This window comes from Catharus ustulatus, chromosome 9, assembly GCF_009819885.2.
Source record: "Catharus ustulatus isolate bCatUst1 chromosome 9, bCatUst1.pri.v2, whole genome shotgun sequence".
Classification (NCBI taxonomy): domain Eukaryota; kingdom Metazoa; phylum Chordata; class Aves; order Passeriformes; family Turdidae; genus Catharus; species Catharus ustulatus.
The window spans coordinates 30,941,813-31,062,729 of NC_046229.1; the positions used below are offsets into that span (position 1 = coordinate 30,941,813).

Genomic DNA, 120,917 nt, shown 5'->3' on the forward strand with positions numbered 1-120,917 from the left:
AGAGGCACTGAGCACACCCTGCTTTTTCAAAGCCAGCTGGATAAGCAGTAGGCTGAGAAGGATTTGGGGAGTGGGAAAACCAAGGAAAGGGAGAGCAGACTCCAGCTTTGACTGTGTGTGTGGAAGGGCAGGTGATGGCACAGAGTTGTAGGGCTTTGTTCTGGTTGGGAGCAGCTTGCTGCAGGGCAGGGTTGCCAGCGAGGCTTGGGAAGCATGCCTTGCCTGCTGGGAGAGGCAGGAGAAGAAGGTGGGATGCTCAGGAGACCCCATCCCTGTCCCAAACCCCAAACTGGTGCCCAAGGCTGCCCGGACTGCTGTGGGTCAGCTGGAGCTGGTTCTCTCCACAGCAGAGCTGTGTGTGAGCCTCTCCAGCCAGGCTGGGGATGACTCACAGCCCAGTGGTCACAGCCAAGTCAGGTCAGCCTGGCCTGGAGGGAAGAGACGGTCTCTGGAGAGGGGAATGCTGTCAAATCTTCCAGCTTCTCAGGCAAACAGCCTTGCCCTCTGCCTGTTGGGGTGACCTCCTCTGGCAGGCATGCGCTCCCCTCCCTGTTCCCTCTCACCAGTGCTGTCTTCAGCTCTGCAGCTGGAGGTTGCCAGCCAGGTATGGAGCAGATGGCTGAGCCATCCAGGAGGTGGGAGCATGGAAAGAAACACTGGCAGGCTGGGATAGGCAGGTTGGGGCAAGCATGCTGCTCTTTGCAAGGCACAGGGCTCAGCAGAGCAGGGCCAGGAACAGCTCAGTCGGGCATCTGCAGCCAGTGTGATTCCCTGAGTTGGAGCAGCTCCCTTTAGCACCAGGAACAGTGGGTGCCATGGGGCAGGAGCAGAGTGCTCCCCAGCCAGCCTGGCCTTGGCTCTCACTGGCTGGGGCAGTGCTGCCTGCCAGGCAGTGATGCAGTCACCACCAGTGCATTGCACAGCAGCCAAGGACTGCCATGACTAAGGAGAAGGGACTGCAGCAGCTTTGGGATTTGTCCCCCAAACTGTGCTTTGGATCGTGTTGCAGTGGTGGCCACAGAGCCAGTGCCAGCCACCCTGTCCCAGCCTGCTCCCTGTGCAGTGTGAGGTGCCCTCTCCCTGTGCCAGCAGCACTCACAGCCGGTGGCCACGTGGCTCCTGAGCCGCTGACTCCGCGGTGCCCTGGGCCTCGCTGTGCCAACAGGCACCAGAATCTGCTGGCTCCTCCCAGCCCTGGCAGCTGTGGCAGAGATCCCTGGTAAAGTCCCATGGCTCTCTTCCTCGTGTCTTCCCATCCTGGGCTTTGTTTGCTCTCCCTCTGAGGGCTGTCTTGTGCTGTAGTGGGGTTTCTGCACTGGGGCAGAGCTGGGGAGCCAAGTTTGCTTTCTCAGGGAGGAGGCTCAGTCCTGGTGCCCACAGGGATCTGCCTGGCAGGCTGGAGTGCCTGGGGGCCCTGGGCATGTGGCTGAACCCAGGTAGGAGCCAACTGTTTTTCTGCTGCCACTTGTGCCCAGAATAGGAACTGTGGGCAGGCTATAGGGGTGGAGGAGAGGGTGGCAGGCAGCAAACTTGGTGCTGCTGTCACACTGAAGAGTACCATGGTGATGGCTCTGGAGCACTTTTCCCTCGGTGGCTTTGGGAAAACCACAGACTGTTGGCTGCAGATGCAGCAAGCAGGCAGGGATGTTACCTGGGGACATTCTCCCTGTGCCACTTAGGTGTAACTTGCTGCTGATGTGCTTCCTTTATTATTCCTTTCCCAGTCGTCAGTGTGCTCCAAGATTGTCCAGCTGCTGGGCCAGAACGAGGTGGACTATCGCCAGAAGCAGGTGGTGATTGTGAGCCAAGACAGCTTCTACCGGGTCCTCACCTCGGAGCAGAAATCCAAGGCACTCAAAGGCCAGTTCAATTTTGACCACCCAGGTAAATGGAGTGGGACCCCCAGCTGCAGCAGCAAAGAGCCTGCATGGACACTGGGGCTCTGAATCCTCCTGGGACAGGAGTGGGTGGCTTAGTTAAGCTCTTGTGGAGGTGGTTGCATCGGGATCACCTGTGTGTCATCCCCTTGTCTCTCTTGGGAAAGAAATGGGGTGGAGTGTTTGGGATGAGAAAGAGCAGATTATAAACCCTCAAACTCCTCAAGACTCTCCTCTTCCTGCAAAAACATCCCCCAGTTTGAAGGGATCTTTAAAGGTCATCTTGTTCCAATACCCTTCACCTAGAGCAGGCTGCTAAGGAACAGATTGGTTTTTGGTGCAGCTGAGTCAGGCCCAGAGGTATCTGGCCTGGCAGAGTCCCTGAAGCCAGCAGCTCCATGTCCCTCCTTCAAGCAGGGAGCCAGCTGTGCAGCTGCTCTGCCAGCCCTTTCACCGAGGGGCCCTGCCCTGTAACTACAACAGGGGCTCTTTGAACCATCTCTGGGCTCGGTGGGGAAATTCCAGAGCTGCTGTCCCTTGGTCCCCACGAGGACAATGGCCAGAGGCAGCGAGCACTGAGCAAACAGAGCCCTGTCTGTCTGGCAGCTCAGTGCTGGAACACTGCTGCAGTCTCTCTCCAAGGGCTGGAGCCCTGGAGGAGATGCCTTCCTGTGCCTGGGCTGTCAGCACTGCTGTACAAGGACGGTATTGATCTCTGCAGGCCAAATCCCAGGCTGGTGCAGAGCCACAGAGCCCCGTGGCTCTGGCAGAGCTGGGCCCTGCCTTGTCCCTGGGGAGATGCAGGGCTTTCCTCCCAGCTCTGTGCGTCTGTCTGTCTGTCCCCAGCGCGTGGTGCCAACGACTCTGGCTTGGGCGAAGCTCAGCATCTGGCGGGTGGGAGAGGTTGCAAAGCTGCCTCGGGTAACATTTCCTGTCTCCTCAGATGCCTTTGACAACGAGCTGATCGTGAAAACGCTCAAAGAGATCACAGAAGGGAAGACGGTCCAGATTCCTGTCTATGACTTTGTCTCCCACTCCAGGTCTAACAACTGCTCCTGCCTTGCCGTGCCTCTGCTAACGTCCTGTGGTGCTGCCCTGCCCTCCCTAAACTCCTACCCTCTGCTTGGGTGCCTAACCTGCCAGCACAGAGTTTCCTTCCTAACTCCTCCAGCCCCGGGTTAGAGCAGCCCAGGCAGATACAGGCACAGGGTCTGGAAAGCTGTGTAGCCACCCAGCAACATCCAGGCCTCAGTACTGGGGGATTATGACCTCCCTTCTCTTCTCCTGTCCATGCCTGCACTCCCCAGAAACTCGGTGTTTGCAGCTTTAACAAGTACTCAAACAGCCTGGCAGTGCCAGGAAAGAGGAGGACAGCAGTTCTTGCTCCTGTAACACTCCCCTTGCATGTCTTCAGCTTGTTTTGGCATGCCCGTGTTGGTTGTGGATGGCGTGGCTCTGCTCCATTTCCCACAAAAGCACAGGGCAGTGCTGCCTGCATCCCAGGGAAGCAGAGCTGGCCATGCAGGTTCCTGTGCATAGGCTTTCCTGGGCTTTCTGGCTTGGCACATAACCCTTGTGAGCAGCAGCTGGCCGAGGTAGGGGGAGAAGGGCTGGTGTGCTTCCTGCTTTGCTGTTTGTCCTTCCAGGAAGCGTACGTATGCCTTGGATTCCCTCCACGGCGGTGGGGTAGGTCTGCCCTCTCCTTGGTCTCCCCCCTGGTGCAGCAGTGGTGTCCCAGGGTTGGAGCAGTGCTTAGGAGCACCGCTGTTTCCCCCCACCTCTCTTTTTGCTCACCAGCCTCCCCCAAACAGCAGGTTTTGACTGTGCTTGCCCCTGGCAGGAAAGAGGAGACGGTGACCGTGTACCCTGCCGACGTGGTGCTCTTTGAAGGCATCCTGGCCTTCTACAGCCAGGAGGTGCGGGACCTGTTCCGCATGAAGCTCTTCGTGGACACGGACGCAGACACCCGGCTGTCCCGCAGAGGTGAGGCAGGGACAGAAATCCCCTCACTGATCTGGGCAGCTGGTCACACAGGCAGGTGACAGTGACCAGAGTTGGCACAAAGCTGCAGAGAGCTGGGGAGCTTTTCCTCTGCAGTGCAGGGTGTCCCTAGGGCAGCTTGTGGCAGCGGGACAGCACCTTGCTCTGTCTCTTGGGATCCAGTGGGATTTTTGCTGCCTTGGCTGGGATTCCTCCTTTGATGACTGCTGAGTGTGCTGTGTCCTTGCATGGCCCTGTGGCACCAGCCCAGTGCCAGCAGCTGAGCAGCAGCTGCTGCCAGTCAGCAGATGCCAGCAGGGAAGGGTGCAGTGGGCAAGGCAGAGCATCTGGGCAGTTCAGAAGGCAGTGCCTGATAGATCCACTCAGGACTGGGCTGTGGGGGTGCTCTGAGGATGGCGTTTGGGCCGTGGGTGGTACAGATGGGGATCTGGTTGTATGTGCAACCCTGTGTGGAGCCTCTGTGGTACCTGGCATTGGGGTGATGGCTTGGGGGCAGGGAGCCCTAGAAACCAGAGTGTCCTGCTCCAGGTGTCCCAGTCCTGCTGGCTTGGCTGTGGGAGGGACATGGGAGGGACACCCACGCTGCAGGGCCTGTGTGACTCCAGCTGCCCTTCATTTGTAAGCAGCCTTGAGGGGTGGGGTCACTGATGCAGCACCTCCTAAAAAACCATTTGTCAACTCTTGGGGCAGAATTCCCTTCTGTCTGAACTATTCCTACCCCTGCCTGGTTCTGACAGGCTCCACAGGGTGCTTGGGGATGCAAAGATGACTTAGAGGAGCAGTCCCTTCCAAGAGCTCTGTGCTGTGACGAGGGGAGCGCGTTCTCAGTGCGTCAGTCTGGGACTGTTGTGTGCATGGATGGGACTGTTCCACTCTGCAGTGGAGCTGATCTTGCCTGCCCTCCTGCTGTCAGACACATGCAGAGCCTCCTCAGCTGCTGAGATGTCATCAGCTGTGATTAACATCTCCTTTTTAGAATCCCTCTTGACCCTGCCCACTGTTGTTGCATGACTCATCCAGGGAGGTGACAGCACAGTCCTTGCAGGGAGATGTAGTAGCAGGTCACAGATATGCACTTGCAGGATCCCAAAATGTGAGCCCTAATCCCCTAAACTTTGCTGTGCAGGGGCTCAGGGCCATACCCAGCCACAGGGTAGGACACTGTCATGGTGTGACCCCAGCCAGCAACTCAGCCCCACACAACTCCTTGTTCAACCTCTCCTGGTGGGAGAGGATCAGAAGGGTAAGAGTGAGAAAACTTCTGGGTTGAGACAAAGACAGTTTAATAAGTAAAGAAAAAGCCACAAGGCAAGCAAAATGAGGAATTTGTCACCGCATCCTGTGGGCAGGCAGGTGTTCAGCCATCCCCAGGAAAGCAGGGCTCCATCGTGTGTAACAGTTATATGGAAGACAAACTCACTTTGACTATCTCACCTTCCTCCTTCTTCCCCCAGTTTTATATCATCATGTGGAGCATCCTTTGGGTCAGTTGGGGTCAGCTGTCCCAGCTGTGTCTCCTCCCCCCACTGGTGGGGTGGGGTGAGGAGCAGCAGAGACCTTGGATCTGTGTAAGCACTGCTCAGCAATAACAAAAACATCCCTGTGTTATCTACCCTGTTTTCAGCACAAATCCAAAACACAGCCCCACACCAGCCACTGTGAAGAAAATTAACTCTATCCCAACCAAAACCAGCACATTCTCCACCTCTTATTCCAAACCACTTAAATCGTGCTACACTATCCAGTCCATTCTCCTTCCCCACCTTTCGTGTAACACACTTATATCAATCCCCTATTTTATGAACCACCTCTGTAACACATCTCCTGAGTGTCCACTGAGTTAATTTAGTCCCTGACTTTGGGCTCCATCTGTCCCAGTGGTCGTTCAGGACAGGAGAAGGTGGTGTGTAGGGTGGAGCTGTTGGGTCACTGCTGTACTCACATTGCTGCTTGTAAGGCTTCTGTTTCTCCCACCCACCATCAATCACTTGCAAAAAGGCAGCTTTGCTGATGGAGGTGCTGCTGTCTCCTAGTTACTGCAGCTCATTGTTCTGCTGGTGGGAATCTGGCCATTTCCCTGCCATCAGCAGTTGGTAAGACCACTACAGCATCAAATCTGTTTACTGTATGTCTGCCTGTCCTTTCTGGGAAAGGAGAGTCTGTGTGAGAGGTGCCAAAGGTATAATCATGTCCCTGGAACGTAGCTGGAGGCAACTCATAGCAAAAGTTGGGATCTTGTGTTGTGATGTGGCCCTGAGTCATCTTTCTGTCCCAGAAGTCCTGAAAGGCTGCAGCAATTGGGTTTTCAGCTGGGCAGCAGCAGGAGATGAGGTTCCTGGAAGTGCAGCTGACAGCTCAGTTAATCAGTAGTGCTGGGGTTCTCAGCACCTCTCCCCAGAACTTCTGCTAGCAGGGTGCAAGGGGCAAGGTCTGCCAGGTGCCTCAAACAGGGATCCATGGAGATCAGAGACCTAATTCTGGCTAAGCTCCCTCACTGCCCTGTCCTTGGGCAGTTTTTCTAAAAACTAAACCAGGTCCAGTGTCACATGCATGTTTTGGGTCCAGTTTGAGTTTGGACCTGCTAGCTTCAAAGGGGTGCTGACCCGACCTTGGGATATTTGCTGCCCTGCCAGCAATCCCTCTGGACAGGGTGTGTGGCCTTAGCCTGGGCTGTGGGACCTGCTGCTTTGGGGCCAGGTACAAGACAGCAGGTGTTGACTTGTGTTTGTGCTGCAGTGTGCCCTGGGAAGAGGCAGGAGAGCATTGTCCTGTCAGGACCAGCCCCTGCACAGCTCACAGGCCTCCTGACCCTAACAGCTAAGGTGGGACCTGGGAAACAAAAGTGTTATGTTTTCCCTGCCTTTTTCTGTATTGTTCAAGCTGGGGCTCACCCCCGCTCTCTGGAGAAGCTGGCTGGAGCAGGCAGGGAGCTGGCAGCCATCCTGCTGCTAGCCCTTTCCCCATCACTTCCCCCATGCAGGGCTGTGAAAGGCCATGCTGTGAGGCTGCAGGCCGAGGGCAAACAGAGCCACGGGGGCAGTGCCAGAGCGGCGGTGTGCTGGCCCTGAGAGCTCCCAGGCAGCGCCTGCCGAGCAGGTCACACAGGCTGGCAGGGCAGTGCTGTGCCTTGGCTCTGCCTGGGACACGAGGGAAGGCTCATTCCAAACCCAGGGCCAGGCACTCTCATGCTGGGGGAAAGCCAGCAGCCCCCCAGGGACAGCCAAGAGCCATCTGCTCGGCCACAGGGCTGCTTTGGCTCTTCCTTGCAGATTGAATTCCTGCTGAACTGGGGCACTTGTCCGTGCTGAAGTGGCTTCACACTGGAGATGGCAGTGGCCCAAAGAGCTCGTGCAAACAGGGTGAAAGGCCTGAGTGGCTGAACAAGCGGGAGGCCAGTTTGCTCCTCTGCCTTCAGGCTTCCTCCTGAGTGACCTGCCCAAGCACCTCTTCAGTCTCTGGTTTTCCTGCTTGGCTGGGACAGCACAAGGAGCCTGGCAGAGCTGTGCAGGTGGGGGAGTTTTACTCTCCTCACCTCTGCAGATGAGTTCAACTGTGCCTTGATGTGTGGGTGTGGCTGAACCCCACTGCTTTTCTAATCTTTGGGCAGCTCTGCACTGGGATGAGTGAGAGAATACCCAGTCAGGCAGGACAGAGTGACGGGAGGGAGGGAAAGCCTGAGGCTGGGAGCACTTGGGACTGGGCTGGCACTGGTTACAGCTGGAATGTGCATGCAGAGCTGAGAAGGGCAGGAGGCCAAGAAAAGCCCTTGGTCAGGTCAGCCAGCCCTTGGCTCCCACGAAAACTTGGAAGCAGGTTAAAAGCATGGAGCTGGGCTGGGATGTGCTCAGACACATGGACAGCAGCTTCCAGGAACGCTGATCTCAGGTACAAATACAAAATATCTGGGTTACTGGCCGAAGGCTGTACTTACAGAAGGGAAAGCAGGTGGAGAGACTCGTACCTCAGCTCCTGACTGTGCCTTACACCTTGCCCTCAGTGCTACGAGACATCAGCGAGCGAGGCAGGGACCTGGAGCAGATCCTATCTCAGTACATCACCTTCGTCAAGCCTGCCTTTGAGGAGTTCTGCTTGCCGGTGAGTCGGGGAGTGACAGCCACGTGAAACAGGAGCACTCTGTGCCCAGAGCTCACATCAGCCCTTCTCCCTCTCTGCAGGCTCTGGCCAGGGCAGGGTGTGATGGGGACTGTTTATACAGCCACTGCCTTCCTGGTGAGATCACCCTTCCCTTCGGGAAGGCAGCATGGCCAGAGGAATCCCTCCCTGTGAAGGACTGACAAGCCACTGGGCACCTCAGCCTGGGAAGGAAGGTCCTGGGCTGTATTTAGCTGGGGAATGGGAGATTGCTGCCCCTAGGCAGCATTTGCTGTGTCTGCCTCCTCTTTTGGGCTGTCCTGCCTGCCCTTTTCACCCTGCAGTGCTGCTGGCTCCAGGCTTGGGAGAGCAGGGAAGCTTCTTCATTCTCTCTGTGCTGTGGGATGTGGCCTTGCAGGTTGCATTTCCTGGCTGGTGAGTGGCTTGGAGAAAGGAAGCTCCTTGGGGAGCTGATTACAGAGGCAAGGCTCCCTGGCAGACAGGGACCATGGGGGAATTGACTGCAGTCCTGCAGACTTGCATGGAAATAGCATGTTTGCAGGATCAGCCATTGTACACCTTTCCTGGCTGTCATGGAGAGGAGCCTGTGCCTTGGTTCTCAAGGCTTCTCAAGCAGATGTGGTAGTTATGATAGTTATACAAGGATTTTTTTTTTTCATTCTGGAGGAAGTGAGGCAGCAGAGTCCTGAAACTGGGAGCTGTTGGCCAGCACCACAGGCAGGAATTAAACTGTGCCTCCCACCTTAGAAGCATCTCTGTGCCTGTCTATCTGCTCAGCTTTGCTCCTTACCTTATGAGGGGCTGATTCTGTGCTACAAGATCTTTTCCTGGCTCTTGCATAGCTCCCTTTTTCAGTCTCACTCAGCTGTGGTTCTGGGGACCAATTCCAAAGCCCAGAAAGGCTTTTCCTGAGAGGCAAGTCCAGCTTGTGAGGCTCCTCTTCTTGCAAGTCCCCACTCCAGCAAGATAAATTCACAGTTTTTCAAAGCAGCAGATGCTGCATCAGGCTCTTCTGATGAAGAGTCCGTAGGAGAATGAAGTGTGAAACAAGGAGGGCACAAAACTGCCTTGTTTCTACCCACAGCTTTGCAATGGTCTGCTCCCACTTCCAACCTGGTGTTGGCTCAGTTGCAGAGCAGTGCAGGCTCAGCACCCGCTGTTGCTGTTATTTGACTCCTAGAGCAGCTCTGGGCCAAGTGATCCAGTACTGAAACGGTCCAGCATATCCTGGTGGTTTTTGATATGTCTGGAAGCACTTGGAGGTGTGAGGTGACACCCATCACCCCAGCTGGCTTGGTGGGGCTTGCATGTCAGCTGTAAAACTGACACAAACGGGGAGGAAACTGAGACTGGCACCTGCAGGTGAAACTAGGTCAGGACTGCTGTCCTGAATCACACTTCTTTGCAAGTGATGTGGTAGAGAGTTCTCTCCCCTTCCCAGGCAGATCTTGTGGCTGTGCCCAGGCATGCCAGCTCATGCTCTTGGAGCAAGTCTGGATTAGATTCAGGAGGAGTGATGTTCCCAAGAGCATCAGCTGCTGGAGTCGTGTGATTATGAGGCTTCTTAATTGCAGGTTTTGTTTAGGGTGCCTTTTACTGGCTCCTGTATGAGCAATGAAAATGGAGCCAGGGCACAAAGCATGGCCCTTGAAACACAGCAGAACACAAATAAGAGCATCCCAAATGTATTATCAGCAATGACCCTCCCAGTGGGGAGGTATGCCCCAGGGAGCAGGGACAATGCCCCAGCCCGGTGTCTCTCCACTTTCGCTGTAACACAGTGCTCTCTCTCCTCCAGACCAAGAAATACGCTGATGTGATCATTCCCAGAGGAGCAGATAATGAAGGTAAGCACCCAGACCCTGCTGCTCTGCCCTGGCAGCCAGCTTTGGGCTATTGCTGTTGCAGTGCAGTTAGGCTGGAGGTAGCAGGACCTGCCACAGAGGGGACTCGGGCCACTGCCACCTGACAGAGTGCTGCTACCACAGAGTCTGTCCCTTTGCTCCTGCTTGGAGCATTAGTGACTGGGTTTGTGATCCTTGGTGCCTCCAGGCCAACTCTTGGTTCATCCCATGCAAAAGGGAATGTGCAAGTGGGTCAGCCAGGTGGAGACCATCAGCCTGACCATCCTGGCTTGAGGGGCAGAGGGATCAGGTCCCCGGGGGGATAAGGAGGGGATAGTGTTGCCTGGAAAGACTGACCTGGAACAGAAACCAGACAGAGCAAAAGGAATAAAATAGGGATTTATTGAAAGGATTCACTTTGGGCAGTGCAAGAGCCTGGCTGGGGCTATACCCAAATCAAATCCAAGATGGATCCTGGTCATGAGTTTTACACTTTTATAAGTTTGGGTTCATTTACACATTGGAGTCAATTATCCAAGCACAGCCCCAGGCTACGAAGTCTCACCTCCTGCCTTGCCCCCTTTCCCTCACTGTTGTTTCTGCTTTTTGGTTGTCCTTGATTCTCCAACTAGAAAGGAATTGTTTTGTCCAACTCCCCTGTGAAGAGAACTCACTAACACCTAATATAAAGTTTCAGAGTTACACACTGAGCAGCAGAGATTATGCAAAATATAAAAGCTAAAACCCAAAGCATCAATAGCAGTGGGAGGGACACTTGCCTGTGGTGGATTTGCAGCCATCCTAACCCCACCTTTCCCCTTTTGCTCACAGTGGCTATAAACCTGATAGTGCAGCACATCCAGGACATTCTGAACGGAGGACTCAGCAAACGCCAGAGCAACGGGTACCTGAATGGCTACACTCCCCCGCGCCAGCGGCAGCCCTCAGAGTCCAGCAGCCGGCCCCACTGACCCGGGCAGAGGCCACGGCCGCCACGGCCCCTCTGTACATACTGACCACTCATTCCCCCCTTATCTATTTAAGAAACCAGACGGAGACGAATGCCTTTAATTTTGTATGTTCGAATTGCCGAATGAGAAGCAGCCGGTTGCTCGGGAGCCCGGACCACCCTCAGCTCCCAGCCTTGCTCAATAACTCCTCCAGCACGGAACCGGCTATAAATCTCTATAAATATAGAATTGCTCTATTTTTGTGTAAATGCAGAATAACGTAAAATTACTTGCCAGGCTCAGTGTTGCTGGGAGGGACTGGGAAAGGGGCTCCTGGGAGGTGTTGGTGTCAGGATCTTCACCTCAGAGGCGGTAAGGAAGGAAGAACTGTGGTGTCCATCCTGGGGAAGGGCAGTGGCAGCTTGAGTGTGGCCTGAGTGTTACACCTGGGCTGGGTTTGTTTCTTGCTGCCGTTGCTGTTGAGGTCCAAGCAGCCTGGTTTTGGCTGGCAGGTGCTGCACAATGCCTCTGGCAGCTGGGAGAATGATGTGGAGTATCTCCCCCTGACTCTCAGCAGCTTCAAATCTCAGCCTTTCAACAGCATCCCATTCTGTGCCTGACACCCCTTCCCACCACAGGTGTGGGGCTGCTGCCACACCCTCCAGTGAGGGCCTGGAAGGTGGTGCTGGGTATGTGGCCATATAAACATGGTCTTTTTAGCAGTCTCAGTGCCTGGCTTGTGTGGGGGCAGCATGGGGATACTTTCAGCCCCTCTGGAGCTTGGTGGCTGTGTCTGGTGGCACTGTTAGTTGACCCTGGGCTGGCCTGCCTGGAGGTTGGCTTGCAGGTCAGAGGTGTGTCTCATTCTTCACTTGGATTGGTTTTGCTCTTGTATGGGGGATTTTGGGGTTTATGAGGTATGGTTCAGGAACAACCATCCTCTTCTAAAAGAAAGGGACAATGACTGATGAAAGGCAGCTGCTGAGCTGCCTTTCTGAAGGGCTCAGCAGTGTGTAGTGGTCCCTGGGCTGCCTTGCATCCCCATGTGGGACATGCACAGATCCTAGCTGGGTAGTGTGAAACTGGCTGCCCAGCAATGCTCTGCTCCCTGTTTTGATTATCCTGTGTCCCTTTCACTATCCTGGGGAGGACACTGTCCCTGCAGTCTGTTGTCCCAAGGGCTGCCCAGGCTGTGCCCTCCCTTGCCCAGGGTGAGAGTTAGTCTCCCCTACCCTGGTGGTGCTACAACAGCCATGTCCAGAGGTGCCTGGTGGGGTTGTGCTGCAGATTTAGGGATTCCTGGAGAGACCCCCTGCAAGGTGGGGCAGTTTGGCTGGGGCAAGGGCTTGGTGGGATGGTAGCCAGCAAAGATCCTTTGGCCAGTGCTGCTAAGACTGATTTGCCCTACCAAACCCAAAATTTCACAGGCATCCCACAAAGCTTGGAGCAGAGACCCTTAGCCTTGTTCCCTAGTGGTTTTTTCAGTCTTTCCAGAGAATTGGTTTTGCTCTGTGGTTAAGAGTTTAATGGACCATGCTCCATTGCTCTCCAACCTGATGTGAGCTGGGACAAGCTTTGGTCTTGGAGAGAAGAAGAAAGGAAACACCTCCCCCCAGTGACTGCTGCTGGGGCACACTCATTTCTTCTTGCTCTTTGATGAGGCAGCCTTTTATCCCTCTCCCTGTCTGCCAGCACTCCTCCAGGCACGGCAGCTTTGCCATGACCGAGGGCGGGCACCGCCTGTTTCTGTGTAGGTAAGAGGGACCAAAGCCCTGCAGAACTGGTGATGCTTCTCAGGGCTCATGCAGAAGAAAAGATAAAATACTGGCCTCCTCTCCCCAGTGAATAAAGACAGAATAAATGGATGCTGGTGTTGTCTCCTGTTTGGTGCTGCCTGGTGCTGGTTGCAGTCCCAGGATAGAAGCAGACTTGGCCAACCTTAGTCTTAGTCTTAGTTCTGCAAGTCTAAGCCAGACCTGGAGCAAAGCTGCTGGCACAGATCAGTGCTTTGGTGAAGAAGAAGGCAGCAGCTCTGGCTTTTGGCTGGTCCCCCCTCCCCACTGTAAGCCCCAAAAAACTCACCTGACTAGGTTTTTGAAAGGGCTGATGGTCATTCATGTGTTCATGCACAGGAGAAATACAAGTCAAGAGGTCAAAACAACTGAAAAGGCCTTATGGCAAATTTGGAAAATCAAAGGACTTTGGCAAAAGGTTTAGAGGACTTATTTCAATTCATTAAATTGACCCCTTCAACTTTGCAAACTTTAAGCCCATTCCATTTAAAATTATTTGTGAATTCCAAGAAGAGAGAGTTAGAGGAAGAAGAAAACAAGAAAAGATAGGGAAAATGACACATGTAGCTATCCCCCTCCTGGGCTTCAGAGGTGTTTCATCTGATGAAAACTCCAAGACGAGAGAGGGTCAAGACCTGTGCTCACTTTGAGTTCAGCTTGAGCTGCTCCTTGGCCTTCCTGGGCCCTTGCCCCACGTGGGTTTTCCGGTCATTTGGCCACTTGAGGCTGCAGGGGCAGGTGTGGAGCATTGCCTCTGGTGTGCCAGGGACTGGCAGCCACTGCAAGGCTGGGATACAGATTAGGGATGGGGAGTGTGAGAGCAGGGCACTACCTCACCAGGGCAAGGCCTGACCTGCCCTTTCCCCCACACACATGCACCCCAAAATGATGTCTCAAGACATCATTCTGTCACACTCAGCAAATCCTGGTGCACATGTGGCTTGGGGTGCTGTTGTGAAACCCCTCTGCTCTCAGAACAGCAGAGGTGGACAAGTTCAGCCCTTCCCAGTATCTTGAATAAATGATAGTCATCAAAAGACCTCACAGGCAGAGTGGCATTAGCACCAGCAGGGTGTCAGGCAAGGGGGGGGCCTGCTTTTAGCAAAGTTTGTGGCAAAACGCTTGATGTCAGCATGGATGCAAAAAGGAGAAGTCAGGCTTAAATGACCTGATAAGCCTCTGAAGAAACAGCTGGCTTGGGTGAGGGAAGAGCAGGGCATGTTGTCTGCCTTGGCTTGACTCAGGCATTTGATAGGATCTCCTATAACATCCTTGTAGTGTTGATGAACAGGCTGGATAAACTCAGAGGTAGATGGAAAACTGGCTGGAAGACTGGTCCCAGAGTGTGAGGTCTGGTGGAAGACCAGTAACTGGTGTGACTAGGTCCAGCCCATCTGACATCTTCACTGAAGATTTGCATGATGGAGAAATGGGCTGACAGAAACGTTTTGATGTTCAGCAAAGGGATTTGCAAAGTGCTGCACTTGGGGAAGAATGATCCCACATGCCAGTACATGCTGGGACATCTGGAATGCACAGAGGAGGCTGTGAGGGTCCTGGTTGTCCAGGAGGCTGACAGCAGAGGGGTAATGGTATCCTGGGCTGCTTTAGGGGAGGTGTTGGCTTAGGGTGATCCTTCCCCTCTGCTCACACCTGAATGCTGTGTCCAGCTCTGTGGGCTTTCCAGTACAGGAGCTACTGGTAAAAGTCCATGGAAGGGTTGTGAAGATGATGAAGGGATTGGAAGATTTGTCCTGTGGGGAAAGATTAAGAGATGTGGGGTTGTTGAGACTGGAGGAAGCTGAAGGGGAATCCTATTAATTGTAGAAATAGCAGGAGGGAGAGTGAAAAGACAGCCAGTGGTTGGACATGGACACAACCTGAAAAAGAAGTGGTTCCCTCTGAACATCAGGAAACATCTGCTGGGAAAGTAAGGGAGCATGGGCACAGCTTGTTCAGAGGGGTTGTGGAGTCTCTTTCCTGGAGATATCAAAACTGCAGTTCATGGGCAACTGGTTTGAGACAACTCTGCGAGAGCATGGGCTTGGACAAATTGAGCTGCAAGGAGCCTTCTGACCTCAGCCAGTGTGTGAATTTGAAATACTTCTCAGCTGGGAGAGGAGCTGGTGCCAGCTTTATCCCTTCTCCTGAGTTGGCTCTAAGCCATGTCCCTCCTCAAGGAGACTCCCAAACTCCTCCTGCCACTTTCCTCTGGAAGTGCTGGTGCTGGAGCTCTTGCAGGTGAAAGTGATGCAAAAGCCTGGTGGCCCCAAGCATCACCACAGCTTTGGCCCTCACCTTGTACAGCTGGGGGCATGGGGAGGTGCACTTTGCCTGGCAGTCTGTCCTCATGGAATGTGGAGCTGGCTGTCCCCATCCCTGAAAATGACAGGGCCAGGCCTTAGCTGCACCCCACAAAGCCATCCCTTCCTGTGTGACTGGTTTAGATTGCTCGCCCATCTCTGGTTTTCCCACACATTTCTCCAAATGCTGAGGGCAATATGAGCCAGGCCCAGCATGCCCACAGTTTTCCAGGTCCTGCAAAGCAGCCAGGACATGTCCACCTGGGCAAGGTGCTCCCAAAGCTGGCCCAGAGGTCAGGCAGATCAGAGGCCATGCTCTCCACGACACAGTGTGGGTTTTTTTGTGCCCCAGGAATGATGATTCCTCCTGGAATGTGGCACCTGTGGGGTGCCTGCTCTGTCCCTCCCCACTTCTCCCATGTCTCCCAGAGCACACACACATTCTGGAAGATCACAGACAGCAGCCTGGCTGACACCCCTGCCTTCTGTGTTGCTCCTTTCCTGGATGCCCTTCATACCAAAAGGACACGTGCCACAGGAACAGTGAAATTTATTGATACGAACTTTACAAGAAGATTCCGAAAGCTGGCTGCTCCTAGCAGAGATTTTGCTGAGTTTCACAGACGTGTCTGATGTATGGGCATGCTCTGGCTGGCATATTTAGGGAGACAGATTCCTGGCCTTTGGGATACCTGTGGGCCCTGGGAACACCCTTGGGAGCAGAGGGGACAGGTCAGAGGAGGAGGGCATAGGCAGTGGAGGAACCCCTACCACAGCAGCCTTTGGTGGGCTGAGGCACCCTGTGACTGGTTGTCATCCTGGAGGGAATTCACGGCTGTCTGGATGAAAACACTCCCGTTGGCATTGTTATCCAGCCACTTCCAAACATCTGCTCCTCTTCCAGGTGTGATCCCACCAGCCTTGGAGGGTCTAAGGAACCCAGCGGGCCATGGGCAGGCACTGGGCACTGTCACCTTACAGGGACACATGGGCAAAATGGTCACCCACGTTAAGAGGACAGCCAGAAATTCACAGAACTATACAACATCCTGAGTTGGAATGGATCCACGAGGATCATCCAAATCCACCTCCTGCCCCTGCACAGAATGGGTCAGGTTGGAAGGGAGCACGGAGGGTCATTGGTCCCACCTCCCTGCTCAAGCAGGGCTGTTTCAGAACATGGCACTGCTTTGTATGCAGGCAGGTCTGGGATATCTGCCCAGGGAGACTCAGCCTCTCAGGATAATCTGTTCCAGTGCTTGATCACTGCACAGTAAGAAGTTCTTCCTTCTATTCAGGTGGAACCTCCTGTGTATCTCATCCCAGTGGATGGCACCACTAAGAGCCTGGCTCCATCATCTTGACATCCCCCCTTTGGATATTTATACACATTAAAGAGGTCTCCTCATGCACAGAACAGCCTCAGAATCACACCGTGTGCCGAGTTCAGGCACGTTGAGAAATGCATTACCCACTGAGAATGAGAAGTGCCACTAATCTGGAATGATGGAGGGACAGTGGGACTAGGGAAGCGACCACCCCTTTGTACTCGGCGAGGCTGCACCTCGAGCGCTGCATTCAGTTCTGTGCCCCTCGCTTTAAAAAGGACATTGAGGTGCTGGAGTGTGTCCAGCCAAGGGCAGCAAGGCATGTGAAGGGTGCAGAGAACACGGGAGGAGCGGCTGAGGGAGCTGGGGGCGTTCAGCCTGGAGAAGAGGAGGCTCAGGGAGGAGCTCATCGCTATCGGCAACCACGGGACAGGAGGTGCAGCCAGGTGGGGCCGGCCTCTTCGGCTGGGAGGACCAGAGGAAACGGCCCAGCTGACACAGGGGAGATTCAGATTAGATATCAGCAAAACGAAATCACTGTCGGGGTGGCCAGGCATCGAACAGGCTGCTCAGGGAGGTACTGGACTCGCTATCCCTGGCGCTGGTTTAGCGCTTCTAGCGGCGCTGCTGCGTGCACGACTGCACTCGGTATCACCTCGCAGCTCTCCCCCAACCTCGACTCCCATCCTACGGCAGCACCCGCGGGGCCCCGTGCCCGCAGCCCCTCGCTAGGGGCCCCGCTGCTGCAGGCCCCGGCTGCCGTGAGGGACGCGGCGGGCCCGGCCGCGCTGCGGCGGCTCCGGGGGCGGAAGGGGCGGGCGCGGCTCGCCGGCGGTTGGCGGGGCCGCGCCGCTTCCTGCGGCTGAGGACGCGCTCGGGCGGCGCTGCGGGACCGCGGCTCGGCGGCGGCGGCTCGGAGCCCGCGCCCGGCGTCAGTGAGTGAGGGAGGCGGCTCCGCGGGCCGGGGGCGCGGGGTGGGCCGGGCAGCGCTGCCCGCGGCCTGGGCCGGCATGGGCTCCGCGGCCGGGCTGGGCTGGGCTCGGGGCGGCCCTCGGGCCGGGCCCGGTGCAGCGGTGCCCGTCCCGCAGGAGCCGAGTTGTGCCGCGGGCTGCGGGGCCGCGCTTCGCCGGCTGAGCCGTCCCTCAGCCTGTTGCTGCCCCGCGGACAGCGCGGGTTAAATGCCTTTATTTTGTGTATGCGCGCGCGTGTGTGTGTGTTTTCCCCTCCTCCCCGGCTCTAACTTGGGTTTAGGGGATTAAATGTGGAGTGGTCGGGGGGCTAAGAATAGCCCCGCGCACGTTGCCGTGCATGTGCGGAGCGCTCCGAGGGCCGCTCGGCGCTGCGGGCACACGGGACAGCCCCGGCTGCGGGCACGGATGCGCCGAGCCCCGAGCTCGCCTCCCAGTCGGTATGCCGTGCCCTAATTCCTAAAGAATTCCTAAAAAAAATTTCCTAATTCCTAAAGAAAGGAATTGCCTTTCTTTATTTGCGGGGAGCTGTGAACCTGAGTAATTTGCAAGTGTGGCAGACAGCAAGTCTGAGCTTATTCTTCATTAGCTATCTCTGCTTGTGTGTCTGGGATAATGCTCCTAGAGAGTGCTGCGTGGAAAATGAGATTCTTCTTCACGTAGCCAAACAGAGCTATAACAGTTCTGTAGTTTAAATTAAATTTAACAGTTCTGTAGTTTAATTTAAATTGTGCCAAAAATATTTTGCTTATTGTTGGATGCAAGGCTCCAATCTAATAGTTTCAGTCTTCCAAAAATGACCTTATTCTTCCTAAATTTATTTTTTTCCCCTATTTTGAATGCTACTTGAGTTTATTTTAAGGTTTAATTAATTTTCATTCTATCATTGCTTTTCCCATAGTTCAGTGGATTCTCCGTTTCTGGAGGGGTAGAAGCCTGTGACTATCACTGTGGAAGCAGAGCACCCTTCTGTTCTTTTAATAGATTTTTTTTTTTTTTTTACAAAAAGTTAGGCTTATTGCTTTGAATAATAATTGAATTAAATTTATTCCTAAGTAAATAGCTACCGAAAATGAAATTGGGGCAAGCAGTGCCCTTGTGAAAAGGGTTAATTTACATTAGAATTAGAAGGTAGTGGTTGAATATTAAAGACCTGTACAGTTTGCAACTGTTATTACTCTCAGAAAATGAATATTTGGAGTGGAAGTGTAGTGAGTATCAGGCAGCATCGTTCATCTTTGCAGATGTAGTAGCATTATTAGTATCCCTCTTACCTCTGGGGCACAGTTATCTTCAATTTCCAGACACAAGTTTTATCTTCTATCAAATTCTGGCTCTGCAGTGTAGCTGGTGAGCAGTGCTGTGCTGTTTATTAGGTGCCAGCCTGCCTTAAATCTCTGCTAAATGTGTGAGGGAGAGATACCTGCTGGCTCTGAGCAAGGAGTGAGAGTGAGCACTCTGTTACTTCTGATTTTTTTCCCCTTTGATAGAATAGTTTTAAGGATGCAGGGAGGCAGGCAGTTTGCTGACTTTATAATGTGTGTGCTCTCTTTGGTGAGGAATCTTTGTGCAGCTGTGGTGAAAATATTTTTAATGTTGGTGATGTTTTCTTCTGCTTTACTCCCTACAGTCCAGGTGTTGTTAGTCTGGGCTGTGAATTTATAACTGGATAAGAGCTTAAAGGCACCTTAGTACGTGGTTGTGGGCAGCTCTGTTCTCTTAGAGGGAGACTGAAGAGGGGAAAGAAGGTTCTTTTGATTTATAAATCAACTCTTCTTTTCTGTTCTTTTTTTTTTTCCTGTTGGATCAGGTCTCGAAGAGTAGGGTGAAGGTTTCTCTTCACGGTGCATGGACGGAAAGCCAATGCGCAGGTAAGGCACAAAAACAATTGTTCTTCTCTTCCCCAAATAGGATAAATCATGTGAGTTGGTTTTGTACGTGCCTGGACTGTGAAATGTTGTGTGGTTTTGGTTTTTTTTAAAAAAATCTGGCTATGGGGAATTGGGAAATAAATCATTCCTCTTTAATCCTTTTTTAAATTTATTTAGTTTTCAATATTTACAAGACCAAATGTCTTTCAGGAACAGTATGGAAGGCAAGTTACTGTAATTCTCCATCCCCTTTTCCACTTCCCCCATTTACTGTCATATTTAAAATTCAGTATTTAATTACTTAAGTATTCAAACTGTGAAAAATAAACTGCCTGGGAATAAATTTAAGCTTGATTTCCAAGGGGCATTTTTTCCCCCCTTAACGAAAGGAATTTGGTGAGTTCTTGAGTGAAAAGGAGATTTCCTTTTCTAATTATGGATGCCAGCTGCCTCAGCTCTAATGAGCTGGAGATGCAGCTGAAGTTTAATTCAGGGGAGTTCTTGCTGTGGTTGTGTCAAAAACATTCTCTCCCATAGAGAAAAAGTTGTCACAGTAATTCAGCACAATGACAGGTTTGCAAACAGGGTTCCCTGCTGGTTCTTGTTGATTTTCCTTGCTCTATGGCAATCCCACGACAGAATTGAACAGAAGATACATTTCTTACATGGTACAGGCTGTGTGGAAACAAAGTTGCCTGAAGTTCTTCACCTCTCAAGGAGCTGGAGAGAACTCATGCAGCTTGCTCGGTCTGTTTGTGCTCTTTGGGATGTTGAAAGAAGGAAAACTTTATTGTGGGCAGATCTGTAAACACTCATGTAAGAGACGGCAAGTTTTAACCATAGATGAATATATAGAACATTTTTAGACACAGAAACCATTAGCCTGGGTTCTGTGTAAGGAGGTAAGTAGTCACTTAAACTCTTGAAGAATGGCACAATGTTCTTTTAATTAAATGAATTTTAATAAATTTAATTTGCTGTGCTGCTGCTCCAGTTCAGCAGTGAGCAAAGCTGGGACATGACAGGGGCATCACTGAGCCCCGGTATTGTGCTGCATTTTTGCTAAGATAAGGAATGTGGTTTGGTCAGTGAGGAGCTGTATGTGACTGTTACAGTGAATTCCTTTTCCTCCAAGATGGGTTAAATAGCAGATGAGCTCTCTTTCATTGTAGCCTTCTTCTTTGGAGATTGTTTAAATCTTAACCAATGTGAATCCACAGCTTTTTAGGTTTTGATGTTGTGCTCCATTTATCAAGACGTTTTTGCAGAATGACATAGAACTGGTGACTAGCTTGGCTTGTGTTCTTGTTTTCTCCCTACTTTTTGTGTTCCTGATGGGGAAATTGGTGTTCTAAACTTGTTTCTGTGCCTGCTGTTTTCTGTGTGTCGCACTGAGGCAGGGAATTCAGACACTGGACTTGCCATTGTGGAAGTTCTGTCTGCCACTCAATTTTAGTTTTTGTGGTGGGCAGCAGCACAGAGCTGAAAAAGTGGAGGTTTTTTATTTTTGCTGCAGCCTGGCTTGACAGGCAAATTTCTGCTGTGAGCTGTGGACTCCAGTTCTTGAATACACTTGCCTGTTTTAAGGGCCTCAGTGTGGGTTGTTAAAATTTCTGTTTGTTCTCCTCCTATTGCCTGTCTTAGCAGAAAATGATAAAAGGTTCCTGATTGGATTTTCAGCACAGATCTTCCTACGAACTCCAGCTAAGCAGATGGCAGAGCACTTTCTTTTATCCTTTTGCTCAGGGCTCTGAAGCCAGTTTAACACCCCCATGTGGGAGTTGTGCTAGGTCCTGCACCAAGAGGGGAGCGAGGCTTGGCTAGTAGTGGGTTAATAAACACGGTGAGATGGTATCAAATGTGTACAGCATTCAGAGGGGAGGAGGAACAGCTTGAACAGACAAGGAATTCCAGCTATTCCTGTCAAGATTATAGTAGGGAACACGAGTTGCTGCTGCAAACAGGATTTACCCTGCATTAGGAATGAAGGGGTGGTTGGGGCAGGCTGTTCTTGCTCGCTCTCAGGGAGAAGCAAGAGAATGTGGCTTTACTGAAGGGAAAAAGAAGGCAGCAGGGACCCCTCAGTGAAGGGCATGGTCCCACAGCACCCAGACAAGGAGGGCAGAGCAGATCTGATGGCCAGGGCCAGTCAGGAGTCCTGCACTCCTCAGACAGGTGGGGATGAGGAGGGAAGCAGGGAAATCAGCTCAGAATGGGTGAGTACAGTCAGATGCAGACATATCTTTAACTTAGCTCAGGCACAAGGGCTTGAGCAGTTCCCAAACAAACTGGGGAAGCTCTCCCAGCTCTTTCTCACCCAGCTTTTTTCTGTCAGCCTTTTCCCAGCTTACAGCTGTGCTGTATCAGAGCAGACTTGAGCAGCCAGACCCTGCAGGAGGAAAGAGGCTTCAGATGTTGATTGTACATTCAGGAACTTACTCAGCTACCTGGACATAGTTCTTTCCCAAAACAAACTACAAAAGGCTCAGGAAGGGTTTGGAAGACTCCACTCATGACCTCCTTTTTCAGAGTATGGGCATCCTCAGTCAGGGTGAAACTGAGTTTTCTGGGCTTGGTCAGTAAAAAAATCAAGCAGTGTAAATAGGGTCAAATACACCAGATCCTTGCTGTTTTCCTTTTGTGTAATGTAAAATAGTATTTCAGCCAGGTTTATCTGCTTGTTTGCATATCTTTGTTGAGAAAGCTTACCGAAACTTGCTAGCTAGGCAAGAAAATGAATCGGTGGCATTTTCCCTGATAATCAGACTTTTAGCTAACTTAATTCCTGGGGTACTGATGCCACAATAAAGCATTTCCGTTTACTTGGTTGGCATGCTCTGTTGCTAAAAGCTGGGCCAAATCAATGGCCCTTGTTCTTGCAGCTCTGTAATGAGTGTAGGAAATATTTCTTAATTTGAAATCAAGGCATTGACAGAAATCACTGCCCATTTGGTTCGTTATTTTTATTTGCTACTAAAATCTCTGGCTACTGAAATCCACTCTGGCAATGTATGAATTTTTTGGATTTCAGTTGATGTCTTTAGCCTGAGACATGTGTTTCGTAAGCCCTAGATCAGCCTGTTGTTTTCTGCTGAGCTGTGTTAAAGCCTGTTTGTAATCTTGTGCTAAAACACACATTGTCTTAAAAAAAAATGCAGATTTGAAAGTTAAGATGCCCTTATGACAGCATGGGAGAGGATTTTCCCTAGGTGTGTGTTATTAGGTATATTTTGAACTTTGGGAGGAGCTGCTGTAAGGATGGATGTCTCATTGATGCCTCTGTTAATGAATGAAATTTTGGGCACTGGCATAGTGGGATAAAATGGAGGCAGAGCAGCCTGTTTATTTAGCTGACTTAGTGTTGCAGCCTGCCTGTGTTCCCATTTGTACTTCTCAGCAGTGTGCTACAAAAACTGATCCTTTGTCAGCCCTTTCTTAATCCCATTGTATTTGCTGATTTCCCCAGCCCTGCATTTTGATGGAAGCTAATCCCAGAATATCTGCATAGCTGGGTGTGAATGTTTTATCCAGGCGCACACACATTTCCTCTGGATCCTCAGCCCTCCTTAATCACCCTGGCTATTTAGGAGCAGCTCTGACTTCGGTGTGGGGGGAGGCAGCTCCCCTGCCATGTGAGAATCAAGTGCTACCTTCTGTCTTTCACACCTCTAAGCTACTGACTCATCATTTCATTCTCTGTGCATATTTATGCATAATGCACACATAATGCAGTGGAATTATGATCCTCGTGGAGACACAAGCCAGCAGACGTGTCCTTTAAATTCACACTTCTGTGCCTGTGTGTAGCAGCAACCCACCGTGCTTCACATCAAGCATCTGGGTTGATCCAGCTTGGAAATTCTTAAGCCAATTGATCACTGGCTTCTGCACCACCCAGAGATAAGTTATGGATGAATCAGGAACGCTCATTTGGTTGTTATTCTTTTTTCCATCCGTTCAGTCTTTAATCATTAACCAGCACTTTCTCCCCAGGCGTAAGGAGGCTGGCTACAATGCAGGCTCTCAGATAAATGCCGGTGGGAACAATGCAGGAATGACTTCAGATCTTGCAAACCAGATACCTTTTCAGTGGGTTAAAGATGTGTTCAGCAGGGCCTCGTTTGGGCAGAAAAATCCTGTTCTGTCCTGGCTAGGGAAAAGAAGGGCTACTGCCTAAATCTGGCCAAGTAATCCCGGGGCACAAGGTGGTACATCCCTGCCTTGGCAGGGAGTCTTGGGCTGTGGGATTGGCAGGAATATTTTGTATTTCTTTTGGGCAGCATGGCCTTAATGTAATCTGTCTGTGCTTAGAGCCCATACCACTCTGAGATCTACTTTAGGGCTGGGAGATACCTTAGAGGAAAACCTACAGGTGTGACAGAGGGGTTGTGTGCTTTCCAAAAGGATGCCCTGTCCTGGGTGTGCACCACCTCTTCTGAGCTGCACTTACATGAAATGGGTTTTTATTTAAAGAATGCTTCTTCTGTGCTTTGACTGACAGCCTGGTCAAGACAAACTGTCCAGAGCTGTAGCAGCATGTGTCTTAAAAGAGCTCTTATTGTGTTCTTTTTGTCCTTCCAAGGATTGGTTTGACATAGTTCAAAACACTTAATACACAGTAAAATCGACTTAGCTTGCTTAGCAGGAGCCAAACTCTGCAGGGGAATGTTTGTCACCACCTTTCCCCATATTTTGGTAAAGGGATTAAATTACTTACCTTCTGGCCTTGGCTGCTAAGGACTATGAAAATAAGCCAATTAGGTAAATTAATCTTCAGCTGAGGTTTCTTGGGGTTTTTGTTGGGGTACCATTAATTGTGGTTTGTGTGTATTGCTGTAAGGAGAGTTTAGTTAATGCATTGTTTGTGAGGAACTTGGCAGAGCTTTGGGGATGATTGTCAAACCCCCCAAAGGTGAGTTTGGGTTGTAAGGGACAGGAGTGGGTGGAGGACAGTGAGAGGCAGTGTAACAGCAGGATTTCTCAGAGGTGTCAGGAAAGCAGAATGGTGATGGATGTAAAAAAGATGCAGCAGGGATAAAAACCCAAGGCATTTAAGGTGCAGAGGCTGAGCAAGAGCAAGCTGCAAAACCCAGAGGGGAGCCCCAGCTGGATCTGTGTAACCAAGATAGGAGGAAGAGGTAATGGTCTAAAACATCTGAATATGATGATCAAGGAGAGGGCATGGAGGGAATGGGAAAACAGGCGAAGATGCAAGTGAATAATTTGAGCTGCTGCAAAGAGACTGGTTTCCCAGTGCTTAGGAAGTGCATTTCACATAATAATGAGGGAAAAGGATGTGACAGTTTTGGGTTTTTTTCTTTCCTTCAAGTCTGCTGCAAATTGCATTGAGCCATGGCAAATGCAAGCTTGATTTCTTTTTAACTCTTAATATGAGCAGTGAGGTAATGACAGCTCACAAATGCCAGTGCACAGGGAAAACTGGTAGTGACCAGCATGTTTTGGTCTTTCAGTACATCTCCGAGGGCCATAAACCATCAATATTCTGATATTTTGCTCAATGTTCTTTAATTGCTCTAAGTGATGATTTTTCTTTGATGTGAGAAGAGGCAGCAGTTTCCTGGTTTTTCTTTAATTGCATGTGGAACTGGAAGATACTGTGTTTCCTCCCTGTACCAGTAACTTAGTTGATGTATTCTTAAGTGATTCTTCCCTAAAGTTACGGTCCTGACTTTTTGTTCTTCCTTTTTTGGTAGGTTGGTACTTGTTTTATCTTCTTGCTTGGTTTCATTTGGTTTCCCCTGCCTTCTACCGGTCTTGGGGAAGATTAGCCTTCTTTTGATGCGTGTCAGGGAGGGTGGATTGGAGTCAGGAGCCTCCATAACTCAAAAATAATTGAAGAGGTGATGATTGAAATGGGTACTCTGTGAACCTGAAAGATGCTTGTGGTAGTCTGCAGGGCATCTCAAGCTCCTGAAGTCTGTGTGACACTTTAGTGTGCTCAGACATTACCGTGATGAGTGACCCCATTAAAAAGGGAGGTAGAAGAGCAGGGAAGTTTGGTTAAATCATGGAGCTGGAACTCTTTGCAGTGGAAATCCATCTCCAGCCCTTGACAGTGGACAAGTCAGCTAAACTGTGCTTTGAGTCACTCTGTGAAATGGGGATAATGTGCCTTTGCCACACCAGGCTACGGTGAGGTTCAGCTCATAAATATGTATGTGTAGCTGGATATTACAGCTGTGTGTCATAGAAAGCATATAAAAATAGCAATAAATAGAAGCCTGCTGCAAGTGGCATTTGTTTACTTCTAAGCAAGCTTAGGTTGGGGATGGATTCCTCTTTCATGTGGTCACGTGCTTGTTTTCACGTCCCAGCGTGGACTCGCGCGCACTCCTGACGCTCTCTGCGGAGCTTTGGAGCGCGGCCGCCTCTGGGATCCCTGACCATGGTGCTGTATTTTTATCTGCTGCGCTGCAGGTGTGCCAGCACTCGCCCAGGAGAGACCGGAATGGACGTGACCAGCCGCTGCACCCTCGGAGACCCCAACAAGCTGCCCGAAGGCGTGCCACAGCCCGCGCGCATGCCCTACATCTCCGACAAGCACCCCCGGCAGACCCTGGAGGTCATCAACCTGCTCAGGAAGCACCGGGAGCTCTGCGATGTGGTGCTGGTAGTGGGGGCCAAGAAGATCTATGCCCACAGGGTGATCCTGTCGGCCTGCAGCCCCTACTTCCGAGCCATGTTCACCGGGGAGCTGGCGGAGTCGCGGCAGACCGAGGTGGTGATCAGGGACATCGACGAGCGCGCCATGGAGCTGCTCATCGACTTCGCCTACACCTCGCAGATCACTGTGGAAGAGGGGAATGTCCAGACCTTGTTGCCAGCTGCTTGCCTTCTCCAGCTGGCTGAGATCCAGGAGGCCTGCTGCGAGTTCCTCAAGAGACAGTTGGACCCTTCCAATTGCCTGGGCATCCGGGCTTTTGCTGACACTCACTCGTGCCGTGAACTGCTGAGGATTGCTGACAAATTCACACAGCACAACTTCCAGGAGGTAAGGAGCTGGAATTGTGATGTAAAATACGTCAACGTGGCCTGTGAGAGCTTTCAGCAACTCTCATTTGGTCCTTTTTTTCCAAATCCTGCCTTTACAGCTGCTCTGTGCCCTGATGGTGATGGGTGCCAGATGTTAAGTGGGGAAGAAAGAGGAAAGAGGTGCTGGCAGGCCTGTATTTTACCAGTGGTTTGTGTATGATCCAGCATTTCTTCCTTGAAAGATGTGTGGTCAGTGCTATGTGGGAGGCAAGGTCGTGGGTGCATTTGGATTTGGCATTGAATCTGTTGTGCCTACACAATGGTTTGATATTCCACTCCTCTTTCAGAAATATTCTGGATGCTGCATGGTTGGAGGGGAGACAGGTGTTAAAAGTGAGGACAACATATCAATATAACCCAAAAAATTTGATGTTGAGCTCTGGGATTGGAAAAGTGGGTGTTTGGGGAAGCATGAGGCTGCCTCAGGGGAATCTTCAAATCCCTTGTTGTAGCAGAACTAGAGCTTTGCATCTATTATTCAGCAGAAGCTGTCTGAAAGTAATTCAGATGTGTAATATTGTAGCTGACCTTTATAAACTCAAGTTTCTCATCCTTTGTTAATTCTGCCTTGATTATTTTTTTTTGGGGAAAAAAAAATACCAGCAGCTGGTTCAAAGGACGACCAACATAATAATTAAGGATTGTGTGAGTTATAGTCAGAGAAGAGTGGGTCTTTACTGAACTGCTGCAGAAAAATCTCCTCTTGCCACCAGCTTCACTGGGAGATCCTTTCCAAAGAGAGGAACTCCTGGTACTAATTTCCCCAGAGAAACAGCAGTATGGAAGTGCTGGGAATGATGGCAACTTGTGTCTGTTTGTTGTTGTTTTTTTTTTTCCCTTCTGACATGCAAGAAGCAAATTGAAATTGTATTAATTTTAGTCAGGCAGTACTTAAGAAAAATCTGAGCAGAAGCAACACAACAGAACACGACTGTTGGACACAGTGAAGACAATTCTTGGTATCTAACTGTGGTCACAACATCAGCTTCCTCCAAAAGCTGCAATTAAATACATCGTTTCTAACAAAATAGAATTTGCATCCAAATAGGATGAGTTTGTTTTTACTAGAACTTGGTGGTTTCCCAAATCCTTGCATGTTAGCTGGCCACTTCATGTGCTCTGTGCTTCTCTGTGCTTGCTCTGCACTTCTTTTCCTCTGTTTCTTTTTTTTTTTTTTTTTTTGGGGGGGTGGTGAGCAAGATGCTATCCAGATGGCTGTTTATTTTCAGTCCTTAGTTGTTTTACTGGTTATTAGATCTTGTTATTACATGAGTAGGACATGCTTACAAACCTCTAAATAACATTTTAACAGCTTGACAGTTTTGTTTTAAAATGTTTTAGCACTAATACTTGCAGCTGGCTGTTAAGAGCTGCTTGCTATGGGCTTCCTTTCTTTTGCAGTCCCTTGAAGACAACTTTCTCTCTTCCTTATCCATGTTAAAAGTACACGAAGGCAAAAGAGAAGAGAACGCTCTTCCTGAAGATTATGCAAATTCTAATAGACTTAACTTAAACACAGCCTCTGGAAAACAGAGGCTTGGATTAGAGCACTATTTCTTTGGCCTGGGCAGGTTTTGGTGTCTGTTTCAGTGCCCCAGGAGTTCTGCAGCTCTTCATCCTTAATAATCACTTCTTTTGCTTCCACTGTTTCTCTGCAGACACTGTCAGTGGTGCTGCTCGTTGGGATTGCATTCCATTCTGGCAGTATTCTCCACCTGGAGAGTGGATTGGTGATCCCTGGGGGAAGCCAGGCACTTGTCTATTTAACCATCCTCCACTGGAGGTTGAAAACTGATAAAAATTTGCCTTCCTGTGCGGAGGCTGCGTGGTTGTTGGCAGAAAGGAATGAGAGCTGGGAATTTCCTGGGTGGCAGCGTGAAGTATTAAGCAGCAGGCACCAGGCCAACCCATGCAGTTACTTTGAATGCAGTCTGAATTGCTTCATGTCCTCTGGTGTGCTAACCTCTGCTTCTATTAATTTTTATGTGTATTGCTGCATTACATCATTAACTTCTTGGTAAAATGTTTTTCCAATTTTTTCCATTCCTCCCAATTTAATTTGTTGCCTATAACCTCTAGTGGATTTTGTGCATGTAATGTGAAATGGTTCTATTAACAACTCCACTGTAAAAGAGCAGCTTTTGTGTTTTTTTTTCTTTGTCTCTTGACGTTTGTGTGAAGGGGAAAATTATATTTATGGGTGGACAGCTAGTGCTTTTATCAACAGACAAAAATTACACTCCATATTGTATAGTCTGACATGAATTCTCTCTGTGAAACCACTGATGTATAGGAATGCTGCAGAGGAAGTGAAATCCAGCCAATTCTTGTCCACTAAGCTAGTCAGTCGAGTAGATCATTAATATTAGTCAGGTAATTATGAGTGTCCTGATAATTAAGCCTAAATAAGCCAAAACATTTTAAATAATGATTTGTTTTACTATGTAAACTAACAAGTTTTACAGTAGTAATAATTTGGTTTAAAGAAGTGCTTTGAGTGCTTTGAATTTTGAGGCCATCAGTGCAGCCAGGTGTCCTGAGGGTCAAAGGGAGAGAATGGAGGAGCATTTTTAACTCAGGAATTTCCACAGCTGCTGTTTTCAGACTCTGAAGCTGCTTTTAAAAACCATCAGACTAAAGTGTACACATAAGCTTTGTAGGAGGAAGGGAGACCGTGGAAAAAAGCTGATAAAGATCTTTAGTGACCAACCCAGTTCCTGCTTAAAGGCTGAAGGAGTGTGTGGGCCAACCTTGTAGTGGCCTTTACTGTCCCCAGAAGCTCAGAGTACCCAAGAACCAAGTCTGGTAACTGATCTCGGTGTCCACTCGGTTCTTTTTTAACAATGTTTTCTGTTGTCAGTAACTTGGTGATCCCTGCATATTTGTTCAGTGCCCTTAAATAACATCTTCAGGTGATTAAAAGGACTGTACAGCTGGCTGCTGCTGAGATGATCGTGTCAAAGAGTGTTTTTCTTTAATTTATGCAGCAAATCATGAAATAAGTCACGGAATTCTAATGTGGTTGTGGATGATAAGGGCAAGCCAGCATTCAGTTATTTTCTGTCCTTGAACCTTTTGGAAATTGCAGGCTATAGACTGGGAGTGCTTTCAGGGAAGGTGAGCTGGCAGTTATCAGTCAGGCCATTTCTGCAGTTTTAAATTTGGTTCTTGCACCTTTCCTATCTATCTGCCTGGTGTCTGTGCTGGAGCTGTGGTGGTGTGTGAGCTCCCAGGGCAGTCTGACTGACTCATGCTGTGTGAGCAGTCCTCCAGCAGCAGCCAAGGCCTCCTGAGAAACTTGGTTGCTATCTTGGATGCTGAAGGAATTAATGTGTTTGTCAGTGGCTTGACTTTCACAAGAGATCAGTCCTTAGGGGCTCGGAGGCTCTGATTCCCTCTTCAGTGCATCTTGACTACTGCACACTCCATGTGTATATTTAGAGCAAATGAAAGAGGCAGGATCAGATGAGTCTCCTGAATATTTTCTGTTCTGCTACAAATCAGGCTTTCTGTGTTCTCTGCAATGCCTCTGGTAACTTGTTTGAGACTCTTATTTTTGTGGTCTGTTTTGCTTTGCTTGTGAATCTCTGCACTCCAGTGCTGCTTTTTAGTCACGTATTTATTGCGGTTTTATTTCTGCTTTATGTGTTAGACACGGCAAGCGAGGAGACTGATTTTAAAGAAAGGCTTTGTTTTTCCTGAATTTTGAAACCTGATCAGTGCCTTCTGTGGTTTAACCCTTTAAAAGTGTTAAAGGGTTTAAAAGGCATGCCAGTCTAGAAGTGTCTTGTTGTGTTGCTGGGGGCTGCCTTCTGCCCTGTGCAGAAAGCCCTTCACGTGTATTGGTATTGATGGGGATTTGGCTTTTTCTGAGTCAGTCCATCAAGTGCTGGAGTGATGAATGGCTCTGATGCTTTGTCCTCCCTCCCTCCCTTTTTCCTCTGCCTTTCCCAGGTGATGGAGAGTGAGGAGTTCATGCTGCTTCCTGCCAACCAGCTCATAGACATCATATCCAGTGACGAGTTAAACGTGCGCAGCGAAGAGCAGGTGTTCAACGCCGTGATGGCCTGGGTGAAGTACAGCATCCAGGAGAGAAGACCCCAGCTGCCACAGGTAATCTTGGGCACAGTGACATTCCAGGCTGCTTTTTCCAGGGGGAGAGGAATGAGGGATGGCAGGGTGGTGCCAGAGTGCTTCTGAATGATATAAAGCTGCTGAAATTCTCTCTGACTCCCACCTGTGTTAGGTGGTTTGCACTGTCCCTTCATCTGGGCTGGCCAGAGCCTTCATTAGGGGATTTGTTGCATTGTTCCCAGGTAGGACTTGCCAAACGAGCTCACTCCAGCAGTCTGTCCAGACAAACCTGCCTGCACTGCTTGGAGAATCATATCAAAACCCCAGTGGAGGAGAAAAGGCTGGTCTTACTTTGCAGTGCCTCTTTAAGCTCTGCTGCTTGATTTGTGTCTCAGCCCTCACGATGTTACAGTGGAGCTTGTCAGAATGGTTTTGTTGGAATGTGATGCTTCATCTAAGCCAAGGCATTTCATGGAGCAGAACCCATTCTGACAAAGCTGTCAGCCCAAAGCCTCTGAAGTCTCGGGCTGGCTGATCAAAAGAGGTGAGCATCTGCCTGCCTCGCTGCTTCTGCTTTGGAAAGAGACATTAAATGCAACTTTATTTACTGGAAAGCTTTTGAAAATGGTTTTAAGTAAACAAACCAAACTGGAAAAAGCTGCTCTTCTCAAGGCAGCTTCTGATGCCTTTATAACTGTTTGTCTCTGTCTATACATGCTTAGGCCTTCAAATTCTAAACCCTTGTGAAAGATGTGTTGTTTCTTACTGTTCATTTACTCTGCAATACCACTCAGGTTTAAGAGAGCTAAATGGTTGATGAAACCACTAACTTAATTAGTGTTCAGGCAGATGTCTTGTCATCTGTAATTTTCTAAAGGTTTTCAGCTGTTAATAGATCCAGTGGATTGTCCCTTTCCAAAGACTGATTTTCTGCTGGGTATCTAAATTGGAATATTGAAAAGGCAAATGTGCTGTGAGAAAATCTGCATGTAACTACAATTCTGTTGTTTTCCATTTGGCTTCTTGCATCTCTCTGGGTGTCTGTGGTTTCAGCAGAGGTGTTCTGGTTTGTGTTTTAGGTCCTGCAACACGTCCGCCTGCCCCTGCTGAGTCCCAAGTTTCTTGTGGGTACAGTGGGTTCTGATCCACTCATTAAGAGTGATGAGGAATGCAGGTAAATCTCCTCAGCCATTTACAGAATTGGATTATGTGTTCCTCGGAAACTGTGCTCATTTGTCACTGGTAAATGGGTGATGCCTCACAGTTTTATCTTTGGTAACTGGAAGGATAGGAGAAGCAAGAAAACCTGTTTTCTATTTGCATAATAGTCACTGGTGCACCCTGGAAGTGGTTTTGCTCTTTCAAGTTTTCAGCAAAATAGCAAACTTTGAGTGTGCAGTTTGACTGCTGGTGAAAGACCTTTCAGTGTATTGATTTTCATTTTGCCTTTTTGTTTTTTTCCCCTCTAGTCATGGCCTTTTATTGCAGATTATCTCTTGCATGGCTTTCATGATGATCTCAGTGGAATCTAAAGTAGTTTTTCTATGTAGAACGTCTGCACTTTGATAACTGAATTGATCTCTGGGATTAGAGTCTGCTCTTTCCCACAAGAATAATGCAGGGAAGTTGTAATTTCCTCCTCTTATGATATGAGCCTCACCTTTCTGGTTCTACAGAGCTCTGTGTCATCCACAAAGCACATGGTTTATCTTGTGCATGTTTTAAAGAAGTTCAGGGCATAGGCTAAATTGTTCTCTTCCTGAATAAGCATTCATACTGGGGTAATTCCACATTTGTAGAGGGAAGGAGGACCTTTTTGTTCTTTGTTTTATTCAAGGGTTTGGAATATTAGGATTAGTCCAAGTGGCAAGTCACGAATGGATGGACAGTGTGAGCTGGCCAGAGCTGATGGAGAAAATCTTCATCAGAAGGGTACTATCTCCATCTATTGGTCATGTGTGTGTTATGTATTTGTGTGCTTTCCAACTCCTGTTCTCTTCTGAGAGAAGAGAGCCACTGACTTTGAAGTTTTAGCTTGAGGCAGGCTGGGTTTTTCTTTTCTGCACAGTGAGCCTGATAAATCTTTTTTTTTTTTTCTTTTTAATACATCAGTCTTTTTTTAGCAAGCTGTATCTATTATTAATTCTGACCAAGCACTGGTGCTGGTTTGTTGCTGTCACTGTGTCAGTGGCTTGTAAACAACCGAGGAGTGTTTAGGTGACAGCGCACATTTAACCAGGGCTGTTCATGCTCTTCTCGTGTGAATACCTGAGCTGCATGATTGGTGCTGACTGCTCTTCCCATCAGATTCGCTCCTGAGACTGAGCTCTGGGGGTTAATATTTTCCTGTCTTGCACAGGGATCTGGTGGATGAAGCCAAAAACTACCTGCTGCTGCCCCAAGAGCGGCCGCTGATGCAGGGACCGCGAACGAGGCCGCGCAAACCCATCCGCTGTGGAGAGGTGCTCTTTGCAGGTGTGTGTCCCTGCAGGTGTGTGTGTGCTGTCAGCAGGAGCTGCTGGAGGGTCTAGAGGGGCTCTGTGAGGAGGGCTGAGGTCACTTGGTCTGTTCTGCCTGAAGAAAAGACTGAGAGGAGAGCTCATCACGGTTTGCAGCTTCCTGGTGAATGGAAGAGGAGGGGCAGGCACTGATCTCAGCTCTCTGGTAACCAGCAATAGAACCCGAGGGAATGGCCTGGAGCTGTGTCAAGGGAGGCTTAAGTTGGATGTTAGATAAAGGTTCCTCACCCACAGTAGAGTCTGGCACTGGAACTGACTCCCCAAGGCAGTGGTCACAGCACCAAGCCTGACAGAGCTCAAGAAGGATTTGGACAATACTCCTAGGCACATGGGGGATTCCTGGGGCTGTCCTGTGCAGGGCTAGGAGTTGGACTTTGATCCTTCCAACTCAGGATATTCTGATTCTGTGTATTTTTCCCACTGTCTTTGGCCAGGAGACCCCAGGCAGGATTTTCTGGTGGTGGTGTTCCCATAAAATCTTCACAACCTGTTTCTGATGTGACCTGTGCATTAATATTTGAAAGTTTGAGTTAGCTTATGCTTTCTTACGTGGTTTCTTTGGTGCTGTGAATGCCACAGCAATTCCAAACTTCAGTCCACACTCTTGAAAAATCTCATTTTATTTTGTAATTACAAACCTCAGAAGAAGTGACTTAGAGATGACTCTGAGGGGATGATTTGTGCCAGGAGCACAGGCAGCTTGTGAGTGTTTTTGTGACCCTGTTTTTGGTGTCTGGCTGCAGTGGGGGGCTGGTGCAGCGGGGACGCGATTTCCAGCGTGGAGCGCTACGACCCCCAGACCAACGAGTGGAGGATGGTGGCTTCTATGAGCAAGAGGCGCTGTGGTGTTGGAGTCAGCGTCCTGGATGACCTCCTCTATGCTGTGGGAGGCCATGATGGCTCCTCTTATCTTAACAGTGTGGAAAGGTAGGTCTCCATAAGGCCCCTGTGCAGTTTCAGCTCTGAATGTTTAAACCTGGGTGCAGCCTCTTAGGAATGAGTTCATTTTGCCATTTCCTCCTCCCTGATGCAAAACACTTTGTCACATTATCCCCAGCTTAATGGGACAAGGAGAGGGGTCTGGGTGTATTGTTGGAAGGAGTGGTGATCCTAGTTAACCTTCCTTGCAATTGCATGTTTGCTTTTAGTGTTTTTGAGGAAGGTGAGGTTACAGGGAGCATTTCTGAGATGCTGAGGGAAGGATCCTGGAATTCTATTGTGAAGTGGCAACTTGAGAATTAAGGAACCTTGGCACACAGACAGAAGAAGGAAAATAGGTCAGTTTTAGGCCTGTGAAAGATTAAAGTCAAACAAGTTTTACCAAGCTTCCTGTTTCTGAGAGCTGCATAGGGCAATTCCCATGCCTGAAAGCCACATGACTCAAGCTCTCCTACCACTCTAAGTCTTGGCCCTGTAACAGAACCCAATGAGCAGTACAAATACCTCCTCCCACCTCCAGCCTCCCCTTCTTCCCACCTATCTCTTGAATGCTCCTAGCCTCCCAAATCACAACCCCAGCATTGCATCTCCCACATCCTTCACTTCCTTGCTATGCACTGTATTTCTTTGTCTCTGGATTCCCAAGTCCATCTTATTCCTCCATGTTTTATCTGGAAGTCCCAGTGCTGGTGGAGTTTTTGTGTGAACAGCAGGGAACAGAGCAGAGTTAACTCTGACTGCTGCTCTTTGCTGCAAGCTACCACATGCCAGCCAGTCTCCCTCAGGAACCTGAACCTTTGATCTTCAGCTTGATTCATCCCAACCTGCAGTTTGAACATCCCTGGAATAACACGTACTGGATGCATTGTATCACTTCAGGCCTTTTATCCAGAGCTGTGTTGCAGTTGAAGCTCAGGATAGGCAAGTTTCACAGCCTTAGGAGAGCTCCCAAGCATGGGAGAGTCTGAAGCAGACCTAGGCAGGTAACTTGTGCTGTTTGGTGTGGTTTCTTTTTCCAGGTATGATCCAAAGACTAATCAGTGGAGCAGTGATGTGGCTCCTACCAGCACCTGCAGGACCAGCGTTGGAGTAGCAGTTCTTGGAGGTTACCTCTATGCTGTGGGTGGCCAGGATGGTGTCTCCTGTCTCAACATTGTGGAGAGGTACTTTTTAATTGCAAAAAAACAAAAAAAAATTGGGACACAGCAAGATAGAGGATCTCTTAGGGGGTTTAGCTGATGCAGACAAGCTGGAGAGGAGATAAGAACTGTACAAATCTTACAGGGATTTTTGTTTGGGGAGAACAAAGTCAATCTTCCTGCCCCTTTTTGAAGATGTCAGCACTTCACTCAGCTCTGGTGTTTATTCTTTTGCCAGGTATGATCCCAAAGAAAACAAATGGACTCGAGTGGCTTCCATGAGCACCAGGCGCCTGGGAGTGGCAGTGGCTGTGCTGGGAGGCTTCCTCTATGCTGTGGGAGGCTCTGATGGAACATCCCCTCTCAATACTGGTATGCCTTTTGCTCTCCCTTAATCCCAACCAGCATTTGTCCTGCTCCTGGGAGCCCATCATATCCCCAGATGGCTGTTGGATATCTTAGTGATCAGTTTGTGGAGGTTTTTTTTCTTCTTTAAATATTATTTTGCCATACAATAACTCACTCTCCAGCCTTGTGAGCCCCTATTACCTGATTGTGTGTCATATTTTTACTTTCTCAGTGCTTCATTTGGCAGTATGTCCCAAATACATGGATTTGATTGTTTGCATAGCATTTGCAAGCATTTTCTTTTTAAAATTTCTGCAGCAGCCATTTTTGCTGTAGGAAGGAAGGTGCCAAAGGAAAAACTGCTGCAGGTCAATTTGTAGCATTGAGTGAATATCTGAGTGTGATTGGTGCTGGAGACAGGAGAGAGACTAGCAAGAGTTCTTTGGAAGAAAGGAGAGAAGAAACAAGTTCATGACATTTTTGGTGGGTGGAAGTTGGGTCCAAAAGTGCTGTGCCCACCCTGCTGACCAAAGACCTTCCCTTCCTCCGCAGTGGAACGCTACAACCCCCAGGAGAACCGCTGGCACACGATAGCCCCCATGGGCACGAGGAGGAAGCACCTGGGCTGTGCTGTGTACCAGGACATGATCTATGCTGTGGGAGGCAGGGATGACACCACAGAGCTCAGCAGTGCCGAGAGGTACAACCCACGCACCAACCAATGGTCTCCTGTGGTGGCCATGACCTCCCGGCGGAGCGGGGTGAGTGCTGTGCTTCAGTTGGAGCTTTCATGGTTTCCAGATTCTGTACTGCACTGGTGTGTGACTCTGAACTTCATCTGAAGTGTTGTTATTAGCAAGTTCTCTTCACAGCTCAGTTAGACAAAAGAATTCTTTTCCAGCCCCAGAACCAAGGACGCCGCTGCAGCTTCAGGCCCAAAAAGTGTAAACAGCAGGGAATGGAGGAGAGCAATTGTTGGAACAGTGGAAACTGAGAGTTTTAGACATTCTGTGCTGACAGGCAATGACCCCCAGGAAAATGCTGCTTTTGACCTGAGGCCTTGCAGAAGGCTTCCAAAATTGAGTGATAGAACTGGGATCAGTGGTAGTTGTCACTGTAGTTTGAATAGAAGTGTGTAATATCATATGGGGGAAGATTCAGAAGTTAAGGTTTTAGAATGTAGCAAGATGGAGGTTTGGGGCAGAGGTTTCTTTCTTCTTCACCTTCTTCTTCATGGGTCTAGGTGGGATCTTGTTTAATTGGATAGAAAAGTCTGCATTGCAGGTCATGGGTGATTGGTTATTGGGTTAAAAGTAAAAACAATTTAGGTGTTAATTCTTAATTGGACAGACTGGCCCTTAAAAGGCCTTGTAGAGAGAGAGATGCATGGCCATTTCTAGCTTGTTAACTAGAAGTGCTGTAGAACTCATTGTAATATAGATAAGAATTAATAAACAAGCAATCTGGGAGGATGGGACTGCAGAACCTGGAGCTGGAATTGGATAATGAACCCCAATATGGAAATGGACCAGAACTTATAAAAGTGTGAGAACTCGTGACTTGGAATCCATCTTGGGTGTAGCCACGGTCGGGCTCTTGCACTGCCCAAGGTGAATCCTTTGAAGGCCATTTAATAAATCCCTACTTTATTCCTTTAGCACTGTCTAGATTGTTCCAGGTAGCCTCTCCAGGCATCAAGTGGGGCTTGGTGGGCTCGTCCATGTCATACATCACCATATGGGGACAGCAGAGTGTCATTGTGCTCGTGGGGAGGACGCAGAGCAGGGTGGCATTGTCACTCTTCTTGTGGGCAGAGCACACAGTGAGGTGTCAGTCTTCTCATGAGGCTCTTCTGCATCTTCACCTTTTTACTGTGATGGGAAAAGTTTGCCAAAAGCTAGCTAGTGAGACTAGAGGGTGAAGAGATAGCCAAGTCATGCCACAGGCAGCTGTTTGGGATGGGGAAATGAGTCATTTGAGGGTGTTCTGAAATATTTTTGGGCCCTGATATGCGGTCAACTAAGCCTGAAACAGAGGAGCTTTTAGGTGCCATAGCTGTACTTGGTATGAGATGCCATTAAAGAGCACTATCAGAATAGTACCTGTGTCTCTCTGGATGAATTAGGAGGTGAAAACACCCACTTGCTCAGAGGAAAAAGCTGGGAAACTGGGTTAGCATGTGTTTAGATACATATTCCTTGCCTTGAGGCATGTGTGGGAACAGGGTTCCTGGGCTTTCACTTAGGCTGTTGTCTCTCCTCACTGAATCCTGTGAGTGACAGCAAGTTCCCAGCAGCTGCTGAACATGGTGCTCTTTTGTCAACAACAGATTACTGCAGTGATTTCAGCAGTCATCATGGCTGGGGAGATAGCAATGATATGGTTGTTTATCATTAGATATTGGATTCTGTGGCAAAGAGAGGATGAGTTCCGTGTGTGTTGGTGTTCCAGTGAGGCAGGTATGAATCACACTTTGAGCAACCACTGGTTTTGGAGGCAGAGAGCACATATTTATTTCTGTTCTCCAAGCACAGAGTGAGCTGTCCACTTTTCCAACACTGTCCACTTTAGTTTCTCATTAGACACTGCCTTTTTATCATCTACTTCTGTATTTGCTTTCTACAGAAGCTGTTAAACGCATCCAGCTGTATTTGCAGCTCTTCTGACATCCTCAAAGCCACAACAGGGACCATTTTACATTGTGTACCTTCCCTTTTCTCTGTTATACTCTATGTTTTCTACTGGAAATGATCATGTTTTTGATGTTTTGTTGATTTTGTGCTTCTGCAGAAAGGCTAAATAGAAAGTCTGGAGGCCAAGGTGTTTACAGATGGTCCAAGCCCCAGCCTGAGAGGTTTGGAACAAGGGGCTTGTCTGTGGTTCTGCTGCTTTAACCAAGCCTTGTGGGCTGGTAGATATTCTTCTTGGGGAAGACTTTCAGTCCAGAACATAAGTTTTGTATGAAAAAAGTTTATATTCTTATGTATTTATCATAATTCAGATGGTTCTATTTCTTGTAGCTGGCAGTAAGGGGAGCCCTCTGCTTTTTCTTTGAGAGATTCTCTATTCTGAGATATATATTTTACTTTCCACATCTCTTTTTTTTAGGGTATTTTGTTTGTCCTATGCCCTAAAGAAAAAAACCCCAGCCTTCTCCTACAGACTGCCTTTCACCAAACATGGTTGTTAAATAGTTTTATTAATATTTTCATTTTAGCCCTTCTTTTCATGACATCCCAGCTAAGTAGCTGCTGTCTGCTGGTTGTTTTGCAGGTTGGCCTGGCCGTGGTGAATGGACAGCTGATGGCAGTGGGAGGCTTTGATGGCACAACGTACCTGAAGACCATTGAGGTGTTTGATCCAGATGCTAACACGTGGAGGTAACTTGAATTTGTGTGACAATCAAACAGTGAAATCCAGCTGGAGCTGTCCCAGGGCACCATAACAGAGAACCTGTGTGAGGTAGAACCATCACAACGCTCCCATTCTGGTTTCTTGCCTTGCAAGAAAGAATCAACATTTTGAAAGTATCCTAGTATGTCTCTTTTGTTCATTTTGGGCTGAGTCTCTTCTGCTTCCCAGTAAATCTGAGCTCCCCCTTAGCAGGAGGAACTCACATCCATCAGGTAGAGTTTGGCCTGTTGACTTCTTGCTTCCAAGCTGAGACAGTGATTTCTGAATCCTTTTGGAGGAGCTGAAACACTTTGAGCACATGATGTTATTCCCCTTTCAATCAGCAAGATTCAGCCACTGGAAGAATGTCCGAGCTGAGACAAATAATATGAAATTGCTGATCAAAATTATACACAGAGCAGAAAAGAGGGAAAATAGCCTTTCCAGTCATAACTGTACTGGAAAACAATTGCTTGTGTATTTATTCCCAAATGTAATTAGCATAAATTATCAGGCTCCTGTGGCTATTTTTGCCTCTCTGGTTATCTGCAAGGGAATAGAAAGAAAATTGTGTCCTTATTCTTACTAGTGATAGTAGTAGCTTAACCCTTCACTGATAAGAATGGCTGTCATGAGCAGCAGTGGAGGAATTTCCCTTGGTTTGGTGAGCCATGCAGCCACAGGATCTTTTGAACTGCTGAAGAAACCAGCTGAGGAGAGAGTAGTACATTCATCAGATTCCTTAGTGGAATGGTTTCAGCTACTCCCTGTGACAGTTCAGAGTTAGGAGTTACTGCCTGGCAGGCATTCACACAGTTTGGGAGATCATTCAAGGTATTATTAGCTTGTGGCTTTTTTCCCCACTGAACTCAACATAGGTGACCAGCTTCTGTGGTCTTCCCTTTATTTTGCTTCTTTTGTATCTTGAAGATACTTTTTATTTGTGCAGCTTGACTGAGAAACTATTCTGATGCAGTCTGGCTTTAACAAAGCTGTTCGGAGAACTTGTTTCTCCTGTTCCTGCCAGCAGACTCCAGTGGCACAGAGGGGAATATGCAGCTGGAGTCTGTAGGGATCTGATATCTCTGTGAAATGCAGACACCATTGCAGTCAGCAGATGGTGCTTGGGATGTGTTATATCTTGCTTGGATCAGCTGAGTGTAGGGGTTTAGAAATATAAATTAAATTAGTTGAATTGTGAGGACTGAGCCTAGTCCTGTGTTACCCAAAATGTAGCCTAAGGTCAGCTGCAGAATACAAATTTTTTTTTCTATCTTGCCCATTACTAGACAGGGAGCAGGAAGTATTTGAGTAATAGAAATTTGGTGTCAAAACAAGCAGTAGTTTCTGTTCTGAGAGAACAGAAATCCATGAGCAAATACAGCTGTTTACTTTTGAAGTGTGTAATGTGAGAAGCAAGGCTCACTCTTTAAAATTTTCAAAAGTTTAGTAAGGATAAAAGGGACTGTACACTGCAATGGGGTGCTTGGCAAATTGCCAGAGGCACCCAGTTAAGCTTGAAACAATTTTCTTAGACACTTTTTTATTACAATGACTAAATGCATATTCATGAGAATTATACATATTCAAACATTCCTGTGAGTTTACATGTTCTGGGAATTCTTTTGCTGGGCTGGACCTCTCACTTGTCTCTATGCCATCCTGTAGATGAAGTTCATATATTTTATTTCTTCTTGAGGCTCTGTTCTGTTGTTTGACACTTCCTGATAACCTGGAGGGTTGGTAGTAAATCCCTTGCATTTTTTTTCTCTTGGTGTTTATTTTCCCAGCTCTTCTCAATGTTATCTTACCAGTCAGATAAGATACTCCACAAGTGCATTGAATCAACATAGAGTATATTTCACACAATATTATTCCCACCATTGACAGTTAGTTACACAAAAGCATTTAACATTACAAATAGTCTCAGTTACACAAATAAAAGCATTTAACATTACAACACATAGTCTCTATTTTAATATTTTGTGAAAAGTTGAGCTATAATATATTTATCACACTGCTACACAGTGCATTGGCTATAAAAGCTGACTATATTAAAGCAGTTTAAAATGGTTACAACCAGTTCTATATCAAAATGGTTGTGTTTAATAATAATTTGTGAAAGCCAACAACTATATAGTTATTTATAACATGTAAGGTGGGTGCTCCACAACTACTTCATGGCCCATGGTGATAACATGGGATGGTTCAGTCTTTCCCATGGCAGCTGCCAAAGGTTGTGTCCCCGTGGAGGATGTGACCCTGGAATGTTGTCCCTGTGGAGGGTGTGACCCTGGAATGTTGTCCCCCTGGAGGATGTGACCCTGGAACGTTTTCTCCGCAGGTTGTACGGCGGGATGAACTACCGGCGGCTGGGCGGAGGCGTGGGGGTTATCAAAATGACACACTGTGAATCTCATATATGGTAAGCTTCCAGAGGGAGGGAGTCCCCTGCCTTCTGATTCCTAGAAAAAACTGAAGAGACTTGTTGACACTGGACCTCTTTGCAGCTCTAGTATGCACGGTCTAGATCCAATGTAACTCTTTGCCGGTGAACTCTTTCTATGGAATTATAAAAACTGACTTCTGTGAGAGTGTGCCCAGCGGGAGACCACGTTGTCAGACTCCAGGGAACCACTGGACAAAAGTAGAAGTGTTGCTTATGTCCGTATTTTTTCTAAATAGTTCTACATTTTTGAATAAACCAAACTGTAACAGTTATTGTAGCGTAAAGGATGCTGGTGTAGAGCCCACACTCTGTACTGGGAGTCTGGCCAGGAGGAGGGATTCCTGCTTTCCCTCCTGCTGTGGGAGCAGTGGATGTGGCAGCTGTTTGGTGGGCAAAGGAGAAAAAGTGATACAGCAAACATTGCTTTTGCCTTATTTACAGAGAGCTTCAAAAAAAAAAGTACTTGACCTGCAAGGTGCCACCTTTGCACAGAAGCTTTTCTGTGCACAGAGTATATTTATTTTTTCATTTGATTTGTATCATGTATTTCCTTTGTATCGCTCACAGCGATGATTCCAGCTTTTTATATACATCTGTGTGTGCATATATATGTATTTTATATATATATATGTATATGTGTGACTTGCATTTCGAGCAGCTGGTGGCTTGGGCAGGGCCGTGTCCTGCCAGCTACTGTGGTTCCAACCCTTGTGGTATGATCTGGGGTCTCTTAGAGGACAGGAGAGCTGTGAGGATGGGTGCCCTGAGTGTCTTTTCAGAACTGGAACTCTCATCACTCAACTGAATCAGTGAAGTGCCCAAAAAGGATGAGAGGAAAAGGATTTCAAACAATGCCTTTTTACTGTACAGAAGTTCAGCTTTTCTCTTCTCTCTCCTGTATGTGAAGCTGTGCTGGTATGAAGGAAAACCAGCAGGAGGAATTAACCCCACACAAATATCTTGCAAGAGACTTCAAGTTGGAGTTAGAATTCAATAGAAAGATTACAATGAATGCAGTGAATACAGAAAGACTGGTTTTAAACCAGTCCTGTTGGAGTAATGGATGAGGTCTTGTCAAAAGTGTTGGTCCTGTGGAGAGGCCTGGTCCTTCTCTGGTGGTGGTGGTGGTGGTGGTTGTGTCTAAGTCCCGGGCCCCCAGATCATAGACCCTCAAAGCCCAGGCAGGAATGTTGAATCCCTACCCTAGGGCAAGGGATTTCCCAATGTAATGATGGAATCCCATGAGTCATAGGATATTCTGGGGAGTCCTTGGTGGCCCACTGGCAGAGATGACCCCCCTGAGGTTGGGTGTAGTTGTCACTGTGCAGACTGAGAGAACACTGCACCCAGCTCACAGCTGGTACAAAGGACCCACCACCAACAGTTCATCAGGAACAGTGCAGATGGGTGTGGAATACACTTTGGCTGCACCCACTGGTACTTTCTCTTGCAACCACTGACAGAACCTAAATCCAACTAGTTGTAGCTCACTTCTAAAAGCCTTTTTCCTCCTGTTTGCCTGCTCGATACCAGTTCTTGACTGAAGCAGGGTGCAGGTATCACCTGTTAATTCTGGCACCCACTCCTGTTCTTGCTGGAAGGGCAGACCCACAGTCAGCTCAGAAAAAAAGCTCAGACCAGCCTCACCTCAGCTGCCCTCTTGTCTGTGTCTGTAGAATTCCTGACCATGATGGATGGTGTCCTTGCTTTGAGTGATTTGCCTGTGCAGGGGTAGAGCAGGGAAAGGTGTGAGGCTCATTTAAGAGTTTGGAGGGGAAGGGCTGTTTGCTGGCACTGTGAATAACTGTGGAGTCACCCAGGGGTGGGGGGAGAGCAGGGAAGAACTCAAGACTCAACAGTTCTGTTTGTACTGTAATTTCTATTGAGTATGGAAGAATGACCTTTTGCACCTGATCTAACTGTGGACCTTACTAAGATTGATTTTGAAAATGAGGACTGTAAATTCTTGAGATGAAAAAGGCAGTGCTGACATCTTAAGTTCTTTAACTTCATAGTTTGATTCATGTAACTCAGACTTTAATGTGCTTGAATATAGTAAAAAATACACTACAGTCATAAACAGGACATTAAAACTTTTTTAAAATCCCCTTTCCCCCTAAAGGTCGGTATTCTTGTGTTTACATATGAAGATCATTTGCACCTTTACAAGGAAAACAAGTATTCTGTAAACAAATGTTTACATGTATCATTTATGCTTTTTTCTAGCATGAGTAACTTGTATAAATAGTGCTATCTTAATAAATTTCTTCTATGCTGTTCTTGGTTTGTTCCTTGGGCTTGTTGAAAGCAGTGGGGGGGGTGTTTTTCTGTGCTTTATGTGGACAAAGATGTTGGAGGGTTTTTTTTTCCAGATCAATCCCAGTAAAAGACACTTAAAACTGCTGTTTATTGTTACCCTGCACATCACTCAGAACCAACTTTTTCTGGAAGGAAGCATCTGTACCATGGCTAAATCTTATCTCTGCTCACTTAGCTGTGTTTATCAATGAGTACAACACAAGGAAGAGGTTAAAAGAGGCTATAAGAATTTAGGTTTTTAGAGATGATTTATGCAAATTTGTTGGAAAGAGCTGAGGATTAGATTTAAAACTTAGCCCTGGATATAACAGCCCTGTTTTCAAACCAAATACAGGTGCCAGTTATTGCCAGACCTTGTACTCCTTTGGCCAGTGCTCTCCTGACTCCAGATAGCAAAGTTTGTCTGAGATATATCAATAAAGGAAGCTAAAGCACCAGAAGTGATAGTTAAAGTAGCTGCTGAGCTGCCAAGACCTTTACAAGATCACTTAGCTGCTTGTACCAGGGTAAGAGTTACCACAGACTTCAACCTTAACATGCAAAAATAATCCATCTTCAACTAGTAAACAGTCTGAAAACAAGTGTCTGATTCTTTGTTTAATTGTGGAAATAAGTTAGGAACTAGGCATGCAGTTATGTCATGGTAGGTAGTTTTATACTGGGAAAAGAAAGGAAACTTGCATCCCTGTTTAGGAGGAGGTTATAGCACAAATCAGTTCCTAGAGCTGCTGCACAAGTACGAAGCAAGAAACTAGACTTGGAATTGAATAAGTAACAAGTGGTGGTTTGGTCAGGTAAACTGTAGTTGGAAAGGAGCCCCATGCAAGGATACATTTAGTTAGACATAGGTGGGCTTTCCTTAAGACAAAATACGGAAAATATTTTCTTTATTTAGCACTATATTACAAAATGTCTCAACAGGTGCTACTTTCTGCTCCTTAACTGTCCCTCTGAACTCTTACCTGCTCCAGAAGGGAGGGATCCAACATTAAATTACAGCACAGAGCTCTAACCCTGAGAGCTCTCTGGCCCACAGGATTACATCCAAGATTACAAACATCAGGACTAAGCCTAATAACTGTGAAGCTTATCCACACCTCACTTTCCTATCTATTAACTTGCCTGAGAGGACCAACAGGCTGACAAGTGCCTTGTGTCCAATCTCATGCCCAACTGGAACATAAATAAACATTATCATCATTACCAAACACCCTTAACAAGCTAAAAAGGGACTTAGAAACTTGGATTTTTCTGCCCTGGATTGTAGAGCATGCATCAGGTGTGCTGAACTTTGCATTTAGACTAGCCCAAGAGTAGTCAGTTTAGCCAAGGTCTGTAGCTTAGGCTGTCCAGTGAAAACCAACTTTGAAACAGAAATACCTGTCAGTAAGTTGCATCAAGAATTTGCACTGTTTGTCTCTGAGCTGATACCTGCACATAAATGAAATGAGTGACTCAGAAAACAAAGCTGCTCAGGCAGCTGTCACAAGTTTGCATTGTGACAGCTTCAGGGTGAAATGTTTGCTTGGCTTTGCTGTGCATGGCATAGAGTTACACAGCCAAGTCCTGGAGTTACAGTCTGACTTTGGACAGCCAGAATGAGAGGAAAGAAGATGCTGCAGGAGTGAGTTTCCTGGTGGTTTCTCAGCACAGATTGTCCAAACAGAAAGTCTTTTTAGTGTGAAGAGCTACTGAAATGGCTCTCACTGGATCTGAGAGATGGCAAGTTCAGTCAGTAGCATCAGCACTCCAGGCAGGTATTGGCTGTGTAGAATCTGCAAGAAAGAGAAAAAAGCCTGTCAAAGCAACAACTGCAGCTGCCAGATTTCCACACCCTGAAGCCCTGGTGGGAAGGAAACTACCCAGTGTTCTGTGTGTTTATTCAGCTGTTCTGTTGTTGCTTTTCAGGTACCTATACTTTTCCCACACTGATTATACATGACTTGAACTCTATCCCATTATGAAAAGTCATAACTGAATTTACACAACACACATTCCACAAGAGCACTCTTCAGAAAGCCTGAGATACCTCTGTGTACTTGCCTGCAACAGAGAAAGTTGTTTCAGACAGTTTTAAGCTATTACAGATAAAAACAAGCAATGTACTCCTCATCATAGGGGAAATTTAAACAATTGCATTTACACAAACTGTTCTTTAACTCAGAAGAAAATATTGTATTGCTTGAAGGATTAATGTTCCCTGCTTTGAAGGATATTGGAGATACCTCTGCAGAAAGACCAGCACCTTTATGAAAAAGGTTACACGTGAAGCAGTCTTCTGCCTGTGTCTTAATAACTACAATACTAGAATGCTAGGGAACTTTTTTTAAGTTTGGGATAGTTTTAAGTCCAAAAGGAGGTTGTTTTTTCTTTATGGCCTAAGAAACTTTCCTGTTCATACCACAGCTAATACACCTATTTCTGGCCCCAGGCAAGTAGCAACACAGTGGTAGTAAAATACTGTACTGGCAGCTGCCCCAACTCCAGAGCATTCTTTGCAGGAAATCATGCAAAACATGAGACCTTCATTTTATTTGGCTTGCATTAGGACAACCTGCTCCATGGGGCCTCACCTTTACAATCCCATCACAGTGTGCTGAGGCAATCCCTGTGGAAACCTTCACCAGCTTCGCAGCTGACAAGTGGATCTTGAAGTGCCTGTGGAAGTGGGCATAAAGGCAATCCATGAAGATAGCCACCTCTCCTTGGGTGATCTCTCCTGGTGTTTTTTGCACCGTGTCCCACAGAGCTTTGGCATCCTCTGGGTGGATGGCGTATGAAATATCCAGGGGATGGGACAGGCGGGGCATGGAAAAAACGAGTTCCACGGCAGAGGCAGCTCTCTCCAGCTTGTAGCCAGCCCACATGGCCACCATCCAGCTGAGGTTCAGGGGGCTGATGGCCAGGCGGCGGAAGCAGCAGTCAAAAGTCTTCTGGAACCAGCTTCCAACCAAGGCCGTGTAGCTCTCGGCGCCGTGGGTCAGGAACAGGGGCAGGCAGGTGAAGTTCTCCGGCACATTCTCGGAAAGGTCATCTCCAAACATGGAGCAGAACCAGCCCGACCACAGCAGTTTGTCTTCAGAGTTCCTGGAGGAAGCTCGGGACCTTGAAGAGAGCTGGGATGGGGAGAAGAAGCATTTCAATTCTGCAGAGAGCAAGTATGGCTTTTTTGTTTCTTCATCAGCTAAAAACAGATTTTGATTTTTGTTTTCATTAGGAAAAACTGCTGTGCATGCAATGCTCTTTTCTGTCAAACACATACAGTTTTCAGTCTATTCGTTTCATCCCTAAAAGCGGAATGCAATTATGTTGAAAACAGCAGAAAAAGAGCTTTTAACTTCCTTAGGAACAATCCTGAGATCTGAATTTATGCTGCTTAACTCCTGTGGTACATCCTACAACCACTGCCACAATGAACCTGACATTTCAGTTGCACATTTCACTTGAGGCAAAGCATTTCAGAAGTACTAATTAGACCTGACTCTGGCCAGGAAGTGGGATTATGCCAGCTTTATCCAGGAAGATAAATAAGCCATCCAAGTCCTGGCAGCAAATTGACTGCTGAACTAAAACATCAGACAGAGATTGCTCTGTATAGTCGTACTCTGAAGCTGTTAAAAAGTCGAACTCAAACCTGCTGTTTACTGTATGCATTGCTCAGGGGATCACAGAACCAATTAGGCTGAGAAACACCTTTAAGGTCATCGAGTCCAGCCTGTGACCAAACAGCACCCTGTCATTAGACCAGGGTTTTGACTGTGTCACACCCAGTTTTTCCTCAAACCCCTCCAGGGATGGTAACTCCACCATCTCCCAGTTCCAATGTCTAATCATCCTTTCTGCAAAGAAATCCTTCCTAATGTCCACCTAAACCTCCTCGGCACAATTTAAGACTGTAAACATTCCAGTTAAAAACAGACAGGATTCAATTTCATTTTATTCCCATACAGCTAGGGTTTAACTGTGGGGTTTTCTTCCAAGCCAGCGCGTTCCCCCACAGCAAGAGCAGCCCCCTCACCTGCACCAGGAGGCCAGCCTGGTCCAGCTCGCTGCCCCGGAGGTCGGCCAGGCTGGACAGGGCCACCTTGATGTCCAGCTCGACGCCCACCTCCACCGCCAGCCCCTTCTGCTTCTCGGCGGCGATGAAGGCGCTCAGCAGCCGCGCGTAGTCCCTGAGGCAGCCGCGGCGGAACCCGTACAGGGGGGTCACGCTGTACAGCGTCCAGGCCTTGCGCAGCACAAACGCTGTTTTCTGCGCGTCCAAGTTTTCCTGGGGGGGAAACAAAACCGAAGGGATAAGGTTGAAGCTCGCTCTTCCCGCGCGGCGACAGCGCGGCTGAGGGGACAGAGAGGAGACAGGGGGGAGGCAGCGAGGCGGCCCCGCCGTACCTGAGAGCATAGCGCCGGCAGCGTGAGGCGGCCGCTGGCGCTGATGCCGAGGCGGCCGTGGCTCCGTCCGAAGGGCAGACCCCGGGAGAGCTGCCTGAGGCTGGGCAGGGTCCGCGCCGCGCCGTCCTCCGGCGGCTCCTCCGCCATAGCGGCCGCGGCCCGCCGGCGCCGTTCGAACCGGGCTCCCGTCGGGCCCCGCGCGGGGCCGCGCCTCGCCGCCATCTTTGGGGCGGGCGGCAGTGAGGGAGGGAGGCGCCGCTGCTTGAGGGGGTTTTGCCCTTTTACCTCCGGAGCTCTTGTTTCTCACTTCCCGCAGGCCTGTGGTGCATTTGTGGCCGAGGGGCGGCTGCAAGATGGCGCTGCCCCGGCTGCTGGTGCGGGCGCTGCACCGGGCGGCCGCTGCCGCCGCCCCCGCGGCTCCAGGTGAGGAGCGCTGGTGTCATCCCCTCGAGATTGGGGCTCCTGTTCTCCCGGGATACAGGTCAGGGTAGTGCACACAGTCAATTGGTATCACGCCTGCGACCAGTTATTTTCCCTGTATCACTTTATTAATAGTCTTGTCTAAATCTCTTTTAATTCCGAAGGCTGTGATGAGGGTAGCGAGATTTGCTCATAAAGTTATTTATCTGTGTCCAGGTAATGGTGTCCTTCAGGCTTGTCCTTGCAAGCTGAACCTCTGTGAATGGCGTGCTTGGTTCTATAACTCAGGCCATGATTACAGGCACACGGGAATCTGTGCAAAGCTTTCTATGACCGTGCTTCAGGCCTTTTCCCAGTTATTCCAGGCAGGAACTGTTCAATTTACACCTGCGTTGGGTGTCCTCCGTGTGCCTTTAATTCCTGGTTTTTTGAGCCCTGTTCTGCTGTGTCGCCACCAGGAGCTGCAGTGACAGTGGGAATGGCTTTGAAGTGAAGGAGGGCAGGTTTGGGTTGGGTTTTGGAAGAAATTCTGGCCCATGAGGGTGAGGAGGCCCTGGCATAGTTTTCCAGAGAGGCTGTGGCTGCCCCTGGATCCCTGGGAGTGTCTAAGGCCAGGCTGGATGGGGCTCTGAACAACCTGGCACAGAGGAAAGTGTCCCTGCCCTTGGCAGGGGGGTGGAATGACATGAGCTTTAAGGTTCTTGAAACCCAAACTATTCTGTGATTGTAGATTTAAATGTGGCATTGTCAGCATCCCTCAGGATTGATCTGTGATTTTACTTCTCTTGCTCTGGAATTCGCAGGGCTACAGTTTGCAGCAAGGCTATGTTCAAGTATCTTTATGAAAAGTTTAACTGAGAAACATAAATAATCCCTGTTTACAATACATTTGGACTAGCTTCATGTTTATGACTTAGTACCTTAGTGCAGATCTATATATGAAGTAACTTCTCCATATCTGTATAAATTATATTGGGAGGGAAAACTTATTATTTTTTCTGTCTTATCTGCAAAAGCCATAAGAGATTATATATATACGTATATATATATTTTTTTTTTTTTTTAAATTTAAGATTTCAACAGTTTCGTCTCCCGGACCAACACATGTGGAGAGCTGCGTTCTGCTCATGTGGGACAGAAGGTGACCCTGTATGGATGGGTTCAATATCAAAGGTAAGTGTAAACCATGGTGAAAATGGAGATGATTATTTGCCAGACCCAGTCTAAGCTGTGTTTCATCCAGCATTGCACTCCAGGGATGCTCTGCATGGGTTTTTTGATTTTAGGAGGTCCTGAGCATCTTATCTTTGAGCAGCTGTAGATGGAGACCCAGGAAAAGGAGTTAGGGTTTTTGCATCGTGATGATCTGGTTTTTCAAGACACCAGAGCATGTCCCATTGAGCAGTTTTTTGATGGATAAAGCACAATGGCATCTGTCCCTGCTGGAGCTTGAAGAAATCAGCATTTATGGTTCTGAGTCTGGCAGTGTGGATTGTTCATGTGGAACTTTTTATGGGACAAATGTTCCTCTTCTTGACTTCTGATTGGATTTAGTTGTTGTTTTTATTCCACGTGCACTTTAGTTTTATTGCTCATTTAATTGTTTTTAGCTGAATGATGTTTCCCAGCAGGAGAATTCACATGTACAGAATCCCTGCTCTGCGTGCATGAAAGCTCAAGTTAAAACTCTGCCTCTCCTGGTTATTTGTTGTCTGAGGCTGATCACAAAGTGGAATAAATTGGTCAGGTTAGGTTCAGGTGTAGGAAAAGTGTCTATAATTCAGTACTTGGAAGTGCTTTGGGATGAGTTGTAGGGTACAGAAAGTGTTGCCAGTTGCCCTATGCTTTTAAAAAGTAGAAATGACTGAATTTGTGAAAAAAATGTTCTTCCTTTTGTGCTTTTCATGGATCAGACAAGGCCTGTTTCTGGTTTTGAGGGATTTCCACGGACTGACCCAGGTCATCATTCCTCAGGATGAGGTAAGTGCTACCAAAGCACGAGTCTGTGCTTTTATTTTTCCTTTGGTAGCTTGGCTTCAGCAGCCACAGAGAGAAAGAAGGACTTTGTCAAACTCAGTGCTCTGACTCACAAGTAGATTGAAGTGTTGTGAGAGGTCTGACCTGACACTGCAACAAAAACATCAGTGCTGTTTCCCCTGCCTTAAGAGTGATTTTGGGTTGAGGTGCTTGGCCACAGTGCCTTTGTCCTGTTCTTTGAATTTCTGTGAGGCTCTGTCTTCTTCCTGCAGGGACATTCCCACGTGAAGGAGCTGCTGTCCAACGCCCCCGTGGAGTCTGTGGTGCGAGTGACCGGGACAGTGTCCCCTCGGCCCCTGGGGCAGCAGAATCCGGTGAGGATGGGCTGGGGGGGCTCTCAGGGCTTTCATTCCTTGAAGGAAACAACCCTGGATGGTGGGATTATGGTGTCAGAGCATTGTTGTGTGGCAGCCCATCCTCAGATAGTGTGATGTGAAATAAGTGCTGTATAAGATAGCAGGAGGATCTCAAAGCATATTACAGGCCTGGATCCCAGCCCTTGGCAAGGGCTTTTCTAGGCTTTCAGAGTGTGCTGGGAATTGCTTTTGTTTGGAAATAAGTATTGTCATTTCGAGTTCCACGGCATGTGGTGACCTGTTTATTGATTTTGCTGGTCTCCTGGTATAGGTGACAGGGGTTGAATGATTTTTTAATGTTCTGCATTCCTCAGCTGTCTTTGTAATCAGCTGTAGATTGATCTTTCAGGATTGTACATGCAACTGGCAGGTCTAAAAAGAGGATTGTATTTATGATCATAACTCTTTTTTGCTCCATCTTGCAGATACCCACTTAAAATCCAGGCTTCAAGCAATGCCTTTATTTCTTTTATTCATTTCTGGTTTTGTGGGAAGGTTGTGTGTCCTTTCCCCTGGTAAATAGCAGGAGTCCTGCAGGATCAAGGGAACTTTGTGTGCCTCAGTGCTACGTGAGGGGAGCTGCCTGCCCTCCCTCGGGACAGAGTCAAAAGAAGACCAGTTCTGAGAACTGGTGTTTAGAGCTGGAAGTTCTGAGAAGTTCCTCATAATTTGCCTTTTCTGACTCGTATTAAGGGCTGCTGCTGCTCATACTCATTGAAATCTACACTGTACGGTTTTGCTGAGGCTAATGTGTTTAGAGACCAGTATGCTACTGGGGAAGAAGCTGCCATCTTTGGTGAGGTGATTTGTGTTTCTCTGAGCAGAAGGGAAATCTGAAAGAAGCTCTCTGACTTATGCACTGTGTTAGAAGGCAGGGAGGGTAATCACATTGCTTCTTTTTTCCCTTTGACCATCTGTGAAATACCTTTGTCCAACTTTTTGGAATTCAATTTTTTTCTTGTGTTTTTGTTCTAGAAAATGCCAACAGGAGATATTGAAGTGAAGGCAGAAACTGCAGAGATCCTAAACTCCTGCAAGAAGCTGCCTTTTGAAATCAAGGATTTTATCAAGGTGTCTGTGTTTTTCTTTTCTTATCAAAGTAGTGGCTTTTCATTAAATTGAGAATTTGCCCAAGATGATGGCACAACATCTGAGAGTTGAGTCTGGTTTTCCCCACTTTGGAGGAATGATGATATTTAAAACAGGGCTGCTGTTTGTTTGCTGGGAGGATTTATTTCCAATTAGAGCAAAGGAGAAACCAGGGCTTGAATGATTCCAGATTTCTGGAAGAACTGATGGTAAAGAAAGGGTGAAAGAAATGGGGCTATGCTGTATTTTTTGAGTGTGAAATGGAATCGTTTGACTTGGAAGGAACCTTAAAGATCATCATGTTCCAAACCCCCTGCCATGGGTAGGGATGCCATCCACAGCACCATATTGCTCAGAGCTTCATCCAGCCTAGTCTCACATACTTCCAGGGGTGGGGCAGCCACAACTCTTGTGGGCAGTTTGGTTTTGTGTTTCAAGTGATTGCCATGTTTGTGTAGGCTGTGGCAACTGAGCACCATCCCCTTTTAGCTTCTCCCTTTTTCCCCTTGGCTGTAGGAGCACTTTCAGTGGACATGCAGTTTGAATTTTGTCTCTTCATGCTGGTTGTGTCTCCTCCCCAGAAGTCAGAGGCCCTGCGGATGCAGTACCGGTACCTGGACCTGCGCAGCTCCCGGCTGCAGGCCAACCTGCGCCTGCGCTCTGGCGTGGTGATGAGGATGCGCGAGTATCTCTGCAATCTGCACGGTGAGGGGCTGCTGGCAGTGATGCCTAAAGAGACTGCCCAGAGCTGAGGCTAGACAGTGTTAAAGGAATAAAGCAGGGATTTATTCAAAGGCCTTCAAAGGATTCACCTTGGGCAGTGCAAGAGCCCGGCCGTGGCTACACCTGAGATGGATCCCAAGTCACGAGTTTTCACACTTTTATAAGTTTTGGTCCATTTCCATATTGGGGTCAATTGTCCAATTCCAGCTCCAGGTTATGAAGTCCCATCCTCCCAGATTGCTTGTTTATTAATTCTTATTTATATTACAATGAGTTCTACAGCACTTCTAGTTAACAAGCTAGAAATGGCCATGCATCTCTCTCTCTACAAGGCCTTTTAAAGGCCAGTCTGTCCAATTAAGAATGAACACCTAAATTGTTTTTACTTTTAACCCAATAACCAATCACTCATGACCTGCAATGCAGCTTTTTCTATCCAATTAAACAAGATCCCACCTAGACCCATGAAGAAGAAAGAAACCTCTGCCCCAAAACCTCTATCTTGCTATGTTCTAAAACATTTCCAAATGTTCTACCATGTGATATTACACGCTTCTATTCAAACAATACACCAGTGATCCCAGTTCTGTCACTCAATTTTGGGAGCCTTCTGCAAGGCCTCAGGTCAAAAGCAGTATTTTCCTGGGGGTCATTGCTTGTCAGCACAGAAAATCTAAATCCCTCTGTTTCCAGGGTTCCAGCAATTCCCTGTTGTTTACACTTTTTGGGCTGAAGCTGCAGTGGTCCTTGGTTCTTTGGTTCTCAGGCTGGAAAAGGATTGTTTTGTCTGACTAAGCTGTGAAGAGAAGTTGCTGACATTTTATATGAAGCCCAGAGTCACACATCAATGCAGTACAGAATCTGGAAGGCATGGAAGCTAAAAGTTAAGGCATAATTTCCCCCCTTTAGGCATCAGGAGGACAGGCTGGTGCAGCAAACATTTCATCTCTCCTTGCTGCTTTTCCCTAGTGCTGGCAGAGATTCCTAGCCAACTTGCTACTCCAAACTGGTCCCACTTAATAAGGACTTGCCTGCTTTTGGTGGAGTCATAAGTGGGATGTTGTCAAGCCTGAAGAACAAAGTGTATTGAAATCTCTTGGCATGCTGCAAGCCAGTTGTTTCAAATTAACTGTTTCCAATGAGAAAACACTCTTTGCAGGTAGTTGCCCTCATTTGGTTACCCACTTGAGGCATGTCAGAGGGATGGATTTTGTTGAAGGCTTTTGCTTCTCTTAAAATCAGGAAGTGCTTTTTGGAAAATCAGTGCCTGGTTCAGAAGAGATAAAGAGTTAACACATTTTCAGCCTGTTTGGAGTCCTTTGTCATCAACAGTTCTAGCAGGACATCAGAGTAGCTCAGAGCCTTTAGAGCTGTCATTACAGGGGTAATTATTAGAAGTGGAAAAGTGTGTTGGTTTTGGAGAGGCTCCATGGTGTGCTAGCTGACCTATTTTGCTGACTAACCCTACTCTAGCCTACTCTGTCATGTTAGCTCTTCCTTCTCTCAGCATATTCTGTGTTTGTTTCCCAGGGTTCGTGGATGTAGAAACTCCAACTCTGTTTAAAAGAACCCCAGGGGTATGTATGTGATGCTTTTTGGCCTCCTGCAGCTGCACAATCAGGGCTGAATCATTTCCAGTTGCCACTCAGCCTTCATTGCTTTTCCCTTGCTAAATAACAGCTCATGGAACTTCTGGTATCATCCACAGATCCTTTTAAAAGTAGAGGAGAGAAAGGGGAGAGATGATATGAAATAAGCAAATTAAATAAGCTTTTGCCTTGTTGAATGCAAGTCTATCCTGGGATTATAAACCCAAAAAACTTTGAAGCACTGTCTTTCCAGTATTTATCTCTTAACCCAGTAGGCTACTGTAGAGATAATACTCAAGTAAATTTAATTTCTGATCTTATATTCCTTTCTTTTACTTCAAAAATAGTCAGAAAGAAGAGAGCTGTAGCTGAGGAGTTGTTGATGCAGCTAACCTGGAGTTCTTGCATTAAAACCCCAGTCCTGGATGGTCTATTATGCATTAGTCTCAGAGAAGAAGGTAGAGAATTCTCCTTTGGAATGTTTTGGACCAAGTTGGTTATCAAATATTAAGTGTAAAGTACAAACAGCCATTTCCTCACAAGTGGGGTTTCATAATGTGGAAAATAGGTCCTTTCATCTTGCACTTCCAGTGTTTGCTCTGTCAGGAATTGGGGCCACTCATTTGCTGAACTCTGTAAATTTTCTTTCTGATGCCAGGGAGCCAAAGAATTCCTTGTGCCCTCAAGGGAAGCAGGCAAGTTCTACTCTCTGCCACAGAGTCCTCAGCAGTTCAAGCAGCTCCTCATGATTGGAGGTCTGGACAGGTAAGAGTTTCTTGGACTCTTGTTCTCTGCATGTCCTGTCTAGGATTTGATTGCTTTATCTGTGAAGTTTTAGAAACTTCCCCCAAAAAAAACTTACTGCCAAGGACTTGTGTCTTGAAGAGGGATCCTTAAATACTTCATAGTCAGATGAAATGTATCCTTCTGGGAAGCTGCAGTCTTTACTGCTGTGTTAAACACAAACCTGATGTGCAGCAGAGCCTGAGTGAAGGGCAGAAAATCTAATGTGTGATAAAATCACCTCCAGGAGTAACCTACACGACTAATTGAGGTGAGGCTGAGCAGCTGAGCATGACTGAGGCAGGGAAAAAAGCATGTCAGGGTGCCCAAGTGCAAAGCTTTTAATTGGGCTTGCTTCTGCAAATCGAGTGGATGGACAGGGAGACACCATTGTTCACATGGTGAACTGCAGGCCAGGTCTTGTCTGAGACTTTTGGAGAGTCCTGGAGTAGAGTGGAAGGTGGAATAAAAAGTTGAGTGTGCTGCCCTTGGGGGACAGCTCACCTGGCAGTCTCCATGTGCCTCTGGAAGATATGGCTGGAGATGGATACAGCTGCTGATAGAGTTGCTTCCACTCAAAATTCCATTCTTTTGAGGGGATGGGAGCAAAGATCATCTGCTGTGGGAACAGAGCACTCTCTCTGCTTTACTTCTTTATTCCTTATCTTTTGTATGATCAGTTCTATAGCCACAATTCAGTTCAGGATACTTTAAATGGTTATCTAAGTCAGAGTGTCACTGCAGGTACTTCCAGGTCGCTCGCTGCTACCGGGATGAGGGATCACGGCCTGACAGGCAGCCGGAATTCACCCAGGTAAGCAGCCCTTGTGCCTTGCTCCCTGCTCCTCAGCCCAGGTGCTCATAGCTGGTTTTCCCTTCTGGAGGCTTAGTCTGTGCTAGTCTGGTGCTGCTTGGGGGGTACAGAGTTGTTTGGTATGTGTTTCACCAACACAGCCCTTGGAAATGGGTGTGGGATAGCTGCGTGGTTCCTGTCCTTGGCTGGCTGCAGTGCCCCTGGTGCAGATGTGGGAATTGCGTTGCAGCAGTGATTTTACTTTGATGATGCATTCTCCTCCTGTCCTGCTAGGTCAGACATCCCGTTCCTGAGCCTTGAAATCCCAGGCTGAGTTGGCCTGGTTCACTCAAGGCTGCTTCTCTGTCCTTGTCATCGTTACCTCATTCGCTCTCTGAGGAGGCTGTTGCCTGAGTCATCAGCCTGGAGGGTGATTCTGAGCACCTTCCCAGCCTAATGCAGTCATGCTGTGATGTCATTTTGTGTGCTGTTTCTTGTTTTGTTGGCTTTGTACTCAAAAGTAGCAGCATGAAAGCACAGTCTGTAGCTAATGTGGAATTCCCCCCTTGTTCTCTGTTTTAAGATAGATATAGAGATGTCGTTTGTAGATCAAGCTGGGATCCAGAGGCTCATAGAGGGCCTCCTGCAACATTCCTGGCCTGAGGACAGAGGCTCCATTGTAACTCCTTTCCCTTCCATGACATATGAGGAAGCACTGGCTGAGTATGGGACTGATAAGCCAGACACTCGCTTTGGGATGAAGGTGAGGGTTTGCCCATTGGAAACCTGCAGCTTTTCCTTTCAGCCAGTCTGCTAATAACCTTTGGATCATGGATACATGGTTGCCTGGAGTTTTGAGTGCTGTAATTTACCCAAGGTGCCTGTCCCATTGTTGCTGCTTTGTGCAGTCTGCTGAAGAAGAGAGGATTTGATCAGTTGTCTGTGGAAAATGTATGTTCTAATAAAACTTTATTTTAAAGGTGATGTAGCACTAGGGAGCAATGCATGTTGACTGTTTGAAGAGCAAAAGCTCCTACAAGGGAATAGTGTTGAAGGTGTTAGGACAGGTGCAGGAGTTTTTGCTTTGTATTCCTACCAGCAGTGCTTTTTCCTGTGCTCTCTCTTTTGTCAGATTGTGGATATCAGTGATGTTTTACGAGGCTCTAACATTCACTTTGTGCAGAATGCCCTCAGTTACCCACATGGTTCCATCAGAGCCATTTGTATCCCTCAGGGAATGGTAAGTGATGCTCGTACATCTGTTTATGGTTTATGTGGAATAAATAAAATGCCAATTTGAATTGTTTTGTTGGTATGGAAATGTTCCTTGCTATTACTGGTGTTCTTAAGGGAATTTGGGATTGGTTGTAATCCATGTCATCTTGGGCTGAGTGGTGTTAGAATGATAAGGCAACAGGAAGGGTATTTTATCCTTAGGAAGAGGAGGAAAACAATAAAGCTGCAAGATCCCCTGAGGATAGAGAACCCCCTCAGGGTTTCACCTTGTTTTTTGTCACCTTTTTGATGTGTATCTCAATAATAAATTGTGCCTAGTGATGGGAGATTGAAACAGGGCTGGGCATGGTACAGCTCTGGGACAGAGAGAAGGGTCAGGTGGTTCTGTGTCCTTCTCCTGTTTGTTTCAGCTGCATTTTTGGGTACAATTCATGTCTTGGGACGAGGATGTCATGGACCAAATCCAAGGGTGACAATAGATGTGGAAGACTTTTGACAAATGCCCTGCATTTTGGCAGGGAAACAGATTTAATTCTGGCTGTAGGCATCTTTGTAGTATGGAAAAAACAAATCCTCTAAATATTGAGTTGTGTTTGGGGAACAGGGCTTTGTGGCCATGGTTTCCCTTGGGATTTCCTTTCATTCCTTTCACAAAGTGCAAGTTAGTGGCTTCTTACAAGAGGAGACAGAGGTGTTTGAACAACACAAAAGTGGCATCCAGACCCACCTGAAACACTGGAGTTGATGAAAAAAATCAGGATCTTTGTGCAGGCCCTCATTTACTGCATGGCTTTGCATACAAGAGTCAGCCAGTTGTTTTTTTCTCTGTTCTTGCTCCTCAACCATGGTGGTGTAACCTTGTTTCTGCAGGCTGCAGGCAGTGATCTGAGGCTGCTGACCAGATACATTTATCTGTGAGAGGGCTGTCTTCCTGAAAGGAGCCCTCAGAACAGACACCCAGCCCAGTGCTAAGGACCTTGTCCTGTTCCACAGCCCTCATAAGAACTTGAGCTAGAAACAAAAGAATTGAGAAGTTTGGAACCAGCTTAGTCAGTAGGTTTGATACCTAGTCAAGTTTTCCAAGCTGATCTTTGCTGTATCTTCTCTTGCTCTTTCCCCAGAGGTATCTTACAAATAAAGACTTGGAGTCATTGAAGGAGTCTGCAAAATCCCAGTTTAACCAGGTGAGACAGGAGCTTTCCTGAGGCTTTGGAAGGGTGAGTGACAAGGTGTGATAAATGCAGAGGGAGGTCGGGGAGCAGTTTTTAATAGCTGAGAGTCAGAGCCTGAGCATTTGATGCTTCAAGGCGAGAGAGGGCAGCACTGCACTGAACATTCCCTTCCCTTTCTGCAGGAAATCATGGAAATTATCTGCAGACCTGATGGAAGCTTGAAGTCTCTGCTTACCAAGTTCCTTGGTGAGAAGAAGCAGTCAGAGCTTATCCAAGCTCTGAACATGCAGGAGGATGATGTGGTACTGCTGGCAGCTGGAGAACACAAGCAAGTGGTAGGAGGCATTTCTTGGGTGGCTCTGTGAGCTGAATGTTGCTGATGATGGTTTTGATGTTATCTGATCTTAGTCTGATTCTTCTTATTATTAAAATAGGTCATCATCTAATTTTCTGTTTGTCTGGATCAGCAGCTATAGCAACAGCAAATAAAGCATGAAATGTACCTATTATTTTTATGGCCTCTAGTCAAATTCTGGGCAGGACTTGTAACTGAAATGAAGGCTGAAATATAAAAATCCCTGCAACAAATCAGTGCCTTCTTTTCTCTTAATTTCATTTTTAAAGCATCAAACAGATTGGAAAATGAGGTCAACTAGGTAATTGTGTTTCCCACAAGTGCGTGACTTATTAGCAGCAGTGGTGGGAGATTCTATCCCTACCCTTCTCTCTGTTCTTGTCAGCAGATGTTGCCTTCCAAGCATTGTTTTATTATAAGGTGTCACGCTTAGCATGACAACATTTTGTTGTATTCTCTTCTGTGCCTCCATTTCTCTGTCTGGAAAGTGTGGATCTTACACGTGCTCCCCCAGTGAATCCCCATGTGTGGAGCTGGAGGTTAGTCTAAGAAAGTTCTGAGGATGAAATAGCTGGAAAAACATGGCCTTTCAGACTCCTTACTTGGTCTCTGTCAAACCCTGGTGCTGCTGCTGCCTCGGCAGGAAGGTGATAGATTTCAGATACGAGGCAAAAGTGTTCAAGAGAACAAAGCATTACAGCTGGTGCTGTCTGTAGTGCTTCCTTTATGGAGCACACTTTCCCTGGTTGGTGTTTGAGAGGCTTCCCTGATGGTGAAATCCCCCTGTGTCATGTCTCCCTTCTCTGTTGCAGTGCTCTGCGTTAGGAGCCCTGCGGTTGTTGAGTGCCGACCTCCTGGAGGCAGCTGGGCTGACACTCCGTGATCCCACAGCCTTTCACTTCCTCTGGGTGGTGGATTTCCCCCTTTTCCTCCCCAAGGCTGAGAATCCCACTGAACTGGAATCTGCTCATCACCCCTTCACTGCCCCTCATCCTTCAGATGCCAGCCTCCTGTATTCTGATCCCACAAAGGTAACCAACTTCATGCCTGCCATGCTGGCTCTTTTACGGCTGCTCCCATGGAAAACCAGGCAAACAGCATCTGGGTATAGTGTGAAAAGAGATGTTTCATGGGACTGACTGCACAAGGAAGATGTAGATCTGTTGGAATGAGTCCAGAGGAGGCTGCTGAGATGATCAAAGGGTTGGAGTACTTCTGCTGTGAGCAAAGGCTGAAGGAGCTGAGGTTGTTCATCCTGGAGAAGAGAAGGCTCAGGAGCAGCATTAAAGACCTTTCCAGTGCCCAAAGAGACTTCAAGAGAGCTGGAGAGGAACATTTTGCAGGGGCAAGCAGTGATAGGACAAGGGGAAATGGTTTTAAACTGAAAGAGGGTAGACTTAGATTGATTGGTATTAAGAAAAAATCTTCCCTGCGAGGCCCTGGCACAGATTGCCAAGAGCAGCTGTGGCTGACCCACCCTGGCAATGGTCAAGGCCAGGCTGGATGGGGCTTGGGACATCCTGGGATAGTGGAAGGGTTGGGGACAGAGGGTTTGAACTCTAGGGGATCTTTAAGGTCCCTCCCAACCCAAGCCATTGTGTGATTCTACAATCTTGATTCTGTCTGGAAGAGATGGTTTCCTGATTACTGCAAATAGCAAGTACAGTAATTTCATGAATACAAGCCGCAGCAATTTGACAAAAATTTTGGTGGAAACCCAGAAGTGCGGCTAATACTCGGGGGCGGCTAATATGTGAATAATTTTCTGACATTTACAACCCCAGACGTGCCAGCCAGGGCGCGGAGCCAAGCACCTGCCAGTAAAAGCCGGCATTCTGCGATTGTTACAGTGTTACTGTGTTGCCCTGGCTCCCTGCAGGCAGCACGGGGGGCGGGGAGAGAGGCGGGAAAGCTCTCTTCCCTCCTCTGCCGCAGCCTGGGGAGAGACGGGGGGAGCCCGCACTGCCATTGCCGCGGCTCAGGGAGGAGTGGGGGGAGCTCTGCCCCTGCCCTCCGCCGCCGTGGCGGGAGCAGGGGGTGCTCCGTGCCTGGCCGGCGCCGCGGTGTGAGCGGGGCGCTCTCTCTGTGCCCGGCTGGCGCCGCGGCGGGAGCGGGGCCGGGGCGAGCGAACCCAGAGGCGGTGGCCAGCCCCGAGTGGCAGCGCCGGGCTGGGCCACCTGGCCCCGTCAGCAGCCCCTAGCGGGCCGAGCCTGCACAGCCTTAGTTGAGCCAGTAAACCCCGCCCTGCCGCCGTTCTGTTAGTATTTGGCAACTTTGTTGCACGCGGGTCCTCGCTGCGAACCACAGAGCGGCTTATATTCAGGTGCGGCTTATTTATGGACAAAGAACGAAATATTTGCCAATACTCAGAGATGCGGCTTGTACTCAGTGCGGCTTGTATTCATGAATTTACTGTATTCACATGTGCCCCAGCAAAAGAAGCTTATAGGAAACAGAAATCTTACATTCTGACCATCCCATTTGCTTCAGGTTTGAACTTTTCAAATGAATTTGTTCTCCTCTCACATCAGTCAGAGGCAGTCCAGCAGGGCTGGTAGCTGAATTGCAATGTACCCCTGAGAGAGCAGTTTTACAGAGTTGCATGCCTTCATTCCCAGTGTCTTTGCCATCTCTGTGCAGGTTGTTTCAGGTGCAGCTGTGGCCCAGCCTCACCAAGGTGCCTGTCCCTGTGTCTCTGCAGGTCCGTAGCCAGCACTACGACCTTGTGCTCAATGGCAATGAGGTTGGAGGTGGCTCCATCAGAATTCACAGTGCAGAACAACAGCGTTTTGTGCTGGAGAAAGTGCTGAAGGTAACACCTACAGATGCCTCTAACGCTCTCTTGGAGATTTAGAAGCACTAATTAATTGAAATTTTAGTTGGATGTTCTGAAAGAAACACTCATGTGCTTCTCAGGTAGAGACATAACTCCCTAGCCCTGAGCAATAGATGATTTCATTGTAGCTTCATCTTGTGATGCTAATAGGAAGAGCATTGCTTGGCCAATGACACCTCTTAATGTAATTTTGCAGGAGGATTCCGAGGTGCTTTCCCATCTGATTGAGGCTTTGGAATTTGGAGCTCCACCTCACGGAGGAATTGCTTTAGGTAAGTGATCTGTAGCTCTACAGATGCAGGTGTATCTCACTCCCCTTCTTCCTCATCTGTTTTGCTCATTAATTCAGAAGATGTCAGGGTTTGGTTTTTTCCCTAGAACAATGCAGGTTTGTGGTTTAAAGAAAGAGGGGGAAAAAACTCACCCAACCAACAGCACCCTCCCTACACTCAACAAAGTAAAAAGGCCTACCAAAAACAAAGGTATTTTAACCTCTGGTCTTCCAGTTTGACTTTCCTCCATTCAGTCACCCAGAGGCTTTTGTTCCTCTTGAATTCTTAGCAGTTGTAATCCTTCCAAACTGGTTGATGCAGAGCTCTGAGCTGTAAAGCAGAGCTCTGCCAGTATCCTGCCATTGAGCTGCCCAGATTTTGTTCTGCTGTGTTTGCTGTCTGTGTCCTGCAGCCCTTAGTGTGTTACAGAACTTCCTGCAATATTGAAAAGCTTTATTTTGTAGACATTTCTGCTCTCGAGGCAAATCTGTTTATCTGCTACCAGCTGAGATTAATTCTTTTTCTCCCTTACTTGTTTCACTCTTTTTCTTCAGCTCAGTGATATTACCTCCTCAATCTTTCTGGTTTTTCTGACTCAGGGGAGGTAATAAAGAGCCATAACTCAAGTGTTTCACTGATTTGTTTTGTGCTTGTAGGACTTGACAGGCTGATCTCTCTCATTGTTGATGCTCCAAGTATCCGGGACGTCATTGCCTTTCCAAAATCCTTCAGGGGACGAGACCTGATGGGCAATGCTCCAGACTATGTCACTCCAGAAGAACTAGAGCCATATCACATTCAGGTTTCCTGGCCTCTCGAAGAAAAAGAGGCAAAGAAAAACTGACTTCACGCCAGTCATGTAAGCTGATCTGATCAACCAGAGGTGGTTACAGCTTCTAAAGGCTGGGATTAATTCAGAAAGCATCAGCTGTCGTGGCAGGGTGAGGGACAGGCCAACTCCACTGTACTGTGGAAGTTTCAGGATGGAGTGGGAAGGAGATAAGGGGTCTTCCTGATAGAAATTCACCTTTGGGAGGTAATGGGAAAGACACGCAAAAAAACAATAGCAAAGAATATAATTTTATCATAGGATATTGAGACTGTTTGCTTTAGGGTATCATACTGGAGGGAAGATGGAATCTGGTTTTTCCCTACGCTCAGTTTTTACATCTCCCTTGTAAGGTATTCCTCCTCCCCTCTGGAGGAGATAGTCAGCTTCCCTGGCAGGAATGAAATCATTATCCTCATTAAATCGTGTCAGCTGAGCACTGTGACAGTAGAACTGTGCTGGGCCAGGAGCTCGGGACACTGCACAGCTGAACTTCAGTGCAGCCAGCAACTTACCTCCTGTTGGAGGATACCAGATCATGCAGGACTCTGCCATGGGGAGCTCACACTCAGCTGTGTCTTCCCTTCAGAGGAGAGGGAGAGAAGCATCAGTGATGTTTGCACCAGTTGTCTTTGTAATACTCGTCAATCTGCCTTTGGGGCCTGTGGTCCTGGTGCTTTCAGCACAGTCATTCAGGAGTTTGTATGTTTATAAATAAAGTTTACCTGGCTGTGTGGTTTTGCCTGAGTGTGGCTTTGGACTTTCTCTACCACAGCAAGCTGCCAGTTTGGCTTTGTGAGCCCTGGTCATCTCCAGGAGATGACAAGAGATCCATGGGAGCACAGCATGGTTCCCAGTCTTCTGTGAGCATTGCCTGTTCCTGCAAACCTGCTGCTGCAGTGGTGAGTGAGGCAGCAGCAAGTTCCTCCCAAGGAACTGTTCATCCCTATCCCACACCAGAACATTGACAGAACAGTGCAGAGGTGACTGTTCTGAGGAGAGGTGGAGGTGAAGAAACCGAGGAAAAGAGTTTCCTTGGTGAAGGTGAGAAGATGGTGCAAAGGAAGAAAAGGGAGAGTTCCTGTGTCCCAGTTGGGAAGGACAGCAGGAGGCACATGCCAGGGGCAGTGCTGGAGGACAGAAAGACTTATCTGAGTTCTTGTCTGAGCTGATACTGAGCTCCTCCCTTCTGCCAGAGAAGCTGTTCTGCAGATAGTCAGATCCCACTCTGCTCCAAGGGTTAGCCGCTCTTTCAGTCTCCACATCGTGGGATAACACTGCATGGTGCTGTTCAGTTGTTTTCTACATACTGAACTGTCCTGCTGATAAGAATCAGTAATGCAGGTGCCTCTTCTCCTTTTTAGTTTTTTTATAGTGCCATCCAGAGAAAGTGTCACTAAAGCTGACTTGCTGATGCTTTGCAGATTATAACATGGTGGAGTTACATGTATAGAAGAAAAAAGCTTTCTTTGCTTCTGGCATGGCTGTTATTTTCAGTCTCAGAGCTGGTTAAATATTATTTAAAACAAAACAGAGCAATCCTGGATTTGTATTCACATCATTTTAGCCAAACACTGAATTCCTTCATTTGTTCCTCATATGGGCTATTCATTCCTACTTGAAATCAATTCATCTGTAGTTAAACATTTTTTTTTTCTGAGTAGAAGCTGTCAGTAATGGAGTGAGGATCAGTTTTCAGAGAGAAGCTGACCTGACAAACGTTTCCCTAAGCAGATCCATGGTAAACTTTATGATCTTTTTGGGTTCCGTCCAAATGAGGACATTCTGTGATTTTAAAAACAATTATTTCATTTTTGTTGTTGTTTTTGCAGGGAGGAGAGTCACCCTGGAGCAGTTCTACCAGATATTTTTGTTCTCCTGACTTGTCAGTGGTGATACAAAATACAGCCACTGCAGGCTATGTGTCATATTCAGACTGCTGGTTTAGAGGATGCTGGATTTTCTGATTTAGTTTCTTTACTGGTAGTGTGATTAAGATTTGCATGGAATTTGCTTGAGGATCATCTGTGTTCCCAAAGCAGGGATGTCAGAGGCTTTTTTGAGATCGTGGAACATTGGAAATAATTTGCTTTCAAAAGTTTTTCACTCCCCCCAGGGTATTATTTATAGTAACTGTAAACAAAATGTGCTGAACTTTATTTTTTAGTTGTGAAAGCAGGAGTAGTGTATCACTTGCTTAGCACCTGCTTGCAAAGGCAAATGCTGTTTACCTCTGATGAGTCCCAAATTAGGATTATCAAGTGTTCAAGGGAAGCTGATGCTCTGGGAGGCTTAGGCAGAAATGTAACTCTGCCTGGAACATTCTTTTTGAGAGCACTTGTTAAAACATGTGAGCGAGCTGTCCCCCAGCCATGCACATCCCTCTTGTGCAAGCAGCTTTGGGTGCTGCTTGTTTACCCACTGCTGGATGAGGGACTCACTGCAGTCAGAAACAAAAACTGCAACAAAACACCTTGACTGAGCTGCTGCTGTCCAGCCACAATGAGGTTAAATGTTAAAAGGTGTGTCCCAAATCCAGGCAAGCCATTTGTGATTGGATTGCTGAATGAAGGTGGCTTCGAAGACCAGTGTGAGTTTGCCAGGGTTGTGTCAATGTTGCCACAGAGAAGGTACTAATTTTTTGTTTTGCAGAGCATTGTGTCAGATTTTGCTTGGTGTTGTGGAAGCCAGATCTACAGAAAAGCCCTGAAAACCACAATCTGCTTGGCACATTTTGCTGGATATTTTGGTAGGAGCAAGAGTAGACAAGTATTACAGAGAAATCCATGGAAATCAGGGCTGGTCATATTGCAGACCATTATCTCCTGCTTGCTGGAGAAAAGGTGCTGGCCTGTGATCCTGAAAAGAGATGTTGAAACCATTGCTTCAGCACAGCATTCATCAAAAACACCTTCTGCTAATAATCCAGACTGCAAACTTTCACAGACCCCTCATTGCTCCTGCTCTTCATTATTTTCCCTGGATCAGACAAACCTGTGGAGAAATGCTGCTCTGTCTGCTGTGCTAGGAGATGCCAAATCCTGGGCTCCTCTGTTAATTATTCTTTTGGTAAGAATGTGAGGTTGAATGTTCCCTGACATGATCCTCTGCACTCCAGAGAACCTCATGCCTGGCACAGATGGGATGTGAAGATCAGGGTGGGCAGTAGGATTGTACAAGGGATGCTCTAGCAGGAACCAGAGTTGCAATGAGGCCTCTGTACTCTTTAACCCCTCCTCTTACTGATTTTCTTCTGTTGGATCTGAACCAAACACTGGTAGAATGAGGGACAGTTTATTCCCCCACCTCTAGGAGAACCTGCTCTGTGTATGTTTCAATAGATTTGACCAGAACAACCCTCTAGTAAATTTATACTACCCCTTTGTGAAAGCAGAGATTGATTTCTGCTGTGTTTCAGTGTATTTTCCCCCCTCCACAACAGATGGATTCTCAGCAGCCAAAATGCGAGTTACTTTAGTTAATTTTTTTTTCATAAAAGTTTCCAAGCCTATCCAGAATATTTCAAGTTGTGCCAAGAAGGGGAGAAATCACAGTCTTTTGATTTCAGCCATCCCAGGTGGTTTGGGTGAATTTAGCTGGAAAGGTTTTGTATAAAGTGCCACAAAGACAGAAAGCGTTCCCAGAATTTAGATGGAGTTTAATCCTGTGTTGTGCTGGTATCTCTCTCTCGAGATTAGCTAAATTACAATGTAATTTATTAAATTGCAATGTATCACAGCAGCTTTGTGTAATCCCATGCTGCAGATACCCAGAAGTTCAGAGTGCTGATTAATTCCCAGTTCGGCTGAAAACAGAAAATATTACCATCTGTAACAAGTCAGCCGAAATATTCCAAGAGTGGTTTCAGCTGTTTCCAGCTGGATTTGTAACCACTATTTTATCCTGGGTATGAGCTGGAGGTGGGGCTTTGTACATCCCCAATCCCAGGAAGGCCTTTGTTGCTCTGAATTCCAGCAGCTTCCTCTCCCACTGCGAGGAATGGAGCAGGTGATGCTGCACTGAATGCAGGCAGCTCCAGAAAACCAATCTCCCTTGGTAAAAGGAGATGGATAAGAGAATTTATGCTCTCAGATGTATGGATTTCTACTTTCCCCCCCAGTTATTTCTTACCTTTGCTTGAACTGGAGTGTGTTTGGAGCACTCCTGGTGTGTTCTTGAGCCCCATGGTGCAGCAGAACAGGCAGAGACAACCACAGCCACCTAAACAGTGCCAGGCAGAAATCCCCCGTGTCCAGCTTCACATGACTTCACCTCTGAATGTTTGGGCTCTGATTCCAGCCTTGTGCTCTAGTTTGTTGTGTTCCTTTGGAAGCATTGTTTTCTGTAATTAAGAAATGATGATTACATGCAGTTACCAGCTGTGCCAGGCACAGTTCTGCAGCGAACAGAGCTCTGTGACAGATACGTTCAGATGGATTGGTCACATTTTTCTCTAATAACTCATCAGGAGCCAGCTTGCTTGCTGTGTTTTGATAGTCTTGGTGTTCTCTGCAGAGCTGAAGAAAAGCATTGTGGATGGTTCCCCATTAAGTTGGTTTATATTTTAACCATCACAGAATCCACAAATGGTTCGGGTTGGGCTTTAGTTCCACCCTGGGACACCTTCCACTGTCCCAGGTTGCTCCAAGCCCCATCCAGCCTGGCCCTGGACACTTCCAGGGATCCAGGGGCAGCCACAGCTTCTCTGGGCACCCTGTGCCAGGGTCTCACCACTGTCATAGGGAAGGATTTCTTCCCAATATCCCATCTAAACCTGCTCTCTGTCACTTTAAACTTCTATCCCCTTGTCCTGTCACTACATGCCCTTGCAAAAAGTACCTCCCCCTCTTTCTTGTAGACTCCCTTCTGTATTTTTATAGCCTTCAGTTCTGATAAATTATGTGTTATTCTAAAAACTACTTCCTCATGCTTAATTTAAACCTCTCACCTGATCATTGCACAAGGCACTTTCCCATGTAGCTTATAGAAGTAATGATATTCAAATTTCCTATGTGTTTTCTGTTCTGCTTATAACTTCATGAATTAATATCATCTCTTTCTTTTTTTTTTTTCCCCATTCACACCTATTTTAAGCTGTACAGTTTTAGGCAATTTCACCTACTTTCCTGGGGAATCCCTGCATGCCTTCTGTGTAGTGACTCCATGTACCCATGGACAGCTGGATGGCCAAAGCTGAATGCTCTTGGTTATTTTGGTGGGTTTTTTTCCCCCACAACTTGCTGTTAGTATTTACCTTCAGTTCCGCTAACTAGGTACTTTTTTGGTGCAAAAACTAGTATTAAATCACATATTTGTATATATGTATTTTAAAAATATTAGCTGCTCCAAAAGATGCTAATCTACCTGAAAAAAGCAAGGAGCAAATTTGGACAACACTTCCTACTTGCCCAAGTGGCAAAGTGAACAGTATAAAAACTTTTCTGAGAACAGTTGGCACAAGGGGCCTGTTTGGTGGCAGTTTTCTCTGGAACAGCAGTCACAGTGTACTCTTGGATTCTTTAATATTACCCTGTACTTGGAGGGTGATAGATTTAAAACACTCTCAGTCCTGAGAAGTTTCCTTGTTTACTTGAGTAATTTGAAGGGAATTGAAGTCCTCAGCTCCTTGATGCTGTCCCTTGAAATGCAGGCTCCTTGTTTGTCATCTATTCAATTTTCCTTGCCGTTATTTTTATTTGTAAATGAAGGAAAAAGACATCCAGGGTGTTTCTGGGGAAAAAAAGCCTTCAATAGATTTTTCCTGCAGCATGAACAGAACTAATTTGACAGCAATTACAGCACCAGGGCTCTGAGGAGAAGGACAGAGTGACTCCCATCCTTTCACACTGCATCACTTCAAGTGGCAAAACAACAATGGCCAGAACCAAACACTGCCCAGAGCTGGGAGTTCTGTTAGGATGACACAGCCCCTGGTAACTGTGAAATTGCCCTTTTTTTTTGCAGCTTTGTACAAACCTACCAGAGAACCGTGAGGAGATGTGGGTGGATGACAGGCTGAGTTATCTCAAGGTGCCACAGGGTATTGTCCCAGAGGAATGGCTTGGGGAAGAGACCTCACTGTGAGACCTTCCAGAACATTTTTCCCTGTGAGGAAGCCCTGACCCAGATTGCCCAGAGAAGCTGTGGCTGCCCCTGGGTCCGTGGAAGTGTCCAAAGCCAGGCTGGATGGGGCTTGGAGCAGCCTGGGATAGTGGAAGGTGTGCTGCCCACAGCAGGGGGGTGCAATGAAATATTATTTAAGATCCCTCCCAACCCAAATCATTCCATGCTTCTCTGAGTGCTTCAACCTCCCATGCTTCTTTTCATGGAAAGCATTTAAATAAAAAATACCCTGTCATATTAATAGTATAAGATTAAAAAAGCAATTATGGAAGGCGAGAGCTTGATTTGGATGTTTAAGATGTCTTGTAAAAATCCCAAGAATTCTCTAAATAGAATTTAAACTGAAAGCATATGAAGCCCTGAATTCTCAGCTCCTACTTTCACTGTTAATATTGTATAACTAAAGCCAGATCCAGCAAAAAAGGATTCTTTTAATGGGAGGAGCATAATTTTAGCACAGCTGCCACAGAAACACACAGGGCCAAGCTCTGCCCACAGTTGCCTCTGGAGATAGCTGGGTTTAATGCATTTGCAGGAGCCATGTGGAGAAAATCTCTGGCATGCTGTTACTAATTTCATTTGTGGAAGATGAGATAAATATTAATGAATATAAACACCCATTAAATGTAGACTCACCAGTTAAATAACTGTGCTGACTGAATTAATGTGCAGAGAGGTACTTTGTCAGGAATGTTCAGCTGGAATTATGCTTTCTGAAAGGCAATTTCATTTTGTTAATGCTACCTGAAAAACCTCCTGTTGAAGTTGGGAGCCTGCAGACATTTTTTTCTTCACATCAAGGTCATTTCCATCCCTTTTTTCTGCGCCTCGCTGCTTCCTTGGCAGCACCAGTCGAAGCATCTGAGGGGTGCCTGATGAGCAGCCCTTCATTATTTCAACCAGGACCAGATTTTGGACCCAGAACACTGCATGGCCTCCTAAAACAGCTGCTGTAGTTCTGGTGAGGAGCAGGACTAAATAACTGAGCTTTGGAGGATATAGAAATGAGCTGACAGAAATAAAATAAGGTGCAGCTAATTCGTGCTGCCTCCCCATGGCTCCAGCTTTAAAAGACTTAAAAATACTGAAAAGTGTCAAAATAATCAGAATCTATTATGCAACAGTAGGAAATACTGAAGCTGTTCTTTAAATAGCCAGTGACACAGAAGATTTTTGTGTGCTTTCCTGGGGGTTACTGTTCCTTTTGAAATCATAACAGAGATTGCTGCTTATTTCCTTAGCCTTTCACAGTAGTGGGAAATAAAAGCTGGAAGTACAAATTGTGTGTAGATATATAAAGTCTGTGATACTATGCAGCCTGTAGTAAAGAATAGGCATCATATAATGTGCAGTTATAGAAAACTGTAGTCATCTTTACAAATTCATAATCAGGAATTGCCATTTAACATAGAAGTTGATGTATGATGCTCATTTATTTATTAAGTATACCAGGAGGATAGGGAAAATTCAGGATGAGAATTCTGCTGGAGGCTGTGTCCATCATAGCAGACCTCTCAACAGTCAGGACTTGAACCTAATGCTGTAAAAACACTGAAATGTTTTTAATTGAGCTGAAAGTGAATTATGACCTCTTTGGCAGCTCTTGCATTTCACTTGGCTTTGCTTTTGAGCTGCTGCAGGTTTGTTTGGGGCCCTCCCTGGAGCTGGAGTTATAAATTTGCCCTATAACATTTCATGATAGATGGAGTGTTGGACTGTTGGGAATGAGCTTTTTGTGACACTGACCTAAGGTGCTACTACTCAAAGAATAAAAACACTTCTCCCTTTGTAACCCTGGACTTGGTTTATTCTCTCAACCTGCAGGAAAAATGCATTTTGCTTCATCATGATCCATTAACGTAAGAAATACTTGTCCTGACTGTGACAACCCTTCCTTTCAGTGGTAATCAAAACAAATGAGGTCAGCATTTCCCTTGGTCCTCCTCAGGCTGTAATGTCCATGTGGGATAATCATGGGGACAGAAAGAGCTATCAAAAAATGTCAAGAAGGCCAGAATGGTTATTTTTCATAGTTGTCATTGTTAGAAAGTTCAGGAGAAAGAAGTGCTGAGTAGCACTGCTTGATGATAATGATAAATAGTGAGGGCTTTGCTTAGAATAGAGAGGAAAAAATTTCATTTCAAGAGGGCTCTTGGGAAATCAGGGTGGTCTCAAGCTGCCTGGGGGGCAGGAATTTCAATAAAGAGTTTGAAGTGATTTCAGAATAATTTGTGGTGTTTTCTGATAAATTTGGGTGGATAGGTGAGGAACCTGACTGCTGTAAAGCTCTCATTACCTGTCTCTAAAAGAAAGAAAGGGGACCTGGGTAATTACAGATCAGTTAATTTTTACTTGCAGGAAGGAAAAAAGAAAACAACTGAAAAAGCAGAGGTCTGGAAGGTGCTGGAACGGTAAAACCATGTGCTTGTTTGGGGAAAGTGTCATCTCAAACCAGAGTAATGGTCATCCTCTGACAAGATTAAAGGTTCTCATTGCTGGGGGAAAGACATTATGTAACAAACACCAACTCATTTGGGCATGGCGTGCCAGACTCAGGATGAAACTGGGTGCAAAATGGTTGGATGAGCATAGAAAAGTGGAGTGGTTTGGGCTGGAATCATCTCATTCCAACACCTCTGCCACAGGCAGGGACTCCTTCCACTGGACCAGGTTCCTTAGAGCCTCATCCAGCCTGGATTTGAACACTTCCAGGGATGGGGCATCCTTCACCAGCCTCCTTCACTGGGAAGGATTTAATCTTAATATCTAATCTAAATCCATCTTCCTTCAGCTTAAAGCCTTTTCCCTTGCCCTGTGGTGTGAAAAGTCCCTCTCCAGGCTTCCTGTAAGCCCCTTTTAGGTACTGGAAGGCTGCTATAAGGTAAATTAAATGGGTATTTTCAGGTCATTTAATTCAGTCTGGGATGGTGAATACAAAATGTTGTTTCCTATATTTGTGAACAAACTAGTACAAATTTGAGAATCTGTAGGCTAATGGGAGAGGTTTCAAGCCTTGATAAATTGGGAAATGGTCATGGAAAACCAGGAAAAGTGCTCAGTGGGTGTGAGCTGCTGGGTTTGGAGGAAGCAGCCCTGCAGCCAGCAGCAGCCAGCAGCTGTTGTGCCAGCAGAAGCTGCTGCTGCTGACGCTGGGTTACAAGCTGAACATGAGTCAACAACCTCAGCCCATTGTGCAGAGGCAAACAGCACGCTGGGTGTAAACTGCCCTGCAGAGAGCAGAGCTGCTGGCTCCTCCTGCTGCTCTCCCCAGAATACCCAATTTTGGGGCTTGAGAAGACCCTGCATGCTGCCCTAATCCCGGTCTGTGCTGGGCCAGAGCAGGGCTGTTTGCTGCTGCCTCGTGATCTGGGTGCTGAATGGGCCTGTCTGGCACACAAAAGCTGTTTCCTCCTCTCTGCCTGCCAGCAGGGAAGGCAGACACTGATGTGGGTGGATAAATGGGGCTCTCTTTTGGGTGCTGTGTGTGGTGCTGCCCTGGGCCATGCAGTGGTGACCTGCTAAGCCAGCGTGCTGGGACACTCTGTGACCACTCCAGCTTGTTTAGCAGGTGCCCATGTTTTCCAAGATGGACAGGTGCTCATACTCAGGTAGTTGTGGAAGTCCATTCTTTTTCTTTTTTTCTTGGTCTCATTGCCTATTTCTCTCAGTTTTAACCATACACAGTCCCCTGTACTGGATTTTTAGGAAGATGTTATTCACACAGTACCTTGTTGCATTCTGTGGGTGCTGCCTGAAGTCCACAGGATTCCTGGGAATTACATCCATGCCGTCTTTGCTGTCAGTCTGAGCTCAGAATGGATCTGGATCAACTCCCCTTGTCCATGCAGCTGTGGGGTTCCAGGAACATCTCATTTGCCTGCTGCTTAAGGCAGTTGATGGAACATCCTGAAATATCTGAGGGTCACTTTGTTTGGTCATGTATAAGGGACTGCAGGATATGCAGAATTTGGGCAATAAATACAGATTTATGGCTTTAAACCACAGTGAGGACAGGTAGGTATTAACAAGCTGCTAGCCCAGGATTTAGAATGCTTTTGCCTTCCTCTCTTAAAGATATCCAAAGAATTTTTCTTGGCCAGGAGCAGAAGGGTTGGTCTCCAATGCTCCCTGCAGCAGATCCTCAACTGTGCTCTGTTGCTGTTCTTCTGCCTCCCTGAGTATTTCCTGGAGAATTTTCAGACCTTCCCAACTCATGGCTGTTTATGAGACTTTCTGCTGGCTGCCAGCAGCAAGTTCTGGGTTTTGCTGGGCTGCACTGATGGAAATGTGAAAGATAAATTAACCTGCAGGTGCTTAGTCAGAGCTGGCATGTGTTTTTCCAGGCATGGGAGCCAATTCTCAGGGTCAAAGTGTCTGGTCTGCGTTTGGCCAAGTGTCTGGATGGTGGCCAGCATCACGAGAGTGGCTAATTACAGCAGGCTGGGCAGGGGACAGGCATCACTTGGTTCTTGGCCACTCGTTCTTTGCCAAACGGTGCCGGGGTCACAGCGACTTCCACAGGGGGGAGAGACACACATGTGTGTCCCTGCTCTTTGAGCAGAGGCTCAGCAGTGTTCCCAGATGTTCATTCAGCGGTGCTAGGGCTAAACAAACAGCAGCAGATGGGATGGCCCCCGTTGTGTGCTCCACAAAGCCGTGAGACAACTCCAGGACACGTTTTTGTGGAGTTGCTGCTCACAGTGGGTTGGGTTGAGTGATCGGGGAGGAAATGAGGGAGCAGCAGGATCGCTGTTGGATCCTTCTCAGTTCTGATTAGGAAGGAACACTGGAAGATGATGGCTCACCTCTGAGCTCTGTGTGCTGCTGCTGCAGCGAGGGTAAATACAGAATCAATAGCAGGTTTTAGAGCAATTTTTTTTTTCCTCCCCTAGAAATGTTTTGCCGAGACAGTTGTTCCCAGGGGTATTTATTTTAGGAGAGAGGTTATCTCAGGAGCAATTTCCCAAGAGACTTGTCTGTTATGTGATGTTTTAGCAAGAAAGACCTTCTCTAGGGACTGTGCTTTCTCTCAGGGGATTCATGTTTTGCAGAGCATTTCCTTGCATGTTTCAAAAAAACAATTTATGTCCCCATTTATTTGAAAACAGCACCTCACATCAGTCGTAGCCTTCAGTCTGTGATGTGGTGGCCTCCCTCACCTCCCAGGTTGGACTTCAGGTGGGCAGAAATCATCCTGCTGTCTGCAGCCTGTGATCAGGTACTCAAAGTCCTCCTTTCACCATCCTTTCTGGAAATCCCATCCCTTGCTGCTTTAGGATAAGAGTCCAGGAATACGGCCCCAGGCTCAAGGAATAGAGGAGCCAGAGGCCACAGAAGCTTCCACAATCCAGTCCTTTTTCTCTTGGTTTCTCTGCAGGAATGACTTTGCTGCCATTTGTGAGCCCAGTTCAGCCCTTGAAGGGCTTTCCTAGAGTCCCAGGCTGACAAATTCAAAGCAAACAAGGAGCAGTGTCATGCTGTTTCCCACCAGTGCCAGCACTGCCACATGATGATTTCTGAAGCTGAAAAACTTCTGAAGTGCAGTGTTGTCTGAAAAACCTTGGAGTGACTGGCTCTGAGGGTTTTCATTTCCAAGGCTGGGCATTGCTGGATTCCCAACCTGCTTTAAGTAGGGCAGAGAATGTGAGTGGAAGGGGAAAGAAATGTCACAGGCTGGCAGGGAGCTGTCTGCCCCTGCAGGGACCGGGCTTCCCGAGGTGGATCCAAGCCATCAGGCTTCACAGCCAGGAGGAGCTGCTAATTTCAGTCGTGGCACTGCCCCAGCTGCCCTGCTTGGAAAAACGCTTGGGTTTTGTTTGTGCACAAGGGAGTCGTGTTTTGCGGGTGCCCCGTCCACCACGGGGGACGTCTCTGTGAGCAGAGGGCCAGCACTAATGCCATCCTGTGTGGCTGGGAATGAATTCACCCTTTATTCCATGCTCTCCATCCCTGCTACCCCGCTCACAGGCGGGAGGAGATGCTGCCCTTTGCAGCTCCACACCCTGGTGCCTCTAATCCCGGACAAAACCCAGCCCGTGGAGCAGCAAACACAACAAGACCTCTATTCTTAGCCTGGAAAGCCTCAGAGCTGGTTCTTTGGGGTGTGGGGCAATGAATATGCAGTTGCTGGAGCTCTCACAAAGCCCTGAGCTGGGAGCAAACTCTCCTCTCCCATTGGATCTGTAGCCTTTGCTGCAGCTTTTCACAGTTACATAAATATGGCCTATTTTCCCCTCACAAATTAACATCTTGCTCACTAAGTTTAGGCTTTTGCTTGCATACAAAACAAACCTGCTTTTTCACACACAGCTGGAAATCCTGGGTCACCCAGGGAGAAGCTGTCCCTGCCCCCATAAAGCTGGGGGGATCTTCACAGAGGTGACAGAAAGTGGCACTGACAGTGTCCCCTTGCAAGTCCTGGACACCACACTGCAAATCCTCTGGGAGAGGGAGATCCCAGCCTACGAGGCTGCCAGAGGGTCTCTCCTCCTGCACAATGGAAGTTTGGCTTGGGGCACAGAGCAGACAGCTCCTCACTCCTCACAAGACACAGATGTGGGGATTATTTTCCCCAAAGATGGTTCTTGCCCACCCTCCCCAATGGCTCTGCAGTGTGTCCACATTAAAAACAGCCCTGCAGAGAACAGATGTCACTTGGACATCTCCCAACCCTGGGGCGAGGAAATCTGTGCATCCTCAGAGACCCCTTTGTTAGTGATTTAAGTAATACAAGTGCAGAGAGCTGCAAGAGAGATGCCCACACCCCACTTTGCAGTGATAATGCTCCCAATTTTAGCATCCTAGAGGGATCCAGCTCCCCAGGACCACCAGATCTCCCTGGGATGGAGAAACAATCCTGATCTTGACCTGGCATCAAACCTCAGCTTCTCACTCCTCTTGTGGTGGGAATGGGGATGGGATACCTGGCTCTAGGCCCTGAAGGGATCATCCCTTGGGCCTGGGATGAGCTGCTCCAGGCACGGAATCCATCCATAGCTACAGATCCATAGCTAGAGTTTTCCTCTTGAGGGACTGAGGGAATGCTGAGACTTGAAATATGTTCTGACAGCTCCTGGCAGGGTGACCTGTGAGGGGGAGGTTTCCTGGAGCTCAGTGCCAACACCCTGAGGCCAGTGGAGCAGGCAGGCAGGGTACTGGATTTTGGCTCAGGAGGACAGATCCTATTCTCTGCTGTGGGAATGTTCATCATTTCAGGTGAGTCTTGAAGGTGTGTGACTGAACACAGCCACCCAGAGATGAGGATGGGCCTGGTGTGCTCCCAGGTTAACTGCTGGGGAGGCTATTGACTTGGAAATTCTGCACTTGTAATTCCATGCATCCCCCATTGATTTCTATTAACAGCAGCTCTGTGGCTAGAGATCCATGTGTCTGCAAACACCAGTGGGAAACCTTGGAGTAAAATGGGTGGCTGGAGGTTTTGGGGAGGGTAGAATGCCTCAAACATCTGACTTGACTTTCATTTTAACCCTTCTGACCAAACTGTGCTCCCCCAGGCGAGACCCAGACCCTCTGAGTGGCAAAACACCGGAGCAGAGGAGGGGAGGAGGTTTGGGAGCTTTCAAAAACCTGAAAAAGGCACGAGGTACAAAGCTCTCACTTCCTTCCAGAGGATCACACACTTCTAAGCACGTGGTGTTTTAGAGAAATAAAATCTATGGAGTGAGGAATTGGTGTCCCTTTGGGAAGGATTCTGGCAGGATCTCTGGTTCCTACCGGTTTGGGTCTGTCATTGCAGCAGATCAGCAGTGTCAGGGACTGCAGGCAACTCTGCCAGCAGTTTCCTGACAGTATCCAAATGGGAGTGTCGTGGCTGGAGTGTCTTTCCACCCCCTCCAACAGCCCTGACAGCCCTTGGGATCTGTATCAGGACGATCCAGATAATGGGGATGAGAGGGGGAGGCTGAGCTTTACTCTGTGCTCATGCTTTGGGGATGTGCAGCCCTGGCTCAGGCCAGCCCTACACCATCCCTCAGTGTCCCTGGGGTGCCCTGGGCTAGGGGATTTTATGTTAAAGGAAGAGAGGAGTCACCCAGGAAAAGCTGAACTATCACTGCCCTGTGGCACAGCTCTTCCCCTGCCAGGTTCCAGCAAACAAAGACCACGGGGTCCCTGTGTCCGGGCAGTCCCTTCCTCGCTCCGATGGTGCACGGGGCCCTCGTCTCCTTCCTGCCCCTTTCCCCCTGCCCACGGTCAGCAGTGAATGCTGGCCAGTCCTGCATGGGCAGCAGCCAGCCCGTGGCAATAATGAGAGCAAGTCAGGCAGTGCCATCCTATGCAAGCCTCTGTCTGCTCTGTGTGTGTGTGCATCTGCCAGAGCTCCCGCTCTCCCTTCTCCCCCTTCCCTCTCTTTCCTAACCCCCCTCCTTCCACCAGCTCTTGTTCTTTGCACGAGATGCAGGGCTTGGGAGCCGGGGGAAGTGGCACAGTGCTGCTGCTCTGGAGGAGATAACCGGGGCTGGTCCCTCTCTGTCCCCGATGCACCAGGGCCCCAACCAGCCATGTCCAGCAAGCACCAAAAGCCACGTAGCTGCAGCACAGGTAAGAGCCAGGAGGGCCTCGGAGGGTGATGGAAGGCCTCATGGTCCTTCCCTTGGCTGCATCCCTGGGGGAGGAGGGATTCTGCCTTGCTCCTGCCCCAGTTTCCTACCGGGAAGGAGGACTCCGCAGGCAAAGTGGGAGGGGAAGGCTGCTGCTCGGATGTCACCCCTATTAATGCCACCGCAGTGCTTCTCCCCGGGCATTAATCTTCCCGTGGCATCTTGTGAATGGCCAAAGGGACATAGGCACGGCTTGTATTTAATTAGCAGGCGGGGAAAGTGCAGCGTGTCTTAGGCTGAGCCCAGCGCTGGCTGGGGAGGAGCGGGACTGGCTCTGGGGTGATCTCCGTTGCAATGGGATTAGCGCTGGGCCTTTGATGCTGGGAGAAAACATCAGCCCTTGCTTGTGCCTGCACCTCTGAGATCTTCACCATCTTGGCATCTCCCTCCCGTTCCCTGCTTTGCTACTGTTGTGGTTTTAAAATGGTGGATTGTGTTTGATTTGAATATTTGGGTATCTGTGACATTGTGGCTGAGCGCTGGGGCTGAGCTGGTTAAAAATGAGACTAATTGGAGCGAAAAGAGACCGTGGTGGAGGCGAGGGAGCTCTGCTGAGCCGAGGCTGGAGCGAAAACTTGCAGATGGCAGAGGCACGTGCACTCTTTGGGGGAAGAACCAGATAAACTTGGGGGGTTTCTTTTCCAGAACACCCCCACTGCGGTGAGGGCCAGCTCCTTGCTCTCCCATGGAATAAACTGGGAAATAACCGGGTTATTTGGCACAGCTGACAAGTACAAGGGCCCCGTTGTGCTGGCATCTTGTCCCCGTGGCTGGTCCTGGCTGCTGTGCCCCATCCCAGCGGAATGTGATCAAATTCCTCCCTCTGGGGACCCACAGGTCGCAGAATGAACGGGATGAGCTTTCTCTGTCTGCTGTGCTGCCCTCCTCTCGTCCCTGCAGCCCCAGAGAGGCGCTGGGACCAGCCTGGCCTGTCCCCCTGTCCCCTTTCCGTGTGGCTCTGGGGACATTGCCCATCTGGGCTTTAGGCTCAGGCTTTGGCAGAGCTCAGGGAGCGTCTCTCTTCCAGCCTGGCACTGCTGCAGCCACTGTCCCGAGGAGAAACTGGTGCTGGATGCATCAGACGTTTTCATGAAAGATCCACCGTCTGCTGGAGAAAAGAGGACGAGCTCATCTGCTCGCCTCATTTATATTTTAGTTCAGGCTACAGCAGCAGCCTGCAGAGAACAGATGAAAGAGAAATCCCAGCTCGCCCTCGTGGCTAACTCTGTTTGTATTTCACCCTACAAATACCCACGCGGTGTTTAAAGTTCAGCACGTGCTCAGGTGTTGGGAGTGACCCTGTGGCACAGTTGTGTATCCACGGAGCAGTAAATGGCCCCAGGAAATCCCTGCTGTGGGACCTGGATGCCCTGCAGGCCCCAGTCTTTGGGATGACAGCGATAAGAGCAGAGCAGCAGCAGACCTTGTCCGTCATAAATGGCTTTGGGGCTGCAACCCCGAGGTCCGGGGCTGATTTTTAACACTCAATAAACAGCTCGTTTGCAGTAGTCAGCTCACAGAAAGCAGGCTGCTTGCAGGCGCCTCGGATGATCTCCCAGCAGAAAATTAACCCTATCTGTCAGCAAGCCTCGCTCCCTGACCTGTGCTGAGCAGCGGATCTCAGCCGCAGCCTGCGAGGGACGGGCAGTGGGTGGCAGGGATCACGGTGGAGCCGGCGTGGATGTGTCCCAGCTTCCCAGCCACGCACCGAGCCGCGATCCAGCCGCTGCCATATTGACAGCAGCAGCGATGCCGAGAGCTGGGAGGGCTCCAAGGCTGCACAGAGCAGCTCTGTGTCAGCTCCAATCCTTTCTGCCTCCCTGCTCCGCGCCCGCAGCATCCTCCCCAAAGCGCAGCAAAGCCGCTCCTGGGCACCGCGGCGCGTTTCCTCGGAGAACAATTACGGAATTGTAATAAAGTGATTTAAAGGGGAAATTCTTCCCTTTGATTCCTGCCTGCTTTTCTCAGCCTGGAGCTCCCTGCCCTGCTTTGCTGTTGGTTTTGTGTCTCACCTGCCCGGAGGAATTCGGGGGAGCAGGGAGCGCAGTGGAAGCATCTGTTCTGCTGCCGAGCCCAGGAGCCACAAGCGTGGCCGGGAGACACTTTTGTCATTGACACAGGGGACAATTTAAATAGCTGCCGTGTTCTGAGCTAAGCCACAGACGCATCTGCGGATCTCATTTTATGTAACTCGCTTTTATTTTTGAACGCATTCTTTAATTTCCAAGGCGAGTTTGGCTCGGTGGGTGTCTCCCATCTCCTGCCCTGCCTCGTAGAGCACATGTGAGGTGGCTTCTCTAATCATCCCCCACCACCTGTCCTGAAATTCTGGCTCTCCCTGTTTCACCTTCTAGGATTTCCTCCCTGACATGGAGAATGATTTGAGATAAATCAACTCCTTTTAAAAACATTCTGAGCTTCATCTGTGGATATTTCCTGGTGGTACTCGAGATTTTAAATTTTTGTTTCAGAAGGAGGTTCTTTTTACAATTAGGATAAGTGTGTGGTTTGTTGTGTAGCTTATCAAGTGATCTACACTGATCATAATTCCTTCCCTCCAAGGCAGTTACCTTGTGTTGGACCAAGTGTGCTTTCAGCCAAGACAGCAGGGCAGCCTGGCACAGTGAGCGGAGTTGGATCCAAGTTAGGAGTAATTTCCTTCCAGGTTTAATTGCAAATGGTGGTGGAGAACAGCAATCTCTGGAGAGTGATTAATTAATTACTAATCTGAATTCCCTTGGGGCTGGGCCCTTATGGGCACCACTCTGGATTCTGGATAAATTTTGAATGACTATGAAGGAGAGCAAATGACATTTTATTCCTTTCAGTAGCACAGCAAAAGCCCAAAGCCCCCTGGTTACAGCAGTGTGTTTGCAGGTTTGTGGCTGAGCCTAAGGCAGGATTTGCAGCTCACCTGAATTCACTGAGCCAGGACTACTGTGAGAGGCAGCCAGCTCCCTGTGATTGGCATTTTGCAGTCACAAAACCCCAGAATGGTTTGGATTGGAAGGAACCTTAAAGCTCATCAAGTTCCAACCTCCTGCCATAGGCAGGGGCACTTTCCTCTGGTTGCTGAGCACCCTCTGGAAAGATCTCAGAGGCAACAGGGTCTCAGGAAAACACACCAGGGAATGACTTCACCTACAGGGCTGTAGCTGCCCAGCACCACAGCAAAGTGGAGAAGTGCTTTTCTTGGCAGGAGGGAAAATCCTCTTGGACCAACAGGTTGTGAAGGCACCAGCCAGGACAGATGCTGCCAAAGGCCCAAAAAAAAATCACAAAGTAAAAGCAACTGCAGCTGGTGGAGCTGTTTGATCTGGATGAGAAAATCCAAAAAAACATATGAGTAATGGCCAAAACACCTGGAATAGGCAGAGAGGCATTGGAAAGGAAAAGGACCCTGGAGAGGGAGATCAATGTGTAGGGAAGAGGCTGGAAAATTCCCCTCTGCCCTTCCACAGTGACAGCCAACGCTCCCAACGCTGCACGTGTTCACTGCTTGTGTGTTTGCTGCTGCCAGGTTAGGAGGCAATTGCTTTAGAGTAATTTTTGGAGAGATTTAAATTTTTGGATGGCATTCAAGCCTAATATCAAAATGAGTTATTTTATTAAAAGCGTTTAAATAGGAACTAAAGAGTGGTCGGAAGCAGGGGGGCTATTTTAGAGGGAATTTGCTATAAACCCATTGCACAGAAGCTTTCTAAAATATTACCCTGTAAAAACCCCATAATTCTCTTTATCTTCAATTTAATTACATTTCCCGTAGTGCCTGTGTCAGAACAGTTCACTTATTCTTGTTCTCTATTAACTCACACCTGCTCTAGGAAACTAGAAGGAAAAATTGTTGGCATACAGAGTAATTTGTGTGTTATTCAGGATCTCACTGAGCTCACAGAAAGGGTCTAATGAGCTGCTGGAGAAGTAGGAATTGGGAATTTCATACCCCCAGTGATGGCTGAGAGATGGCAATACCTAAAACTGGTGTAAAACAGGGGGAAGTGGGAGCACTCCCAAGATCCAGGGGTTTGTCCCATCCAGTGTTAGTGGATCAGAGTTTGATCTGTTTGGGACTGCAGCAAAGTCTCAGAGTGTCTGAATTAAGGGGCAGAATCATCCAGACTGTGTGGATTGAACACTTTAGTGACCTCCTCCAGGCCACAATGTGTGTTTGTGAGTGAGAGCTGAGGGATGTCTTGGGACTGTTGTGAAAACCTTGTCACTTGTGACCCCCTGCACTGCCCAGAAGGAACCTGGGGGCATGGAAATTATGTATTCAACCAAAAATGACATGATAGAAGTTAAATTTGGCTTGGGTTTTGGGGCAAGGGCTGCAGCTGACTGTTATTTAACTCGGACAAACCAGCCTGTGGTAACAGAGGCAGAGGATGAACCTCAACCTTTGCCTGTGGTTTGGAGGAGATTTCGCTGGCCACGGCATTTTTGCAGTGCTTGTCTTCTGATAACTGGAGATGTGATTTAATCCCAGTTAGGATGACCTGGGCTTTGCCAGGGGAGGGTGAGAACAAGGCAAACAATTCCATGCCACGCCAGGCTGGGAAGGAGGGGATCCAAGCTGATGGAGAACCGGGATCTTTGCTGCAGTGCTGCTAATCCCTGTTTTTCTAGGAGATTTTGGAGGACTCTGCCTCTCCCCAGGGATGCTGCCTGGTGATAATGTGCTATCTCAAGGCATTTTTCCTGCTTATAGCACCAGGATGCCAGGGCCAGCAGTGCCTTAGCAGAGAGGAAGGTAACTACAAATTTCCAGGGAAAAAGCAATGACTTGTTAAACTGCAGAGGACTTTTTTACTATTATTATAATCAGTTTTCTTTCTGTTTTTTGGGGGTTTCTTTAAAGTCATTCAGCTTTGTCAGGATCATGGCTTGAGCTCTCAGTAAGCCTGTGACCCCCACGAGTGGCTGTGTGACACTCATGGGTGCTGTCACTGCTGGCTGTGCTGAGCCCACAGCTGGGGGATGTTGGTGCCGTGGGTGAGGTTGGTGTTTCAGCCACCCTGGTGCCCTGGACATCCCGTACATGGTCTCTGGAGGATGGAGGTGGGTGCAGGACAAAAAAGGGGATTTGGAGCCCATACCTTGGGGTGAGGGCACCGAGGGATGTACAACCCCACGTGGGTTCAGGGGGTCACACCACTGGGGGGATTTTTTGCCATCCCGTGCCCAGCAATAAGACCCTCCTTTGCTTTGTGCCAAAATCTCCCTTGGCCCTGCTGACACCTGGGCTCTTCAGTGAAACTCTCCCAGCCCTCCTGTCTGTCCAGCTCCTGGAGATGAGCGATCCGAGGGCAGCAACCTCCCCTAAAGCTCCGGGGAGCCGCTCAAGGCGAGGCGGGCGGGCTCTTTATCCCAGCACAGCGAGCGCTTTCGCAGGCATTCTCCCCTCCCCGCCCCCCGATGCTCCCCGGCAGCCTTTGGCATCCTCCCCCAGTGCCCTCGGGGAACAAGCTGGGCTTCTGCTGCCAGGTGGGTGAGGCGGGGATGCGCTGGGATGCGCTGGGATGCGCTGGGATGCGCCGGGATCCTGAGCAGAGCGCTCGGGCTGCGCAGCGGGCTGGGGCTGATGCGAGAGCGGCTCTGAGCTGCTGCTGCTGCCCGGGGAGATCTGGGGAGGGGAGGGGTGCCGAGGTGTGACTGTCACCCCGAGCAGGGGGCTGGCTCTGACGAAGCTCCGCTCTCTCCCCAGAGCCTCTCTGAGCTCGCTGTCGGCACAGACCCACCGGCAGAGAGGACAGGTCAAAGGCAGTGAGTATTCTTTTTCTCGGTGTCTGTCTGTCTGCAGTGCCTCTGTGCTCGGTTTTTTCCTGGCTTTCTCTGCATGTGAATGGATGGTCTTAATCTCCTGAAGCCCCTGAGAGATCTCATGGTTTGCTGCTCTGTTTATTTGTTTGGTTGGTTTTTTTAACCTTTGTGCTGCTATTTTTTTTGTATTGGGATGGCTTCTTTTTCTTTGCTCAGGTGGTTTGATAACCTGAACGTCCTAATCTCACCCCTCCCTTGCTGTCTCTCAAGGAGAAACCCCCAAAACACACCCATGATGAGGCTGGTAATTCTCCTTGACCGGGTTCCTTCTGTAGGAGGGGGAGGCAGGATGAAGGATGGAGCAGGGGAGGCAAAACCCCTCACCAAGACCTTTATTGCAATTTGCCAGACACCGCAGATTAAATTTTCACAGCATAACTGACTGGATTTGTTTGCAAACAGAGCAAACATCCACGGGAATGCCAGCTGAGCAGTGGGATTGCCTCTATGGGAAATGCAGGTCCCAGCACCCCTGAAGTCACACAGACTTTGGGATCCCAGGGAAGTTGGGTGCTGCTCAGAGGTGGTTGCTGTGGGGGCTGAGTGGGTGGCAGTGGGGGTGAGCAGAAGGCTCTTTCGTAACAGTACCCCAAAATTCAGGCTGCTAGAGGAGGCTGCAAGGGAGAGGGCAGATGGCTCTGCTTCCAGAGCAGCAGTGGGAAAGAGAAGCAGGAGATGCTGGACTCTAGGAAGTCATGTGCTGCAGCCCCACATGTGGGTGAGGCTGTTAATGAGGAAATTTAAAAGGGCTTAAGGAATTACAAGGATTGATTTCAGTCAGAAGCAGCCGGTCGGGGTGAGGATTAAGGAAATGCACTCACTGGCAGTGCAACGCAATCCTGGTTCCATTAATTTAGTGGGGAAGAGGCTTTGTGCGTTTTTAATGTAATCAGCTTTTAAGAGGGATGCTGCACAGGTCAGCCCAAGCTCCAGGGTCTCCCCAAGCCCTAGCAGAGCAGGGCCCTGACTCCTTGCACACCCTCTCAGCTCTCATCAGCTCTTTGGGCTCCTCCCTGGTTGTTCCCAGCGACAACATGACATGGAGGGTACCTGGAAAATCAGAAACCTTTGCCTTTGCTTGTTGTAGAGTCCTGCTCTCTGTCCCCTGCCCCTCCTGCCTGGTGGATCTCACCTTCACTCTCTGTTGATGTGAGAGTTGTCAACCAGTTGCTCCCCAGTGTGCCAAGGCTCACGAGGACCCCTCCATCTCCAATCTTCCTCTTTCCTTCCATCCTTCCCTCCTTCCCTCCTTCCCTCCTTCCCTCCCCTTTTGCAGGCTGTGCATCTCCTCGCTGGCTCCCTGCAGGCTCCCACCACCCCAGCCAGGCCTTGCTTGCTTTGAGTTATTTTTGTGTGAGTGCTTGAGCCCGTGGTGGTGAAAGGAGCAGCCCTGCAGATGCGTGAAGTCCTCCTGTTATTCTGTTTGCAGTGCCAGCTTTTCCATGATGCCTGGCCAGCAACATCAGCCATGACCTGCAGGGACAGGCACAAGAGGTAGTTTGGTCTTCTTAGCGAGGTCAGCCCCGAGCTCTGCCCGCTGAGGAGAGACCTTCGGAGGTGTTGGAGGATGAGTGGGATAATGCCAACTCCTGCTGCTCCCTGGTGAGCTGGGACACCAAACTCAAACTGCTTTAGACCCGAAGCTGGACTTTACCTGCAGTCCTGGTCTTAGAAGGAAATGCTGTCTCTCCTCTGTGACCATCCCTCGGCTCTCAACGTCTTCCATTGAATTTGACTTCAATTGACTTTCCACGCTAGGAGGCAAGGATCAAATGGGTTGAGGACAACTGGCCTTTCTTGGCTTTGGCAAGGAGGATTCTTTGGTGCATTTTTAAGTGCCAGGACATGAAACAGTAAATCCTTTCTTCCTGCACTCCTGCCTCCTGCAAGCAGCCCCGACTGTGGTCCAAGCCAGCCAGTTCAAGGGTTAACCATAGCTGGATGCCTGAATGGCTGCCTTACTGATCCCACGGAGGTAACTGGAAAGACACAGTGCATCATCCCTCACCCCTGCCTGTCCTGTCGCTGTCTACCTCGTCCAGCAAGCCCTTCAACTCACTGCAGTGTCCCCTCTTCCCTCCTGCCCTTCCCTTGCCTCCCTGCCTCCTCCAGACCCAATTTCTTTCCCTCTCTCTCTCTCTTCCTCTCTCCTGTGTCCTGTCTTGGAAGGCCTCACTGCAAGAAGTGTGTTCTATGAGGAACCAGCTCCCTGCTCTGCCCCCCACCCTCTCTGATTCCCTGCTGCAGCCCCTCAATCTCAGCAGCGCTGCGCAATGCCTGTCACACCTCTGGCTGAGAAATTCGGGAGCAAACAGAGGCACAGGGCACTGAAAGGTGGGGGATAGGAGGCGTCTGGAGAGGTCCCAGAAGGATCCTGTAGCAGGCAGTCCACTGGCACTCCCCGTGCTCTCATCTGGAGTTTGTGGAGTGCAGCATCCCTGGGGCCGTAGTTGGAGGCTGTGCAACAATTGCTGGGACTGAGGAGTTCCTGGGTTTTGTGCTTGTTAAACGCTGCGAGCTGCCTGTGCTGCACCAGGGAGACACTTGGTGCATTTAATTAACATTTAATTTGCTTCAAGATTACATTAAAATGTGCAATAATAGAAGCTCTCCGAAGGGCGGGAGGAGAAGGGGGAAACAGGCGCGCTACAGATTGGCTCAGGCACTGGTGCTGAAGTGTTCTGCAAGAATTACAGATGGAAGGGGGAAAAATGCTTGTGCAGCCACAGAAAGTACTCGGCATCTGTTTGGCAGCGGGGCTTGGAGAAGGGCTTTCAGCAGCTCCAAGTAGGTCCAGCAGCTGAGAAGTGGAGATGGGGCAGCTGAATGCTCCTCCCATGGTGTGGAGGAAAGAACGACCTGGTTTGATGTCCAGGAATCTCCAGAGGAGATGCCCTAGGGCTGGAGAGGCAGATCACAAAGCCTGTGCAAACCCACGGAGCAGCCCCTTTGGAGAGAGGGTGATGCCAGTCCCGTGCAGTGCCTGTGTGTGTTCCCTGTCCCTGTCCCTCTGTCCCTGTCCATCCCGGGTTATGTAACGAAGGATGCTGCGGCTGCTGTCCTGGGAAGGGGCTGGGCAAGGACACCAGGGGCTGGCACAGGATTGAAGGCTCTGGGGCTGGGCTGAAATTTAGAGGAAAAAAGCAATAAAGCCATTTTCTGCCTGGGTAAGCGTGTCAGGAAAAAGGCAGTTTGATCCTGCTTATGTAATCCTGAGTCTAAAGAAGCTGCTTGGGATCGATCCTGGCCGGGAACTCACGGTGCTGCAACACAGGCTCACCTTGCAGGTACCCCTTTCCTTCCTCGGCCCTCTCCTGCCCTCCACCTCTGGTGTTTGTGCTGTTGCTGGTGTGCTGGAACGTGGTGACTGATTTCTTGTGCTGCTGCCCATTGCTCTCCTCCCACACCCGACCAGAGCAGGACTTTCCTAGAAACCATCCCAAAGCGCAGCCTTTCGAAGCCGTTTTGCCAGCCAAGGCAGCTGAATGCTGGTGTGAGTAAGCCTTCAGCTGCTCTGGTGCTGTGTTCACCCTTGACATCTGCCTGGAGATGTCTCAGGGTCCCTCTCACACATGAGGGAACTGAGGACACAGATCTGGCATAGAGCCGCCGAGGGTTTTTTTTGGGTTTGTTCTTTTTCTTTTGCCAAGCTGGCTAGACTTATAATCATCCTCTTCTTTGGTTTTCCCCTGCTAACACCCCTGCTTCCCCACCTCGACCACAGGAACAGAGGGATGAGGACTCGCCTGGGCTGCCTGTCTCACAAATCAGACTCATATAATGATTTCACAGCTATTCTTCCGGACAAGCCCAACCGGGCTTTGAAGTGAGTATAGCTGCAGCATCCCACCCCAACCCCACTCCTGCCCTTCCCCTCCCCAGCCACCACCCCCCTCCAGTATTGTCTTCCTTTTGTTGTACTTTGTATGAGCTGTGACTGCTTCCAGGAGGAAAACAATCCGGCACTGATCCCGCAGGAGCAGCCTCAGGAAATACCTGGATCTTTGACACCAGACAGGACATGCTCACAGTGCCCACCGCCGTGTGGGGGACATGTCTGCACCTATTTGGGGATGTAATTTACACCTCTGGCATCACAAATCAAAGCCTGAGCGGTTGGCTCGGTGTAAGAGGTGACCAGAAATTTCAGGTCATCTTCAGCTCAGCCTTGTGTTTAACGCTGCCGAATTTTGGGTAGTGGTTTGCACAATGCTTGAAGGAGATGCTTCAAACCCTCCAGAAGTCCTGATCTGAGAGGTGTGGGATGGGACTCATCTGATCACAAGTCCCTGCTTACACCTGAGCTAAGACCTGTCCTTCTCCTGAAAGGCAAGCCAGAGAAACAAACACTTCTGCAGGGCTGGGTTTCATTTTGCCTGACTTTTGGCTTTTACAATGTAAATGTCTGCATCTGAGCTTGACTCTGCTTAGAGTCAGTGAGGAAAAATGGGTCCCTTTTTGGGTATGATTCATCTGGCCCATTTCACCTGCCTGCCTGGGGTTGTGAGATGAGCAGAGTCCCTGCAGGTCCCTTGGTGTCTCCTCACTGATTCTAAAGCAAGCCCGGGGTTGCTTGGCTCAGTTCTGCACTCCAGACCTCCAAAACCAGGTGAGAGAATTCCAGCCTCCCTCGGTGTCCTCGTCACACAGCTCCAGAGGGGATGAGCAGCCGAGGGCTGTCCATAACTTGCCCCTTCCTTTCCTTACAGGAGACTGTCAACAGAAGAAGCGACAAGATGGGCAGACTCTTTTGATGTCCTTTTGTCCCATAAATGTGAGTAGAAATCAAATTCCACGTTTTTTCCCCTCCTCTGCCCTCAACCCTCGTCCAGGGGTATGGTCCCTCAGAGCTGCTCACTCCCCAGCAGTCCCCATCCTTTACAGGCAGGGAAAAAAAAAAGAGTTTTGTGTGTTCCCTTCACCTCTTTGTTCCTGACCACGAGGAAAACCACAACAGCTAAAGCCACCAGCCCAAGGTGCTGCCTTTTCCAGCTCAGTACCCTTGGCCAGCTGGCCCTGCAGCAGAGGAATTGCCCGTGGTGCCCCTGAGCAGAGCCTGATTTGCAGTTATCACAGCAAACCTGAAAATTTCACATCCACAGACCTTATGCCAACCTGTAATCAGCACTCCCCACTCTGCTCAATCCTATGAGCTCTGTTCAGCAAATACAGCTCTGCTTCACCAGCATTTTCACACTGAGAAATTATAAACAAAGCAAAGTTCCCAGTATGGGTTCATTCATGGACTTCTATTGGAGAATAAAACCCAAATGAGTCGAGGTTGGTGAAAAGTCAACGTGGGTGCTGAACTGTTTTATGGCAATAAGGAGCTGCCTGGCTTGCTCAGAGACTCAGGCTTTCCTTACATTTTAAAATGTAAGTGTAGAATTATATTATTAAGCAAAGGGTAATTTTGCTAGGTTTCTACTGAGAATGACAACAGTTTTGGCAGGGAATTAAGTGACAACTTTAAACAGGCTGGCTGACCAAGGCAGGAAAAGCAGGATGTAATTTTAGCAGCAGTATCTAGTTGAGATCATTGCTCTTGCAGCCAATAGGGGAAAAAATATATGGTGTAGCTGGGTATGGCTAAAAAGGAACATTTCTTTTGTAGGAATTCAGAACAAGAAAGGGAAAATGCACCAAGGAGATTATAGGGTAATCACCTGGGGGGTGGAGAGAGGGGAGGGCAGGGTATTCACATCCCTGTTATCATCCCAAACTCAAACCCATTTCTTCTTCACCAGTGCAAAAGTAGAAATTTTCTTTATTAAGCTGCAGAAGCGCTGGGATTACAAACCCCAGTGAATTTACCCACCTCCGTCCTGGTGTTACACAGATTCTTCCCTTTTCAGCTGACTACTGCAAAAACCTATGCTAAATCAAACCTTAGTTCAATTATTTTGTCCAGCAGCCTCCACAAGGGTGTCTGGTTTTATTAATAAATTAGCCTTGTAGAATGATAAATGAATTATCAAGATAGCTCCCATCTCTTAGAATGGAAAGTAATTCTGATAACTCTCTGGCAATAATGAAAAATATTCAGTTTCTAATGAAAAATATTCAGTTCCTAATAGCAACAGAAGGTGATCTTTAAAATTTAAATTAATCTTTTTTTATCAGCAGTTGCGGTGACATTGCCTGGTGATTGGTGGCAAAAAAATTGTTGTTTAATAAACTACTTTCTAAAGGAATATTTTATAACTGCTCTGCACCTGAAGTTTCTGGAATTGTCAGCCTGGCAGGCAAGGGTTATAATGATGCAAATACAAAAAGTTCTGTTGAAACAGAAGTGTTATTTTAGTTACACTGGTTTAAAAGAGAGAAGAGCATGTACTCATAGAATTAATTATATTGTACAAGTTGCATTTTTGCTGTTAGGATGTGCTGATTTTAGACATCTAAGGGAGCCTTATGCCTTAACTGGCCAAAATCTGGGAGTAAATAAAGCTGTGCCTGGCTTGCTGGCATCTGTCTGTAGGGAAGCTGCCAGCAAAAATTCTGCTTTTAGTGCCAAGAGGAGGACAGAACTGTCCCAGCCTAATTTCCCTGTGACTGCTCAGGTGAACAGCATTAGCCAGGGAAAATTGGAATTCATGCTTGGGGGCATGGGCTAAGCACCAGCTGAGCTTGAGGAGAATTCCCCTTGGGGCTCACAGCATCAGCAGGTAGAGTATTTCTGCTTGACACATCTGTCAGACACTGTCTTCACTGGACGGACAGTTCATTTATTTTGGAAAGGGGATTGTGATTTCGGGGGCTGTGTGCTGCTTTCTGCTGCTGGTTTCAGTCCCTTCCAGCCAAACTGCTCTCCAGGGAAAATAAACCCCAAAGTGCTCGAGAGGGACTCAGGAACAGGATGGAGGGGCTGAAAATTGGGCAGACCTTGTGGGCCATATTGCAAGGGGTTGGACAAGTGGCAAAATTTCTCCAAGGAGCAGGAATGTGGATCAGAGCTCCCTGAGAGGCTCTCCAGAGTGCCCAGCTGAGCAGGCTGCCCTCATACACGGAGAGGCTCACAGGGCTGCAGTGAGATGGGGAAAAACACTTCTTCCCTTTCCTATTTTCGTGAGACTCCAAGAAGTTTCTAAATAGGAGTGACCCGAGGAGGTGCCATGCATTCCACAGACCCTGTGCAGTCTCATCATGCCAGGATTTTGAGGGGATTTGAGCCTCCTGGTCTAGAGGGAGATGTCCCTGCCCATGGCAGAGGGGTTGGAATGAGATGGTTTCTACAGTCCCTTCCAGCCCAAACCATTCTGTGATTCTCTGATCACCTTTGCCAGACATCCCTTGAAGTGTGATGGCCCTGGGGAGCTCCCCCTGATCTCCCCTCACCTTTCCAGTGAATGAATGACTGTGCAGGAAATGTTTGATCCTGACCTGCTGCGAGGAGGATTGAAATCCCTTGGGATTTGGAGCAATTGTCTTGTCTTGGGAGATTCCCAGGCTGGGTAATGCCCCTCTGCATTGAGTGGTCTGATTTGGATTAAATCCTCGAGCCATCCAAAGGATAATTTGAGTTGACGTTAACAGGAGATTGCGAGCAGGAAATGCGGGAGGGCTCTCCCCACCTCTTTTTTGTGCTGCCCTGGGACTCCATCCCCTCATCCCTCCTGGGGTGAGCAGTGCCGAGCAGCAGGATGCAGATAGATAGGTCAGGGCCATGATATCCTAATTGTTTTTGCTAATGGGTGAAGCAAATCAACTGAGAAACCCCGGGGTCAGGCAGACAATCCCTGTTTTACATCAGGAGCCCTGTCTGAGCTCGCTGCCAGACGCAAGCCCTGCTCCCTGGGGTCAGCAGCAGGAGAGGGGACCTGATGCTGCTGCTCAGGGAATGGAGGGAGTAAGAGGCAGACCGTGTACAGCCTTTCCTTGGGTGCCCAGGGAGAAAAAGCAATGTTTTTAACACTCTGGATTTCAGCTCCTTTCCCATTTTTGTGCCAGGGAAGCGAGCTCGGAGTGGTCCCCAGAGTGGGAGTGCGTGCGTGTGAGTAACTGAGGAGTAATCCCCTCGCTGTGCCGTGCCCAGGAGGCACAGGCTGGCCAGCCAGATGAGGATTTCTTTTGACAGGCTGCTGGAGGGAAATACAAGCAACAGCATGTCTCACTGTGTGTCCCTCACGGGGCTGAACACATGGCTTATCCTTGGTCCAGCATCCAGCAGGACAGTCTGTCCTCAACCCTTGGTCACTTCTCAACAAAGCACCCAACACCAAAAACCTTCATGCTGAATTCCCACTTTTATCTCAAGGGTGATTTTTCCCCAGATTTTTTGTGATCTCCGTGCTCTTCCGCCCAAACTTTATTGTTGTTCTCCTCCTTCTGTTGTCTACACATTCCTTCACTTCCTACACAGCACAGGAATATCCCAACCTACTCCCAGCTCTTTCTAAGCCAGAACAGCATTAGCATTGTGCTGGTGACAGGCAGCTGAGATTAAGGGAAGCACTGCTCAGCAGCAGTGAGAGCACATCCCTGTGCTGTGCAGGGCAGTTGTGACCTTGTCCCTCCAGCCCTGGACAGTGCACACAGCAAATCCACCCAGCCAGCAGCCACAGGGGCTCTACCTTTACTCCCTGCATGAAGTCTGGTTGCTGAGGGGGTGAAACATGTACATTGAATAAATGATTGTTGATTGCTTTCTTGCTCTGACAGTGGCAGGTGCTTGGTTATTAAACTGCCTGAATGATTTAGGCCACTGATCTGGGCTCTTCCTCACGCTGATGAAGTTTACTTAAGACCTGTCTTGTGTTTTCTGCTCCCCACTTCAGTCCCTTCTTGCTGGAAAGGATCCACTCTCCATCTCCTGAATGGGATTTCAGGGAGTCCCTGTCCTCACATGGCACTGCCCATTCACAAAACACAAATCCTGTCATTGCCCAACTCACAGGTGACCTGCAGGACCCTGAGCACCTGCACAATCCCTCCTGCACGTTCCTCAGTCTGAATGGAGAGCAGGGCATTCTGAACCTTATACTTATATTTACACTGCAGAAGTAGAAGAGCAAACGTGTGCTGCTTCTTCCTCAAACTCTGAGCATTTAGTAAAGAGCTCTTCTTCTTTGCCTTCAATTTATCTGCTCCATCAGGATCGATTTCCTCCTCTGGCTTCAAGCAAAGGACTCCTGAGTCAAATTCCTGGATAATTGGCCAATAGTTGTCCTGAAGGGCTGTGCACCTACCCCAGCACACCCTGTCCTCCTGAGTGGCCATGCTTTTGGGCCTCAGGTTAGGGATTATTTTGCCCTGCTGCCTCTGCAGACTTCTAATCCTGCTCTTAATTTCTGTGCTTTCTCTATAAAGCATCCCTGTGGAATTGCACACTGGGATATTTCAGAAGGTGAAATCTCTCTCCGGCTCATATCACACTGCACTCCAGTGGTGGTTGTCCTGGGAAAAAAGATGTCCAGTTGGGTGGGGTCAGCTTTGAAATTCATGAGTGATCATTCCTTGAAAGCCTTCATGTGCTAGGAAGGAGAGGAGGAGATTGAAGTCAATACCCAGGTCAAATTCCAGCTCAGGTGGTGGCAGCTCCCATGCCTCATTGTCTTCCTGCCCTTTCAATCAGACCTGTCATTGCTCCATGACAAACTTCTGGCAGTGATTCCCCAGGCCTGGCTGGAAAGCCTGGCAGGCAGTCAAGGGCTAAAGATGAAAACTATGGAAAACCTGGCAGTCAGGGATGATGTCTTCTGCATCCAAAGTGTCCCGTGCAAGGTCCTCACAGGTTCAGCCTCACCACTTGCAGCTCCTCGAAGCTGTGAGGACTGCATGACAGGAGTGTATAAAAAAAGCAGAGAACAGCCAGACACTATTATTTATCCATTCACTGTCTAAACTTATTTCAGGATAAAAAGGATCTGATTGACATTAGAGCAGGAGGCAGAGCTCATGGAAACCTCCAGGTCCCAGGGGAACCTGCTGCAGCTGCTCTCTGGGGCAGGGCTGTAGCAAATGCCTTTCTCTCCTTGTCACTCACAGCATTGCCTTCTTTCAGCAGATATGACATTTTTCAGATATTATATTTTTCAGGTGTTATATATCTCAGGTATTCTATTTCTCAGGTATTACATTTTTCAGGTATTATATTTTTCAGGTGTTAAATTTCTCAGGTATTTTATTTTTCAGGTATCATATTTTTCAGATATTATATTCTGCATCAATGACCTTTTGCAGATGTGGCACTTTCATGGAACACTGCTGTTCCTGCAAGTGATCCTCTGTCAGTGCTGCAGCTCTGGGGCTGTTGTAGAGGAAAAGGGGGGAAAAAAAGGACCAGGGCAGAGAGAGGGGAGCAAGACCTCAGCATAGACACAGAAGAGACCGCAGAGACACAGCAGCGTGCTTGGGTGCTGGAATATTTAATGTCAAGCATCCTAGGAGCTGATGATTTATAAAGTGACATAGATCTTGAGGAACTGGATCTTTCTCCCTGTTTTATTTCCTTCTTTCTGAAAGCTGCCAGACTGCAAAGGCTCCTTGCCCTGATCTCCAGTCCTTCCCTTGCTCTCACACAAGCCCTGTGAATTTTAGAGTCACTACGGGGGACACAGATTCTGGAAAATGTTTCTGTGTCCCAGATTTCAGGAAGGGGAGCAGCTCTACAACACCCCTCACCTTCACTATATTTACCTACCCACGGAGATGCTCAAGGCAGCCAGGGGCAGGGTGATCCTGTTCCTTTGGCATTCTGCTCTGCATGCTTCTCTGGGGCTGATGTCACTATTGCCCCAGGCTTGGACCCACAATTTGCAGCGTTGCTTGGACAAGAGGCCTGGTTTTGTCTCCCCTAGCAGTGCAAAACCCTGATCTCCTCCAAAAATTGCTCGAATGAAGAAGTGTCAGGACGAGCTAGAATACCGCAGCAATTTCTGGGGCTGACAGCAGGAGGGAGCGTGGCTGGAATGGGATGGATCCACTTTTATTGCTGATAGCAGACTGCTGATGGAGCAGCCAGTGCAAAAACCCCTCTTGAAGGAGCTTGGAGGAACGCAGAGCAGAGGTTTAGCCTCTAATTTGGGCTTGTCTGGCCTAATATCTCTTCTGCCTTTCCCTCTGAGGATCTGGGCAGTCAGACATCTCTCTGACTGACACGCAGACAGAAATAGGATTGTTTGTTGCTGTTCAATACCCAGGGCCACTGCTCAGGGCTTGAGGCTTCAGCAGGAGCTGGAAAATATCTCCATGTCCTAAGTTATTACCAGAAACAAGGGCAGCAGGAAGAAGTTTAGTGCATGCAAGGGACATGCAGAGCAGTGTTACATTGCTATAGATCTGTAGCACAAATAGCAGATAGATATCTACAGCATATAGATGGCATATAAATAGCAATATATGTATTATATATAGCATATGGATAGCATATACAGCATGTAGAAGGAACTGTCTGAATAGCCTGTTTGAGAAAATGTCAGGATTATCCAAAGGGATCTGGATAAGCTTGAGAAACAAGCCCATGGAAATCCCATGAGGTTTAATAAGACCAAGTGCAAGGTGCTGCAGCTGGATTCCCCCCAATATCAATCTGGGGATCAAAAGATCCAGAACAGCCCTGCCCAGAAGGACTCGAGGATGCTGGTGGATGGGAGGCTGGACATGCCCTGTCCTTGATCCCGTCATCCTTTTGAGGAGTCTGACCTCACCTCCCCAACCCCATCATTATTTTTAGACAGTTGCTTGGAAGCAGCCAGTGCTGACTCAAGAGCTTTCCAGTCATGAACTACAAAAACCTGGAGCCTGTTGCTAAAGACCAGGAAGAGATAGAAACATGTTACTGGGGGAAAAAAAGAAAACAAAAAAAACCCACCAAAAAAACAGAGAAGCTAAATTTATCCTGAGGAGAAAGGGTATGTGTGAAGCCTTCAGCTACTTCAAGTCTGCTGGTGCCATTCAGGGAAAGGAAATAAAAAACAATGGCTGTGTCCATAAATAGGCCCAGGCAGGGGTTTAAGAGGACACAGATTGCCTAATAAATCTTTCCATATTTCTAATCTGCCCCGGCTGACTCAGATTGCATTACTGAAATGTCACAATTGCTGAGCATTAGCAAGTGATAAGCACACTTTTACCACTGACTAGACAAGCCGTAATTAGGCCGAGTCCTTTCCCTCTCCCCTTTATTGGAGCTGTAACAGACTCTCAGAGAGCTTTCCTCTGTTTAAATAAGAACTAAAAATGGCACAAGGCAATAAAGCAAAATGACAGAAAACATAGGAGGCAAGTCCACAGCAGCCATGTTTTGTTAAAGGTTTTTCTTAGTGACGGACAGGGCGTTACAAAGTGTTGCATGAACATGAGTTGAAGCTGGATAATTCCATGAGTAACTTTCCAAAGAGTGGGCTCCCAGTCCAGAGGAAAGTCAAGTTAGCTGGAAAATGCTTTTTCAGAGTGATACTGGGTGATGTTTGGATTTTGGCAGCCTGGGGGGGCCCAGCTGATCAGTGGTGTAGGCTATGGACGCCATCCTGGGGTTGTGGAACTTGGGAGAGAAAACAAACAGTCTTTGTTAGGCAGGGGTGGGTGGAAGGATGTCTGTGTGCTGCTTAGAGGAGCTGGAACAGAGGCCAGACAGAGTTCAGAGGAATAAAATGGATATTTATTGAGGGGCCTCCAAAGGCCACACCCTGGCAGTACCAGTGCCACAGTCATGGCTCTGCCCAGATGGCTCAAAGATGGAAGCAAAACACGGCTTGGTCACAAGATCTCACATTTTTATAGGTTTTAGTCCATTTGCATACTGTCCAATTAATAGCCTCAAATAATGAAGTTTCGTCCTCCTTGCTTGCCTGCCCTCCTCTTTTCATGTTGTTCATGCTAAGGGTCTGAAGTTTGGAGAGCTTGTAATTGAGTCCCCAGCTGGAATAGAACTGTTTTGCCTTCACCACCTGTGAAAAGATCCTAGTAACCCTTAATATAAAATTAAATCTGCATACCCAAGCAGAATGGAAAAACTTAAATCTTAAGGCATCAATTTCCCCCCTTTAGAGGCTTGACAAGTCCTTTACCTTGCCGAGTCTCTATTCTAAACATAAATACGTAGAAATCTAGATAATATTTCTAAGCATAAATATCTACTGACAATAATTATTTAATGAAAGACTGACAATAATAAATATTATTAATAATAAAAATAATATTTATAAAAATAAAAAGAATAATATTTACTGTCAATAAGAATTTAATGACAGATAAGTGTCTGACAATAAAAACTATTAATACTAACAAAAAGCATATTTATAAATAATAAAAATAATAATTTTACTGACAATAAGTAATGGGAGACAGATAAGTGTCTAACAAGAATAAATAGTATTAATAATAAAATAATATTTATAAATACTAAAAATAGTAATTCTACTGACAATAATTATTTAATGACAGATAAGTGTCTGACAATAATAACTATTAATAATAGCAAAAATAATATCTATAAATAATAAAAATAAGAATATATACTAACAATAAGTATTTAATGGGAGACAGATAAGTGTCTAACAATAATCAATATTATTAATAATAAAAATAGTGTTTGTAAATACTAAAAATAATATTTACTGAAAAGAAGTATTTAATGACAGATAGGCGTCTAACAATAATAAACATCTAAGGAACAGCTCCCAGCCTGCTCTCTCTCCCTGTGTAACTCCCTGTGTGTCCCTGGCAGATGGGCTGGCAGCTTTCCGTGCTTTCCTGAAGACGGAGTTCAGCGAGGAGAACCTGGAGTTCTGGCTGGCCTGCGAGGATTTCAAGAAGACGCGCTCGGCGGCCAAGCTGGCCTCCAAGGCCCAGCGCATCTTCGAGGAGTTCATCGACGTGCAGGCCCCTCGGGAGGTGGGTATGGAGCACCCTGGGCTGGCACAGCATCCCCAGGGCACCCAGCAGGGCCATCAGCCCAGGCTGGCACAGCATCCCTTGTGCACCCAGCAGGGCCATCAGCCCAGGCTGGCACAGCATCCCTTGTGCACCCAGCAGGGCCATCAGCCCAGGCTGGCACAGCATCCCTTGTGCACGAGCAGGGCCATCAGCCCTGGCTGGCACAGCATCCCTTGTGCACCCAGCAGAGCCATCAGCCCTGGCTGGCACAGCATCCCCAGGGCACCCAGCAGGGCCATCAGCCTCACCTGGCACAGCATCCCTTGTGCACCCAGCAGGGCCATCAGCCCTGGCTAGCACAGCATCCCCAGGGGCACCCAGCAGGGCCATCAGCCCTGGGCTAGCACAGCATCCCTTGTGCACCCAGCACAGCCATCAGCCCTGGCTGGGTGCTGTGCCTCTCTCCCTTCCCTCTCAGAGAGTGGCTAAGGAGGGTGGCAGTGCCATCCTGCCTGCTCCAGCTGCCTCTGCTCACCGTGACTCATCCCTGATGAGGGCAACTGCTTTGATGATACCAAATTAGTCACAGCCAGGGAGTTCTCTGGCAACCTCAACCTACATTTCCTAACCTTCCCAGGAGCATTTCACTGTGCTCCTCTAATTTACTATCAGCCCTGGAGCAGGCTGCTGGGCTCATTCCTCACAGCACACTTGGCACAGGCCCATCCCACCCATGAGTAAGTCCCAACAGAGGAGAGTTTCTCCTCTAACTCCCCCCTCACTCAGTCCTCCCGAGAGATGGGAACAGCAACTCTGAGCTCGACAGAAATGCAGCCTGGGGTGGTTAAATCCTCTTTCAAGCCCTTGCCAGGCTAATGGCACTGTCAGACCTTGTGTTGTGACCATGCTGGGTTGTGTCACTGCAGCCACAGCACATCCTCACATGGGTGCCCATCAGGGATCCCTAAAGAGCTCATTTTAACCCCTCTCCCACCTAGGAAGGCCACTGGGAAGGACCCAGATTCACACTGAGGTGTGTGGGTGTCTCAATGCCCACTGTTCTCCTTGAGCTTTTCCACACTGTTATTCAGGAAGCTGGATGAGATTTTAAGGACTAGAAGGCTGAATTTTGATTAGAAATGAGAATGCAGGTAGGATGGGGTCTTTCCTACAATTTGGTCCTGTGGTGAAGTTTCCTTAGTACTCTTACATATTTTGGCATGCTTAGAATATGAAATTATTAAGCAAATGCAGGGAGCTAATCCACACTGCTGACATCCACACTGAGGCAGACAGCTTTACTTTACAGGCTCCTTCAAGTTTGGACACTGAGCTAATAACAACAAATAACATTTTTTCTGTCATTTTTTTTCTTCCAGACAATAACCCTAAAAAATGCTGATTACTCTGCTAGGGAAGGAAAGCAGGAAAACTCCATTGGCTGGCTTTGCAAACAAATGGCAGTCATAACATTATAGGCTGGTTTATTTTTTCAAGCCTCTCCTCCAGATATTGTAAAGTGAAGCTGCTATGGGAAAAATCAAACTATTTATTTTAGATAACAGAGTTTAGAAATGTTTAATAAGAATGTACTTATGGTTTAAACCCAGTTAAAAGTTCATTCACCCATTTATTGGGCATGTGGTGAAGAATAGAAGGAGCAGGAGAGAAGTTAGGCTGAGTCACAAGTTTTAGGTCATGTGCAGCCTAAGAGTCTGAATAAAAGTAATTTGATTGCAGAAGTGCTCAGATCCATATAAATCCATATAAAATACATGGATAAAATACATATATACATATGGACCCATATATCCAACTCTTCCAGGCTTGGGGCAGGATTCACAGCCCTGGGTCATTAAATCCCCCAGAGCTGTGGGGGCTGCTCAGGCATGGAGGAGGGAAGGAGCTTGGTCCTGCTGCTGTTTCACAGCCATAGCTGAGAGGGATTGTGCCATTTGGAGGAGGCCAGCTGGACACTCAGTGCCAAACTCTCTTCTGCTGCTTTCCCCAGGTGAACATAGACTTCCAGACACGGGAGCTGACCAGAAGAAATGTGCAGGAGCCCTCCCTCTCTTGCTTTGACCAAGCTCAGGGGAAGGTGCACAGCCTGATGGAGAAAGACTCGTACCCCAGGTTCCTGAGATCCAAAATTTACACAGACCTGCTGTCTCAGACCCAGAGGAGGCTCAGCTAGAGCAGCCATGGGGCCCTCAGAAACCACATGCTTCCCACAACAGCCAAAACCCATGTCTAAATGTGAAACTTTCTTGGTGTTAAAAGCAGTGGGGATGGGAATAGAGGGAGAAGGGGCAGAGGAAACTTCCAGAGAGTGATCCAGGCGTGGTGTTAAGACTCTTTGACTTTCTGTGGTTTTGTTTTTTTTTTTTTTGTTTTTGTTTTTTTTTTTTTTTGTTTTTATTTTGGTTAGCAGTAGCACCTTGCAGTCGTTTCCTCTCTCTAGAACAAACCCACAACCCTCCCGAGTCACGGGCTCATCTGTGGGCAAGGCAGTTTTCCTGTAAAATCTCTGGGCTGGTTTGTGTGTAAATAACACCTTTCCATCCTTCCACACATCTCCCTGTCTCTCACCTCTCCCCTGTGCTTGGAAGGGCCCCAAGGGCAGTTCTGACACTTGTGAAGCCACATCCAGCCCACGTCTCACACATTGGCTGCTGGGGTCTGGACCCAGAGAGCAATGGAGGGAGGGAGAGAGGAGACAAAGGCACAGGATTCATTCCCTTTCCTGGACTGGAAACCATCAGCAAACTCAGCTCACCTCCCCATTTTGTTTGCACACCTTATGACATGGCTGCTACCCTGCCACTGCCCCTTTTCCTTCAGGGCTGGAGACTCAGAGTGCTCTCCACAGGACTGTAGTGGAGCTGAGTTTTCCTTGTGAGGAAAGTAATCCCAGAAGCTCTCACTAAGCCTGGGGAGGCAAGTCTTCTAATGGGAATGATTGTTTTCCATGGCTGTTATTTATTTGTGTGGTAGCTCAGTCTCAGGGCCCCAGTCGTCATCCAGGCTGTGTTGTGCTGGGCACTGGACCAAAACCTTGCACAAAGGGGCTGCCACAGGCTTGGTGGCTCCTCAGGAACGACCTGCTGGGAGAGAGTGGAGAGCAGGAATGTCCCCTCTGCCCCTTGCTGAGGTGTAAGAAAAGCACAAGACCTGTCTGCCACAGCAGATGGCATTTTCCATGTGGTACCTGGCCGGCACATGGCAAGGCAAAAAATCACATTTCTATTTTTGTTATTTCCTGATTACTGTTCCTACTTCCCAATTGTCCACTGTGGGGTCAGTGCCCTGCAAAGAGCTCCCCAAGACACAGACCCTGCTTGCTTCCAGTGGGACACAGAGAGCAGGGGGTGAGCAGGTGGGTGTGTGGCTGTGCAGTGGGGTGTGAGGCGCTCTTTGCCCCTATTCCCATAGCCTGCAGGAGAAGGCTCTGTGCAGATGCCAGGGGTGGAGCACCTCCCCTGTGCTGCTGGGCAATAATTCCTACCACCTGATGGCCCCATTTCCAGGGCACTGCTGCTCCAGCTTGGCAGATTCTTGTGATATTTCTGAGGGGAGAAGCAGACAGCCTGTCTGTGGATTTGAGCTGACAGATCAGAGGTCTGTTTTCTTAATTTCATGAAGGCCTGGAAAGCGACCCCATGGATCTTTTCCTTCTCTCAGTCATCCCAGACCAAACCTCTGCTCCAGCCAAGGGTGGTGGGTGGGTTTAATATGTCAGAAAGCTGCTGATAAAGACTTTGTGTAATGTGGGGTAAATGAGGTAGAATGAATTCTAAAGCCAAGTATAATGTGTTTAGAACAAGATAAAAAAAGTCTGGCTGGATATTAAAAATTACTGACCATCAACTAAGTAGGAAACAGCTTTTTGAGGCTTTTTGCAAGGAAGATGTACAGGACAGTAGGACAAATAGGTTTAGGATCAAGACAGAGGTGCTGGGTTTATGCTGGAGGTGTATTCCTGTGGTCTCCAAGACACTGAAGTTCAAATACAGTGCAAGTGCAAACTTTATTTTCAGTAGGGAAACCTGCTTAGGAAACCTTCAGTAGAGTGCCTGGTTGGTCAGCAGCAGAATCCTCCAGGTCTTTGGATGGCAAATCCCATCTCCAGTTAAATTTCCATGAGGAGTGGCCAGGAAGAGCTCAGTAACCCAGCACTCCTGGCTGTCCTCTGGCCCTGCAGGGACGCCTGAGGAGCAGGGGCTGGCAGAGGTGACAGAGGTGGCATTCTGCAGCCAGGCTCAGTAGCACAGTGACAGCTCAGTGACGGCTTCTGGAGCTGTCAAAGCACATGAGGCCCTCACGGGACACAAGAGACACAAAGCTCAAGGTCTGCACATGGCAATTCCACACAAACTTTTGCTGCTGGCTCGAAAGTGGGAGCAGTGAGACACGTCTGAAGAATGCTCCAGATCTGCCATGGTTTCTCCAAGGGCACCAGATCGTGCAGGAGTTCAGTGTCCCAAAGCTTTATGGCAAACAAGGCACAGTGAGACAGGTCTGGGGAACCTGTGCAATGCATGGAAGTTTTTCAGACAATTATAAGTTTTGTTCATTTACATATCACTGGTTAATCCTCCAATTACAGCTTCAGGTAATGAAGTCATATAACCCCAGTTTTCTCCCCCATAATTCACTTTTGTTTATAATTTTCTGGGCCTGAAGCTGTAGGGTTGTCCTTGAGTTTCAGGCCTAGAGGAATTGTTTTCCCCGAAGAAAATGTGAAGACAGTGCTTAACATTCTATATGGAGTTTAGAGTTAGGGATTTGAAAAATATAAAAGCTAAAATCTTAAGGCATCAGCCTGTGGTCCTAGTTTTACCCAGTGATCCCATTGCTCAGTCTCCAGCACTGTGGCACCAAACAAGTGCTGCAGGTGCTGAAGGGAGGCCACCTTGTCTGGCCCTGCCTTCCTCCTTTCCACCCTCCTCTTGCCTGCACGTGCAAAAAGCACCCCAGAGCAGCCCAGGGTGTGAGAGGCAGCAGCAGGAGGCTTAAGCAGTCAGGGCTTTTAAAGAGAAGGCAGAAGGTCACTGCAGCAGAGAGCTGCCTGGTGGTGTTCTCTCCAGACAGACCTTCTGAGCAGGCTGGGTGGTGCTGACCTCTAGTGCCAGCTGAGGCACCCCAGGCAAGGCTCTGCAGCACCTTGGGAGGGTCACAGAGACAGCCAGGCCAGGGGACACAGCAGGAACCAGTGCTTGTGCCGAGGAATGTGAGTGGGGACCATCCCCAGGCTCCCCTGGTGCTACAAAGCCTGGTCCTGTTCAGAGTGTGACTCCACCTCTCCACAACACCCTCCAGCAGCCTTGGTGCTGTTGGCCTTTCATTTCACGGCAGAACTTGTGGGAAAACTCCGAAGTGGCCACCACCCTGCAAATCCAAGTTCCCTTCTCTCCTCCATCCACCTGGGGAATTGCTTGGAGCAGGGCACACCTGGAGATGCCTTTGCAGTGGTGACAGGAGCTGGAATCAGGCTGGCTGGTGTAGAAGTGTCTTCCCTATTAAACTGGTGTCAGATATCCCTTGGGAACAGCATCCTAGAGCATAGAGTGGAGCAAAAGTGTTCTCTGAGGCATGTGAGTCTACCACAGTTATTTTTGTTGCTGCTCTTGCAGTTTGTCTCTCTGTAAGGAAAGCAGACTAGTTATTTAAAGTAAAATTCTGTTTTTTCTTAAACAAGAAAATGGCACCAGCTGCTTCTTTTATGACAAATGCCGTTCTGAAGTGAATCAAAATAAGCAGCTTGTAGCTCTACCCCTTAAACCAGGGGCTGATCAAGGAAATAATGACTGAGCCAAAGCTTTGGAAAGAGCTGAATGGTGACTAATCCCCACCAAGGACAGTATCCTATCCTTGATTCATCCCTTCCTGGTGTGAAAGGGATACTCACAACCTACAAACCCATTTCCCCTCTCCACAACCACACACCTTCAATATTTTCCTCCTGTTTGGAGCAGCATTAAAGTGTGCCATCACATGAAGAGAGGGGGAAAAAATGGTTCACTCAGTTCTTTTTATTCAGTTTGCTGGCACATACCCAGTCAGCTCCCAGGTAGTTTGATGGCAGAAGGGAAAAAGAGTTCACAGATTTCCTTTCCCTTTTCTATGAGCTTCAGGTGGTGCTAACTCCAGGGTCTGATGCAGAACACTAATCTGCCTAAAGTTTCTCCTGCTTTGGTCCATCAGCCAGGCTTGGGATGATTTCCATCACTTTTAGTGGGCTCATTGATGCACCAAGGGGTCCCTGTTGTCCATGCTGGGGAGGTGCGAAGGGCAAAATCAAGCCAGTGTAAGCAGGGGAGGGGGAAATTGCTGTGTGTGTCTGGGAGTGTGGGTGATGAGAGTGCATGTGACTTCATCTGTATCTTATTTAGTGTCTTCTACTAGAGAAGCTTTTCTGAGACATAGATGTGCATGTTAAAATAGGAGAATTAGGCATAAACGACATAAACTGAGATCTTTAGCCAGTGTTGTGTTTGCCTCGTGTATAAGTCTGAGTAGTAGTAAGAGATGTAAAACTCTGCTAGGCTTCCAGTTACCCCTAAGAGCACATGTATCAAACTGAACTGAATGTTCACTTATAGACACAAAACCAAAATGTTTACAGCATTCAGAGCAATAGCAAAGCATACCTCATGCCAGCCCTGGAGTGCCTCTCACCCGTCAGTGCAAGCTCTCCCCTCCCTGGGGGCTCTGGCTTCTCCCTCCAAAGTCCTCTCTCCTTCTCTGTGCTGTCCTGGTTGTCTTCCCTCCTCTCTTCCTCCCCCTTGAAGCACTCCAAACCTCCCTGTCCACCAGCACTGTTTGTCCTCATCTGTCTGAGCCTGGGACTCCCCTAACCTCCCCTCTTTGCCTCTCCTCCATCCCCATCCATCCCTCCTCTCCTCTTTGCCTTTCCCTTCCCCAGACACTCATCTCTGGTCATGCCATCTCCCTCCTACATGCCTCCTACTGCCACTGTAAAGCTCCTAGGAGCTCTTCCTTGCCTGTTATATAAGAACAAAATGTTTCACATCATTTCTGCATTGTCTTTCATCCCTGGGGCTGCTGCAGTTGTCTCCTTCCTTGGTGCTGTGCTCTCTCTGGCATCGTAGCATTATATCCCAGAACTGGAATTAAAGTTCATTTTGCTGCTAGACCAGAATGCTTCTCTCTACCACGCACCCCTTGGGCTTTGCAGAGGCTCATCTTGTCCCCAGGTCTTTTGTCTTCCTTCTTTTTCTCCTTCTTCCATGCACGCTGCACATGCAGTGCTTGTGGCAGGGGCTGGCTAGGGTAGAGGGCAGCCCTGCTGGGGTCACTCACAGCTGGGCACCCCCGTGGCTCTCTGGTTTATAAAAATAGTCTCAATAAAGGTGTGTGGGTTGTATTTGCCTGGCAAAGTCAGTCATTGTGCTCTGTGCCTCCTCCTGGCTTTGCAGGAGAACGTGTCTCTAATCTGGGACTGCGGTGAACTCAGCGGAGTTCAGGGAACTGAGGCCGTGGGAGGGAGGTGGCAGAGGGGGATGAGCTTGTTACCAAAAACATCCAACATTCCTGGCAAAAAGGCACAGGAGAAAAGGCAGTGCCTGCTTCTGGAGGGACCAGGGAGCTCTGGGGACCAGCTGTGCTGTGTGTTTGTCTCAAGCAGCCCCACACCTCCCAGTTTGCCTCGTGTGCTGCACGCCTCAGGCTGGCTCTAAAACATGACGGGTGAGGAGCTGCTCAGCTCTGCATTTCCAGTGTAGATAACAGCGTTATCCTGAGAGAAATGTCTTTATGGTGCTCTGACAGTGCCTGCAGCCACCAGCTGAAAAGCAGTGAGGGGAAGGAGGCACCTGCTGCTGTGTTTGCTCCTGCAGACCTCTGTGGGAATCCAGAGGGAATCCAGAGGGAAGAGAGCAGCACACACACCGGGGATAGATCCCCCTTCCTTAAGAACCACGACTGCAGATCTCTTCTTCTTATAACCTCTCTCCTCAGCTCCTCTACAACTTACCTATTAGAGTTCACATTTGTCCTCAAGCTCCTTGGCATCTCTACCTTGGTGGGATGGCAGTGTCCCCTTGAGGACCTGACTACAAACCCAAGGGCCTGTAGGGCTGCTTGAAATCACAAAGATGTCTCATTCCACTGGGGATGAACCCGTGGGTGGCTCAGAAGAGACTGGGGATGGCTCTGCTGCACGCAGTGAACTCAGGAGTGAGCCACCAGGTAGAAAGAACAGCTCAAAAGTGTTTTCCTCTGCCACGTTTTTATTTTTGTGAGATCCTGCTGCTGCAGCTGCCGCCTCCGCGGTGTCCAGGTGCTGCTGGTGTGGGGAGGTGTCAGCAGGAGCAGCTGGGGCAGGCCATGCAGGCTGTTCAGCCTGATCCCTTCCTGCTCAGGGACAGCCATGGGCTCAGCTCCCTGGGTTCCCCTGCTTGTTTGCCAGGCTCCCCTTCCCTGGGAGGCTGCAGAAGCTCCTCAGCCCACCACAAACCCCGCTGGAGTCGTGTCACCACGTTGTGCAGTGTTACACCCCCTCTGTATAGACACCCTGAGGATGTAATAAACAGCCTGACTATTTGTTCTCTGCCTGAGTGTCTGAAAAGCTGCAATCCCGGGGATGGAGGGGAGTCTCCCAGCCAAATTGCAGAGGGGGAAGGGGACAGGAGAAGCTGATTCTTGATTCTCCTCAGCCCCTGGTTTCACTGGTGCAGACACACTGGATGGGGCAGCAGAGTGGGGATGTATTGGCTCCATAGCTCAGTTGGAGCAATTTGGAACCAGGTCCCCCAGAGGTCCAGTTTGGGGAGGTGAGTCAGAAATGTGCCAGTAGGATCTGCAGGGAAGGAAAATCCCAAGAGCCTTCCAGCAGCACATTGCTGTCCTTCTCTGAGTACACGCCACTGCTGGCCACGATGGATTCCCTGCCCCAAATCCCAAACTCATCATGGCCAGAGGTGGAAACAAGTGCTGAGCCTGCTCCCTGCACCAGGAGCAGAGGTGGAGGATGCAAATCTCCTGGGAAAGGGAGCAGTGCGGATAGATCAAGCATGACCAGGTCACAAAGAGCAAACAACAAATGAAGAGCTTTCTCCAGACCGTAAAAAGCAGCCCTGTGCTCCAGCAGGCAGCTCACACCTGGGTCTCAGCTTGCTTCATCCTTATGGGGTAAACCAGGGAGGGATGAGCAGGAGAAGAGTGAGAGTCACCAGCCAGTCATGGGCCAGTCTGGGGGGTCTGGAGGAGCCTGGGATTGCTGGGGAAGGGTCAGGCAGCAGCTGAAGGTGATCCTGGCTAGTGGGGAGGAAGAGGAGGCATCAGTGGGGAGCAGGGAGCAGGGCAGTTGAGGCAAGGTTAGTTTTTAATGGGAAATTGCATGGTGAGAGATTTACTGCAGAAAGCGTGTGGGGCTTCAGTGAGGGAGGGCTGAGCATCTCCTGAGGAGGTCTGGCCGGCAGGAAAAGCAGTGACCTGGATCTCATCTGGCCCTGGGCACACTGAGGGCTCTCCTTGCCTGGTGCACAGCCCCCTCTCCCTGTGAAAGGTGAGTGCTTGCTCTGCCTGTCTTGCTCTGCAGTCTGCCTGGGGTTGCATTCAAAAGCAAACATTAAATGGGCTTGTTTTCCTCTGGAAATGAGTGTAGTGGAATTTATGAATCCCTCTGGCTTCTTTCTATCCCCCTTGTTTTTTCCCCTAAATCCCTTTTTCTACTGTTTTTCCTTTTAGTCTGCTGCTTCTTCCCTCAGCCTGTCTCCGAGCCAAACCAATTTGAATGCATCCAAGGCAGGATCTGCCATTAGTGCTGCTCTGTCTCTCCTCTAAGTTAGGATATATTTAGCCATCATCTTTTAGCTTTTTTTCCTGGCTGTTCAGTGGCTTTAAAAAGCAGGTGCCGGGAACGGAAAGGGAAGATTAAAAGTACCTGCTGTCAGCTACCTCTCCCTGTGCAGCTGTGCAAAGCGAGCACGTGAGCAGAGTGGATAACAGCTGCCCCTCGAAAGCCTCATTTGTAATTCTAATTATTACTCTTTTTTTTTTCAATATTATTTCAATAATCTCTTTCCGCACTGCTACAAATTTCCAGAGCAGCTATTTCCTCCCGTGCTGCATGTGAATGTGGGGCGGTGGGAATCCATCAAAGCCCCCGTGGGTGAGGGATCCATGGGCAGCTGGGGTGTCCTGGGATGGGCTGGGCAGGCACAGATGGAGCCAGGCTCACCTGCAGCCACAGGTGCAGGTGTCCCACACTGCCCCGACTGTCCCTGTCCCATAAGCTGTGCCCACTGTGAGACCCAGCTGCGATGTGGCTGCTCAGGGACCACTTGCAAATGTGCTGTCTCAGCCTTGGCAGCTTCCCTGCTCCTCCCTGGCACTATCACAGAATTTCTCAGGTTGGAAAAGACCTCTAAGACATCAGGTCTAACCATTAACACAGCACTGCCAAGCCCACCACTAAACCCTGTCCCCATCACCACACTCCTGCCTCCATCCCATTCCCATCTCCTTGGTTTACTTCCCTCCCTGAAGACATCCAGAGCTTATCAACAGCTTGCAGGTGGAGGAAAGGGCTATGCAACATAAGCAGGGCCTTTAAACCTCCTGTTTCTGTTCCTTTGCATTCAGCACCTCCCTGATTTCATGGCAGGCTCTGCTGGAATGCCTTCAAGTTTGACCATTCCTGATTGCCACCTCTGTGGTTCCCCACTGTTTCAGGGGAAATCAGGGACAGATTCCTTGGTGAGCCTGCCTGGTGATGCAGTGAGACCCCAACAGCGCAGCTCACCCTGGCTCTTCCCTTCCTCCTTCTCCCTGCCTCCCCTCCCCAATCTATTTCTGTGTCTTCTCCTTATTCCAGTCAAACAGTATAACAATTCAAAAATAACCCTGCCAGAAGTTCTCCTCGGAGACTGACTGTGCTTCGGGGCACTTTGCACCCTGTCACCAAACCCTTGTTTTCCTACTCCCCACCCCATTTCTGTAGTTTGGGGCTGAAACCTTTGTTTTTGTGTTTTCCAAAGTTGCTGGCATTTTGCAAACACTCAGCAGCAAACCCTGGGGATGATGGGGTGTGTTTTGCTGCTGAAGGTGAAGCCAGCCAGTGGCTGGACCCCCTCAAATGCTGGCAAAGGGAGGCTGTGGGTGCCGTCACAGCCCAGCCCAGCCTCAGCAGGCAGCAGAGCACCTGCCTGGGCTGCCAGCACCTTCCTGCTGGCAGTGAAACTGCTGTGGATGGGAGCTGGATTGCTGCTGGCAAGGCTGTGGCACGCTTCTGGGAAGGGAGCCTGGCCCCAGGCGTTGCGACACAGATGAGATTTTTGTATTCCAAAACAAGGGCTGATAATGGAGGCAACGGAGCCGGGGCCGCGGGAGGCTGCTAAGCTAAATGAGACAGGAAGCACGTAATTAAATTAGATACAGAGCAGCATGAAGACATCTGAGTGCGGGGCTGGGCTGAGAGGCTATTGCATAACCCTGGGAAGAGCTCTCCAATATGAAATATCTCACCTAGTGCAGCCCATGCTGGCCTGTCCTTGAGCAGCCCCGTCGGAGGAGAGAGGCAGAACAGCTGCCCGAGGGAGCAGAGGGGTCGGAGGGTGGCTGTGGCACAGCGGGCAGAGGGTCTGTCCCAGCCTTGGTCAGGAACTTGCTGCAACAGCCCAATCCCACTCCTGTGCCGAGGTTCACATGGATCTGGCACTGCCCTGTGTCCCAGAGCCACATTCTGGATCAAGCCCTGCTGTGAGAGTGTCATTTCTCTTCTGGCTGAGCTGCTGTGGTGCCCAAAAAGACACAGCCTTTGAGTGACCCCTTCCCTGGGGTGCACAAGGCTCTCTGTCTCACCATGGGCAGTTCCTCACCTCTGCCTCACTGCCAGCTTGGCCTCACCTGAGCCCAGAGCTTCCAAACCTGCCAGAGGGGACAAGGTACAACCACACACACACTTGTCCAGTGCACTTTATTTCTCTGGGGAAAAGCAGCAGGGACACAGGGCCTGAAGCAAAGAGGGGGGTCAGCAGGCTGTAATCTGAAGGCAGAGATGTGCAGAGTTTCTCTGTTCTGGCTCACATCCCCCGTGCTCCTCACCAGTGGCTGTTGCTGCCATCGCAGCTGTGTTTTTGCCATAGTTACATTTGCCTGGCTGCTCCAAGCAGCACGTGGTTCCCAGCACAGTGGCTGTGCCAGGCACCATGGAGTTGCAGCCAGAAATCATCTGTCCCGTGTGCCTGCAGCACGTGTCCAGGCTCCTGGAGGTTTTGCTCTTGGCATGACCTGCTCAGACCGTGCCTCAAACACCAGGGAGAGTTACCAGAGCACCCTGTGACTTTGCAGATCTGCAGGTGGGAGGATGGGCTGCAGTTCTGGAGGGGAAAGGGACAGACAGAGGTGAACATTTCCACAGCATCTGTGGGAGGAGATGGAGTTGCAGGTGATGAGCAGAAGGGGCATTGCCACCCTAAACCCTCTGGCCACCTGCTGCAGCTGGGAGATGAGTGCCAGCAGACTTCAGCATGATTTCCAGATCTCCTTGCCAACCCTGACCGTGCAGTGACTCTGGAGTAGCTGAGCTGTGGATACCAGGAACCTGTGCCCACGTCCATGTGGCACTGCTGCTGTGACACCAGTGCTACCAGCAAGGTGCTGAACTGGGGTGGAGCCCCAGGCTGGTGTGGCCAAGCACTTCCAAAACCCATGCTGTGACTGTGCACAGACCTTCTCAGCAGCTGTACAGGCAAAGGCAACCTTACAGCCCCCTCTCCTTTACTCTTCCATTTCATCCCTTGAACCCACAGCTCTAATCATGGTTTTAAGGCACAGAGAAGACATGAGTAAGAGCTTCTTGTAGTTCCAGCCATTTATCTGTAGCTGAATATCTGCTAGCTAAAAAGGCTTAAACTGGATTATTTGAGTGAAAAACCCCAGAGCCATTGGGAAAGAGGCTGCTCTCACATTAGAGCTTACAGGAGCTAAAAGTGTGTGTTCAGTCATTAGTCCTGATGCATCTTTCTTGTCAGTCCATGAGCAAGACAATTCTGTGGCTTTTTCTAAGTGATGAGAGAAACACAAGACTCTCCTTTACTGCTCAGTAGGGCTGAGGTGCCTCATACTCCTCCCAAAGCCTCCCATCCAGATATCCTCATGCTCCTGCTCCCAAAGGCAGCTTGACAGGAGCTTTTCTCCCTGGCCCAGGGCCGAGATGGCTTCGTGCTGCCACTCTCCTGGCACAGTTCATCTCTCCTGGGAAAGATGCTCTGGCAATGTGCTGTGTGTGATGAATGCAGGCAGCAAGGGTAGGAGACAACTTGAGCTCTGGAAAAATGTCTGAGCTGGGAATAGCAGGGAGGAAGGGAGAGGATGAGGAGTGGAAGTGGCAGCTGTGGCCTTGCTGTGCCAAGCTGTGCTTGGCTGGCCATGAGCAGGAGGGTTTAAGGTCACTCCCTTCCAGAGCCACTGAGCTGGGGAATTGCAGGGAGAGCAGCTCTGGGATCCTGTGTGAGCCTGACCTCAGCACAGGGCACCTGTTGGTCCTCATGGGCCTCTGCTTCTTGCAGCACCAGACCCTGAGGTTTGCTGGTGTGCTCTGGTTTAACCTCTTCATCTTCCTCCTTTGCTGCCTTAGTCCTTCCCCTCTAGTTTCCAACCCCTCCCCAGCTTTTAATCTCCTTTCATTTTTCAGGTCTCAGCAGGATCCTCCATTATCAGATGCTTTCCCAGGTTTTGGCTCTTTGATGTGCATCCCTTCCCTTGCCTTCTCTCACCACACACCCAGCAGGGAATTTGTGATGAAGTGCAACTCCAGCCAGCACACAGGACCAGATATTGTCCCTTATATATATATATTCCAGCTGTGAACTGGCAGTGCCATTAGGAGGGAAGTGAAAACATTACACCCTTCTGCTCCATCTGGATCTCATGGCCCCAGGAAGCACAAACCCTCCTGACCCTGCTGGGCTGCTTGAGCCACTGGGGCAGAGCCTGCTGGAAGCGCGGGGAGGTTTGGAAGCCCTGGGGCAGCGGGATGGAGCGGCAGGATGGAGCTGACAGCTCTCGCCGAGCGCTGCAGCGTCTGTCCTGTCCCTCGCTCTCCCACCCGCCGCTGGTTACTCAGCAGGCTCCACACGTCGGTGGAAACGAGCCTGTTTTTTCCTGTTCTCGAGGAAGCGGCGATGACTGTGATGCTCAAGGACGAGCCTGGGCCTCCCACTCCCCCCTCCCTTAGCAGCACACACAAACTTACCTAAGCCCTTATCTTCACGGGCGCTGCCTGAGCAGCTTTTGGTTGGCTGGAGGCTGGAGCGATGCTGGGTCCCCCTCCCCGCTCTCCCGCCTCCCACCCGATATAAAGCGCGGCTCCGCTGCTGCAGCCAGCACACGACCGCGGGCCAGGGGCAGCCGCAGCCGCCTGTTGCACCCCCTGCCGCCCCCGGAGGAGCCGATGAGTTGCTGGATGCCTGGGTGCCCAGCTCTCAGCATGTGCCGGGGCTTAGCCGCGCTCCCCATCACTTGCCTGGAAAGGTAAGGCGCTTCTGGGAGGCAGAGGGGTCGCTGGAAAAGACGCGCCTGGACCAGCCCCTGGTGCTGCGGATGTGATGTTAGGGTAGAACTGGGGTGCAGACCTCGAGGAAACAAGCAGCGAAGTGATTTGTTGCTGCTGCATCCCTTCTGCTCCCCAGGAGGGGGGCACGGAGGTGAAACAAGCGGAGGGAGAGGAGGCTGGACAGGGCTGTACAAACACACTCCGGCTCTGCCTCCGCACAACTTGCTCCGAGTTGACAGCAGCAGGAGTATTTTTGCCAACACGGCTGAACTGTTAAGTGACATGTTGCTCCTCCTGCAAAGCCCCACGCTGCCGGCTTGACATTTAAACCCTTATTTTTGTACGGGCGCCTTGGGATGCCTGAACGAGCCGCGCACACAGCAGCCGGGCCACACGCCTCGGGGCACCCTGGGGACAGACAGACAGACAGACAGACAGGAGGCGCTTCTCCTGCCCTGCTGCCGCAGACACCTCCCGGCAGGGAGGTGCCTCCTCTGTGCCCGAGCCGCGGGGACAGGCAGGAGCATCCCAGCCTCTGGCACAGCAGCATCCCAGCCTCTGGCACAGCAGCATCCCAGCCTCTGGCACAGCAGCGTCGGTGCCGCCGCTGCCTCCCAAAGGCATGGGGTAGGTGGATGGCGCTGCTGCGGAGCGCTGCCCTCTCCACGGCCTGGGGGCCGGCTCCTGGGCACCCCGAAAAACAGAGCAGGGGAGCAGCATCCTGGCAGCGGGGAGACGCTCCTGCTCTGCCGAGTGGAAAGAAATCGCTGTGTTTGTCCAGGGGAGAGCTGCCGGGAGAGTGGGATGGGAAAAGGAACCGGGTTGGCTCCGGAGAGCTGGGGGGTCCAGCAGGGCACTCAGCAGCTGCTCTGTTACCTGCCCCAGAGAAAAGAGCTCGTCGTGCTTTGTATTCCATGTGTCTCTGCCCGGGAAGCGAGCAGGAGAAAACAGTCCCCCAGGCTTAATGCGCTGCCGAGCGCGGTTGCCAGGGAGCAGGAAAAGCAAGTGGGGAGCATTTATTTCACACACCGGAGAGCAGAGAAGTGGCTGAAGCTGGGGAGCGAGGGCTGTGTCCCGAGCCCCTGGGCTGCAGCGGAGGGGGTGTTGGCAGCAGAACGATGGTCCAGCTGTCCCACCTCTCCCATTCCTCCCTCCCTTCCAGAGCCAAGGATCTGAAGACCCGCTTGGGCATCCTGCTTCACAAACCCGAGCTGGGACACAAGACTGGGAGCTCCAGCAAGCTGCAGCTGGGCTCTAGGCGCAGGTAAGCCGAGCACTGCTCTGCCCCAGGTTCAGCCCGGGCCAGGTCCCCATGGAGCAGCAGCCTTGCTTTCCCGAAGGATGCTCCTGCCCATCTGCGCAGCAGAGAGCACAGCTCCCCCTCCACGTAGTCCCACCCAGGCGGGGTGGAAGGCGGATCACTTCCCAGCTCCAGCTTATAAAATCCGACGGGGGAACGGATGCTCTGGCATTAGGCACAGAGAGCTGGGCCTTGGCAAGAGGCAAGGAACCTGCAGAGCTCCTGCACTTCTCCCTGGTGGCTGGGATCCCCGGGGAATGCAGGCAGCATTGAACACAGAACACTAATATTGCTGCTGAGGGCAGGGGGTCTTCCTGCAGAGGAGGCTTTGCTGGACCAGCACCAGCAGCAAAGGGCTCTTCTGAGCATTCCCCAGAGAACCTGCTGGACTTGTATCAGCAGAAAAGGGTTTTTCTGAGCATCCCCTAGAGAACCTGGCCAGCAGCATGGAGCTGAGGTCAGGTGAGGCATCAGGGAAGGTAAAAGAAAAGGAGGAGAGAGGAAAGAGAGCCCACAGGTAATGGATATTGGCCTCTCACTCTGGTTTCCTGCTGAATGCCACTGTCCCCCATTGATGGAGCTGCACAACTGAAGTGCTCCCGTCCCTCACCGCTGGACAGCGAGCCTTACATCCTTTTGTCTTTTCCAGAGATTCCTCCCGAGACGTGCTGGAGTGGAGGGAGTCCTTTGACCAGCTCCTCAAGAGCAAAAGTGAGTACCATCTTGTTTTCTTCTCTTGGTGAGAGCATGTAGGACATATGTACTCATAGTGAGCTGTATGACTGAAGTCAGTGCACGATGAAATCTTGCCTCCTCCTCAAATGAGGTGTTTTAGGATTTAGAAGGAGGTCCCTTTCTGCCCAGATCTGAGGTACAGGGCTCATTGCCTGCCCCGTGAAGCCGTACCCTTTCCTCCTGGCTGGGTGTTTTTGAGGGGCAGAAGTGTTGTCTCACTGCTGCCTTGGGACAGGAGCAGTGTCACGGGCATCCCACGAGGACCAGCCTGCCAGGGGAACGTCATGGTATGCCCAAGCCACCCCTTTCTCCGCACTCGGGAGAAGGCAGTGTCTGCTCTCCGTGTCTGGTGGAAACAGCAATGCAGCCACCTCTGCTCAGGCTTGTCCAGACAACTGCATTGCTGCCCTCTGTCTGTCTGTCCTGTGCCCCCAGGGATGGCTCCTCCACAGGGAGAAGGAATTCAGCTGTTTTGCTGAATAACCGTGGCCTTTTTCCCCTCTGATACCAGCCCTGTGATGCACAGGGCTCCTGTGAGATGCTGCCTCCCTCTCCCCTATGCAGGCAGCTCCTCCAGACCCAGAGGTGGGATCTCTTTTTCAGTCCCACACATCATCCCCTCCTTACACTGGGCTCTGCACAATGGCAAAAGTGCCAAATTTTAATCCAAAAGTAGTTATCTACCTTAAAAGCCCTTCCCCAGCCAGTCAAAGTCCTTCCACAGCGCTAGTCTGGGGCCAAGTGTATTTTTTCTCCCAGTCTTCCTCACGTGCTTTGGTGGCTAATGAGCATCTCCAGCTTTGTAACTTAATCCACCCTCCCAGCGCTGCTTTGAAATCCTTGCTGCAATTACTCTTCTGTCCTCAGCATCTCGTTCCCCCCAGATTTCAGCTGAGAAATCAAAATCAAGGCACCGCTGCTCAGCTCCTGCAGCGTTCCGATGCGTCAGCGCGCTTCTCCTTAGGTAGAATTAGCTCTTTCCTGAAGCTGTAAAGAAAATACTCTGAAGCCTCATTACAGAAAGGTCAGATAAATAAAACCAGAGGATTACTAGTCTGTGGGAAAGGATTTTATTGGAGTCTAGAGGCCAATTAGCAGTGTCTCAGAGGGTGGAATTTGCCCAGAGGGAAAGGAAATCTGCAGATGTCGAGGTCTGAGCTCCCAGGGCTGAGCGTCTGCTGCTGTCCTCTTCCTCCCTGCCTTCTGCCCCACTAACTGCTCTTCTCTCCCCTCCCCAGGTGGGGTAAATGCCTTCCACACCTTCCTGAAGACTGAGTTCAGCGAGGAGAACCTTGACTTCTGGCTGGCGTGCGAGGACTTCAAAAAGACCCGGTCGAAAACCAAGCTGGCCTCCAAAGCCAACAGGATCTTCGAGGAGTTTGTCCAAAGCGAGGCGCCCAGGGAGGTGAGACCATTTTCCGTGGCACCAAATAGGGTGGGAAAGGAATAAAATATCCTGTTGGGTTTTACTGAGGTGCTGTTGGATCAGTGGGAAGATGTGCTCTGGCTCATGAGAGCTTTAATTTCTGACATCCTGTGGTCCATCACAATTGGCTCGATAACGTTGGAGCAGAAATCGAGCTTAACCATGAAGGGATAGAAAGGTTTGTGAGCGTCTTCACCCTCACCTGAAGATGGATTAAAAGCAGCTTTTGCCCTCACGTAGGAGAGGAGTTAACGTTTGTGGGCGCTGCTGCCTTGCAGGTGAATATTGACCACGAAACCAGGGAGATCACCCGCAAGAACCTCTCGGGGGCCACCTCCGCCTGCTTCAACGAGGCCCAGGCCAAGACGCGCACGCTGATGGAGAAGGACTCGTATCCGCGCTTCCTGAAATCCGCCTCCTACCAGGACATGAGCAGGCAGGCCGCCAGCCGCGGCACCAGCAAGCGCTCGCACACCTGAGCCGGGCCCGGAGCGCGGGGGACGAGCCAGGGCCAGGCATGGGGGGGACGTGCCGTGCCAGGCCTCAGGCCCGTGCGGCGGGGTGTCGGCCGGAGTTCTGGGATTTTGGCAGGAGTTCTGGGGTTTTGGCAGGATCCCCAGCACCTGGAGCGCTGCCCGCTCCGCACGGAGCCGGCGTTGCTCCCTCTCCGGGGAGGTGGGAGCCCGGAGCCTCCCCTTGCAGCTCGACCTGCGCCGCTGCAGACACGGAAAGAGCTCGGGTCTGAGCTGCCAGTCCGGGGAAAAGAGATGGGATTGCCCTGAGCATCCTCAGCCCAAGAGCTCCCACCTGCTCCCGGGAGCCTGCCACTCCCCCTGGCAGGGAATGGCCAGGATAAAAGTCCCGAGACTTGGTGGCATTTTCAGCTGGAGGGATCCTGTGCCTGCCTTCTCCTGATCCCAACGTCCTCCAGCTGTGTCCTGTGCATGTTCTGCATCAAAGCTTCCACCTCCTTCCAGCGCAGTGATGCCGCTGTCCCTCGCCTGAGCTCCACGACCTTCAGATTGCACCTAATCTTGGGTCACGTGCGCCACGTTTTATTCCTATTATTGTTATTTATTTCATCATTGTTGCTATTATTATATCTATATTTATCAGAGGAGCACTGCTGAAAGCACACACGCATGTCCCTTGCTCCGAGGAGCTTGTAAATTAAATTATTTTAGCTGTTGCAGCACTTAGCATGCCCCCCACCTTTTCTGTATGATAATTTGAGAGGACCAGGCAGATTTGGAGCACAACTGTGGAGCGAGGTGTGCCAGTAGCAGCAGGGAGAGCTGCTAGAGGGCTTGGAGGACCATGGATGGCAGTGCAAGGATGTTTTGCAGCTCATATTGTTCCCTCTCTCCCCTTAGAGAAGTGGAATCTCAGCACACAGCAGCTTGTCCTAGGCAGGGAGCAGAGAGGTCAAACAGGCACTTTGGTGAGCAGCTCTATGGAAACCTTGATTTTCACACGTGGCAGAGAAAACCTGGGGCTTGGCCTGGGTTTGTAATTGGGCTTGGTGCTCCCTGGGATGGTGAAACCAATCTGCAGCCACAGCACTTTACCAGAAACCCGTGGAGTGAGAGAAACCAGTGCTGTGGATTCAGTGACTCAGAGGGGTTGCAGGACACATCATCAGCCCAGACCTGGGGGCACTTTTCAGAAAGTCCCTCTCAGCAGGAATTCTGGGCTCCTGGAGAGGTGTGGATCCCACCTGGCAGCAGCAGCCTGTGCTGGGCCCTGGGGAATGTGCCAGCAGCACTGCTCCCTGCTGAGGACTGCTTTCCAGGGCTCTGCTTATCCCTAAAGACCAAACCTGGAGATGCTCATCCCACTGGTACTCACACCTTGCCACGGGAACTCCCTTTTGCCCCTCTGTCCCAGCAGCAGCCAGAGCACAGCATCCTTTGGGCTTTTCACAGCTGCTTGAGCAGAGCAAGGGACCAAGGGCCAGTTTGGGGATGTTATTCCGGGTGCTCTTCCACCATCCCCGTCCTGGTCCCACCTCTGAGCCTCTGGCTGTTGTCCTGGCTGTGTTTACAGGGAGATATCAGCTGCTTTCTTATTTAATATTTATTTTTACAACTGGAACCACCTTTGCTGTGTTACTGAAGTGAGCAATGCACAATGGTCTGTTCTCATTACTGACGTAACGTTGTCCTTACAAAATAAAAAGTAAAGAGAAAAATACCCTGACAGCATGGGCTGGGTCTGTATTTCTTTTTTCCTATTTGTGGACATTCAATTAAATTTTACATTCTAATTCTGGATGCTTTGCAAAGCTGCTTGTGTTGGGTGACTCAGGGAGCATTTCCAGTTGCTTTAAAAGTGACAGTGTCAAGAGCAGGAAAGAAGGGGGAAGACTTTTGAAGCATAAGGCTTTGTGGTGTTTTGGTTTATCGAAGAAAACTGAACAGTTCCTCGAAAGAATGAAAGCAGAAGGGCAGCTTTGAATGTGTGAACTGCCAGGGTGTTCAATACTGCTTGTATTGCTCATAATTTCTGAGCCCTTTACAGCACTGCAGTCCCCAATATCTGCTCAGTATTAGTAAAACACAAATGTCTTAAAACTGAGAGGATGCATTTTTTTTTTGCAGGAAGAACCCCGCCTTTTGGGTCACTGACATAAATAATACCTGATTTTTGTCAGTAACAAAATCATCAGTGGGACCTGATGATTGAATTCATTGACAAGGGGGAAACTCTCTGGTATCAGAGGGGCTATTAAAAAACATCTTATTCCTGTGCAGAGTGTGTTGAGGTCTGAGCAGTTCCCTGGAATGCTCTGGGAGGGAAGGGGAGGGTTGCATGGAAAGAGCTTTTCATGGAACCACCCAGGGATGCTCAAAGAAGTGCTTGGAATAAAAACCCAGCTGAAATGTGGTTTTATTTCAGTTGCCTTCCTTCTATTTATTGTGTGTTCTGGAAGCCAAGATTAACTGGCCTGCCTCAGCGTAGGAGAGTGTGTGAGGGGATGCTGAGGAGGAGCTGGAATCCTGGGGGAATAACTTGGGAATATGCCTGGTCCAAGGTGCTACTACGAGCACGAGCCACCCCCTGCCATTCAAATGTGTTTTCCAAGCACCTGCAGCTGCAGCAGAACCTCCTGTCCCCTCTGACACAGCCATGCAGGGTGCAAGGATCACCAGGCACTAAAATACATCAGCTCTGCTCCATCCCTGCCTATCCAGAGGAAAGCAGGTCAGGGAGCTTCCCCTCACTTTTCATTTCCTTTTACATTAAACATGGCCTTGTCTTACAAGCCAGGTGATTTGGGATCATAGAAGTTTACATCTTCATCAGAGGGAAGAAATGAACTGAAAAGTATCCAGGAAATATTTAAATTACAGTAATTTCACGATTATAAGCCGCACCATTTTGACTAAAATTTTGGCCCAAACCCAAAGTGCACCTTATAATCAGGTGTGGCTTATATATGGACAAAGAACAAAAAGTTGCTGTTTTAGTTTGGAGGACAGGGGTCTGCTGAGAAAGGCAGGAACTTCTCTTTGAAATGGAGAATGTAAACCCCCTCCCTCCAAATTATTATCATTTTGAAATCAAGGGGTTTTCAGGCAAAAATATGGGAATTAGGAATAATTCTTTTCTAGGGAAATTAAAATAGAAATACAGTACTACAAAGAAACAAACTCCAAACCCTGACAAAGACAAAGACAACCTGACACCCCGTCAGGCAGGGTGTTGGTAGCAGTCCCATTAAATGGTGGCTGCATCCTCCTGCAGTGACAGATGTGATTCAGTTGGAGCAGTGCTCCTGTACAAGGTGCAGTTTCCCTCCGGAGCTCCAGTGGTGATGTGGAGAAATCCGGTTTTCCTCTGGAGTCCAGTGGAGAAAGGGCTCCCTTAGTGTCCCAAAACCTCTGTTTTTATCTTGGTAAGAAATGTTGGGCTCTTCCCCCTGGCTGGAGCAACTTCCAATGGGATGCAGTAATTTTATCAGTCCCACAGTGGGACTCAATGGCCATTAGCAGAAAATGACTCGCTGGAGGAAGGATGGGTTGTGAAAAGATAAAGAACAATGCCCTGCCTGGTTTCAATGGATGGCCCATTAGCAGAATATCTGCTGTTGAGATAAGGATCACTGCCCCCACCCTCAACAGATGGTGATAGAACAGATGCCTTTTATCACACTCTGTATTGTAATGTGCAGCTTATAATCAGGTGTGGCTTATGTATGGACAAAGAATGAAAAGTTGTTGACACCCGGAAGTGCGGCTTATACTCAGTGCGGCTTATAATCGTGAAATTCCTGTACTTGTCAGGAAAGAGAGCAGTAAAGCAGACTAGAAGCAGCCAGAATCAAAAATAATGTTGTTGTTCCTTTTTTTTTTTTAAACTGAAGCTTCTGAATGAAAAATATGAATACTTTGTCTTGCACAACTTGAAGTTAATTTAAAACTGAATTTCCATTAAAAAAATTAAAGAGGCCAACAACAACAAAATAAAGAAGTAAAAAATACGCAAGTAAAACCTTTTTGAGCTTTCTTTAGAAGAAAAAGTGAGGCTGTGTCCATCCTTACTGCATCATGCACGGCCCAAGCTGAGCCTCAGCCTTGGTGGCAGCTCCCAGATCCCACAGCTGATCCTGGACAATCCCACTGGCAGCCCAGTTTCCTCTGAGATGCTTCCCAAAGAGAAAACCCAGTCAGTGGAAGCCAGCCTTGCATCCAGCTGTGGCTGCTGCCAAAACCCAGTGGTCATACAACAAAACCTTAAAGCCTCAGGGAGAATAAAAATAACCCCAAGCCACAAAACCACGTTTGAGAAAGAGGAGCCAAAGCTTCCCTCGGCTGGCTGTGGTCACTCCCAATAAACCCTGGCTGAAGTTTCCCAGGGTTTGCAAATTTGGAAGATTTGAGCTGCAGGGAGCCACTGTGGGGGCTGGCACTGCCCTGCCCCCAGGCTGTGAACACAAGCTTGCTCCGGGGCCAGGTTTCCATGAGCCAGGATGGGGTGGTGGATTTATTTGGTGGAAAAAAAAGCCACTTCCCCGTGCCCTGGGAGCCAGAGCATTCCCAGCAGCAGCTCAGGGGCTCCTGCAGCCAGAAGGTCCCTGCTCCAGTGGGACCAGGCAGCTTTGGGGTGGTCTTAGGACATGGATGCAGGAGTGCACCAAGACAAGGATTTAGGCAGGTGGATGTGCAGATATTTAAGTGTGGACATTCTGAGCTTTCATTTTCCATGGATACACACAAGTGACAACAGGCTGCATGCATGTAGATCCAGGATTTATTTCTCTCTTTAAAGAAATCCGTGAAGGAACGCTGTAAAACACTATCTGGATATGTTTTTGGAGGAATCTCAGCAGCAGAGAGGACGCCCTGAGCCATTTGAAGCACTCCAAACATCTTGCCCTGTGCTCTGCAGTGCTCTGCCAGCCCCCAGGGCAGGCAGCAGGGAGGGAGCAGCTGGATGGCATCGCTCTGCAGCTTCCACTCCAAGGCCTTTACTGAGCCAAGAGCCAGAACCCACAGCTGATGTGCTCCACTCTGAATGCCAAGGCTGTCGGTACAGGGATTTGTACCCTGAGCTGTCTCAGGAGCTGAGAGAGGATGAGAGAGAATTTTCCTGCTTTCTGCTGCTGCTGGGGGCTGCAGCCCTGCTGCCTCCCCAGGGCTGGAGGGGAGCTGGGGAATGGTGCAGACACAGCCTGGGGAGGAGAAAGGGCTGGGAGAAATCCTGCTGGAGATCCAGCAGGATCCTCCTTGGGAAAGGCATCCAAGCTCAGGTGCTCAGCCTGACTCCTTGTCTGACTTGTTTTGGCTGCTCTGGGTTGTTTTACACGGATCTGCCCTGCTCTCCCTGCCCAGGGAATGGGATGTGCTGCCTGCCTGGGGAGGTCCCTGCCTGCCTCGCCGTTGCCCTCACCTCTCCTTCCCTCCTGACAAAAATTTCTTTTTTGGTGGTGATGAGGATTGACCAGCAGTTTAAAAAACTAGAAAATGAAGTTTAAAAACTGTGAAAATGCTCCATAAAAGGCACAGATATGGGGGATGTGGTTCAGTGGTGGACTTGGAGGTGATGGATGGTGGTTTGGACTCGGTGATCTTGGAGGTTGGATTCAATGATCTTGGAGGTCTTTTCAAACCTAAATGGTTCTGTGAGAAGTGGTTGGTGCTCCTCCATGGGTAGCATCACCTGCCATCCTTCTGTGGACTATTTTCCAGGGTTGTGTTCCAGCACTGAAAGTCACATCAGCACGGCCAAGCACATAAACCCTGGGATATTCCCACTTGGAAATATAAGAAGAAAGCACATGAAGTGAACATGCAGAAAAAAAACCTCATCCTACTATTCATAGCTCCTGTAAAAATTATTTTGCCCTTGGCAGGCAGTTTTTGTTGCCACATTTTGCCTTGTGTTTATTTGTGG

General features: G+C 48.9%; 6 protein-coding genes across 19 annotated transcripts in view; 5 read left to right on the forward strand and 1 right to left on the reverse strand.

The window, feature by feature from the left end:
- Window positions 1-12,650, forward strand: part of UCK2 (uridine-cytidine kinase 2) — a 20,680-nt gene extending 8,030 nt beyond the window's left edge. Inside the window, exons 2-7 of the mRNA XM_033067471.2 lie at window positions 1,725-1,884; window positions 2,821-2,917; window positions 3,718-3,860; window positions 7,876-7,973; window positions 9,790-9,838; window positions 10,667-12,650. Coding sequence (XP_032923362.1) covers window positions 1,725-1,884; window positions 2,821-2,917; window positions 3,718-3,860; window positions 7,876-7,973; window positions 9,790-9,838; window positions 10,667-10,806 — 687 coding nt within the window. The 3' untranslated portion in view covers window positions 10,807-12,650. The remainder of the gene's footprint in view (window positions 1-1,724; window positions 1,885-2,820; window positions 2,918-3,717; window positions 3,861-7,875; window positions 7,974-9,789; window positions 9,839-10,666) is intronic.
- A 3,915-nt stretch (window positions 12,651-16,565) lies between these two features.
- On the forward strand, window positions 16,566-43,242 carry KLHL20 (kelch like family member 20). 6 transcript variants are annotated; one of them, XM_033067057.2, is made up of 13 exons: window positions 16,566-16,655; window positions 18,988-19,048; window positions 25,487-26,060; window positions 30,056-30,214; window positions 31,255-31,349; window positions 32,535-32,650; window positions 33,438-33,621; window positions 34,653-34,796; window positions 35,011-35,144; window positions 35,673-35,881; window positions 38,394-38,500; window positions 40,858-40,938; window positions 41,024-43,242. In XM_033067057.2, exons 2-13 carry the CDS (start codon window positions 19,026-19,028, stop codon window positions 41,052-41,054), a joined length of 1,857 nt encoding a protein of 618 aa, XP_032922948.1. In that variant the 5' UTR covers window positions 16,566-16,655; window positions 18,988-19,025; the 3' UTR covers window positions 41,055-43,242. The 6 variants fall into 6 exon arrangements, with proteins under 6 accessions (XP_032922948.1, XP_032922947.1, XP_032922949.1 ...); XM_033067056.2 differs by having other exon boundaries at window positions 16,614-16,786; XM_033067058.2 differs by lacking the exon at window positions 16,566-16,655 and adding an exon at window positions 17,022-17,140.
- Window positions 43,243-44,149: 907 nt separating this feature from the next.
- CENPL (centromere protein L) lies at window positions 44,150-47,892 on the reverse strand. Its single transcript, XM_033067060.2, has 4 exons — window positions 47,671-47,892; window positions 47,300-47,551; window positions 45,855-46,397; window positions 44,150-45,056 (listed from the first exon to the last, which is right to left on the reverse strand). Exons 1-4 carry the CDS (start codon window positions 47,890-47,892, stop codon window positions 44,985-44,987), a joined length of 1,089 nt encoding a protein of 362 aa, XP_032922951.1. The 3' UTR covers window positions 44,150-44,984.
- DARS2 (aspartyl-tRNA synthetase 2, mitochondrial) lies at window positions 47,893-62,907 on the forward strand. The gene is made up of 17 exons (XM_033067053.1): window positions 47,893-48,093; window positions 49,164-49,263; window positions 50,004-50,070; window positions 50,340-50,441; window positions 51,459-51,554; window positions 52,154-52,277; window positions 53,826-53,872; window positions 54,543-54,649; window positions 55,412-55,481; window positions 56,044-56,223; window positions 56,593-56,700; window positions 57,818-57,880; window positions 58,051-58,203; window positions 59,036-59,254; window positions 60,925-61,035; window positions 61,256-61,331; window positions 61,988-62,907. Exons 1-17 carry the CDS (start codon window positions 48,024-48,026, stop codon window positions 62,173-62,175), a joined length of 1,881 nt encoding a protein of 626 aa, XP_032922944.1. The 5' UTR covers window positions 47,893-48,023; the 3' UTR covers window positions 62,176-62,907.
- A 13,732-nt stretch (window positions 62,908-76,639) lies between these two features.
- On the forward strand, window positions 76,640-105,113 carry RGS8 (regulator of G protein signaling 8). Of its 7 annotated transcripts, none has more exons than XM_033067290.1 (7): window positions 76,824-76,842; window positions 82,606-82,664; window positions 84,151-84,696; window positions 86,446-86,547; window positions 87,431-87,495; window positions 96,391-96,557; window positions 98,551-105,113. In XM_033067290.1, the coding sequence occupies exons 3-7, from the start codon at window positions 84,671-84,673 to the stop codon at window positions 98,731-98,733; spliced, it is 543 nt and encodes a 180-aa protein (XP_032923181.1). In that variant the 5' UTR covers window positions 76,824-76,842; window positions 82,606-82,664; window positions 84,151-84,670; the 3' UTR covers window positions 98,734-105,113. The 7 variants fall into 7 exon arrangements, with proteins under 7 accessions (XP_032923177.1, XP_032923181.1, XP_032923176.1 ...); XM_033067289.1 differs by lacking the exon at window positions 76,824-76,842 and adding an exon at window positions 82,356-82,385; XM_033067286.2 differs by lacking the exon at window positions 84,151-84,696 and having other exon boundaries at window positions 76,640-76,842.
- A 5,762-nt stretch (window positions 105,114-110,875) lies between these two features.
- Window positions 110,876-116,792, forward strand: RGS16 (regulator of G protein signaling 16). Of its 3 annotated transcripts, none has more exons than XM_033067917.2 (5): window positions 110,876-111,038; window positions 112,223-112,324; window positions 113,010-113,071; window positions 114,334-114,500; window positions 114,800-116,714. In XM_033067917.2, the coding sequence occupies exons 1-5, from the start codon at window positions 110,959-110,961 to the stop codon at window positions 114,998-115,000; spliced, it is 612 nt and encodes a 203-aa protein (XP_032923808.1). In that variant the 5' UTR covers window positions 110,876-110,958; the 3' UTR covers window positions 115,001-116,714. The 3 variants fall into 3 exon arrangements, with proteins under 3 accessions (XP_032923808.1, XP_032923809.1, XP_032923810.1); XM_033067918.2 differs by lacking the exon at window positions 110,876-111,038 and adding an exon at window positions 111,554-111,687; XM_033067919.2 differs by lacking the exons at window positions 110,876-111,038; window positions 112,223-112,324 and adding an exon at window positions 112,506-112,877 and having other exon boundaries at window positions 114,800-116,792.
- The last annotated feature ends 4,125 nt before the right edge of the window (window positions 116,793-120,917 follow it).

Coding starts and splice junctions, on each gene's coding strand:
- DARS2 (XM_033067053.1), top strand. CDS start 48,024: ATGGCGCTGCCCCGGCTGCTGGTGCGGGCGCTGCACCGGGCGGCCGCT. Junction 50,442..51,458: donor CCCTGGGGCAGCAGAATCCG/GTGAGGATGGGC, acceptor TTTTTGTTCTAG/AAAATGCCAACAGGAGATAT. Junction 56,224..56,592: donor ACACTCGCTTTGGGATGAAG/GTGAGGGTTTGC, acceptor CTCTTTTGTCAG/ATTGTGGATATCAGTGATGT.
- RGS8 (XM_033067285.2), top strand. CDS start 82,317: ATGCTCCCCGGCAGCCTTTGGCATCCTCCCCCAGTGCCCTCGGGGAAC. Junction 82,386..82,605: donor AGCTGGGCTTCTGCTGCCAG/GTGGGTGAGGCG, acceptor CTCTCTCCCCAG/AGCCTCTCTGAGCTCGCTGT. Junction 96,558..98,550: donor ACGTGCAGGCCCCTCGGGAG/GTGGGTATGGAG, acceptor TGCTTTCCCCAG/GTGAACATAGACTTCCAGAC.
- RGS16 (XM_033067917.2), top strand. CDS start 110,959: ATGAGTTGCTGGATGCCTGGGTGCCCAGCTCTCAGCATGTGCCGGGGC. Junction 111,039..112,222: donor CCCATCACTTGCCTGGAAAG/GTAAGGCGCTTC, acceptor CCTCCCTTCCAG/AGCCAAGGATCTGAAGACCC. Junction 113,072..114,333: donor CCAGCTCCTCAAGAGCAAAA/GTGAGTACCATC, acceptor TCCCCTCCCCAG/GTGGGGTAAATGCCTTCCAC.
- CENPL (XM_033067060.2), bottom strand. CDS start 47,892: ATGGCGGCGAGGCGCGGCCCCGCGCGGGGCCCGACGGGAGCCCGGTTC. Junction 47,552..47,670: donor TGCCGGCGCTATGCTCTCAG/GTACGGCGGGGC, acceptor TTTCCCCCCCAG/GAAAACTTGGACGCGCAGAA. Junction 45,057..45,854: donor ACTGTGATGGGATTGTAAAG/GTGAGGCCCCAT, acceptor TCTTTCTTGCAG/ATTCTACACAGCCAATACCT.
- KLHL20 (XM_033067054.2), top strand. CDS start 25,455: ATGGTGCTGTATTTTTATCTGCTGCGCTGCAGGTGTGCCAGCACTCGC. Junction 26,061..30,055: donor CACAGCACAACTTCCAGGAG/GTAAGGAGCTGG, acceptor TGCCTTTCCCAG/GTGATGGAGAGTGAGGAGTT. Junction 34,797..35,010: donor TGTCTCAACATTGTGGAGAG/GTACTTTTTAAT, acceptor TTCTTTTGCCAG/GTATGATCCCAAAGAAAACA.